Source organism: Brachycentrus maculatus, unplaced genomic scaffold, assembly GCF_059751285.1.
Source record: "Brachycentrus maculatus isolate JH-2025_06_01 unplaced genomic scaffold, ASM5975128v1 h1tg000271l, whole genome shotgun sequence".
Lineage (NCBI taxonomy): Eukaryota > Metazoa > Arthropoda > Insecta > Trichoptera > Brachycentridae > Brachycentrus > Brachycentrus maculatus.
In genome coordinates this window covers 264,359-408,537 of record NW_028281022.1, presented here as the reverse complement: position 1 = coordinate 408,537, position 144,179 = coordinate 264,359, and the positions used below count along the sequence as shown (strand labels likewise).

Below are 144,179 nucleotides of genomic sequence, written 5' to 3'. Positions count from 1 at the left end.
TCTTGAAAAATCGTAATATCGTTGAAAGGTTTTTTGTATTTTGACAATATATGAGTCCCACGTTGCGGATGTCGATTTATTACAAAACTTTCTTAAATAAAGATTACTGCGAATCAAGTGCACCCCTAAACTTTAGTACAAGTTCATTCCTTATATAGAAATTTTGAGGATAACTTCTATATAAATAATGTTTATATGCGCTACTAAAATATCGATTTAGATTATTTCGCTTTGAAAGAGCGACGATCACTTTGCGTACTAAGAAAACCAGTTGCCTTTGTTAATCGGGATGAAAAATACCTTCCCAGGCGTCATCAAAATTATACATTTCATTGGAGAAAAGCATTCAATGCCTAGGAGCTTGAAGTTCCATATTCTTACTCGCACAAGCTGGTGTCATAAATATACGTGGCACTGTACGACTGTTTAAACTTTTAAAGTCGTCCTTATGGTGTTGGTTAGAACGGTTAGCCAATAGAGAATAGAGACAAAGCCTTAGGGCGGTGATTATACACAATACCTACTTCATTAGTTGATCTAAACTATAATAATAAGTTCAATTTCTTTTAGGATAGATTTTTTTAATTGAATTATCGGCTTACAAAATTTGAATTTTCGCTTTTGAAATGGGTCACTATTCCTGTACAATCCCTAGGAACGGCCCTGACCTTATTATTCTGGCATAATTTATTCGGTTTCGTCTCAAAATACGTAGATGAGGTAGCTAAATTTCAATATCAAGGAAATTGCGCGTAGAAGAAACGGGCTTTTCGGAATTAAATTGCAATAAACACCGGTGTTTTTGTCGAGATGCCTTTGACAACAAGCACATCACCATCCTAATCTGCATACCTGTCATCGGACTATACCGGAGGTGTGTTGCGGTCCACCAATGGCGTCAATATGTGACGCAAACGAGTTTCCAAGGTGCCTCGGAATATTGAACAAAACCGGCGGTCAGCGGCGTCCGTGGACCCATTACTGATAGTCTTCGCGAAGTGGCACCTCGGCAAGAGAAAAGTACAAATTTGGGCCTCGTGTCGATGTCTCGCGAGCGCAACAAGACCCGCTGGGAGGTGATAGCCTCCACCGCAGCTCTCAACACCCACAACCCCATCAGGAGGATTGTGGATAGCCTCTGCGTGGAGCCGCACCCCGACAAACCTATGATCGCGCTTTCAATTGGTTAGTAACGTATACCCTAACTATATTTAGTATATAATTAAGTTTAGGGTTGTGGTCCCGTGGTTAGTGTCGTGGACTCTGAGTGACTGTCTGAGTCAGAGTTTCTTAGTTCGAACCCACTCTATCACAATTTGATACCTACGTCTAATAATGAGCAGTTTAGGCTCACAGAAATAAATAATATTGAATTTAAGTATTTTTGCAAATAAGGAAAATACGAATATTTTTATATTCCACTAAAAAAATTACTATTTATTCTCACATAGACCCCAGCATCATATCGAAGCGGTGTTATCTTGATAATTACACGATGACAAGATGAGCAGTGTGCGTTTCAGATATTAGTCAAGGGTGATGTTAAATCGATGCTTGTGTGTAAAAAGCACTAATGTATTTATTTTAACACTCGATTTAAATTAATCGAACGTGGGACCCTCAGCACGAAAGCCAAATGCGTTAATAAGTAACCTACAAAGACATACAAACGACAAACATAGTTTTCAATTAAATTAAACTATTCAATTGCAGTAAAAATATTATTGTCTACTTTTTATATTGAAGTTTTCCAGATGCTTAACAATAAAATAATAATTTGTTATCGGCAATCGCTTCAAATGTTAATTTGTTAACCTTTTAGATCGAGTATTTTCTACAATATCAATATATAAAGAAATAATCATACACTTCTCTGAGATTTAAAAAAAAAAATGCGATGGTACGTTCGAAACCTATCATTTACTAAAGCTACACTAATTTTGTAATAATCAACATTAGTTCTATACAACGAACATTTTTTTATTCATGGATAAATATAAAATCGATATTAGTAGCTGTATAATTCTTATACCCTAGTATAAAGCTTTTCATCACTTATGTTTTTATTACAGTTTATATTTGAAATGAAATGAAACTGGATGAATTCAAATTAAAATTGGACCAAACATATAACAACACAATTAATGGTATATTTCGTTAAATCCATGCACTGCTTCATCTGTAATCATCGAACTCTTTAATAAATACAAACGTTTTTAGAATTTTCTGCGTTTTATAGAGAAATCTACAATCTTCGGTATACAGTTATAAAATCGCATATAAAGTTCGTTCCAACAGATCAGTAAACTGTCAAATTTTTGTTAAAATGCATGATCACCCTCAAATCCTAACGTTGGTTAATATTATAACGATCAAAGCACAGTTATATGTACGCTATTTTTATTTTATTAAAATCACATTTTCATAACCATCTGGAAATCACAATTAAAAACAAAAGTTTGGTATAAAGAATGAGTTTTTTAAGCTAAACATTTCGTACGCCAAATCACGCGCCTGATTGTCCGCAAACGTTTTGACATATCTCATATTTCTATAAAAATAATATATTTAATTGCTGCTATTTTTCTTTCCGTGCTGTTGTTTTTCGTCCATTTTTTATTTCATCAGTAATATCCGTTACTCTATACTCTTTTGCTTACGTCACCTGTATGCCGCTGAATATCCAAGAATATTTAGTGCAAGACCTGCCTTCACTATGCACCATTCGGGTTTGAATGGTGATCAAATACAAATAATAGTTATTACAATAATATAAAATTAAAGAACAAATAAGGTAGAAATTTACATTTATTTTACAAGGTGCTTCGTTGTGCGAATTATTCGCTAGCCGAATTCTCCATATGTACGGCAAAAGTAGTATTTCTTCCGTTGTAGTTACGAAGCAGGGATATCTACCTTAATTACATACAACTTGAATTTTTATATTTTTATAACAGCTTAGTAACACGCTATATAATTTTATGTGCATATTTTATTTATTAATTATAGTTAATAAAAATAAAATTCTTCTCTCGTTTTAAAAATACTTTTTCTCGATTGTTGAATCCTCCTATCCCATTATTTATTTGATTTTATTGTACTTTAAATATAATTATATTAAATATATATAATTATATTATATTTAAATAACAGTTCGTTAAATAATTATTGTACAATACAATCCTTCGTTCTTTTCCCATGAATATGGTATTTGACTGGTATTTTATACATATGAGTATTTTATACATATGCGGGATAGGTTTATCGCTATTGTTTTTGTCTGATTTTACATACTGTACTAGTTTTGTGTTTATACAAACTTGGTTTAAGTTTTTATTTTATTTTTAATTTCGCAAATTCAAGTAAGTTAAAATTAAACCATAGCTGTTTATTCCATACGTTACTAGAGATTCGGATAGTGGGTAATATTTAGAGAACGAGATATAGGCTTAGTTTAAACCTATAAGCTAAATTGCGGTACATGCCTTCATATTTTCAAAAATGTATATTTTTAATCCTCCGAGATTTATGTAAAACCGCACTTTAATTTATGACGTTCAAACTTTTAAAAGTTTGGTCGTTAGACAATGGAAGTTCTTTCCAGATTAAGTAGACATCGTAGAAAAATTAAATAAAAAAATACTGTTTTGAAAAATTAATTATAAGTTAGGTTTTCATAGTTTAAAAAATTAAAATGAGGGAATTCGGGATAAAATCTCCTAAAGAACAAAAAAAAGTTTTTTGTTGTTTTTTTTAAATTTCCTTTTAACTCTTCCGTTTCACTACAAAAAATACAATGTGACCTAGAATGTTAAAATGTAATTAAGGAAGTGTATGGGTACAGGAAATTTGTGCAAAAAAACTTGTAAAGATGTTGACAATTTAAAATATTTTTCAAAAACATTTGACTGATAATGTGAAGTAGATTATTTCAAATAATAACATGTTTGTATCAAAAACGTACCTTATGTATAAAAAATATGTTATTTAAAGTTTCAAAACGGGTTATTACAATTAAATTGTTTTTGACGTAATAAGTCAACGTTGTTTGTTTGTTTGTTTTCCACTTGTTTTCACATTTGCTACAAAGTTATTCGCATAAATTAATAAAATATTTATTTGTTGTATGTAAATCAGCCTCGATTTCATTTTATTACGCGGAGATAATCATATATTTATTTAACAAGTATACTGTGTGGATTGGAAAGTATAAGTTGGTATCCAATATTATTTCATTTGTGTTTGAATATCGCTAGCATGCAGTCACAAAGTGGTCGCCACGTGATTTTTAATGAAATCCTAATGCTGTTCTAATGTAGAAACTGATGGGGTAAATTCTTGCAACATCTCCACGGTTAGTTTGTATATTATCGGACGATTGCGGTGTAAAATCATAATTAAAATTCAAACCACTATCACAAAAAGTTGAATTATAATAATGTAAAACAGGTTATTGGCGGTTTTCCACTGAATTCCAGTGGTTTCTCGCCAAATACAATGTATATAATCTTGTTTCTTTATCAAGGGCAGCATGATCCACGTTGCAAGATGAATCCTTATGTGTATTAGGACTTAGATTCTTTGGTTCTAAAAATCTTACGAAAAACTCACAAAGGACTGTTTTTCGGAAATAATTATTATGCAAATGTAAAACATTGATATTTGAATATACGAGTGTGTTATTTTAGGTGACCCAACTATTCTCGGATATCTTAAACCTGCTCAAGAAACATTGGATGCTGTGACAAAAAGCTTGAGCACCCTTAATTTCAATGGGTATGTATTTTAAAAGCTAACATTAAAAAAATAATGTTAGGCGTGTATTTCATATTCAACTTTTTTATACTCGTATATACACACGTATTGCGAGCGGTTGCTTATATTAGCTAAAAGGTTTACAACGTATGCAAGCACACAATAAGTTGACATAATATGAAATACTTGCTAGAAATATTTACATAAAATTAATCTATAATATCGTTACGCTGGTAATAGTTAATTAGAATAAATATTTATTAAAATGTTTTCTATATTAATAATTCAAGGGCATTTTCTTATTACGATATCATACACTCAAGTACTGGATCGAATGAAAGGACGTCGAATGAAGTAACGTCTCTGAATTACTAATTTTATTTGTCTGCATAGATATGCCCCGTGCACAGGGTACAAGGAGTCACGAGAGGCGGTAGCGGAATACAGCTGCTTTAAGGATGGCGAAGGGATCGAATGCCACGTGAAGCCTGAAGATGTCATTATCTGTAGCGGATGCTCTCACGCCCTGGATCTGTGTATCACAGCCCTTGCGACTCCTGGACAAAATATCCTTATCCCGAGGCCAGGATTCTCTATATACAAAACTTTGGCAGATGGATCCGGGATCCAAGTTAAATATTACAATCTTCTCGTACGTAAAATTTTTAAAGATCCACCAATATATTTAAATATTATGTTTAAGATATAGAAGGGAATATGGTAGTTTGGGCATTTATATGGTGTACTGCCTATCAGTGCCTGATTTGAATGATCACATAGAAGTAATTCCTTATCATATAAAGATATTCATGTATGTTAAGTTTCAATATTAAAGTAAATATGGTTGGTCAATCATGGACAGGATGCTGAATGTTGCACAGTGTATAAAATGATAACTTAAACCATCCAATGACCGGTTGTAAAGCCTTATGAATTATGAATAATCAGACTTTTATACTTCCTTTTGAAAAAAAAACTTTTTCGTTTTTCTTGAGATATACAAAATATATTGGTTATCAATCCCTCGGGGGTTAAATACAATATTTAAATGTAAAACTCTAAATAATGTTATATTAATATTAAAATATGACAAAATTGCCATAAATAATTAATCGTCGTTTTTTCAATCTGTTTTTATAACATACTATTAATATAAATATTTTTCAGGAAGATCAACTATGGAGGGTAGATATTAAGGACTTAGAAAATAAAATTGATAACAAGACGTCCGCGATTGTGGTAATAAATCCATCTAATCCCTGTGGATCGGTTTATCCCAAGGAGCATCTAGAAGAGATACTCGCAGTCGCTTCGAGAAACTTCGTGCCTATAATTGCGGACGAAATATACGAACATCTGGTTTTCCCGGGACATAAATACTTTCCACTCGGAGCCCTATCCCGGGACGTCCCGGTCCTGTCGTGCAGCGGTATCACCAAGAGATTTGTGGTTCCCGGTTGGCGAATAGGATGGATTGTAATTCACGATCGGAATAATGTTCTGTCAGCCACTGTCAAGGGTGGTTTATGTAATTTATCGCAAAAGATAATAGGGAGCAATACATTAGTCCAGGGTGCTTTACCGGATATCCTCAGAAATACTCCACAAAAATTTTACACGGACGTGATCAACGTTATCCACGTAAGCAAATATTGAGTAAAATTATATTAATTATATTCCTCTGCACAGCTATGAGATGGGAGTAACGAATAATATTCTATTAAACATTGAAACTATGGGATAATATTTGATTATACATTGAAACTATGGGATGTTTGAGCATCATTGTTTTACAAATTCGAAAATAATTGTATTCAAAATTAAAAAAAAAACAACGAAAATTTAAAAAAAAAATCCTTTAGCTTTTAGAGATTGTGAGAATCAAACAGCGTCAACTTGACGTGGATCGTTCGGAATCTTAATGATCCGTTCGTGTACACTGATTGAGAACCGGATCCCAATTTTTATTAAACTCGTTTACCTACGAGTGCTGATACGTACGATTGGGTTACTAATTAAAAAAAATTATACACTAAATAACTGATTTTGGATTACAAAAAAAAAGGTTTCATGATGGTAAAAATTCTTGACGACCTTTTTTGTCGGCTTTCGTTCATTTGTGTTAAAAAATATTCCCCTTCGCCGGCGTGATTTACTCGACGAAAGATCCATTGCTCAATCGATCCGGTCTTAATGATACGATCCACTGATGCGGATCTTATGAATAACCGGAACCCACTTTTATGAATTTAGTACCAACTGACTTTAATTTTTGTATTAGCAACTTACGTAAGAAAGTTATAATTTTTAAGCTAATATGTATTTTTAAATAATATGATATTACGTAATTATAAACATTCGCCAAACCAAATTATTTTGTTGTTTTAATAGTAGTCTATTCTGATTCATGTTTCAAATTTAAACATCAAACAGTAACAATAATCAAATCTGCATTTGCAACTGTTGCGAATGCAGATTTGATTGTTGACATACGAAATTACGATTAATGTACTGCATATTGTGGCAAACAAGGGGTCGTAAATACCGAAGAGATTATAGTATTTAATATTTATTTATAGTTCCAAGCAAAACTGGCATATGACTCACTAAAACGTGTTAAAGGATTGAACCCAATGATGCCAGAAGGAGCCATGTACATGATGGTGGGAATTAAGATAGACTTGTTCCCAGGAATAAAGGACGATTTGGAATTTGTCGAGAAACTTGTATCGGAGCAGTCTGTCTTCTGTCTGCCGGGAAAGGTGAATAAGGATTTTAATACTATAACATCTCCTTTAAAAGTTTAATCCGTAATTAATTTCCTTTGTAAAACCTTTTTATTATTATTTTTTTATCAATATGAGGCAAAAGAATCTTGCATCCCTTATATCACTGCGACCATATCGCTCACTCCTTTCAAGAACGTCATAAATCAAAAATCGTCAATTTTCAGTTGTGCATGTTTTGGGAATGCCCAGAAAATGTACTAAATCCCAGCCAAAGAGGCATATTTTAACTTAATGTTTACCCGCTACAGGGCAGAAAGTGTTGTTTTTGAATTTTGAAGAAAATGTAGTGTTTAATTAGTTTTTTAAACATACAATTTTTTTTTCAAATGAAAAAAAAACCTTCAGGTTTTACCTAAAAAGATTTGCTGCACAGTAAAAAGTTTAATAAGTGGCTTGATATTTATTTTTAATATATTGCATTATATTTTTTAACTTTAAAAAAGTTCTCCTGAACAATCAAGTTTTTTGATTTATGACGTTCTTGAAAGGAGTGAGCGATATGATCTCCCTCTGTATCATAGCTCATTCTCAAGACCTACGTACAACCTCCATACAAACCATAATGTAAAACTATACTCAATTTTTTCCTTGAGTCTCTGTTTTCGCTTTGTTCAAATTCATTGGAAAAGTAAAAAAGATAGCCGATTTAACTCATCAAATGAATACGATGATATTAAAATTTACATCATTACAAAATTGTTTCTTTGTTTGTTTCAGTGTTTTAACTATCCAAATATGATGCGAATCGTCCTAACTGTTCCTGAACTCATGTTGAGAGAGGCGTGCGAAAGGATTGCAGAGTTTTGCGACAGTCATGCTTTGATGGGGAACAATATAAAAAATTACAAGATCATCGACTGTGATGACAACGTCATAGGATTACAATGACTTTTTTTTACCAACACAAATCTAAAACATTTTCCATGAAATTGTGAGTCTGTGTTGCGTTGGAACTATCATATCCATATTTTTTACAGTGATTTGTATAATTTAACAATTAATTGTAGGTCTCATAAAACAATAAGGATTTAAGCTTTTTAGACTATATACGATAATACCTAAATATATTTAAATTTATTGTATAACTATAGACCTTAATAAAACATTTCTATCTTAAAAATCTTTACTTTCTATTATGATTTACACATGTTCAGACAGAGTGCGTAATCCTCGAATACTTGTATTACAAAAGTATTGTACTTACTTCAGCCTTCTTCTTGTGTCAATAATTGAATACAGGTCTCCCTCTTGGACATTCACAGTTCTCTGTTGGACGCGACTCTCTTCCAGTGCAAGCCCGCCACTTTTTTAAGACCACCTTGTCTGGGGCCTATCCATGCTTCTGCCTCCTGTTCTAGAGCCTCCAGTCAAGCCCCTTTTTCGTCCATCGTTCCTCAGATATACGTGCCACACAAATCTTGTGTTGAGAGTTTATTTTTAAGTTTATATGAATGTATTAATAATAATCATAGTGATCCCGTAGTTAGTATCGTGGTACCACTTCTGTCTTACTTTGATACAATTTTTCAAACACAAGTCGCAGAGGGTTACCTGAAAATAGAATTTACATAAGATGTATATGTTTTTAAATATAATAATAAATTTTATGCTGTAAAATACAAATCTCATTTGATTTATTTGCACTGTCTGAATGATCTAACAAAAAAGTGTTCGAAGAAACTAGTATTCAAATGAAATCACTATTCATTTCGATTATACTCGACTCAAACATAGATTGAAAATCTCACTTTAAAAAACACCGCGCAAATAAAAGTTATGTCTATTGTACAGATGTCGCTAGGTAAGGTAAATTTTTTGCTGCCAGTATGTAAAAAAGATCAATAATTTTATGAGGATGATTCTATATTTTCTATTTGTTCCCTTGTCTATGATTGGTCAGAGTCTGTCAAAATTACACGAAATGTCAAATTGAATGTAGGAATTTGATCGTCGCGTTATATATTTTTAGTTATAAGTAATTTGAAGAACGTTTTTACTATTCTGAAAATGACATCAGTCAAAGCAGCGAACCGTAAATTCAAATGGGCATTAGATTTCAATCAGAGGTATATTTTTTCTTCTTTTCTTATGCTAGTAATATTTATGTTCTATTGTTAATTTTCTTTGGTGTTTATTCATCTTTCGATTACTTATACGTATGTTTATATTAATTATGCCTCAAAATGTGATATCACAAAAATATTTATGTCATTTTCTTCATTCAGTTCTTGACAGGATATGATGATTATATCCATTTTGCGTATGAAACTCTTTTACACGATTTTGTGTGATACGAAATGGTTGCTCGAAATGCTATTGCTAAATATGTAAACATAGGTGATAATAGCATTAGAGTTGGCACACCCAATACGCCCTCCAGTTTGTATTTTGAGTGGAATATATGTTTTTGACAATCCGTATACAAACGGAAGCGTTTGTAATCACTACTTTCAAATCAACTCGATTATACTTCTGCAGCAATCACGAATAAATGTTGCATTTTAGGTAGTTAACACGTTAAACGCCAATTCTGAAATTCACAAAAAAAAGTATTTGGAAATTTATGTATTTCAGTAATATAATATAGCTATTTTAATTTTAAGATGGGTTCCATAGTTAAAACATTTTGAATACACTGGTGCCCCCCCATGATACTGCGGTCCTACACAGGCGAGGTCACCAGTGCTCCCCATGGCGTTCAACGTGTTAATATAAGATACACCCCAAATTTGAATGTTTGAACACTTATAAAAAAATATTATAATAAAGAAAATACAGCACAATTTTTGTCAGTCTAGCCAATTTTTTTGTAAAATAATATATTTCTAATAAACAATTATTTTCAGTAATTGCTTATGTTTGTACTGTGCTTAATAATAACGATTTGTTCATTTTATCTGCGAAAACACTTGCTGAAAAGTGAGAGTTTTTAACAATTAATAAAGAATTTTTAAATGAATGAACACCAGTTATTTACATCACAAGTCTTTTTATTTTAAGGGGTAAAGCTGGCAGTGCGGATTTACCATCGCCTCCTGGATACAACCCCACAGTAGTACAAAACCAGATCGAAATAATGAAAGAAAATGATGCCAATCATCTCATATTAAAAAAGTTGTGGGATGTTGCTCTGGGCCCGTTGAAGCAGGTCCCGATGAACTTGTTCATCATGTACATGGCTGGAAACTCCATCTCTATATTCCCTATCATGATGGTTGGAATGCTGATTGTGAGACCATTTAAGGCCCTATTTACTACCCAGGGAACATTTAAAATGATAGAAGGGTCCCACGCCATTGGTCAGAAGTTTGTTTACTTCATCGGTAATATAGTTAATATTCTACTGGCCCTGTACAAGTGTCAGAGTATGGGGTTGCTACCGACCCACTCCAGTGACTGGCTGTTCTTCGTGGAGCCGCAGACAAGACTGGAATTCATGGGCGGAGGAATGTCGATGTTGTAATAGTTCATATTTAAGGAGCATTGTATTTATTATGTATACTAATAAAACATTATTATTTACAAATTAAAATGCATTTCAATTAATCATAACAAAATAGTGTAATCCTATTATCTAAACGCCGTTTGCGAAAAAATCTTGGAATTAGTCGCCTTTCTTTTTATCACCAGCTTTATTCATTTGTGCATCCACAAACTCTTTTAGTTTTTCCACGATTTTTCCAGGGTCATCCACTTTAGGGACCTAAACAATTAAAAATAAAAAAATAGTTATTATTACACTGTAAATAATAGTTTTAGTGGAGAAAAATAATAGATTTTTCTTCGTAAAATAATTAAAATGCTTTAAGGTGGGGACTGACCGGAGTCATTTGCAAAATGCTCAACAAATGCACGCATCGTAACGTGTTACATTACGATGCGAGCATTTGTTTCAGTATAGTGAGCTGAGCTGCTCGCCGCCCGTTCCGAGTCTGAAGTTGTATGCTCGCCACGAATATTACGTTACGACGAAATGCTCCCGTCAGTCCTCACCTTTAAGGTTTTTTGATACTCTTAATATGTTTATACATTAGTTTTCTCATTTATTTCTTTTAAATATGCCTCTTTTGCCTATTTATTATACCTGTTTATTGTTTTTATATTTTGCCATGTATTAGTTTTTGTTATTTAAAAAAAAAAAAATTTTAACTTTATTATTTGTGTTCAGTCTTTTTGTTAACCTTAGTCAGTTTGTTAACCTTAATCCCATGTCCCAAAATGAGAAATAGAAATTAGTCATCGGGAATATTTTATATATAACTTATGTATGTAATATGTTTTGAAAAATAAATAAATGTAATGAATTTTTAAAGTTCTGTCTTTATTTGCAAACGAATGTAGGCTAGAATGAATAAAAAGTTACTGAACATGCATACAAATTAATAAACTGTGTCTGAAAAGTGCTATTTTCGTTTGAACATTCTAAAATCATTTCAATAATAATGACAAAAGAAATGTAGTATATTTTTCTTGAAATATGAAACTCCTGTTCCAGTTATGTACTTTGAATCCATTTCCACTATGTACTACAAATATTGCCGAATGCAATCAAATATTGACCATTAACCCGTTAAGGAGTAGACATAGGAGTTATTGTTTTAATTCAAATACTTTGAAATGATATTTCACTGAATCATGTTTAGTCATACATTTTTTTCCATTATAGCACTTAATGTTTGGCATATCAATATAGTATGGAAATTTAATATCACCTCATGGTTCTGTGCCAAGTAAAGTCCGGTATAAATGCCTCCTCCAAATGTAAACTGAAAAAGTCAAATAATAATTATTATATGAAATAAATATATGGAGCCTAGAGATATATTTAAGATGAGCAATAAGCTACATATAACGAGGCATTTCAAGATCAGCAACATCATCATGACATTACTCTTTTATATGGTTTGAGGTTAGGTTATATAATAATCAAATATAAATATATTTTTACTTAGTCACATCAATATTGTCCTTCAAAACGGGTTGAAAATATTGGGAACAACTTCAAGGATCACAAAACTCAATTGTTATTTAAATTAATGTTTTATCATAAAATATTAATAAAATCTTTTCCTTTCATATATTTCACCCATTTTCAGAATGATAATAATGAAAAATCGTGAAAATAAAATGTACTCCTGCGACAATAGTAATCTAATATTGTAATCGGAACAAAGAGTTAATAAAAGTCTCATTAACAATCAATGAAATATTATAGGTTATAATATAAAAAACATATTTCATTATAAAATAAAATAATCATTTAAGGTTAAAAACAAATAAAGAGCTTACGATAAATCGGAACATGTTTCAAGTAATAAAATCAATAACTGTTGATTTATTGTGTCTCCAAAAGGAAAATGATCATTTTATTTCAAAGCGACAAAACGTCAATACGACACTTCTTTTGACAGTAGGCAAGGACCGACCAAAGTGTTGCCAGTACAATAAAATGTCATTATTTACGTACCGAACAAAAGCGATCAAAATATAATGTAATCAACTTGATTCCCTTACCCTTACATGAAAGGTTCATGAAAACTATGTTGTTTTTTTTAAAGCCAGGTGGATTATGTAAGCATTTTTATTAAAAATTTTGTGGTTTTTAAATAAAATAAACAAAAATATACTTATTTGACCATTTCAAATAAATTTAAGTTTTGAAAGTTACAAATTTTAGTGTGATTGAAGTATGATTATATGTATGTACATATTATCCAAGGATGCGATTAATAGCCCCTAGCGTAACAAATTTATTTGTTTTTTTAAATCAGTATTTATTCAGGTGTAACCTGAAACTATTACACTTTACTTCTAACTCGTGCACATGAACATTATAAAGTGTACAGAGCATCGAACCAATGCTGCGAAAACTTGATCATTAATTTGATGTAGGCGATATGTCCAGTCTTGTGCATCAGATAACAGGGTTGGAATTCCATACGGAAGTTAACAAATTATCTTTGTAGTGTAGATTTGGTTTAAAAAAATTATTAATTTACTTTTCGCTTACTCAGCACCGACTTCCCGAAAATATTAAACGATAACCAGTTTCAAAAGTCGTTTGAATTGAAAATTCAAAAGTATTTTTAAAGTTATATACAATGCGTAGTTAATTAATTACCAAAACCAAGAAGTCCCAACCCAGGTTTACGGTAGTATTAAATAAATATTATAATGAAAAAATCACTTCTATAATTTTTTTTACTTTGTAGATACTTGTTCGTTTTCACATTTTGAACACAAATTTTAAAAAAAATGAAGTAAAAAAAAAAATGCGTAATTTTATACTCGCACCAACCATTCTCAGTAATTATTATCACCTACCATTCGTATTTATACATCTCGTCTCTCTTCTCACGAGGGAACACTTTCAATTTTTCCTTTTACCATAAGATTCTTAATTGATTTATTCCTTTTCTGTCCAGAATGCTAGATATTGAAATAAATTACCTGCACATATAAACAAAAAACGTGCATACTTGCATATATCATTCAAGAAACGTATGAATCCTAAGAACTCTATCTGTCTGTCATATAACCTTTTTAGGGATCCTTTCCCTTTTCCTATTAACTTCTTATCTGGTACTGATTCCTGAGCCTTACTTATTTTGTCATCAAATAATACTAATGTAATTAAGAAAAAAAAATAGCACACGCACTATCTGATTAATAATTGAAATACCTACAGTTGGTATAAATCTTAACCATTTTGTATTTAATATAAACGTAAAATAAAAACATGTTAACCAATTTTTGAGAAATAAATTTTAATAATCAAGTTTGTTTTAAAATACTTAAAATATTTAAATATTTTTATCCACTTAATAACAATCACAATTAATAATAAATTCTTCATAAATACATTAAAAAAATATCATATTAATATTATATTCTACAGATTATTTTTTACAGTAGACCTAGGTACTTACAATATCACATTGCTGGATCAAATAAATAAATTAACTTATGTTCATATAAAGCAATACTTAACATTAAAATTCCACCTAAAACTATCCCTAAAAAGGCTAAAGTGAAATCTAACAAAGTTCCACTTCCGTGTCCGCTTATTTCTGGAATTAAATCAGCTAGAGCTATGTAGAGAAACGTCCCTGCAGTTGCCGCGTAAATCCATTGTGACGCAGAATGGTGATCCTCCGCCAGCCAAAGGCCGATAGCCATCCCGATAAAACTCAAAATAGAAGACAGAACGTTGTAGCACAGGGCCTTTTTGATAGTCATTCCTGATTTTATCAATACGGCGAAGTCTCCCAGCTCGTGTGGAAGTTCATGGCAGAATACAGCGAGTGCTGTAGCGAACCCGGTGACAGGATCAGTACTAAAAGCAGCACCTATTGCCAAACCGTCTGTCAAGTTATGCAGACCATCTCCCAAGATAACCATTAAAGCTACAGGCGTCATGGGTCGCTTTATTTTTTTCACTGGTCTCGGCATCATTTCGTGTAATTCGACTTCATCAAAATCGTGTTTCACATCGATTTTTGAATGTGTGTGCCCATGGGCAGGTTTTCCAGTAGCTATTCTCATTACTGTTTCCAGGGAATAAAATAATAGGATAGTTATGAGTGTTAAACCGCATTTAAAAATTGGTATGGAATGATCTTCTTTTTCATTTCCCTTAACCAAAAGGGCGTGAGGTAGTAGGTGCAGCAAGGCGTCTCCGCATAATGTTCCGATAGCTAATGCTACCAAGAAGTGAAGAATTTGGTTGAATATGACGGAATGCACCATCGGCATTACAGCCACTCCGAGAAGACCAGTAGCACTGATAAGGAAAACTGTCAAACTTGCATATATCCATCCTGAAAATGGAGATTTTTTATGAATAGTTATGTAAACAAGGTTGCGGTGCGACTAATATGGTCGTAGGATTTTGTAGATACCTATTTTGTGACCATTTTAGCCACCACCGTGAACAGAAAATCATTAGGGAATGAATTATGCATGTAGTCTTGTACGTAATATAGGCTATTTATTTTTATTACACGTACTTATTATTGCTATCAATTCCAAAGCTTTTATAAAATTATTTTCTCCCTTTTTTAGACCCATTGGTCATGAATACTAGAATTCCTAAATGTAAAATACTGTTTGTGTAAAAACCGAAAGATTATCTAATCAAAATAAATAGTTTTGTAATATTTCCACGAACCTAAATATTTATCCTTCAGCTCGATTTCTGACGGTTCTGTATGGAAACATGTCTTTTGATCGAGTTGGTACACGAGCGCTGGACACAAATTCATAAACGAAATAGGCTCGATTTTGATGATTCCTGATTTATTTTCAAATCCATATACTTCTAGGATATCGTACGGCGTCATACACTGCCACAATTTAGGTTGTCGGTCTGAAATTAAATGAAAAATAACATGCGAAAAGTTACTAAATAACTGATATAGAAAACATAAGCAAAGAGAATCTCTTCAATACAAAAATAACTTGATACAAATTGTACAGTACATATTTAAAATGTAGTGTTATGCAGAACGGTAGATGTTTATGAAATATATTTGGTTTATCCAATAACAGCAATATTGGCCGTTTTGGTAGTCGATGTGGACTTTGGCGTCATATCACAGGAAATATTCATTTACCTTCGTTAAAGCAATCGGGATACGTAGGTAGGTGTTTAGATAACAATACTTGACTTGTTTACATCGTCTCTTGTGACCACATCTTCACATATTTTCGTACAAAATATACTTATATCATAAGATTTACAGTGAGATTATTTGCAAAAACCTATCTATTAATATTTCCGAAGGTTAGGGATAGAAAATGATAAGTAATGATTACATTGTAAATTTAGATAAAGATTAGTTATAAAATTTAGCATTTCAGGGTCAAAAACATTAAAAATATCTTGTAATGTGTGCGTTTTTTTTGTTTAGTGATAAAACCTAGCTTATCATTTTTTTCTTCATGATTTAAAAGAGAAACCGTTAATTATTCATTGTTTTGGGGCATAAAACTTATAAGGAAAATAATAATAATAGTTTTCTTAATTAATTTTACATCATACGATATTGACAAATACAATAAATGTTAAATAGAACTAGAATTACGTTTATGTTACGTTTAAAAAAATATTGAAAAACAGTCGAAGATTACAGCTATAATATTATTACGTGATGATTCTCCACTAAATAGAGTGATCAAAACATTTACAAAGTAGGTACAATGAAATTATATATATATATATATATAAAACCCTTATCCGCACCCCAATGGTGCATAGGGCACTGCTTCATATAAACGCAGTGTTATCTTGATCGTTTACACATGAAGGAAAGGTGATCAGCCCTCCGCTTCAGGTATCAGTCCAGGGTAATATTGAATAAATATTACAGTGAAAAAATCACTTATATTTATTTGACCCCCCCCCTGGGAATCGAACCCGGGACCTCCAGAACGGTAGCCGAGCGTGCTGACCATTACACTACGGAGGCGGACAAAATTGGCGTACAAACAATGAAATTATAAATCTTAATTTATTTAATAACTAATGTCAATTTAAAAAGAAAACTTATGCATATCTGCTATTTTTATTTAATTTTTAAATATATTATTATAAAACTATGCTTTTACTACATCAGCTTTGTGTGTCAGTATATAAATGTTTTCTTCAAGTCGTGATCTCATTTAAGATTTTGTTCGGCGCCCTCGTCCACACTCATTTTACATATGACTTATCTAACATGTTCTTGACCCTAGTCCACACCCATTTCATATATAACTTATCTAACATACTTCTTGACCCAAGTCCTCACCCATTTCATAATGACTTATCTAACATCCATACTTCTTGACCCTAGTCGTCACTCATTTCACATATGACTTATCTAACATACGTACTTCTCGATCCTAGTCCTCACCCATTTCATATATGACTTATCTAACATACATACTTCTCGATCCTAGTCCTCACCCATTTCATATATGACTTATCTAACACAAGTTTCGAAGATTTGCTCCTTCGACATTTACAGGCAGACTGAAGTGCAAAAGCAACGTAGTTCAACTATCAAAATTATTAATATATTATTAGATTAAAACCAATATTTTTAGCTTTTCCACTTTATTTTTATTTGACCAGCGACCGGGTTTAGTCGTTACCGACATCATCAGACTGGTCTGACATCAGTCTGATGATGTCGGTAACGACGAAACCCGGTCGCTGGTCAAATAAAAATAAAGTGGAAAAGCTAAAAATATTGGTTTTAATCTAATAATATATTAAAAATGCAATTCCATCACGAAGTGTCAGTGCATAATATAAATCTATTATCAAAATTGTTTTTTTTTCTTTCTTTTTCACTGTTAAAAATATGATAGTGCTTTTGGCACAGGCTACATAAATTTGTAAAAAATAGAGAATCAAGTGTTACCTTGAGTATCATCGTGCGCATGACGTTTGTGCCTGTGATTAGGATCGTGAATTTGTGTAAATGTCCCATTTACCCTGTGAAGGGCTAGTTCATGAGGATCATGAAATAATTCTCCACCAAGGCCCAAACTGTACAGCAGATGCTCAAACCCCTAAAAATAAACATTGTTTAGAATAATTTTCTATGAGGATTAATGAGAAATGTACACTTTTCTGTCATTAACAATACATTTAACTCCAACTTATAAATCTGTCACAAATATTTCGTCAAATCAATTGATTGTTTATTATTTTTAATTGATTTTTTTAAACGTACATAATAAAATAACATTTGAAACATACATATTTGTACGAACATACATATATACGTTATGTAGGTACTGCATATTGTGATAATGCAAAAGTATTTTAAATTAAAAAAAAAAAAAAAAACACCTGTATAACGAAAACAGTCGTGTGTAATGAAATAAAACTCAATAAGTTGTATTATACAAGTGTTTATTAAAAAAAATAATGGACACTTATAATATGTCATTCCATAAAGTTAATGCCGAATCAAAAAATAATGTAATGCAACATCATTATGTTCCTTTTTCAAGTTCGATAGGACACTAGATTTTTTTTAAAACACTTATTTTTAGTTATATATTAGTTAAATATAACTTAAAACAGGTGTTTAAAAAAAGCGTAGATTATGGTATAATGAATGTTGTTTCTTCATTTAATGTACCCACCTTTTCAATAAATAAAGTATTTCTGTAATAAAATATCTGTAAATTATTATTTTGTTGCATAAAATTACAGTAATATTTATTTTTTTATAATATATCTTGAGATGTAATTAATGTTATAAATAAAATAAATTTAGATTTAATTTATTATTAGATTAAAACCAATATTTTTAGCTTTTCCACTTTTTTATTTGACCAGCGACCGGGTTTCGTCGTTACCGACATCATCAGACCAGTCTGATGATGTCGGTAACGACGAAACCCGGTCGCTGGTCAAATAAAAAAGTGGAAAAGCTAAAAATATTGGTTTTAATCTAATAATAAATTAAAAATGCAATTCCATCACGAAGTGTCAGTGGATAATATAAATCTATTAAATTTAGATTTCGCGATAGGTGATTACAAAATAGAATGTAAAAGGGTCCACTCACAGTCAAGGCTATCTGTCATCAACATTTCATTTACATTAACTTTACAATGTAATCTCATAGTCCAATGTCAATGATTAAAAAAAAAAACTAAACCTTTTCTATATCGCCGGCATAATCCCTTCAGTATCTAACTCCGTCTGGAATTTCTAGACAAAAGGGAGTAATAATATTTACAATGTGACAACCATCAATCGTAATCGTCATCATCGATTTTAAAAATACACTTTGTTTTGTGTATATGGATACAATAAAGTGAATTTTTGGAACCGATAAATTACGTTTTATTATAAAATTATACTGATTTAATTCCCTTCTGTACTGAAGGTCCACATGGAATTAAATACTTTGAGGATTAAGCTACATCCGGAGCATATGTAAGACGGAGGATATCGTGAGGTGGGGACGACAACGAAGGCGATACCGGAATGATCATGTTAACAGAATGTCAGATGATAGACTTCCACGTATCGCCCTTCAAGGAATCCCTGAAGGACGCAGAACCCCAGGCAGACCTCCAAAAAGGTGGAAAGACAGCTGGGAGTCAACTTCCCAAGAGCTACAAGCGGAGGCACAAACAGATCCTTAGGATCTAGAAAAAGAAGAAGAAGAAGAAGGATTAAGCTGACGATATATTTATTATTGCTATTTAATAAAAAGGCAGCAATTAAAAAAAATTGCTTACTGACTTACTTTCATAAATTTATCGGCTAAAAGTAAAGGAGAATGTTTTAATAAATTTGATTAAATCTGCAAATAAAATGTAGAAAACTTTTTTTTTAATGTAAAATTGAGGTCCTGTCTCAGGTCTTCAAAGCTTTTTAGGTCTATACACGCCGCCGGAGAAGATGAGAAGGAATACGTTCTCCAATAATATATTTGTTTCTATTTCTACTATTTCTTAAAATTTATTGTGACTCGTGTTTCGATGCATTACAACATGGTGTTTCAAAATACGGTTTTTTGAAAATGATGCGGAATGCATTGAAACATGTACCGCATTAGATTTTAAGAAATACAAAGTGGTATTTACCAAGTAAAACTTATGTAATAAATGGACAGATTTCATTGCCACAATGTGACTGCCGAATCAAGTAATGAAAATATTTTTGCAGTGAAAATGTACTTAATTTTAGAAGTATGGATAATACTAACAACCTCAAAATAATTATTCTTACATTGATGCAAGGAAAGGTGTGAATATTTTGTAAAACAATTCACCAAGCACCAATAATTTTTTTAAAAAATCTGTTGGCTGTTGGTAGTTTGAAATACAAAATAAATCCAAAACTATTCACAGATTTTGTTTAGACTGAATAGTTTACTATCGATAAGGAGTGATTTGAACATGTTATACATTTTAATCAAGCATTGAAAATCTTTCCTATCTTTGTTGCTTAATTATCTGGTGGCAATAGTAAATATACCTTATCGTTTAGTAAATAAAAAATAATCATATTTTTTAAACGAACATTTCAATTAATTTTCATTATTGATAACAATTTCTTTCAAAGAAGGGAAATATCGGTATTCTTAAAACATACACTTTTTGTTTTTCATTAATTGATTCGGCAGTCACTTTGTGGTAAAATCTCTCCATTTTTAATTTAAGTTTTACTTAGTATATACCACTATTTCTTAAAATCTTCTGTGACTCGTGTTTCGATGCATTCCGCATCATTTTCAAACACCGTATGTTTTCATTTTCATTTTCAAACACATACGGTGTTAGTAAGTGAAATAGTGGTATTTACTGTGTAAAACTTAAATATGTTTTTTGTTTGTTTTCAATATTAATTCATTTATTATATCGGACACTGGATTATTCACCCTTCAGGTGATATGTCAATATTATGCTACCAGTGATGCTCATCTTCTTTTTTCCATCTTCTTTCATATAAAAAAGAATAGTAGATGTTTCATATCAAGTTGAGAAAGGTACCTATTTTATTTTCCTGCTATTATCGTAGGCCTAAGCGTTCCGTTATTCAAAATAGGAATCAAGCTGTGGTGGAGTGGGCTTGAACCTATAAACGAGTCCCCGACACTAACCATGGAACGACAATCCATTAACAGCAATAGGTGCATGGCATGAAAAATGTTTTATATGTATAGTTGCCATTTAAAAATTATCTACCCCCAGCGCTGGATGTAACATAATCTAGCGCCCAGCCACTTATTGAAAAGGGACAGGAATAAATATGTTTGTAAAATACGATATTAAAATTCTTCCTTCTCTTGTAAGCAAGTGCTTTGGCGCTCGCACCACGTGAACCAAGATCCGGCCCTGTATACTTCAGTATAGAAAAAAAGGACAGCTAGTTAAAACTAGACCATATATTGATATATTACATTAACTTGCTTAAATCCATATCCGCCCCCTATGTGCATCGTATGGAGTTCATAAACTCTTCTGTCACCCCCTTTGCATCCTACAAAGTCAAGTACGCGTCCCTTAGTTCAGACGAGAACTGCCTACGTATTGACAGCTGTCGACGTCCGGGGTATAAAATGACGGCACTAAAATTATTTACCTGTAGTCCTTTAACTTTTTTTGTCGAATTTTACTTTTGTTTTAAATAAGGCATTACTCGTATACTCTGTAATTGGGCCTAGCTGAAGTGTAAATTAAAAATTAATTAATAAATATATATGAATTTTGATTTTCTTTTTTAATTCCAATATTTATTTTTGTAAAGACAAAATTTTCACAAAACATGGTTCTATTATGAAATTGTAAATGAAAAAAATTGTTTTTTTTTTACCACTTGAGATATATTTATTTTAATGACTAATTTCGGAAGCTACAGATGCTTCTATATTCGGGTCTGAATATAAACTTATATTATAAATGTTTATAATCAGACCCGAAGATGGAAGCATCATAGCTTTTGAAACTAGTCGCTAAAATAAATATAACTTAAGTTGTAAAAAAAACAAGTGTTTTCATTTACAAATTTATCATGTTTTACCACAAAATGAATGCCGAAATAATAAATATAACATGTTTTGATAATATTTAACGATATTTTTGTACGAAAATCCCGATGGTGTAGATTTTTCCAGCGTTTGAATGTTTTTCGTCATATTTTGTTTTGACGCGGAAATATCGATATCTGGAAGTAAATAGTTTGAGATCACCGTCCTCACCTCGAATGTCATAATCCCTTTATCCCCATACTTGTTGAATATTCTGTCCAAGAAGAGATGTGAGACGGTGGTTATTTCTGTCTCGGGCGAGTTTCCCTCGTCCGCAGCCGACAGGAGCGCGCACAATATCACTCCGCACGCCACAACTCTCAAGTCCGTTACACTTTTCACCATCGTTATAGTGTCGTTTGACTCAGTTTCGTTAGTTAACTGTCAATAATCTGAAGGATGCAGCGATATGCATGGTGTGTTAATTGAGAATGACGAGTTAATCGGCTCGTCTAGATTACATTTGAAATAAACAGTCAGAGATAAAGAGTTCTCGAGTGGGAAACATCGAAGTAACGTCCGGCGACCCCCACATGGCTGACGGGAATATCTGCTCTTCCCGATCCAGAAACTGCAGAGCTCCAATGCCAACTAGTCCGAGTGTGAGTAGTACTACATAGTACGAATGCGATCTGGTAGGTACTGCGATATTAGCACGATGTATACGAGTGGCTTAGCCGCTTTATTAATTTATAGACTCACGTATCAACTCCGCTCGAATGATTGTATCGATGTGTAAATAATGAAAAATTCCAATATTGATAGCGATATCACTCAGTAAATAGGTAAGTACCGATTAAAACAATAAGAATAAGCGGTCGATAATCAAACGCTTCGATAAAATTAAGGAGTACCTACCTAGTAGTTGTATACGATTGACCAGAGGAAAACCAAGTAGGGGAGAGTGCCCATGAGTGGGACAGAGGATGAATGGGAGAATCGTCCTCCAGCCCAAACTATCGTTACAAAAAAAAATTAAAAATTACCCAACATGAACGCTACGATATTAGACAGATTCATCCTCAAACCTCAGTTCTTGACTGACAGTGAAGCGAGTAAGACGTGTTACAATTTTTTTGCGTCAAAAAGTAAATTATATACTGCAATTTGATTTTGTTTGTACATATAGGTTATGATAAGTGCTGCAATTGATACATACAATTATTTAAGTTGGTTCTCTCAGGATATTATAAAGTATGTTTCATCAAATTTACTTTAGTATAAATGTATCGATTTATCTATTTTTCTAAAAATCACGCATTTCCTTGAATGGGACGCGCGCAGTGATCATGAATGGGACGGTCCCACTTAAGGGAAAATTGTCCCATTCATAGCGAATACTTTTAATTTATATTAAAAATCGTTTGTATTACACGCATTGTAAACATTATATTGTTTTTAGGTTATAATGCCAAAAACACGCCATCGTTCACCAACTATCAATCACCAAAGTTCTAATTGAAGCTGCTGTAGAAGAGGTTTTAAATAAAAGGAAAATATTAGGTCGGTTGCAAAGAGATATGCAATAGGAAAATCTTCTCTTTATAGACATGTCAAACAAGAAAAGGCTGATAGGAAATAAAAGAGCCCATCAGCGGAAGCTAAACTGGCAGTGCATAACGGAGTCCTGGTTCTAACTCTAATGTATGGAAGTGAAACATGGAGTTGGCAAAATAAGGATTAAAGTAAACAGAATGCAGTCAAAATGCGATCTCTCAGAAGAATGTGCGACAAAACGATGTATGATAGATGTTCGAATAGTGAAATAAGGAAGGAATGCAAAGCTGAGATAAGCATAATCGATAAAATTAAGAAAAATGTGTTGAGATGGTTTGGACATGTAGAACGAATGAGTGAGGATAGAACGGTTAAACAAATTTACTAGGCGAATGTTATTGGAAAATGAAGCAGAGGAAGACTGAAAAAAACATGGCACGATCAGGTAAGCCGAATAGTTGCAAGTGGTCAAGTTAGGAGTCGTAACAATCGGCGGGTATGTATGAGGAGATGCATGAACGTGGAAGAGGCGAAAAGAATGTTTGCAAAGACAGAGTGGTGTGGCGTTCTATTCTTTCTATCTACCCCTGCGGGGAAGCGGCGTGATGGTAAGTTAGTTTTTTTAGTTAGTTAGTTTAGTCCGAAGCGAGAAGAAATACTTTCCACGTATTTAAATTCAGCTGGAATAATATGTTCTACAGTACAGAAATAAATCAGTAAGGGGAAATCAAGTATAATATCTGACAATTCAGAAAAGGACAAGATTTAGAAAATACAATTATTGAAGAATGGAAAATGAAAACCTATAGATAGACCATAAAATAAGCCTAACGCTAAAAGGGTTTTAAAAAAACTCAGTTTTCAACAAAATATTTCAATGAGTGATGACAGAGATCAGTTTAGATAAATCAGTTGAAATAGAAGGTGTATCACTGACTAAAACAAAAGGAAAGGAGGATAATAAGTGTCACATATGTGAAGGAGAATATCAATATAGTTTTATGCAATGGCTTAAATGTAAATTTCGTGGCCCATGAAAATTGTGGAATATTAAGATATCTGAACTTTTTTTGCCAAAAATGTTGCAAAAATGTTTAATAAAATTTCTTTTACATGTGTCTACGTACTATACGAAAGTGTCTACACATGATTTTTGTTTTAAAATATAATTATTCCATCAATCTAGCATTTTAATTAATGTCCCATTCATGGTATACTGGTGTCCCTCTCATGGGAGGGTGTTTATGAATGGGACATTTTAGGACATTATTTGAAATCGATTTTTCAGGCAGTTAGGTTAATTTTTTTACAAAACAAAGTATGGCATATTTGTAGCTAAAAGATTGAATAAAGAGAAACCACGTTAACTTTTTGTGATCTATTTTACAGAGAAGAACTAGAGAGGCAAAATCAAAAACGTCCCATCCATGGGCACTCTCCCCTACTCATTTTACGCGAGAAAGAAAAATGATATTGTAATTTTGATAGTTTTTCTTTATTTGTTCAATAAAATATTATTATTCGCAGAGTGGCTGACTGTATTAAGATTCAGTGCACGTTAGAAAAAAATATGAAGGTGTTCGAAACAAAATACATATATACATATATATATATATATATATATATATATATATATATATATATATATATATATATATATATATATATATATATATATATATATATATATATATATATATATATATATATATATATATATATATATATATATATATATATATATATATATATATATATATATATATATATATATATATATATATATATATAAGTATAAATATATATATATATACCTATACCAAATTTTAAATCAAATAGCATTATGAATCATAACAAAATAACCTTTTAACATTGATAGAATAAGGTTTATTGAACTAATTTATCAGTAAAATATTATTGAATTTAGGTGAAAAAACAAACAGTTTATATAGTGTTGTACGTTAACTTATCTTATTATCCACGAGTAGTCTGCCTTTGATACCTATGTTATTTAAGAGTGGAGAACTTTCCTGAACTTGCAGTTTTCGGAATATTTTCAAGACTAAAAATTGTTGGAGGTGTCCTTCTCCTGAAGGCAAAGATTTTTTTCGGATTTATTTTCGCTTTTAAGGATTTTTTCTCTAGTCATTTTCCGAATCATTGTAATGCATACATATATTGTTATGACGCCTAAAATGCTGACCCTGACTCAGGCGACTACCGCAACGTCTAGGTCTAGGCCAGTGTTTCCCAGACTCTTTTGGCCTACGGACCCCTTTTCATAGTCAAATCTTGACCACGGATCCTGGGTGAAAAACTACTGACTGTACTGTACTTGCTACAAACAAAGTTGGTATAGGAGTACATCTCTCGCCAACTATTGTTTCAATAAATTTCATCTTGTGCCGAAATTGGAAAATAGTCCTTAACACATGTTTCGAAAGGCCTATTTTCTAATTTCAGCCCGTTCGGTGTCTTACTTCAGATTAAAAATGATATGAAAAGTGAAGAAAATGGGATTAATACCGTTTATGAAATTCGCATTAAAATCAGCTAATAATGTATTCATTGTTATTTATTATAACTTTCATATTGATAAAATATGTATTCTTTTTTATTTTATATTAAACCTTGCGCGGACCCCCTGACGTTGTTCAGGGACCCTCAAATCAATTTTAATTTTCCACGGACCCCTGAATGATCCCAGGGATCTGAGGGTCGTAAGGACCACTCTCGGAACTACTGGTTTAGGCATTAACGCTAGCACTAAATAAACCCACAATAAACAATAGATCATTTGTGCAGCTAAACATTATATTTTTAGAATCAAAATACCTACTCTGTTATATTGTACTGATTTGGGAGTGATGACGTATTTCGAGTGATGACGTATTTCGAGAAATAATTCAAATTGATTACGTTTGCCCTTTTGCAGAACAAATTTGAGCCTGCGGGAAAGTAAATATGAAACATTAAATATGCGGAAAAAATATTTTGTTAAAGATAGGTTTTTTCCGTATTTACAAAAATGCTGTTTTTAAATCATCTCTGAGTTGAATCCAAAAGTTTAAAGCCTTAAAATTGGGATCAATGCCGGGAACTAGATCTTCATTAATATCCATGAAATTCGTATTTTCCGCAGTTACCGGTTTCCAAATAACAGGGATTAGCTCACTTTTGCTTGGAGTAGGGTTTCTGAAAATTAAATCACTGAAAATAATTAACCATTATTTCAAGCATATTTTTTTAATTAACTTAATATAATACAAACCCATATTTCGCGAAATTAGTCCACATCTCTACTAGTCGTTCTCGGACTAATTTATCGCTCGATAAAACCTCCTCAGATTCTAAATTTTGTGTTCTGAATAAATATCCGACCTCTTCGGAATGTGCGGCTCCCTTTATGTTCAGTTTCTTGGAAATCGTTTTATACCTGTTCAAATTTCCAAAGTATGAAAATTGAAAGTAGTAGACAGGATTTCTAGAGTATTTTGCGAGGAGTTTAACTGTTAAATCTATCGGATGACGGAATAAATAGTCAGACAGCAGCTCTATTACGCTGTGGACACTTATTTGATTTTCATGAAAGTAAAAATTCTTCAATTGAGTTACCGCTGATGAAATCTTTTCAGGATACAGTGATTTATCTTCTCTCGATGGTATGAAATGACGCAAATCATTTACTAATTCCGAAACTCGTTTCTCGTCGTAAGATATTTTTTCCAAAAGGAAAACTGCTTCCTTCGCAGAATATCCTGCCATGATAGGCATATGGTCGAAATCCGAGGACGTAATATTTATGATCGAGTCTTTATTGATAATTGACTCGATTCCATCGAAATTTTCTTCGATAACTGGTAGGAAAGCGCAAGGTAATAATTTTGCCGAATCTTCATCGGTCAATATTTTTAAAGACTGTTTTACCAAATCGTTTACTGGAACATTTTGCAAAAAATTCAATATATTTTTTTCGTCGCAATCCACGCATCCCAAGCTCGTCGCAAGTTTGAAAGCGTACGCTAAGGGATTTGACAGCGAGCCCCACTCGCATAAAGCTGAACCCGATTGGATAATTACTTTATGAAATAGGCCTCTAGATATTGGTGACCACGACAGGTACTGTATGGAAACTGCCCCCGCACTTTCGCCGAATATTGTAACATTATTCGGATCTCCGCCAAAGTGTGTAATATTATTTTGTATCCATTTCAGCGCTAATACTTGATCCTTTAAACCCGCGTTTCCCGGAACTTCCGGAGTGTTCAGACACAGGAATCCAAGTACAGATAGTCTGTAGTTTATCGTGACGTACACTATATTTTTCTTGATTAGGAAATCAGGCCCGTACTTGTCGACTGTTCCAGATCCTTTAAGGAAGGCACCCCCGTGCACCCACACCATGACGGGTAGAGGTCCCGAGTCTAGCTGTCGGGGTGAGTAAACATTCAAGAGCAGGCAGTCATCACTCCCTGAGACAGTTAGGTTAGGGTCGAGTTGTGCGCAGATGCTCCCTTCGTGGGAACAGTCCCGAATACCCACCCATTTTTCTGCTGGAAGTGGGTCCTAAACAAACCAAAAAATATCAATTAAATATAATAAAATAACAACTAATTTTTCCACATGAATTTTATTTGACCAGCAACCGGGTTTCGTCGTAACCGACATCATCAGACTGGTGTGAGGCTAGACAAAATTCTTTGTTCTATTATATTCTACACAACAAGGCAGGAGTTGCACACCATGATTTTATATAATTTTTCTGACAAAATGAATTTAAATTGAATGAGTTTAAGTATTGTATTATAATAATAATTACAAGTAAGTTATGGTAAAGGTTTTAGGCATGATTTGATACAATTTAATGTTAGAAATGGATTTTGTATGTGAATTTAAATAATATACTTATGTATAGTTAACGTTTCCAGATTAACATAGAATTTAGACAAAATTCTATGTTGTGTTGTAACATAAAATTTTGTTTGGCCATGAGGCCGGTGTGAACCAGTCTGATGATGTCGGTTACGACGGAACTCGGTTGCTGGTCAAATAAAATTCAGGTGGAAAAAATATATGGTTCTTATTTTATTCTATAAAATGCAGTTCCGCCAAGTAATGTCAGTACAAAACCTTAATCTAATATCAATTTATAATATTAATAATATCAATAACAATATGAATCATTTTCGGTGATTCTAAAATAAAGATTCTTATCAGTACGAGTTATTATTACAAGATGGTATCTATTAGCAATTAAACATCAATTTCTTAAAAATAAAATAATAATGCATTAGGAATTGAAATAAATATTTTAATAATAATCTTATCAACCATAAAATTATTTTGCAGTGTTATTTGAAATCTGCTCTATGTGTGATGAATATTAATAAATATTTTTTTAAATCGACAATATTTTATTATCCCTAAATTCTTTTCTACCAAATTTATAAGATAAAAAACAGCAATAACAAAATATTACTAATAACATCTGAAACCGATAAGTAAAATAGTTGATAATGAAGATGAAACATTTGTTTTTTTTCATTCTTAGAATTCAGCAATATTAATTATATCATACATTGAAACGGACTTATTTTAATTATGTCTTAAAATATCTCAAATATTTTTTTTCTTATATATTGCATATGACATAATATAACATCAGCCCTCTATATCACTGTTTTTTTTTTTAAATTAACCATAAAATATTATATTTATTTTATTAATATAGGATACCACATTTTGAAACCTAAATTCCATATTTCAGGATTTTATTGTTACTTTTAATATTTTCAGCTGTGTTTCAGAACGTTTTTGTGAAATTTTGATTTCCTTATAAAAAAAAATCCATCATTGTTTTAGGGATTTTCAGAAACCTTCAAAAAGTTGTCCTACTATTGTATGTTCTAGGAAAGGTAATTAAAAAATATTATTTTTGACATCTCAAAATATATGAAGAAGAATGTGGAAGTCTGGGTATTTATAGGGCTTACGACCGTCTTCGGCTGGTTTGAGTGATCACTTTACACGCGTGAAACATTCACCAATTCTACCCATGATTGACATACACATTACTCAAACTTTCGAAACTTCAAGATATATGTATAAACTCGAAACACAGAATGCGAGAGTTCACTAGAGAGATCTGTGGTGGGATGGGAAAAGCTTTTATTAAGCAGAAACACTTTCATTTGTATGTGAGGTCCTAGATTATATTCACATACTTTAGAAACACTACAAAACATCATTTAAATTTTTTATTTAGGCTTATAATTTGACCAGGGCTATTTTATTTAGCCCAGACTTTCATATTCTTCTTCGTCTATGTCAAGATGTCAAAAATAACTCCTAATTGGAGATAATCCAGATTTGTGAACAAGTATTTGGACAGACTCAAAATGTTGTAGTTAAAATAGTATTTTTATAATCGCATTTAAATAAATACATACAAAGCATCTTCATACTTACTTTAAACCTTAGTTCTCCGACAGGTGGTTTTCCATATGGAATACCTTGGAAACAGTTATATATGAACCCTTCAGTAGTCGTTTCTGTTTTCCCCCTCAATTGCCCCTGAGACAAATTCACTATTGGGGTTGCCATATATTACTGAAAAAGAAAACATGAAATTCTCAAGGCTCTCAAATTTTAATGAAGCATTTCTAGTTGTATTCATTTGATTTGTTTTTCTTATAAAATCTAAGATGTCTTTAGCGATATTAAAATCTGGGAATGTATTATTCTCTTCCAAGGTAAAATAATACGATCATTCATTATCATGCTATCTTCACGTCACAAATAATTGACTTTTAGGTAGTGTATATAGTATAATAACGATTTCATATACTTATAAATACATAAAGCTTATCAAAAATAGTGTTTATTAAAGTGGTATTATTACACAAAGTGAACGATGAATGATAAGGAGAGTGTTTTATTACATCTGTATTATGTAGTTTTTTCTTTACTACCATCATCATAGTCTTCTAGAGCTAAGGTATCGTAGTCAAATAAAACTAAGCTAAAGAATTTGTGAATAAGTTGTATACATGACGCTTTAAAGCCATACTCGCATTAATTAAATTCATTAAGCTTCCGGCAATGCAGGTCACGCCCATTTTTTTTAGAATACATTTTGTATTTATTTATATTTTTTAGAATTCGCCTCCGTAGTGTAATGCTCAGCACGCTCGGCTACCGTTCTGGAGGTCCCGGATTGGATTCCCAAGGGGGGTAAAATAAATATATGTGATTTTTTCACTGTCATATTTATTCAATATTACCCTGGACTGGTACCTGAAGCGGAGGGCTGATCACCTTTCCTTCATGTGTAAACGATCAAGATAACACTGCGTTTATATGACGCAGTGCCCTATGCACCATTGGGGTGTGGATAAGGGTTTTATTATATTATTATTAGAGTATAGATTGATTTTTTTAAACTCCTTTCCTTTCAGTAACTGTTTTATTTTCAAAACCATTTATTTATTTCGTAGAAAAACGTATTTTTTCAATACAAAAACTGTGTTTAATAAAAAACAATTACGTCAAATGTTACCTAGGTTAAAAGAAAATTAAGTTGCCATTTAACGAATACTGGGCCTTAATCTCAAGTATGACTCTGCATTTACGAGCACTCATAAAATACGTGAATAAATAAAAACAAGCCATGTCGCGTAATTATTAAACGCAGTATTCATTTTATCTCTCAAAGGAGATGACAAGATTAAAGTCAAAACGATAATATGATTTACTTGTTGCCTTCATCAAAATCCCATGAATTATGTTATATTTACTTTATTGTGGTTAATGTCTTAGCGTTTATCAGTATAAAAATATAGCAAACTCACCGTTTATTTGATATTTAACAGAATGTTACTAATTTGGGACGTGGATAAATAAACTTACATAAATCACGAACTATGAACTGTCAAATTTCAGTGTTCACTATTTCGTAATGTTGTCTACAAACAGTAACTATGTTTATGCTCAGTATCTACCCTAAAATGTTTATATCTACGCGGATAGATAATTCAGAAAATAAAAAAATGTTTGTTGATGGTAACACTTACTACAAGAGTCGCACACAACTTATCTTTTACCTTCAAAGGTGTCTCTGTGTATGCTTAGTGATATCTAATGGCATGTTCTTGAGATAAACTGCTCTTTAAACCAAAATAACATTTTTTGCCGAAGTACATTTTTTGCTCAGGAATGTTTTTTAAAAGGTGACTGTTAGTAATAAATAGACATAAAATTTGTAGAACCTACACTATTGGGAAGTCAACTATTAATACTGTAAATGCGTATCTGCTTATCAAGATAATGTAATCATTGAATTTTAGGTTTCACTGCTGCATAACAGCGATTATTTACATAATACACGATTATATAATATAAAGCATACGTAAATTAATTTTATCTACTCTTAACAAATTAAAAAAATATATAAAAAAAACAGAAATCAGATTAGATCAAGATAAGAATTAAGATCAGAAGAGAATTAAATTTCCTACATGTTTAATTACTACAATTTTCAGCTAATAGATTTCACCGTTTTAAAATTGAATAAATGTTGTTTTTTCCGAATAAATGTGAAGTTAAATTTACCGGTACTTTACTGATTAACATAGATACAGGGTTCATGATTTCAAACCTTTGGATCGCTCGGTGTTATTTTAATTAATTTAAATTCATTTACTTTTCTTTGTTTGTTTGTTTTGATTTGCGCATCTTTAGTTGTACACGAATGATTTTTTCCAATCATAAACAAAGGTATTTAGTCGCATTATTTATTCAAATAAAAATATGCATGGTACGATTCGACTTTTTGTTTCACAGAAAGTGTTTTCGCCTAATGATTTGCGAAATTCATCTTTACAGTAAAATTTATATTTTCAATGAAATTATATTTCTGTTGATAATTTTTCCACTCTTTTTTGGTCATAAAATGTAACTTGTTTCATACATCTTGTTATTTTCGGCAGAAAATGTTTACGATACCTGAATTACACAATACGCTTAACCAACAAAAATTAAATAATATGACTGAACTTGTCAACTCATGTATTGTATAATGTACTCCTATGTATAATATTAAAAAATAGTTATTTTTTGTTAGAACTTAAAAAAAATATTTGTTTTTTACACTCTGAAAATTAATACCCAAAGGCACAGTGGTGTAGTTGGATAGTCGCGGGTTCAATTGCTATTAATAAAAAAATGAATTTGGGAATGGTATACATATTTCAAATTAGCCTGGATATTTTGTTTCATTTTCCACACATTCATCTCCTCTTATTTATTAACTAAGAGATGCACCGAACACAACTTTTCCGTCAGATCTTCGGGACGCGGGTCTGACTTGGGAGGATGCAAAGGGGCTGGCAGCCGACAGAAAAGCCTGGAGACTGTTTGTGAACTCTATATGGTCTATAGGGAGCGGATGTGGTTTAATAAAATAATATGTAAATATAAATATAAATATAAATATAACTATATATATATATATATATATATATATATATATATATATATATATATATATATATATATATATATATATATATATATATAAATATATGAATTTACATTCATATAATGAATTTTATTTCGCAAGCTACTAACTGTTCATTGAACAATGATATTTCTAAAAGTAAGGCTTAAATAGGGTGTTACCTTACACACTCTAAGTGCCTACATATATTTGCGTCGTGCGTCATGGGGGGATGCGTCGCCGTCGGGTCGCGGCGTCGCGGAGCCTTTCATTACAGGAACATTGTTCTATAAGATCTACTGTAGTATGTATATATGTCGCGTTTCCAGTCGAGTGATCACCGCTGTACCATAATTTTATTTATTTATTTAAACTTATGTACAGAAAATAAATAAGTACATTGGCGGGCTTATTGCTAAAAAGCAATATATTCTAACCAACCTAAAACATACTAGTGATATTGGTCGAAACGTTTGATACCATACATAGCTATTTGCAATCACAGGGTAGATGGTAGTTGAAAATTTAAAAAACATTAATTACAAATTGATGATAATAAGGAAGGGAAAGGAAAAAGGGTGTTTGGGGAAGTAGGTAGAGGGAAAAACTAAGGGAGGAGTTTTTGATGGACGGTTAGGACATGCGTGTGTGCGTGGAACTTTTTTAGTATATACTAATACCAAATAATACCGAAACTAGTGCAATGGTTATCACGTTCGGCTACCGTACTGGAGGTCCCGGGTTCGATTCCTAGGGGGGGTCAAATAAAAATAAGTGATTTATTACTCTAATTTGTATTTAATATTATCCTGGACTGGTACGTACACCTGAAGCGGAGGGCTGATCACCTGTCCTTCATGTGTTAACGATCAAGATAACAGTGCGTTTATATGATTCAGTGTTCTATGCACTATCGGGAGTGGATAAGGGTTTGAAAAACAAATACCTACACTAAACTAGTTTCAATTTTACAATAAAAGTGATATTGAGTTTTTTTTCTTTTTGAATAAATTTGATTAAATCATTTTCGTCACATAGCTTTATACCATTTGAAAGAGCTATATCCAAATGCTGTTTACCCATTTTTCATTTAAAAAATGTTTAGGATTAAAATTAATATTGTGATAATATCAAATACCAGTAAAATCAGTCAATCTAGCAATATCAAAAAAAAACTCCGTACATTTGTACATAAAGAATATGCATACTACATACATACATACAATAGGTAGGGTCAATGAATGCTTTCTTTGGTTTTACTTACGTAATATTTTTTATACATTATTTCATTCTTTATCCACTAAACCTCATTTTATGTATTAAAGTTATATTACTTAACATTATAGGATATAATATGATTATAATGATTCATCAAATGAAGATTATTAAAGATTATCAAAATTCTCAGGTTTGTCAATCATATTTTACTAATTATTTTTAAATTAAGTAAATTACATATTTATTTTTTAAAGTTTTTTTTTAAAGAACAGACCAAACAGAGCCTCAACTCTTATACATATATATATATATATATATATATATATATATATATATATATATATATATATATATATATATATATATATATATATATATATATATATATATGTATATATATATATATATATATATATATATATATATATATATATATATATATATATATATATATATATATATATATATATATATATATATATATATATATATATATATATATATATATATATATATATATATATATATATATATATATATACACACACATACTATTTTCACTTCTTTTTTACAGAAGAACAATGTCTCTCAACATATTTAACAAGTTCAATAAATATTTTGGGATTATAAATGTTAATATAATAGTGCGTGGAGTTTTTATATTATCTTTTTAATTTTTAGATTATAATGTCCTACTACATAAAAAGAACTTAAAAGAACTATCGTACACGTTATAAAGTTATAATAAGGTATAAGGTAAGTGTCTATAAAACTGACCTAGCCCCTATTGCTGACCTATTTCAAAGAAACAACAGATAATAAGACACTGGTTCAATTATTATTAATTTTAATATTACCAACACTGCAGCCATGCTTGTGTTATGTGATGACAATGTTTTACAGTCAATATTTTGATTTTTCATATTTGAAATATCAGTTATAGTTTGGACATCTGGCAAGTAGCGCGCGCACACGGAAAATCCTTAACAGACAAGCCTAATCATTCAAGTTTTATTTTAAAGGTGTATTATTTTTATATGATTGATATTTACTAATATTTTATATGTGTTAGTTAGTTTAGTGTATTGAATTTACAAAAAACAAAGTATTTGTGAAATAACCATTTGATTAATACAATACATTTATAAAATAAAAGTTGTCAGTATTACATTCACCCGAAATTTCATTAGTTTCCTTTACTGACCTATAGGTCAGTAATGAGTAAGACGAGAGCATTTTTAAAGTTTACATAAATTTGTGAAAATTCTTAAATACGTAAATTTCTTGCGTGCTTTGGATAGCATACAGTTTTTGGATTATGGGGGCCTAATTCTGACCTATGTATTTTTGCTTGGTTTTATAATTATAATAAATAGTTTCAGCGGTCAGTAATAGAAACGAATCTAGATCAGTATTATAAACACATACTATTTCAGAAAAGGAGTTTCGTTCTGAGCCATCTTTTTGTGATTTTTCTTATGTTAAAATACAATTTGTTTTTTCTTTTTTAACATAATATCAACAAAAAAAACTTTGTTTATTATCAAACATAAACTGATTCCACTATACTCGCATGAGTATAGTGGAATCAGTTTATGTTTGACAATAAATATGTTTGATAATAACACTGCGTCAATACAACATCAGTGCAGATGCAGTGCACCATCGGGTGCGGATAAGGGTTAGTAGAATATAAATATAAATATATATATATATATATATATATATATATATATATATATATATATATATATATATATATATATATATATATATATATATATATATATATATATATATATATATATATATATATATATATATATATATATATGTATATACATATCAGGCACACTACCATCATGCTCTAATGTTGCACACCCAAATGAGGTTACTCCTTGTAAACCTCCAAATCCCACGATCTTAAATGTTCTAACAGCGTTTAACTGTCCCGTTCCGAAGGGGATATCAATTTCTTTACTAGCGCTGTATCTATCTCCACAGTTTAACCATCGGCGGTAGATCCCCAAATTTGCACGCGTGTGAATCGTGTTCTCGATACGCCAGCGTTATTTGGCAAATACAGAGTGTTTTTTTTCGTTTCTAATTAGAATTATTATTAATTTAAATTATCTACTGAAATTTCTTGGTGCAATTGCATTTTCATATTTATTTTATAAATATCTACCTTTTTACACTAATTAAATTGTCATAATTTTAATATTTACTTTACCCTAACAATGAGTGGAAAATAATTGTCAGATGATATGATTGAGCAACTTCTGAGCTATACGGACACTGATGTATGTATATAAGTGATGATGAATTCCATTTAGGGTTAGAAAATAAAGATTATGCTTCCGACGCCGACTCAGATAACTATATAATCCAAGAACTTGATGAATCTGACTCTAACAGCGTCAAGCCCGTAGATATGGTAGACAACAGTAGAAATGAAGAAAATTTGTTCACTTCCAAATCAGGCTACAGATGGACAGATATTCCCAAACCCAAGTCCAAACTGTTCATACAACGTAATGTCATTTTTGTATTGTTTCTCGCTATCTGATTTTTTTACCATTCTTTGTTTTTTTTTTCACCATAATATACGACAAATTAGAAACCCGCTAGTATGTACCGAGTAGTATGCTTCTCTCTCTCTCTTTCTCTCCTCACCCCCTCTCGCTTGCATCGTTTCCGGCCGAAGCGCCTAGTGTCCAGTGATGCTTAAACATTGGGCGGAATCGAATGTCATTTCCGCAGAAAACTTCTTCACAACTATGTTTTTTTGAAAATTATTGTTTATTGCAGAAAATTCAAATTTAAATGGAAAAAATAGAATAACAATAGCATGATAAACATTTTGACATTAGTCGAATTTGTGAAAAACCTGTATTTTTAGCATTTTACTTGGGGTATTGCCAGTACCCCCTTCGGAACCCGCGGATTGTTTTTTTTTTTACTCTGGACAGGAAAGGTTAAGCAGTCTCTGTGTGCCAGAAGATAAAGTGGCAGAAAAGAAGAAAAAAAAAATCTTCCTCGTAAAAACTAAAATAAAATGAGTCCTGTATTGTAAAGTAGGAAGGGGAATTTTTTAGGAATTGTAATAAATCCCAAAAAGGATGGTTCCGCTTTGATCAAGGTCGTGGTATGCCTGAACTGGAAGTGCCAGAAAAACAGGATACTATATAGTATACTTCAGAAGGAATCATAAAAACAATTCCAGAACCGGTGTGACTAAATGCTAGAGGAAATTATTCCATTCCAGAATTACTTATTTATAGTGAGCTTAAAAAAAATACATTAACAATACATTTTGTTTAACCAATATGTTTTTTTTAATAAATAATAAATTGTCACATAAGTACTTACTTTTACATTTATTTCCATTACAAATACTTATATCTTACTCCAGTTTACATATGGTAAAATATATTAAAATATGAATTGAGTTGTCTTTTTCACTCATAGTCAGTAATAGGGGCAACAGCGGTCAGTATTATGAAATAATCCATTTCGAATAGGTCAGTATTGAATACAAAGCCTTTAACTGTTTATTGCGTGGATTTTAATATATGCACTTGAATTTTGACTATTATTTTTTTAACTTTGTAAGGATAAAACTATCCCATTAAAAAATAAAAATAAATTAAAAAAATTATCAAGCCGTTTTAATATTAAATAAATATTTTAAAAATATGGACCGGCTTAAGACAAAAACTAGGTCAGTATTATAGCCACTTACCTTATTCATTATTTATTTTTATTATTTATTTATTAATTACACTTTGTGATTTTTTTTTTTGGTGAGATAAAATGGTAAAATTTATAATTCATGCGTTTTTTTAAACTATACATACATATATGTACTTATTGTTAAGATGTCCATAGATGAACAAATAAAGAATATAAAAAATATATGTATTTTATTTCTTATTAAAAATACTTTAACATAAGGCTTTATCTTAAAGGTTTGGTTATACACTCTTTTCATGAAACAGCTTTCTTTATTAAAGATCATTCCAAAACTTCATTCTCTCTTGGAAGGGATTTTTTATCATGGTACATTCTTCGTTGATATCCAAACAGTTGATTTCGTCCTTAGTTACTGGTTTCCAGATAACTTTTATGTTTTCAGTAACACTCGGAGTAGGATTTCTGAAAAAAATAAATACTTTTACTTAATGTTCTAACATTTTCTTTCAAATCTGTTTCTTTTATTGAATTTCGTATTTAAAAATATTACAAGTCGATATTGCAAAGAAAAAAATTACTACACTCTGAAAAAATATTTCCTTTTATTTTTTACAGGAGAAACATTCTTCACTCACCTGTAAAATTTGTTTGGGTGACGTTTTCGATGTACATATTGTACATATTTACTTTACTTTAATTTATGTCTTTACATATTTCTGAATATTATTTAAAATATGATTTATTTTGTATATTTTTGTGTGTTTATTCGTGTATAATACTGTTTGAGCAATTTGTTTTTAATTTAAATGTAAAAAAATAAGTCCCCGAAAATTATGACTTCGTACATGCAGGTTATGATGTTTTCGATAAACAAGAATATTCAAATAAATAAAAATATTTTACATGTGTTGTATGTATACGAGTATACACGTATGTATCAAAACATCAATTTATTTCTCCATAAACGTAAATAAATTTCCATGTCTAGTAATAATTATATCTACATATGTAATTAATTATATCTATATACATAAATTCTTTCTTAAAATAAAAATAAAAATTGCCATGTCAATAAATTCTCCCTTCCCCGAAAATAAATATAAGGGTACATACCTACATCCCCCACTACTTAATAACCTATAAAGGTGGAGACTGACCGGAGCGTTTCGTCGTAACGTAACACGTTACGATGCGAACATTCAGCGAGCAGTACACCGAGCCGAGCGCTCCATCCATTGTTTCGGATGCTGTGTGATGCTCGCCGCGAGCGATGTTACGACGAAATTCTCCGGTAAGTCTCCTTAAAACTATTTATTGTTAACAATTAATTTTAAATTTAATTTACCCAAATTTAGCGAAATTAGTCCACATCTCCGTCATCTTTTTAATCACGGAAGTGTCGGCATCTGTTACTTTTGGCATTTCGAAATTACCGACGGATGGTGAGATTGTAAATAAATATCCCAATTCATCACCGTGTGACGCTCCTTCGTATGACAACTTCATCAAAAATTTTATCAAGTTTATTGATCCGCTATAAGAAAATCTATAGTAGTAAGTAGTATCCAATTGCGACAACTGTTTCACGGTAGAGTCTATATCTTTTACGAAAGCGTAGTCAGACATCAGCGTAAAGAAGTTTTCAACCAGATTTCCTTTATCCGCGAAATAAAAATCTTTGATTTTTTTAGCAATAACTTTGCGATCTTCTTCACTTGTGCTGGATTTTAAGACATTCGGAACATATTCTTCGAAATTCGGAACAATTTCCTCTAAAGTCGCTGTCTCCAAGTTTAATGTTTGCAATTTCATCATGAAGAGAAGGCCTTCTCTAGATGTAAATCCGGATAAAGTAGGAACTTTATTTATTTTACCGGCTTTCATAAGCTCCCTCGGGTTTTCAGTTAAAAAGGAATTTATTTTCGGATATACTTCCTCCACTACTGGAGAGAAAGCTATGGCATTTTCGACGTTTAACGTGGGGTTGGCAGAAACTTGGGTCAAATTTTCTACCGGAACCTTCTTTAAAAACTCCAAAAGTTCTTCTTTACTGTCGGTTTTGCAGCCTAAAAGTTCTCCTAATTTAAACGCAACACCTATCGGATCAGTTTGCACGGCCCATTCGTTGGTGCTTCCTCCGGATTGCATAATCGCTTTAGAGAATAGTCCCTTGGCTGCCGGAGACATCATCATATAATGCACAGAAGCAGCTCCGGCACTTTCTCCGAAAACAGTTATATTTTCAGAGTTTCCTCCGAAGAACTTGATATTATTTTTCGCCCACTTCAGCGCTAAGATTTGATCTTTCAATCCGCAATTTCCGGGAACTTCGGCGTTACGTAGACAGAGAAAGCCAAGAGGACCTAGTCTGTAGTTGATGGATACAACAATTACGTTTCTTTCAATGAGGTGATCGGGACCGTACATTTCCTTGGCACCAGTGCCTGCAGTGAATCCACCTCCGTGAATCCAGAACATAACTGGTAATTCTGCGTCAGCAGTGGTTCCTTCCGGTACATATACATTGAGGTAGAGGCAATCCTCCTCACCACAATATGCCTTTTTGAAAAAAACATCTATGTGGGAACACATATTTCCGGCAACGCTTGCATCGCGTACTCCTTCCCAGGCAACTGCCGGTTCCGGATCCTATTAAAAATCACACATTCTTATTAGATAGGTTTGCACGTAGACATATACCATATAGTATGTATTTATGTATATATATATATACATGTATACATATATATATATATATATATATATATATATATATATATATATATATATATATAAATATATATATGCATATATAAATATATGTATATTTATATATATATATATACATATATATATAAATATATATATATATATATATATATATATATATATATATATATATATATATATATATATATATATATATATATATATATATATATATATATATATATATATATATATATATATATATATATGTATATATGTGTGTGTGTGTATGTGAATATTTAAACATGCGTTTCGATTTATTTATGAATACTAGGGTCAACAAATTATAGTTCCACTTTATAAATTTGTATTAATATCAATATTTATGTCAAAATCAATGTAATCTGATATAATATAATATTTTATCTTGATTATGAGGGATCAATCGAAATTATGGACTTCAGATTACACACTGTATGTATTGTTGTCTGCAATACAGTATTATTTTTACCTCGTAAAACGTTAGATAAACATATGGTTCCTCATTAATTTCGATCTTATTTAAGATTTAATCTATTATAAATGACAAATACGGCGAATGCTTTTGAATGAAGTACTCTAATTTATATACTCCAGAGTCGATATGTTTAGTTTGCATGTAAATACTCAAAATTTTCAATTTGTCATATAATCGATAATTTGTGAAGGTTACTGATGATGGAATACTACTCGATTACTTCGCGATTTCATATGCAAAACTGCCAAGTACGTGCTTAATACTTCATAAACCACTTAAGTATCTTTATGAGCAGGAAATCATCTAAAGATACGCAGATAATACGAATATGATTGGAACCAATTAAATACTACTTAATTAACTTCTTGCTTGGTAGCGAGCCCGCATGACAGTAATTAAAATTTCTGGTTTTGAACAAATCGATGATTTAATTTCTGACTTTTCTGTCGAAATGGTGGTCAGGTAGATAAGACTTGGGAGACACACACACCCACATATATATATATATATATATATATATATATATATATATATATATATATATATATATATATATATATATATATATATATATATGTATATATATATATATATATATATATACATATATACGCATGTATGTAGGTGATTACTCAGTTTAAAAATACCCAATTCAGAAATCCTGTTAATATTTGACCTTGTAACCACTAGTCCGTGTAAAAAAAGAGTGGGTCGATTTTCTTCCCTTGTATCTTCCCCTCATTCAGAAGAATCAATATTTTATGTGTATTCTACAATGTTACACAATTAATTTTTAACTTTGTGGTATGGTAATATAACACTCTCCTCATAATTCATCGTTCACTTGTGTGTATATTTTAGTTTTTTACATATCGCTCACTCCTTTCAACAACGTCATATATTAAAAAAAAACTTGATTTTTCAGTAGATCGTTTTTCAAGTTTAAGAATATAATAAAATGTATTAAAAATCCACTTATTGCAACAGATCTTTTTAGGTAAAACCTGAAAGTTTCTTCTCCATTTGAAAAGTATTTACTTTAAAAAAAAAATAATTATAAAATAACTCTTCTTCAAAATGCAAAAACAACGCTTTCTGCCCAGTAGCGGGTAAATATTAAGTTGAAAATATGCCGCTTTTGCTGGGATATAGAACATTTTCTGGGCATTCCGAAACTAAAAATTGACGATTTTTGATAAATGACATTGTTGAAAGGAGTGAGCGATGTGGCAGACCTTAACAATTTCACTTTAGTCTACATTTGACCTGATGATGGAATGATTATTCCTAAACCGGTAGTCACGAAGTGTTTTTTTAAAGTTGTATTACATAAAGTGAACGATGAATGATAAGGAGAATGTAAATTTCTATTATTATAAATTCACATAATAATAAAGTAATTATCATTTTGAATATATATTTTTTAATTTTATCTTTATCGTTATCAAATTGAATTTTAAAACAAACAAATTTCGCCGAACCACGAGCCAGAGACGATGTTATAATCAGAAATACCAGTGGACGTGACGCAATGCTGATAATACCATATAACGGTTTTCGTTTTTCAGTTCGGTCTGGCGTCTGGGGACTGAAATTTCATGAAATCTCATTCATTCTTGAGATACGTGGACGGCATGATATCTTTCTATTGAAATTTTTAAAAGAGTATCGCACTCTCAGAACCGTCATTTCGTTGTGAATATTTTACGATAGTTTGAATAATAATTCAACGATAGTATAATATAATGTAATCTTATCTAATTGAATTCTGATAATCTTTGCGAAAAAAAGATACCAACGATTAATGTAAACAGTTATCATAATTTATACACTTCTCCTCTATGTTGGAGTACCATGCTCACTCATGGTTCCGGGTCCGAATTCCATTGGAATATTGCAATTATACTAAGATTTTCATCCGTTGATCCGTTACTCTGGTCTGACGCCGGATACAATAGACAAGTCACCTTGTGTTCGGATAATGATGATTACGATGAAGTTGCGTTATTCAAAGGCACTACGTATGTTAGGTGTAAAGTGTGGATAAGGTAAACATATTATTTTTTATTTGGCTTACCTTAAATCTCAAGTCTCCGATAGGTGGTTTGGCAAATGGGATTCCCGTAAAAGAATTGTAGGCGAATCCACTCCATGTTTTGTGCGTAATTCCTTCCAATTTTCCCTCGTGAACTGTTACCATAGGTCTCGCCATGATTGCAGTCAGACTATTATGTATCAGTAAAGTAAATTCTAATTTGGTTTACTCGTGCAAGGAACCGGCTTTAGTGTAAACAGAACGTCGTGTCGCAAAACACAGTACCGACACTGCCGCGTTATGTTTGACACTGGATTTAGAAGTTGGTTGAGGTGGGGGAATACGTCATTTTATTTACATAAGGTGAACAGTACAATTACTGGTCTTTGACGAAGCTAAATAAAAAATATTAATTAGTCATCGATACAAATAAACGATTTTATTTTATTATTAACAGAAGTTACTTAATAATTAATGTGTATTAATATTTAACAAGTCAAAATTAACTAAAGTCTATGATAAATTATTTAGTTCTTAGTTTTTTTTAATGACCGCCTCCGTAGCGTAATGGTCAGCAAGTTCTGGAGGTCCCGGATTCGACTCCCAGGGGGGATCAAATAAATATAAGTTATTTTTTCACTCTATTATTAATTTAATATTACCCTGGACTGGTGCCTGAAGCGGAGGGCTGATCTCCTTTTCTTCATGTTTTAACCATCAAGATTACACTGCGTTTATATGATGCTGTGAACTGGGATGCGGATAAGGGTTTTAAGAAGAAGAAGAAGAATGTATATATTTTTAATAACTAAGATTTCCATTGTTTAAAAAAAAACATACTTTCTGGTATACATTTTAAACTCGCGCATTTTCGCGAAAATGTTTTTTCATAAAAGGTAACCTTACTCTTCTTATTTTAAGTATAATATTACAATTATCACTACTTAATACAAATTTACTGGAAAAATATTTATTTAAATAAAATTGTCGTATTGATATAAATATAATACGGTAGGTACATTTTTATAAGTATGACAACATTATAAAAATGTACCTTATTTTATTTCAATCAAATTGGGCGTTCTTTTTCGTAATATTGGTCGATTTTTTTTGTAATATTCTCACTGCTATATTTTCAATCGCTTGCAACTTCTAGAGATTGTCCTAAAAATACAACACAGTTTATCGTTTATGTGAGGAGTAGTTATGATTGTATTTTTTTTAATCTCACCGTTTCAAGATATTTATAAGACAATCAAAGTTTGATCCTAGACGGATTGAAATATTTAAAATGTTGCAAATTTTTACAAATAATAAAATACATATCTTTTTCGAAAATACAATACCAATTTTTTCATTTAGTATAATAATAAAAAAATTGAGTTAATGGTCACAAAAAGCCAGCAATTATATGCCACTCAATAAAATCAAAGCGTTTGTTCGGTTAAATGAAAAAACCTTTTATTTATAATTTACCCACAATAAGCATAATATATTATCTAGCAAGTAATTGTTCATTTATAGCCACTGAAACCGGGACGTATGGTAAGCCTTATTATAAAGGAAACATATTTCATGAGAGTAATTTGCGGTAAAATTGATGAAAACTTTGGCGAGAAATAAAAATTCGGGGAAAAAGTGGCCAGTAATTTTCAACGGGCCAGTAATTGTGCTCTTAACCCCACCGATCTACGAATTAATCTGATTTCTAATATTATGGTTGTCTTAAATCATCCATGTACTTGTTGTAAACTATAAATATGCAACAACTATTTAGAAAATAGGTTGAACCTTCATCTTGTTCCATTATTAAAACATCGCTATTTACATACATACTTGTATATTATGCTTTACGTACTTGTGGGTTCCGTCGATGGATGCTGTGGATGCTTTGCATCCTTTGAAATTTGTATGTTTACAACGTATGTATACCTACCTATTTCAGTAAAACCATTATTGGTCGTATATACTACAAAGGTCTAGAAAACATCCTTATAACCCATCATATTAGCAACCTATTCCTTTTGATATATGTGACGTATGTACCTCCCACTATATGTTTTTTCATCATCTTGAAAGTTGAAATTTCTCAGAGCAAATTTTTGCAGGTACTATTCATCAATTATGTGATCCAAAGGTTAATTATAATGAAGTTATTGGGTTGATTAAAAAATCTCTCTTCTTTTAGCCACTTTCCGCACCCATGGTGCATAAAGCACTGATTCAAATTGACGCAGTAAAATCTCGTCACTTACATTAGGGCAAGATGATCAAGCTTGCGCTTCAGGTGCCAGTCCAGGGTAATATAAAATAAATATTTTAATGAAAAATTACTAATATTTATATTGACCTACCCTTGAGAATCGAACCCGGGGCAGCTAAACGCGCTAACCATTACACTATGGAGGCGGACATTGTTCGCCTCTGTAGTGTGTATATATCGCTCACTCCTTTCAAGAACGTCATAAATCAAAAATCGTCAATTTTCATCTGTGCATGTGTTTGGAATGCCCAGAAAATGTACTATATCCCAGCAAAAGCGGCATATTTTTAAATTAATATTTACCCGCTACAGGGCAGAAAGTGTCGTTTTTACATTTTGAAGAAAAGGTATTGTTTAATTATTTTTTTTAATATGTTAAATATTTTTTAAATGGAGAAAAAACCTTCAGGTTTTACCTAAAAAGATCTGTTGCACAGTAAAAAATTCAATAAGTGGCTTGATATTTATTTTTGATAGATTGTATTATATTTTTAAACATCAAAAACGTTCTCCTGAGAAATCAAGTTTTTTGATTTATGACGTTCTTGGAAGGAGTGAGCGATATGTGTAATCAATATGAATTAAATTTATTATCTTTGTTCTTAAGACAGTTATGTGTTTTAAAAAAGTTTTGTCTGTCTTTTAACTGATTATTGGACCAATTCTTATTTTATTTAACCTTCCAGCGGGCGCACTATCGTAAAATTTACGACAATTGCACCTTCCGTTTCCTCCACTCTTACAATTTCACCTAGCTCCGAGCTATTCGAGGGTCATTGCCTCTCTAAACTACAGACCTGTAGTGCTTAGAAGTTTTTGTTATTCTTTGAAATCTGAATATTTCGTAAAATTTACGACAAGCGCCCGTTCAAGGCAAATTTCTCAGCACGCCCACTGGGAAGGTTAAGGATAATTTTGACATATCGGAATACCAGCGACCGTTAAACGTCACTTTTCGCATCGTATTGCCATCTCATCTTATATTGGTCAAAGTCAAGAATCGAAGAAGATGGGTAACTAGTAGTTTTTGTGATGAATGAGATGATCACACCATTCACGACATAACCCTACTTTCCTACAGATTCGTGACAGGTGAGTGAATATACCATAAACAATTTATTTACTGTCCTAGAGGATGCTGTGAATTTAATTGTCTTCGATGAAAATTTCTTTTTTGAATTACCTAACGTCCAAGTGTCTATGAAATCTGGCTATGGCTTATGCAGCACCGCTTATCGTGACCCTACTAAGGCTTCAACTTTTTAAGTTTTATAGCCTATGCCTACTCGTGAGTGGATTTACTATAATTTCATGTAATTCATGAGTGAAAATTCTAGGCAAAAACACTCGCTTTCTCGCTAGAGGCACTAGTTTATACAGTTCATTGATTCTAAGTTAGTAGTGAAGTTACTTAGGTGTATGATTTTTTAATTTTGTTTATTAAATTAGATTTTTTCGCATATTATTTTTGAGCGCTGGTAATGTACTAGAGGATATGATGAATTAAAATAAATGGACAGGCCATTTTAAATTTACTTTGTCCATACAAGGATAAACTTTTAACATAATTACTGATCATAAGTTAGTGTGATACTTTGTGGAGGCTGTCTTAACACACCCAAAGATATGAGGGAGATTAAGTGCACTTGGTAGCTAGGTTTATTAACGACCCAAGGCTGGAAGACGAGATTTAACTTGGGGACCCGCCACAACAGATCATGTAATAAGAGTTACATTGCTCTGACCCACAGTGAGAATGTAAGGTAAGCTTTCAGAAAAATAACCTTTGCTGTATTAAACAGTAATAAAATAATGAAAAAAGAGTAAAAACAGAAGATCTCTTACTATTTTGTAAACAGTGGGATGAATAAAAAAAGGTTTAAAAATTGAAAATGTTTAATAATATAATAAAGATACCTACATAATTCTCGAGAGCAATATATAATAAAGCTAAAGCCATTTTATTCATAATACATATTTCCAAATTAATGAGGGCATTAAAAACAACTAAAATAATATTTAAAACTATGAAAAAATAGAACGCAATCATTTAAACACACTACTTTACCAATTTCCAACGTATTATTGTCATTTCAAACACAAATCTTTTTCCAAAATTAGTATTTGTTCGTACGAACCCTTAAACACAAAGTTTACCTTTGTGCTTAGCAACATATTAGGAACTGTTGCATTAATTTGTCTTTATGTATAAAATCTACAAAAACAATAATTTTATCAGTTTACGGATTTCATTATTGTCTTATTCAAGTCATTTTTCATAAATATTAATATGACACCTGGTCTAAAAATATCATACAAATGAGTTCAGTCGAAAGAATTAACTATTTAAGGCGATGAAAGATTAAGCATTTTTTTGCATATATCTCGTTATAAAATTTATTTATTGTGCAACAAAAAAAGAATTTTCATCGGTTTACAGAAAACCCTACATTTATTACATGATTTTATAAACATTAGGGCTGGCAAATCCCTTATTATTATGTATAAGGCATATTGAGAAGAGCAAGATCATTGATAGAATTTTAATTTCATCTTCTTTTGAGTCAGAGTATATAAAAATAATTAAACTGCAATAATCAATTATTTGCACTGGCTGCTGAATAAAATATACATATCAGAGCTAGTAAATATTTTTAAATATCCTGTTATTAACACACTAAGGACAGGAAAGGTATTTCTACCCGTTCGGTCGATTGACTCTTAAGGACGGGAAGGGTATTTTTGCCTTCTGCGCCGGCCTCATTTCAAAGTCAGAAATGAAGGAATTACATATTTATTGTTTTTATATGAATATTATATGCAAACCTCTTTGTTAAGGTATTAACTAAATGTACATAATTATCAATTCCCGTCGCCAGCGGTCCACAGGCGTAAAAAACACCCGTCTTTAGTGTGTTAATAAAGGAATCGTTTTGTTTTATTTAGGGATACATAAAAAAGTATGTCAAAAATGAGGTTTTATGGCGTTATAAAAATGCTTACATCTATGCAAGCATGAAGTGCTTTGCACCAGCAACTAGGTAATTTTTTAAATATCAGATATCCAATATTGCAGGATATACCATACTTTCTTTTCTTTACTTTTGAAAGTGAATTATTGAAAACAATCATGTGAATGAAGTGATATGCACGGTAAAATTAAGTAATATTAACATGGACCTTATAATGATGAAAGTAATGTCATCAGTTCAAGCCACCGGCTATAAAATAGAGGTAGAATATAATTTTAGTTTAAAAAATCACTTGCAAATGTTATGTAACTACAGTAATTTGCAGTTTTGGTAAAAGGAACTCTAGAGTCTTGTAAAGCAGTACAAGATAAAAAGTAATTAAACATATATGTACCATTACAACAAGAGTAATCTTTTCATTACATAAAATTATTGATATTTATAGAGATTTTATTAAATAAATTACTAATCATATTAATTAATAGAGGATTGAAAGTATTAAACAGAGTAAATGATTAACAAAATCCCACAATTTTTCTTAACTAATAATAAAAGGCTTTTAACCTGTCCGGGAGTATGGCCGTACATGTACGGCCATACCAAACTTTTCTCAAAGGAGTTTGGACGTACATGTACGGCCGATACAAAATATGATTTATGACACGATTTATATCAAAACATGATTTATCGATATTTTGATAATTTTGATATAAATCATGTTTACTGGGGTAAATATCTTTGTTTATTCAAGAAAACATGTTGCTTATAGCATCGACTATAACATAAAAATTTAAAAGTAAAAAAAAAAACAAAAACAAATTCACTCCTCAGATACAGTTTTGTCCGGAGAAACTCACACCCAGACAGGTTAAGGTTATTACAGCAAGTGAGCATTTTATGGATAGATAACGGATATTGTATACTTTATTGCATTTTAAGTAATAAGAGTTCAAATTCAATGGAAAATCAAGGTGAAAAACTAAAAGAGAAATATTATTCTATGTTCATACATTCTACATACTATGTTTGTAAAATAGGATAATTATTTTATAAATATAAAGGCAAGTTCAATATTATTGTACGGGCTTGTTAAAACAAATTCTAGTTTTTGTCGGGAGAATAAGCAATCGATTTTGTAACAGTGAATTCATACATAACTAGTACTTATATATTTATCAGTGCTGTCGATTTTAAATTGTATCTTAGGTACCTTAAATTTAAATCATTATATCAAAAGTCTCATTGCTGTTCCGTACCATGCAAATGAATTTGCAAATTCAGTAGCAAAATATCTGTTTATTTTTATTTTCAGTACCACCAAAGTTCTATTTCTGAAAGTACCGGAAGTTTAGTGAGCAAATAATTTTTGTCGGAACTTACTTTAAGACATCGCACTTTCATTCATTCATTCAAACCCTTCTCCGCACCCCAATGGTGCATAGGGCACTGCATCATTTTAACGCAGTGTTATCTTAATCGCTAATACATGAAGGAAAGGTGATAAGCCCTCCGCTTCAGATACCAGTCCAGGGTAATATTGAATTTATATTAAGGTGAAAAAATCACTTATATTTATTCGACGGTAGCCGAGCGTGCTGACCGTTATTACACTACGGAGGCGGACAAGACATCGCACTATCAACATAAAATAATAGATTAACTTTCTGTACTTGCAAATATAAGATTTTGCCAGCACTGTGGTAATCATAGATAAACTGGATGATCCACCATCGAATTCGCGAATGTATGTATGCAGTATGGATTATCTGGTAATAATAAAAAGCGATAGACTATATTAATTCATAATATGACTATTAGATTTTCTTAATAAAAGGCTGGTAAATAAATGATAAGTGTTGAATTAAATCTTATGGAATGTTGCCAATATTACAATATTATATTAAACCATAACAATATTAAGGCCACTATTAGTACATATCACATTTGTCAGAGGAAAATTAAATTTACAAAGCTGATAAAGTGAAGTCGACATCCATCGATAAATGATTTCATGTACTATTACATAATGCATAATAAATTAACCACATTACATTTTTGATTCCTTTTAGTACAGGTTTTGTGATTTTTTAAAAATCTTTTGAGTACAGGTTTACTTAATAAAAGTAAACCATTTTTAAATCAATTCAAAATTAAAAACCTACTTTAGTTACAAATATGCTTGATTGATTGGTTTAACATGTCCTGTGAGTCAAACGTGGCTCCCGTGTCTATACAAACATTAAACATTACAGTCACACGTTGAACATTTGTGTAGGAGTAACATGCATGTCATTTTTACTATGCATTACGTTTGAATAAAAAATATTACAGCGTTTCCTATTTCAAAAGTTGACGAAATTTATAAACATAACTATATATGCTTCAGTTTATTTGTTCAGTTTCATGTTTTTTTTTATGATATGCTCATATAAAGGGTTGTATTATTGAAATAAAAAGTAAAATTTGAATTTAACAAAGAAATGTGTTTTCAAAATTTATCAAATTTCCAGATTCTCTGTATGAAATTAAGTAATTTAAACGCTGTGAATGAGTTGAAAGGTAATGGTGGGGACTGACCGCAGCATTTCATCGTAACGTAACATTCGGGGCGAGCATCCGAACATTGGATGGAGTTTTCGGGACGAACTCGGCTCGCTGTACTGACTATACGGATGCTCGCATTGTAACGTGTTACGTTACGACGAAATGACTCCGGTCAGTCCCCATCATAAGAATTAACATACATGTTTTAATTGAATTATTACACAATGCAATATCTGTAGGTGTACATCTACATGAATAACAATTCATTTAGAACGATTTAAACTAATTAGCAGTTAACCTGCATTAAGTCAGATGACATTGTAAAATACAAAATTCCTATATTCCATGCTTTACTCAGACACCCCCTGTCAAACGATAACTAAGACTCGGTGACGTAATGGTTTATAAAACTCCATTCTGATCTGTTAATACAAGGTTAGCCAAACCTCATGTTTAAAATACATAAGTTGTTGACTGACTGAATAAAGTTTGAGGGATATAATATAGTATATCTGATATTATAACTGAAAACAGATTCAACATTTGGCTAATAAAAAACATTGCATTGGTTTCAACGAATTTAGGATTACATAATGCTGTAATAATGTAATATAATTTCTCCATGCACCATTGGGTGAAAATAAGAAAAAGAGAGACAGTATGAGAACTACTAGTAATTAGACTTAATATGTATTCTGATTATAGTTACCTATACAATAATTATTGCTAACATTAATTGACAATATTTACACCCGTTAAATTCAAATTGTTATATTTCACATTTAAATAAAATAATATCGACTACTCAGTAGTAAAGGCAACATCTCAAAAATGTCAAGATTCCTTAAATATTATGATCTTATCTAAATAACAAGTCACAGCGATAGAATGGAATTGGACTATACACCTGTAAAACTGCAGTGATATTTTTCGAGAAGTTTTATAGATCTCTGTTTTATTTTTAAATTTTAAAATAATTATGGAATAATTGTGGTCATTAAGATCGAGATTCTTTCTACAGAACTAGAGAAAATATACATTTTAGCATAGTATCAATGATTTCTCATAATGAGGTTTCAGAACACAATTCCCGCTGAAAAATAGCAGCATATAAATCCAATCATTTCTCGTCTTTAAAACGTCACTGTTTAAAATGTTACATGTTAATGAGATGCCAATTATTTACAATAAAAATAAAATGGACACAATACAGTTTTAAGTGACAAATTCCTCAGAATTCTTTTCCGTCCTCGGGAACACACATAAACATTTTAGCACAAAACAAATTGAATGACGCTGATGTTCTGACGAGCCATAGTGGTTTGTTTTTCCAATATATAGTTACGAAGTATACAGGAATGCCGATTACAATAAATACTAAACCAACACCTACTTCATACGGAGAGACATAACACGGGAATGTAACAAGGAATGTACATATTACAAAAAACAACAAAGGGAGAAATATATTGACTTTTATAGGCCTTGGTAAATTCGGTTTCGTATATCTCATCCACAACAGCCCCGACACTGATATCAATGTGAACAGCGCTTCCACAAAACTCACATAGTTTATTAGAGAATAAACATCCCGGATTACGAGCAATGCCAACGTCAGAATACACTGAAAAAAATGTAATTTTGTATTATTCAATAGGACAGAGTTCAAATACAATAAATTTAAACAAAACAAATGCACATAATATTTATTATAAACAAAACAAGGTAAGGTTGTCCCTTTGCTGACTTATATAATTTTATAGTAAGAAGGTATTTTGTGATCGGCAGGAAACAGTTTTTGCAGTTGAATTTGAAATATGTGTGTATATACATATACAGAAGATTTACTAAAAACTGAATGCAATATTTTAAACAGACATGAAAATAGGTGATGTTTTCCTTATCAAATTACTACAATTTTTTTTAAATAAGTTATGAAATAAAACACAATACTGTACTACAATCATTTATTGTCATTGCTAAATTTACTATGTTTAAAAAATGAACGTTAAACACTACTCACCATAAATATTAATGATGGAACTGGAGTCAGTCTTTTAATATCGATTAAGGCAATTGCTTGGACTAAATGGCCATTTCTTGCTCCTACGAAAAATAGTCGAGATGAGGCAAATATGGCCCCGTTCAGAGAACCAAATGTGGAGCAAGCCACAAAGAATGGCATGCACCAAGACATCACCCCCAACATCTTATCTGCAAATGTTACAGCTACTGCATTGGATGATAAAATTTCATCTCTTGTCAGCACAGAAAAGTATGCCACATTTGTTATTACATATATAATAGTTACGAGAGGCATGGAAATGCATATGGCTTTGGGTAAATTTCTGAAACAAACAAACTTATATTAGTAATAACAAAACATTATAAATTAACTAAATGTCAATACATAAAAAGTTAGGTTCACATAATCTGAACAGTTATGTTCATAATACATATGAAAAAAAACAGATCCAATAATAATATATTATAGAAATGGATTTTACACTGTTTTAATTAATAGATTAAATGGATTTTAATCGAAATGTTAACATTAGGTAATATTTTTAAATACAAAGACAATGTATTTTATTTTTTATTAGATAATGTAAAGCCTTCCAAAGATGATCAATAAGATTGACATCACTGATGCTCATTGAAGTGACCAATTGATATTTCACAGAGACAATTGAAGTGATAGGTATTTGCAACTTCTCATTGATGAAGAAAGACGAAAATTTTCAGTAACATAAATTAACAGTTGTATTAACTTTTTACAGAGCGGTATTCTTGTATTACAAACATTAATAACCAAAAACCATTATTTTAGTCTTTATAAATGTGAACATATTATTAAAATATTTACATCATCTCTTGAGTCAGAGTTTCTCGGTTCAAACCCACTCTACTACAATTTAATACCTATTTCTAATAATGAGCCGCTAAGACTTGCAGAAATAGTATGAAATTGAAGTATTTTTGTAAATAACAAAAACACAAATATTTCTCTTTTACTTTAAAAGAAAAAATATATATTGAGGTGATTGTTTGCCAGTAAACTTATTTATTAATATTGAGCTTATGAATGTGTTTCTTACTTATAAGGATCTTTGAGCTCTTCAGTTACAAAGTTGAGATAATTCCATCCGGAGTATGAGAATAATCCGGAGTAAAATGCCAGAGCGATATATCCCGGAGATGTCTGTGTACCCGCCATGGGAGATTTCCATGTTTCAGTATTTCCACAGGCAATGTAATATACTCCAGCAAAAACTATGATCAGAAGCGCAAATATCTTGGTTGCCGTAAATATGTCTTGTACTCGTGTCACCCATTTCACGTTGTAGCAATTAATCACCGTAAGTAAACCTAAAACATATGTTTAAAAATTATTTTATAATTACGATTATTGACAGAATATTTTGGAATTTGGAATAGAACTGGAGATTTATGTACTACACCTTTTCTATCCAAATATGATTTTGTACCTAAAAACATATTGTATTGCTACAGTAAACATTTATGACCTTCAAGTATAACATACACTTGAACAAATCATAATTTAAAATAATTAACAAATATCATTTTCAATTGTAGAAGTCAGATGATACATAGTATAACCTTAATACAACGGTTTCATATGATTTATTAAAAAATGCAAGTCAGAATGTTTCATGTGTGTGTTTTTAACTAAATTCAGTATATTATGTAAATTCTTTTCAAAAATGTATTCAATAATATGGCATTTACAAAATAAATTTTTGGAGCATGTCATGTTCTATTGGAAACATTATTGGTTCACACATTATTTGCTTAAATTTATCTGTCACTTTTTTGGTCTCATTAGTAAAGTAATTTATCTCTGAGAGAGAGCATCATAAATACTTATTACATATTACTATGAAACAAAACGAAAAATCAAGATGGTCATAATTAGAAAATATATTTTAGTAAAGATAAAATATAATCTGGAAACTGTTCAATGGAATAAATCTTCACGCATTAACAAACAATAATTTAAATGATAGATTGGCCACAAATTAAAAAAATCCTGTTTCTGGAAATATTCCTCGGGAAACAATATTTTTATTAATTTAATTGTTTTACTATAATTTTTAAAGTACAAGAACATTGATAATTTTGTTTACCTATATATTGGTGTTAATCAAAGCTTAAGACATGACCGATATTGATTCAGGTGTGAAAATCAACTTATCAATAATTATATTTTATAAAAGCCAGAAGTTGATATACAATATGAAGAAGTATTGAGGCCAGTGTTATATGCTGGATTAATTAGAAATTGAAGTAAGGTATATTTACGTTCACAAATTATAAATATGACGTATTTCTTATGAAATTTAATTTTAAAAAAAATTCATACAGTGTTTCAACATGATTAACAGAAGCATGGTGATAAACAACCTCAAAATCTATCAAACAACCGTTATATTTATGGGTTTTAATGTAAAAACCCACTTATGAGTTGGAAATTTTGCTTAGTTTTGTATGAACGGTAGTCTAAATTTATTAAATTAATAATAATAACTACACTATTGAGGTGTATTATTATAAAGTCTTAATTTTAATTTTAATCAAATTTCATACTGGAATAATTATAAATTTTTGCTGGACTCATTACTGTAAATGATTTTTAAGTATCAACCATAGTTCAATTCCTTTTGCAAATAATACACAAAATAATTGCTTGTGTAAGAAGTTGAATCTGGGTGATTGATCAATTTTGGTATATTAATTCAGTGGATTTACCAGAATGACTGAAATTCAAATCCGGAAGAAGTGATTTAATTTAATTGTTAACGTACATGTTATAACAGCAGCAAGGAGTCTCACGGCTTCGTAAGGCGGATCGCAAGCCGGCCAGACGGGTTGGAGGATGTATTGCGCGAAGGTCAGGGCTGTGATGGCATTAGCTGTTGGGACTAGTACGAAGAGAGCCACCCACAAGTACAGAAAGGCAGGTAAAGGGCCAAATGCTTCTCCTATGTACGCATAGTCCCCTCCCGACTTTGGTATCATGGTCCCTAAAAATACAAAGTTAAACAAATTATAAAAAAGGCAAAAAATAAGTGATCTATCTGAAGGAAATGGTTTAAGAAAGGAAAACAATAGTTGTTCCTTGAGAGATTTGACAAATGAGCTGTGTCCAGTTACAAGTTACATAGGCTAGTGAGATTACGGGTATGCAACCTCGAGTTCACTAGACATTGTTTTGCTGATCCTATTTTCATTCCTACATTTCATTTCCCACATAGCATTGATACGTTTTACCCTGAGATTTTTCACTTAAGTCATCTGTATCCTATCAAATATTTTCCACTCCCATGTCCAAAATTTGTGTTACAGAACTAATAATGTAATAAGCAATCAAGTCTTCACTCCATTATTCCAAGGCCATGTCCTATGCACCATCTGAGCTTGGATAGGGGTTAAAGAAAGAACGATAAAAGTAAAAAAATCTGATAAATAAAGCTAATTTATAATAATTGACAGGCACCAATGGCATACCAGGTTTAATTCTACCTGCCTGTAATGGTGGGGACTGATCGGATCCATTTCGTCATAACGTAACATGTTACGATGCGAGCATTTGTATAGTCAGTACAGCGAGCCGAGCTTGTTTCGATTACTCCACCCGACGTTCGGATGTTCGCCGCAAATGTTACGCTATGACGAAACGCTCCGGTCAGTCTCTACCTTAAAATAGAGGCTTTGCGGTTATCCCTTTGAAAGACTACAAAGTGTGAACAACCCTAATAGAATTTTAATTGGTTCACAACAGATTATGTATACAGGTTTCAGCAACAATTAGTATATTTACAATAACTGCAGGTTTTTATAGGTAGTCTAAGAAAAAAAATCTGCCTACGTAGTTAATGGTCTGTTACTGGTCTGGACTGTTACTTGAAGCGGAGGGCCGATCACATTTCTTTCATGTGTTAACGATCAAGATAACCCTGTGTTTATATGATGCAGTGCTCTATGCACCATTGGGGTGCGGATAAGGGGTTGAAGAAGAAGAAGAAGAAGAAAAAATTAAGGTAACGTTTTTTTAATTACATAATTTTAGTTTTTTTAATCAATAATTGTTTATTTACAGTACTGTTTAAAGAAATAGCAGGAGCAGTTACTGTTCTGACGAAGAGACAGGTAAGTTTCAAAACAGGTAGACGAAAATCCCAGTAAGTGGATATATTGCGATATTTCAGACTACAATATTGAAGCTAAATATTTTAATACCATTTTGCTTTAGATAAGAAAAAATATTCAAATGAATGGACTTTTCTTACAGGCAAAGTGCAAACCGAATTTCAATGTTCTAATTGTGATATTACGAACTGTGATAATTAACAGCATTTACGATAATCTTCTCAACATTATTTTCATCACAAATAACGTAAATGAATTGATTGTGAAAAAGTAGGACAACATTAACGTAATAAAATTAAGACATTATCATAAACACGTTGTTTACAAACGGTCTGCAAGTTATAAATAGCACGTACTCCTGTACGTGCTATTTCAACAAAATTGTGATATTGATATGGAAATGTGTTAAACACTATATACGAATATAGATTTAAAAAAACTACCTCTACCACAAACAATTTCGTGACTGATCAGATTCCTTATATTGTTGGCGATATTTCAAAACGAGCTATCTACAGAAGAAACGTTTTAAGAGTGAACAAAAATATTTTTTATTACTTATATTTTTCGTTTTGAGGCGCAAGACTAACTATATCCAAGCGCCTCTTTAATCAGAAAAAATACATTATCCTTATACAGGTTTTGACTTCAAATTGCACGTTTAACAAACCAAATTGGAAGTTATATTGCATTTTATAATAAAAAAAAACAATTTAAAAAAACGTGTAGTATTGAATATCTTGTCCGACTTCAGCGCACATCATGCGCACAGACTTTGACAGCGCGCCGGGCAGGCTTGCCAACTTGCAAAAAAAGATGTGGGCAGGTATTCACACTGACGGTATATGTAGTACTTATATGAATACTTGTATTTTTTTTAAATTCTAATATTTATATAAAATAAAATATACGTCCAATTTGTTAAGTAAAACGTCCATTTTGTTTTGTAGTGCGTACAATTTGAGTTGTACTTTCAATTTTGTTTTTAAAACGTCAAAATTGAAGTGAAAAATCTGTATAATATTAAAGTTACCTCAACTTAAACATCGCTAATGGGTGATTTACTATAAGGTTTGTTTTTGTTGGAAATAGTGGCTAGTGGGCCCCAGAACATTAGTGTACATATTATGAAGTATAATATAACAAAAGTATCCTAACACATCAAAAAACGATATAAACTAAAGGGCTGTAACTATATATTTTCTGGCATCGATGGTTTCCAACGCATTATAGGTCATTGACATTTTCGCCTGCAAGAAGGCTAAGGTACTTATTAAAAAGAAACCATGTTTTTATATGAAAAAAATGAAACGTCATTATTTCGTCACTGATTTACACTTTTTTTAAATGAAATGATATGCATCTGACCTAGAGCGTATCTAACACACTGAAAATAATTGACCGATGTTGACCCGATCGCCTGAAAAGTGGTCAGATAAGCGAAAAAATTATCTTCATTTATTTAAACAATATTTGAGGCAAATTTTTAAATGTTGGTCACACTAAAAATATTTTGAGTAAAAAAAGTATAGAAAAAAATATCAGGCGTTTCCTATGAAAAAAAAATCTCACATATATATATAAGGTAAATGTTTCTGCTATTATGACATAATTTATAATTTTCAATCGTAGATGGCGACCTTGAAGTTTGTATTGAAAAATATGAAACGTTTCTGTCATTTCAAATACGTACAACATTCGAAATGTGAGTAATATGGTTGGCAATCATGGGAAGCATGGTGAATGTAATCAATTCTATCAAATCTATTGTGACACGTGTTTCGATGCATTCCGTATCATTTTCCGCATATGGTGTTTGAACGCCGTATGTGGATAATTTTACCAGAAAGTGACTGCCAAATCAATTAATAAAAACATATTTTTCATTTATCCGACCGATTTGAAAATGCAAAAAAATTAATTTAAGTGAAAAATTACGTGAACAGTAAAGGATGAGAAGCGACTGAGAATTCTTAGATGCGTTGAATATGTGATGCTGGAGAAGGATTTGACCACGACAACTGTGGCAAAATGAATGGTCAACAAGTCTTAATTATCGTATAAATCTTTAAATTTGCGATAAAGAAAAATGTCCAAATAAAGGAACTCTTAAAATCAAACAACCGATATATCGCTGGTTAAATGCCAAACGGCCACAACGCAAAAAACTCTGTATTCCAAAAACGAAATCTAAATCGTCAATATTTTCATATTCGAAAAAGACACCCATGATTATAAATGAAATGGACATTTCTTACGCTAGAATCATGGGTGTCTTTTTCGAATATGAAAATATTGACGATTTAGATACCATTTTTGGAAAAAAAGAGTTTTTTTGCGTTGTGCCCCTTTGGCACTAAACCAGCGATATATTTCTCGCAGAGTACTAAAATGTAAGTTCTCCGATTTCAAAAGGGTGCAGGATTATGACTCACGACTGGCAGACGTGCGTGTTAATAACGATTTTTATTTAAGACGAAACAAAGAAATAAAAACACCGAGTCTCAGTGCGCAGATGTTCAGTAAGTAATACCTACGCAATTCATAAATACATAATTCAATGCGCCAAATTACTACCCAACAGAAAGGTTCAAAAGATTGTGAATGGAAGCGGTAAGTAATTTAAAAATTGAAGGCACATTTAAGTCATTAAGCATACACAAAGAAACCAACATGGACAAAACCGAATCATACAATTCCTAGTATGTAATAAAAAGGTAAGTTCTAAAAGAGAGGATAGCGAAAATTGATGAGAAGTAATATAGCATTTGATATCTCGGAAACAAATTATTGAATTTTTGTTGATTTTTTTCCTTTATTAACGGTCGTAGCCAATTTGTACAAAATATATTACATGTTGTATACTTTATGATACAATAGTGTGTTTTCTCTTTTTAAGTTTATTATTGGTTAGAAATGTACTTATATAAACAAGGATAAACATACAAAACAAGGAATTATGCATTAGCCTGGAATATTGTAATTATTATTGCTTTATATTTAGGAAGGGACATATTCCAGATATCGAGATGATCCGCGAAATCATTGCCGAGGTTTTGTATAGGAGTATTGAATCTAGACACAAAATTCTAATGAAGTAAAGTTGCAAGTCCTGCTAAATCATACATCAAGTTCTCGCGGGAAGTATGCAATCGGGATGTTTTAAATAGAGTATTACTCAGTTCGGATCCATTACTAAATTATACAAGACGCACCCCAAGAAAAAAGGTAAACCATTTTCACACAAAACTATGGATTTACTATTGCCTGAATCAGCAGATGAAGAATGTGGAGGAGATGATTCGGAAAACGAATATTGATCTTCAGATTCCAAATAGTATTTTATTATGTAAGTATAATATATTTTCTTTTAGTATCTCTGTACTTAAAACTTTTAATTTAATTCAATGTATGATTGACATAAAGACGAAAAAAAGATTATTTTTTCTTATGTTTTTGATTATTTTTTTGTTACATGAAATTTTCAAAGAAAAGTACATAATTTACACTATGAAGTGTTGTATTAGCGTTAAATTAAGAGAACAAATATTTAACAATGATTTTGTTTAATTTTAAAAACATTTTCAGCCATAAATCTTCATAAAATAATTTCACACACTTTTTATCAAGGCGTACCTACTCCACCGTGCACTGTCCGGCTGTTGTTACAATAAAATATTTGACGGTTTCTCGTGATTCTGGTTGGGGCATAAATATATATCAAGGGATATAATATAACAATGGACAGTCTAAAATATTATTTAAAATGTTGTATAAATAAATCAGTTTCCTCCTATCACTCAACTTTATTAAATTTAGTAAACAAAGCAATTGATTATAATGCCAATAATCCCTGAATGATTGAATTTATTTTGAATTAATTTAAAACGTAATAATACAATATTAGTTAAAATCTATAAATTAGTTGTTTGGTTGGCACGGTTTGATCCACAACTTTGTTACTAGGCTCTCCTGTGGTTCAAAAATAACTTGTTATTTGAAATGCAAATTGTATTGTATATTATGAAGGTACATAGGAGCTTTTCACGCGTTCTGAATCAAAACACGTGGGTAGGAGAGGGAATATAAATAAAAATGATTAAAAAATTGGGATTCGATTTTCCGTTACCAAAACGCTGTTGCAAAAAGATCGATCTAACATAATACTAATCTCAAATGATCGCTTCAAGATTATTTGTGTCCTTTCTTCATTTAGCGAGGTTCGATCGGCATGTTGGCTACTACAGGGTGGCACAAAATTAATAATTCTATCAGAAGATGTTTTCATTTTTGCAAATGGCGTCGTACGTCAATAATATTTGACATTTCGCTCACTCCTTTCAAGAACGTCACAAATCAAAAATCGTCAATTTTCAGTTGTGCATGTTTTCGGAATGCCCGGAAAATGTACTATATCCCAGCAAAAGAGGCATATTTTTAACTTAATATTTACTCGCTACAGGCCAGAAAGTGTTGTTTTTTCATTTTGAAGAAAATGTATTGTTTAATTATTTTTTTATATTTACTAAATATTTTTCAAATGGAAAAAAAACATTCAGGTTTTACCTTAGAAGATCTGTTGCACTGTAAAAAGTTCAAAAAGTGGCTCGATATTTATTTTTAATGCATTGTATTATATTTTTAAACTTTAAAAACGTTCTCCTGAAAAATCAAGTTTTTTGATTTATGACGTTCTTGAAAGGAGTGAGGGATTTGAGAATTAGACAGCTGCAGTGTACAAACACATTTAGGGTGGCGCAAAATTAAGCATCCGATTTTGTTTTTTAATAACTTTTTACTAAATAAAACAAAAGACATTCAGTGATGGAAATCTTTTTATTTCATCTTCTTTATTTGGACCTTTACATAAGTGGAAAAGATGATATCCGTCAAGTGGCTGCTGCCAGTGTTGTTACACATTTGTGTCCGTTTTATCAATATGTTTGTATACTGCAGCTGTCTTGTTTACAAATTTTAAATATGATTGACGTATGAAGCCATTTGAAAAAATTATAACATCTTCCGATAGGGTGATTGATTCTGTGCCACCTGTATAATACGCACTATGAATGACAACTTATAAATACGTACATTAATTATTGATATAACGGTTTCGGGAGTACCAAAAGTGTAACAATAGTAATACTCAAGTAATAATAGTGTACCTACGTACGTAGGTACGTATCTACATTAATGACAACGTTTAGTAAAGGTAAGATCTACGTGTCTTGTGTGTGTAGTGCGTACGTGTATATATTAATTCAAAGAATACATTAAAAAATACATATAAGATCTTACATACCAAACTAAAATCGCAAATAACATCGGACGGGCATGCTATACAAAGAGCTTTTTGAAGTTCGCATAATAATCTTTGCGAGAATCAAGGGGCCCTCGTAAGGTCAATTTCTCTATCCTATATCAACATATGTACTCTTATGTAAGTGTAATTTTTTGCCAGATGTGCATATAGTTTCGTATTTGAATAAGATCATCATTTGACGTCTTGATGGATTTAACGTAAAAGGATATAGCTTTTTTTGACATCTCAACATAGATGAAGAAGAATTATTTAAAAGTCTGGAAATTTACAGGGCTTACCACCGTCAATGTCTGGTTTAAGTGATCACTCTACACACATGTAACATTCACTAATTCTACCCATGATTGACAACCCTACTTTTCAATTTTCGGAACCCCTAGATATATAGATCCAATTTGTAATACAGTTCACCTGAGTTCACTACCGGCATCTATATTGGAATAGGGAAAGCTTTTATTGAGCAAAGATTCTTTCTATTTGTATCTAAGGTCCAAATCTTGGATTAAATTCACATAGGTACCTGAAAACATGATTTTAAATTTTTTTATGTAGCTTATAATTTGACCAGTTATCTTATTTACAACATTTTGAGTGTGTCCAAAATACTTGTACACAAATTTCTTGATGTTCTTTTGCTTTAAAATTTTATACCTTACCCACTTAATTTTAAAATTAAATGGTTGATATCGTCCTGACTTAATATTATAATAAAAATCGGTTAAGGGTTATTTAAGGAATTTGAGCTACAGTTCGGCTGTCCAAACTGAAAACACAGTAAGGGACATTTTTTTTGTAGTACGTTTTTTGCATTTTTGGACTAAGTAGATGCTACTTAGTCCAAAAATGCAATAAAAATGTACTACAAAAAAATGTCCCTTTCTGTGTTTCGAGTTTGGTCAGCCGAGTTAGTGATGGGATTCAAACTTTTCAAAAACCGGTTCGCCCTTTAGGTACTGCTCCTACCCCCCCCCCTATAAAAATAGTTTTTACATTTATTCGCTTATTTGTATTTTATTCTGCACATAAACAGAACATTCACATTACAACTTTGAATACTCCAAATGCTGAAGCGCACATCTATCACGATATTCTTTTTTCTAAGTGCAATAACTTAACTGAATTTTTCCACTATTTTTTTTCAACTTTCCAATATGAGCGTGCTCCGATACATGATCTCAATCGGAATATTATGTGACAACCAAGGGTTAAGGACCGGTTCGGCGACCTCTTAAAATTTTAGGCACCGGTTCCAGAGAACCGGTGCGAACCGGCTGAATCCCACCACTGGCTAAAGTCCTCACGTTTCAAAGGAACAAAGTCCACTCCCGAAATATCTGGGCATTGCATATTTTTAAAATAATATTTATTGCGCCTTAGTTGACATATTTAGTAGTTTCAACATTTGGCTTCGATAAAAACATTATTTTTGAATCGTCATCTAAATATCTGATGGCATTGCTAAAAAAATCAATTTCATAATAAAACCTGCCGATAAGTGCGGACTTGTGTTTTAATTTTATGACTTTTACATATTTTATGTTTATACAAATATTTTTATATGGATTTATATCCAGTATGAATATATACTTAGACCTCATAATAAAATATCAGCCTACATAATGAATATATGTAGTGGTTTGAAATAATAATATTCGAAATTAAAAGAGCTCAGTCTCTTTTTGGAGAGAACTGCGTTTTTAATTTTAAGATTGTAAGTAGAAATGTTTGGAAAAATAATTAAAATTATTTAAAAAAAGTTTGTAACCATATTAAATAAAATAATTATAAAAAATTGCACATTTTTTTAAACCACGATTGCATTTCAATATTGTATAACGGTAGAATGCAAAAACTTAAAAGTAATGTCAATATCATCGCTACATACATTCTTGTTTGTAGAGCTATTTCAGCTTTTCCAAATATCTAGTATATCTCCTTACTACGCTTTAGGTTCTGTACGGCAGTATTGAACTGAAAATAATACAAACATGTTCTGGATCTTGGAAAATATACCAGCACATACCTAAGTTTACTCGTACGTTTTTTACATCCATACTGGTCTATATGGGTTACTACAAAATATCACCTTCTCAATGGATCATTATCAGACGGGAGAAATACCTAATTTAACATACTTATAAACGATTGTATTAGACTCGTTTTGTGTTTGTAACAGCCGATATAATCAATATTTTCATTCATCATTTTCTTGTGGAAAATTCACCTTCGTAAATACGTTGTTTTCGAATGTTGGTAATGAATGACGTCACAGAAACGATAGACTAATTTTAATATTTTTTAAATCGAGAACTAGAGTGTGGCGAATACCCTGTTATTATAGTAGATTTTGAGAAATACTGTATTGTGTGATTGTGTTACAGATCATATTGAGTTACATGTAAACGTGGGTCGTTCATGAAATACCGGATCTCGATGACCCGTTCATAAGGTGACCGGATCCCAATTTTGAATAAATTTGGCTGACCCTTCAAATGGTTTAGTGAATCACACATTAACCGACAGATAAAAAAAAACGCTAATAATTTTATAAGGAAAAGAGGTTTTATTTCACGATAGCATAATTTCGCGGCGACCATTTTTTAAGGTACTTGCTCGACAATTTTAATATTGGAGCACGTTCTGACCTACCATATCGATTACTATTACCTCTAGAAACAATATCCATTGTCATAATGCGGTGGGCGCATTGCATTTTTTTTATCACCCAGTGAAATTTTAGCCCAGTGAAATGTTTTATCACCCAGTTAAATTTTTGATGATGAATTTTTCCCAGCTATAAATGTCGTGCTTTTATATGGTATGTTATACTTGAGGGTGCAAAATAAATATATATAATTTTAAAAAATGTTTAAAATTAATAATGGCAAGGCATTTTAAGAGAGGAATTTTTATGTGATTTTTTGGGGGTCTAGACCTCTTTGATTTGATACCTAGGTATTAAGGTTTTTCGGGAAATTGAAGAACCGCATTGCGTTGTTTATTTAAATTATTATTACATATAGTATTGTTATACTTTACCATATAAGTGTTATATTGTAGGTGATTTATCTTTACTTTCTATTTTTATTTACAATGGTATGTTAATAAAGGTATATATAAAAAAAACTTGTAGCAAGGTCGCGGTTCAGTAACCTATATTATTATTCATTAAGCAATCAAAGCTACGAGAACATGACAAAAAAACTAATGGTGTTAATAACCTGTTCAGTAACGTACGATGTATCAAATTAGTCCAGAATAAACGATTATTAAAAAAATACGTGATTTTTTTACTAGGGAAATCGGTCGAAATTGGGTTTTTATTTATTTCCCGATTCAATTTAAATCGAATCGAATGAATCGGTTTCTGGTTTCGAACCAACTCTACCACAATTTGGTACCTATTTTTAATAATGAGCCGCTTAGGCTCATAGAAATAGTATTGAATTGAAGTATTTTTGTAAATAGTAGAAACACAAATTGCATTGTTTTTTTAAATAGGAGATATTGTCAAAATACATCAAAGATGGGTAGAATATTCATCATGTTCCACGTGTGCGCAGTGATCACTTAATCAACCTTTGACAGGTCATGGCATAACTCTTGCAAATACCCGGACTTCCATATTCTTCTTCATCTATATTGAGACGTCAAAAATGTAAAAGTAACTCCTGTATAATATCCTTATAATAATAAAAAAGTGAAGAAAACTCAGATTTGTGAACATGTATTTGGACATACTAAAATGTGAGTAAAATTATTCTTTAAAAAATAACGTGCATTATCGGAAATAGCTTTCATAGTTTTCGTAAAATGTAGGCGGAAATGTGTATAGGGACAACCCTATTCTCCATTACAATGTAGGTAGGTACACGTGGAAAATAAAAACATGACAGGTTAGGTACCTACACAACTATATTTTAAAATCGTTTGACATTCGGATGTCAACAGATAATTGCGAACTATTTTTTAAATGATTACAGCTCACAAATATTATTTGGTATGTAAAATGTAATAAAATATCCGTAAAATGATGTAAGTGAAGAGTTTTATACTATATAATGTGATGCATGAGATGTGGTAAATTTATTGAAATAGTTTTTTTTTTGTATCTTTAAAATAAATAATGTATTTGGCACGCCTCATGACTACAACATTATTTTCATTTGATAGCTAAAGGAAATTAACATTTTTTTAAAGTTTATATTGAATTTTTCCTCGTCTGCATAATAAATAACAACTTTTCAACAAAATTATTATGCGGCAGAAAATAATCATTGGAACTATTTTGTTGCATTATTATCCCCTTTTTGTGCATAGTGGTACATAGTCTACTACACCGGATGATGTAGTTTTATCATGATCGTAAATTACGTGACGGTAATATCAGCTTAACGCTTCAAGTGTCAGTCCCGGGTAACAATATATTACGGTGAAAAACATCAATATGGAGTATGGCGGTTTACATTAGATTAAAGCACATTGTACAACAGTGGGTAAAAAAATATTTTAGTTACTATGTATCAAAAAGCCATTGAATTTATCGTAGATAGGTAAGCGATAGGAAAAACATATAATCTTATTTACTTAGGATATTATATTATCTTTTTAACCGCGTACAGGAAATGGGTTGAATACGTATAAACCGATGTATTATTTATACTTATTCGACCAATTTCCTTTTTGGCAATAAATAAAATCCTAGTACCGTTTTGTACCCATGTTATAAGGATAGGGTACCTATCTACTTTACGTATAAGTAGGCAGGTACCGGGAGTTTAGTCCTCGATTCCGGGGCTCTCGGATGAGCCTTGAAGGGCCATCAAGTAACAAGTGTAACTGACGGACTAATCCCACCATTACAGAGTAACGTGGTTTTCAACACCCAACGTATTTACCAAGTGCCGGTGAACTTTCGCAATGCGAGGCACGGGTGTCGGGTGCGGGCTCGTAAGTGAATAATTATTTAGGTTACCTAGTTCAGCGTAGCACAGGGCTCCGATCATGGAGAGCACTCCAGACATAATCCACACGATGATGGCCTGCCCTATGGAACCGGAGTTCAGCAGGACTCCTTTGGGAGACACGAATATACCGGCTCCGATGATGATGCCGACGATAATCGCCACTCCGTCCATCAGTCCGAGTTCCTTCTTCATTTTAATCTTTCCATCTGAATCCGACTTCTTCAGCTCTTCGAAATTGTCCTTCCCTCCCATGATTTGCGGGGGATGCACATCCGACGCGGATACTTTCGCCATGATATAAATATATGATAATACAACTGACACAAATTAATCGGATTATTGTTCGCTGTTTTTTTAATTCCCGCACTTATTTGTATGCAAACTGATTCATAACATAAACACAGCCCGCGTTCATTTAACGAAACATCCCCACTAGTGCAATTTCTTATCGACCGCGCGCCGCAGTTGCATCACCCGGACAGAACGCTCGCTGTCGCGTCCACCGACCACCGACCGACGAAGACCGTCTCACCACGTGTGCCCGTCTTGCGGCTGTCTGCGTCTGGACTCGACTTGTACTACTTGTCTCGATTCGCGAACTCGACACAACTCGGCTGCCGGCTGCCGGCCACGCTACATTCTACCGATTGCTCTACCCACCTCGGAGAATATTGAATTCGCCGCGTCACGAATACATTCGCGAGAATGTCCGCTGTACTCAAATTACAGCGTATAAAACAAAAATATCGCGCGAACAAATCGTATATCGTTCACGACTCAAACATTTTGTAACGAACTTAGCCCGTCTGATTTTTTCGAAATGAGAAACGAAATACCGACGGCGAAGGATTTGAATACATTATAAAGGGACATCACGTATTTATTTTGAATAAGAACACTTTATATTAATTCGTTCAACTACGAGGGCACTATTACAACACATCGCAAATTGACGAACGTTCGTCCCGTGCCTCAGCCCCGCACGCAAATAACGTGAATGGATGAATGAGAGCGGACAGGAGTGGAATGATTGTCAACTGAAATAGTCCTGCGGAACAGTCTTACATACTTTGCATGCTACATACATACTTCCGGCTTCTATGGCAGAATATCCTGATAATATTGCTATGTGAGTAATGCAAACACTAACAGAGATTATCGACGCTAGAGAGTCGACAGTATGTAAGCGGCATTTTGGTCAAAATAAGTTTAGAAATATTTCCGTTACCGTATATTTAAAAAAAAAGTTTTGATAGAGTGAAAATCGTAATTTTTCTGGTCTTTTTATCTGGTCTCGTGTGAATTCGATGACAACTTTTCACGATTTCTCTCTGAATATCATTCTAATAAATTTGGGTTTAAGGTTTGATTAAAAAAAAAACAAATCTTATGAAAACTTTACAAATGTCGTTTACTCTCTTCAATGACGTTTCAATGTTGATATTTAAAATAAACATTACAACCCATGTGCAAAAGGGTTATTATCACCATAACATTGACCAGTTGCATCTTTAAAAAAAAACACATTTTGTGAACATCCTTTTTATTAAAATAATTTAAAATACAATTTGGCACAAACATAACACAAATATTGTTTGTGCCAAATATTTGAGTATATCCGCAACTTCTTCTAAAATTTACATCTACTCAATGATGCATTGCATTAGGCACTATATTTGATTAATGTTATATTAACTTGAATGTAAGACAAGGTCCAAGTCCTGAACCTCAAGTATCGAGGCATAAATAAACATTTTAATAGAAAAAAAACACTTAACATTTATTTTGACACCCCTGGTAATTTAAGATGGGACGTCATGCACAATACTTACTATGGAAACAGATTTGTATTATACTTTCTTTGAAAGTATTTTAATTATTGTAACTTAATCTCAGCCATATACCGTACACTCCCGATTTTCCTGGATATGTGGTAAAAAAAATCCCGTATAATCGATTTCTCGGTTAATCCGAAAACTTGAAAAAGGTAAATAAAAATAATTTTTAAATTGCACTTTATATGCTTATGTATACCTACTCGCTTAGTACGACGCATGTGTTTGGCACGTGTTGACAGCACGGAAAGAGACAACTAACCTAAAAGTGGATATTTTGAACATAAAAAGTTCAAAATATCCTTTTTTTAGAGTTCAAAAGATCCGAGCATTTAGATGATCCGCATCAGTGAATACCGAAACAATGGATCTTTCGTCGGATAAATCGCACTGATATCTTATCACAAATATTATGACGACTAAGAAATTAAAAAAGGTTTTCAAGTATTTTAACCCTCTGTACTCTACTATTTTTTTAACAAGAAAAACCAGCTACTCAAAGCACAAAGCACACTGAAAATAAGAGCAAAAATTACGATATTTTTAGAACATTAGGAAAATATATTTTTTGGTAAGGCAGTAAATAAAAAGTTGTTGGTTATTTATTATTACAGCATTCACTTTGTGATAAGACATGATTAAATTATAAATAAAATACTTGTTTATCACTAATACTCAAGTGGTACAAAACAGGTGTTTTATTTATAATTTAAAGTTGAAGTTATGTTAAGAAATAAACATATATTTATTAAAATATAATAAAAGAAAAATTTGCATATAAACTAACTTACTAACCTACCATCAAGCTGCTTCTATGAGCCCGATCCCTGGTGGAGTGGAAGCAGGCGGTCTTCGAGGATTTATGTACTCACCCTCTAATTGATTTACTAAAATTTTAATAATTTATTTATAATTTTTCTTGACAAAAATCTAACACAATCCTAACAAACGATGGAAAAACAACCCTAGCACAAAGTCCTAACCACAACACAGAAAGACAGCATAATACAGTACCTAACATTAAAAAAATACCTTTATGATGTATCACCTTTGATCAAACATAATTATACAGAATCACAAGTACAACGTCCATTCTCACAAAAATCCCACTTTTCCTCCTTGCAAACTCAAGTTGAGACCTAGAAAATTTGTCAATTTCATATATATAGTTGTTCATATTTTTGAAAAAAAATCTAAAATTCATCCTGGCTGACTAACTTCCAGACCGTCAAGCATGAGCTCCCTTTCCGAGTCTAGGACAGGGTATCTCAACAGGATGTGGTCTGCCGTCTAAGATGGAGCCTCACATACACAGCCCGGATTCTCCACTAAGACCAGCTCATGAAGCTATCCCCTGAACTCTCCATGTCCAGACACCAGTTGGACAACATAGTGGCCCATGAAGACTTCAATTCCTGTATTTTACTAACGTCGGGGAAGAAAGAAAAAGTCCAACGTCTAGTCATGACAGCATCCCAATAATGCTGCTAATTCTCGACAGTCTTCCGTTTGATTGCCGCTATCAGAGAGCTGATCCAGCCACTCCTATGAAATTGAAGTGTTAGTCACAAATATTCTGCAACCATACCCTTTTTTAGTTTTTTTTTTACTGCAACAGACTCCAAAACCTCTAAATCTGCAGAAAGTTCCTCGGCATCACTCATAATGGTCCTGTACGCCGCTGATGACGAGCAAGGAAGTCTCTGTCCACTTAGGAGTGTCCTCTGGACATCTGTCCTCTGGAGCTGGCAGATTCTCGTATCCTCAATGTTGAGACAGTAATAAATCTAGATAACAATGAGGTTCAAAATAAAACAAGTATAGTGGACTCCCAAACAGAAGAGATTTTATTTATTGGGGGGAGCCGAGTATGTACTCGTAAATAAAAAATATTTGAAATGTCAAAAATAGTTTATTTTAATAACTATAGGCTTAAAGTCTTCGTAAACAAAGTACAAAAAAATATATTATTTAAATAAATTTGTAAACAGGAACATAAATAAAAAAATAATAATTTAAAGCATTCTATAATCAACTTGATACATCAAAATTGAAAATTCTGCCTGTTCCATCTTCAGATGTTGTTAAAAGAACATTAGAAGATTGTGAGTATGAAATATCGAGGAGTTCCGCACGATGTCCAGTCAATGTTTTGATTATGTTTCCAGATTTCCCATCAAATATTCTTATACTCCCGTCTAAGCAGGCAGCCACTAAAAATGACTTAATCCACAGAAGAGAAGTAACACCAGATGCATTTTCATCTTTACTATCTGCACATCGGTGCCTGACAGTCTGTCTTCCTACATCCCAAATGCTAATAGACCCATCTAAAGTACCTAAAATAAAGTATAAAACAAAGATCATTTAACATTTCATTACAGTTAACTTTCCACTATTTTTTAACTAATCCAAGACATACATATTTTGAAATGATCATTCCAAAATTCTTAAAAAATTATCTAACAGTTAAAGTAATGAATATGATAAAAGTACGTTTAGCCTTTATTCAAAGGTAGAACATTTTATTAAACAGCATTACTTTAACACACTAAGAATGGGTAAGGTATTTCTACCCGTTAGGTCGCTTGATGTTTAAGGACGGGAAATATATTTTTACCTTCTGCGCCGGCCTAATTTCAAAAATCAGAAGAGAAGGAATCATTTAATTTTTTTATAGGAATTTCATGAACCAATTTCTTTGTTCAGGTCTAAACTATATGTGCACGATTATCAAATCCCTTCCTCCCGCAGGCGTAAAAAAACTTTAGTTAAAAAAAAGAGTGAAGAAAATGCACATGAACATGTCAACAGATGGGTCTAGTAGATATAAACACGCATCAGCTAGACAGTCATTTGACATGTGTCATGGTCTAAGACAGAGGTGTCAAACTCAAAAGGCACCAAGGGCCGCAGAAGGTATTTTGGGTACGCCAAAGGGCCACATCAAAAAACTCAAAAATCTCATTTTCCTTTTTAACTAACTTTAGTTTATTATCATAGACAGTCACATTACAAACAGGTACAATAGATCCAACTTAATGATTTTGTAAAAGAATTTCCCGTACATAAAAATGATTTCAATGAAGATTTGAAATAAATTAAAAGTATAACCGCGGGTATCCACGGGCCGCAAAAGATACTCGCGGGCTGCATGCCGCCCGTGGGACGCGAGTTTGACATACCTGGTCTAAGACATTTTAAATGATAAAGTGAATAAAATTATAATTTAATTGTAGTACAAATACAAAATGTATAATTTTTATTATTTATTTAAGTTTTAATCAGTATGGAATAAGTATACATACCAACAGCTAAGAAACCGAGGGAGTTTTCTTTACAAAATGCTAAGGCTTCGATTTCTGAACCTGCATCTAGTATACCAATTGTTTTACCAATAGCCGATTTAGTTAAAACAACTTTACCTGAAAATAAAAACCAATTTAACATTTTTGTAATATGTACTGCACCAACGATTTTGAAGATTATTTTCAAAAATAAATAAAAACATTTTTATAAAATGTTACTTCATTGTATAATTGAACTTTCCACTTCTAATTGGATTATATTTCATTTTGAAGAGTTATGGAAAGAAAAATATTTAAAAAATGTATGAACACTTGAGGCGTTAATGATGCAGTTTACATCCTGAGAACAATGATATGCAAGGCATTCTACACAGTACAATTTTTGGTGGAAGTACCTCTCTTTGAATATAATAATTTTATTATTAGAACTTATTTTTAACCCAAGGTTTCAACTGTCATTGTAGAGATTATCTCCGGGATGTTCTTAATAATAATAATAATAAAACCCTTATCCGCACCCCAATGGTGCATAGGGCACTGCGTCATATAAACGCAGTGTTATCTTGATCGTTTACACATGAAGGAAAGGTGATCAGCCCTCCGCTTCAAGTACCAGTCCAGGGTAATATTAAATAAATATTACAGTGAAAAAATCACTAATATTTATTCTTACCCCCCCTGGGAATCGAACCCGGGTCCTCCAGAACAGTAGCCGAGCGCGCTGACCATTACACTACGGAGGCGGACCATTACACTACAGTCTGAATATAAATAACAATAACTTGAAAATAATCATTGTAACGGCAGTGAAAACATCTGGAAAATATATTTAATAATCATAATTATACCATCGAGGGAACCAGTAGCGATGATATTATTATCGTGGTAGGAATCAATTGCCGTTATGGATACTGAGTGAGCAGAGTCGGCAGCTATATGATGAATGACTGTTGAAGATTTAAGGTCCCAAATTTTCAATGATCCATCCTCGTATCCTGCAGCTAATCGACGTCCATCGGTCAATATCTATAATAAACATGAATTGTTACTGTACTTGTTAGTAAAGAAACACATTTCATTAGCTCATTAATACTTATGCCTACTCGGCATAAAATTCTGTAAATAAATCACGCCACTGCTTCAAAGGGTTTTCTTTTGTGGCCTTCTGTTAATCCAAAGGATTTGGCTTTATTAGCTCGGAAGACTTAGTTTTTTTTTTAAAAATGAAAACACAGCTTTCATTGTTTAGAAATTAAAATATAGGTCGGGTAAAACTCTATATATTATTTTGAGAAATAAAAAGACTTTTTTTTTAATCCACTCACATTTTTATTAACCAACTAGTTTCGGCAACAACCTGTTGCCCTCTTCAGGGTTAAATTTATGACTAAATTGTTTAGTCATAAATTAAACCCTGAAAAGGGCAACAGGTTGTTGCCGAAACTAGTTGGTTAATAAAAGTGTAATTGGATCAAAAAACAAAGCCTTTTTATTTCTCAAAATAATATATCAATATGATCCACAAAGTTAATGCTTTCAATATTCAAAAAACAAAACTCTATTTACTTAATACTTTATAAGGTCTGTTTAAAAATTGTGAAATTTTATTTACAGTGTAAAACTGACTACTCTAGTTGGTTCATTTTGGGATTTTATGGGGCATTTGTATTGAAACTGAAGAATGATCCGACCGCATTAGCTCCAAGCTGCTGTGTGTATATCTGGCTTGAGGACCCCAAAGAATTTAGTAGTTTTAGACTCTAATCTATCAATATACATTTATTAGTTATTATCACTTATGTCAGTCCAGACTCAGTACTACTTTCTGAAGAATACAGATATATAGAGGGGCTAAATAATACCACCTTCATCACATAAATGATATTTAAAAATAATAATAATACAACTCACCACTCCACATTCTGATTTCTGCCCGTGACCTTGCAAGACTTTAGTGTCGCCTGATGGAATTTTCCACATGTAAATTTCACCCGTAGTGGCTCCGCAGAACAGTACCCTAGCTGCGGGATGCCAGCGCCCCCAGGTCAAGTCTCCCGCTTGGTAGTCCCATACGCACTCCCACTTCTCCTCACCGGCTCCGGGGCACTTTAGTACTCTCACAGAGCCGCCCATGTCGGCGGTGGCCAGGTACGCGCCGTCATGGCTGAAGTCCGCAAACACCACAGAGTCCATGTGCTCTGTACACTCCAAGACAACATCTCCCGTCTCTGTATTCCAGATAAATGCTTTGTCATCCTCTCCGCCTGTCACTGCGATTTTTCCAGCCGGATGGATTGACCCGCAAAACACTGATCCTGTATGCTTAGAGAACACAATCTTAGCATCGTCTACCGGAGGTTCTCCCTCTAATATGTCCGAGTTATCATCATCAGAATTTTCCCTTTCTGCAGCATCTAGCACTTCATCTATGTCACCGACATAAAGTAACTCTTCTTCATTTAGGTCTCCGTCATCCATAATTTCATCATCTCCGTGGACTGATGACGGTGGAGTCTCAAGTCTCATTTTCTGAAAAATATGTATTTTTTAAAAAATATTACACATCTAACTGATAAAAAATCAAGTAACTATTAAACAAACTAACTAACAAACAATGACTCCACTGAAAAGTAGGCAACAGGAAAAATACATGTCCAAGGGAAACAAAATGGTTTGAAACCTCAAGAAAATTTATAGCACTCCTGCAATGAGGATTTTAAATAAGAAAACAATGGAAGGATTTTCTCTTTGAGTAAAATATGACATTTGGATGAAATGAATATTAGAAGAAAACGGTCCGAAGATACAAAAAAGCAGAATAAGTATCCAAAATACATCATACGTATTGAATACTAACCTAATTATTTAAAACAATATTTATTGTTATCTTATGAGAAAATCGGGTACGTAGTAATGTTTTATTCGTCGTGAGCAATTTAAAATTTAAAATCGCTTTTATTCAGGTATATTTTAATTGAATTTACGTTTCTACGGCGCAAAGCTTTAAAAATATAAACAAACTAATATGAAAAATAAAATTACCGGGTAACAGTATTTTATTTAATGTATAATAAAAAAAATATTTTATATAATAATAATACTGTCAATCACCACGTGCTCCCAGACTTTTTTGTTGATTTCATCTCAAACCGAATGTGACAGTTGATAGCGTTCGGTTGATAGTAAAGATAGACAGGATGTCGGAGTTCGTTCGTTTATTGTGTACGATTCAAAGATTATATACTACACTCTGTTCACAGATATTTTAGCTCAATTTACAAAAAAAAATATTTTTACTTTAATTGATTTAATTATTTAAAAAAAATAAAGGTAAAATAACTGTGAACAGAGTGTAGTACGGTTGTTGGGCGATCATTTAAGTTATCACCACCTTTTTACTGTCAATTTTTATTTTGGAACCGAACATTGACCAGATGGAGATGTGTGATCAAATACTTTCATTAAATATATTATTATAACTATTACTATAATTTTACATTTGTACATTTAAAAAATTGTAAATGATTTGGCAGAAGTTGAAGGCTGGATGTGGCAGGCTATGATAGTGAAACTGGATCCTTGAAGGCTGCTTTATGTAGGCAGTTGCATAGAGTTAGCCTGAAAATAGCTGGCTTCAATTACCCGTCTCAGGTGGATGTCCCGGTCCAGAGTTTATATGTCTCAGCGAGGAAGTTTCCACGTGTCAGTGTAGCTGTCAGTAATGCAGGAGAAGCAAGAGCACCAGAGGAACATGAGCAAGAGAACAAGCGAACAAGAGAGTTGCAAGAGAGCTGGGATTTTTCTTGTACTGCTTTTATAGCATCCCACATAGGGTCGTTTTGGAAGAGGTTGCATCTAGCTTCCTATTAGTCAACTCTCTTTTTTCATAAAATAACGTTATCTTTTGCTAATATTGTTTAATTACAGATAATTAAGCGGACATATGAATCTTCCTTCCTTGCTTTTCATGTTTAAAAAAAATCTAGTTATTGTAAAGCTTTTTTAACAAAGCAGTGACTTTTAATGGATGTAAGGGCATCTCGACAAAGTATTCTGGGTTTCCTCCACTCCAAATTCGGAAATTCTGCTTATTGACGTAGCCACTTAATCAAAAATGTGCCTCATCAGTGAACAAAATTTTGAGTTGAAAAAGAGGATCAGGCTGAATATTGTTTCCGGCCATTCGCCGAACGAATGGTCATTCATTCTATTCATGGTAAAATGGCAAAACGTACTGACTACAAGTCAAAGTGTAGATACAATGTTGCCAGTTTTAAAACCAAACCTCAAAACAAACAAAAAAAACCCTTACTTACTTACCTCTAATTTTTTTTATATGGCTACAAAGTAATTGCACGTCAAAATTGTTTTAAGGTTAATTTACAGTTTTAGTTTTATAAGTTCACTCACTAAGTAACTTTTGAAATGTCGTTTTTACAAAATGGTAAATTTCTAAACATTTTTTATTTTTTAGTAAAGTACGTACCTATTATCTTATTGATTTATGCTCAATTTATTTATGTTTTTTAGTCCTGCTCCAAGTTAAGACGCCGATGCATGAATTAAGAAGGTTTAGAGGGAAAATTAATATTCAGAGACCCAAGAAGCCCAATTTTTTACGGCAACTTGTAATAGATACATGTAAACCAATATATCCGAAAGGTACATTCAAGAGTACGAGATATGTCGCAAACAAGTGTTCAAATATTAATCGTAATCCAGAAGTCAAAGTTGAGAACCCATTTGAGCGTATTCTTGCTAAAGAATGTCTAAACTGGTTCAACCATTCCAAAATGGTTGCATTTGTTCATGTCAATCCTGTTACAATGCTGGAAAAGTACGAAGTATTTTCTGATCTAAAGTTTGAAAATATGCACTTGAGAACTTATGGTAAAAACATTCTGAAGATGGCTTTGAAGGGCACAAATTTCGAAAGTATTCAACCCTTGTTTGTTTCACATACACAAATAATATTTTCTGAAGAAATCCAAGTAATGACATTGCTTAGAATTTTGAAAAAGCTTCCCCAGTTTGTGCTAATTGGTAAGAATTTAATATTCGTTTATTGATTTATTTTTTAAATGGTATAAAGCTCTTGCAGCTACAATAGGCTTAACATACTTCCTGTTTGACTGGGATTGTCCCGGTTTCAGACACGGGTCCCGGAGTCCCGGCCAGTTTATATTTTGACCCGGTTTGCGCAAGCACTCTCTATTTATCTATTCAGACGGTGCATTCCTTACATAGAATTATGGGAAAACAGTTTCGGTAAGCATGAGAAACTGTTGTACCATACATTCAGAAGCATTACTCTAATAAGTGGGTGACTATTCGCGCTACAAATTTATTCAACGATTATGCTTTGACCCATTTACGCCAAATTTTGAAGCGTCAGCAAAAACAAATGTTTTTATTTTTTTTTTATTTTAAAATTTAAATTGTATTTGGAGTTGTTACACTCCTTAACAATTTATTTTAACAAGTAATTTTACATACATAAACGTTTATAAAAAAAAATACACAAAAATTTAGTATTTTTTCGGCATGGAACGCATTATCGTATTTTACATAGATTTCTAGGGGAAAAAATGTTTCGCTTAGCGAGTAAGATGCTGGAATGAATAATGCTCGTTATAAGAGGTTCCACTGTATTTGTTTATTTTCCCTACCTGTCCCGGTTAGGAGCTTCATAGTTATGGTAATCCTAGCTATGTATGATTTATTTTCTAATTTGTTTAAACACAAAGTTCAAAGTTTTGTTATGTGTCATATTAAAACACCGATCACCAACCTCTTGACCTAGTCTAGTTTTAATTTTATTTATTTTAAGTGAGGATGTTTTTCTTTAAGTTATTAGGCCTCCGTAGCGCTTGTTCACATAGCTTAACAAAAGCAAATTAGATTTTTTGAATAATTTTATTACGGGCTTTAATATGGCCAATAATACCTTATTGTTTATTTAGTAATCTTCTTTTTATAATTTCAGCTGGGATAGTTGACGGGCAGTTATTATCCAGAAATGAAATGGTGAAGTATGCCGCTTTTCCTGCTTTGCCCGCAATGCTCTCCCATTTATGTCATCTTCTAGACAAGAGCGCTTCCAATGTTGTGGACAATTTGTCAAAAAATCAGTCGATTATTGTAAATGAACTCGATCAATATGTAGATATGCTTAGAAAAGGCAAAGAAGAAAATAAAGAAGAGTAAGATATCTAGATATTCAGAGTGTTTTTTTTTAATTATAACCATAGACATTATTTAGTTCAAAATATAAAAATAGTCATTGAATAAATTATAAGTATTTACCATTTTTGTTTTATTTCATAACCTTTTAATTCTAGATTGGAACCAGAGATATCACTCATTTTTGCGGATATGAATCAGCCAAAGAAAAAACTAGCCATGTCAATATAAGTTACTATTATTATTATTTTATAGTCTATTCCATAATTTGTAATTTGAAATTGATAGTTTCAAATTTACTTGTACAGTTTTTATTCCTTTTTGAAGAAATGAGAGTAGCTATATCAAATATTAGACCTAATATTGCTGAAATTTGTAAAAGCCAACAAGCTCAGGTGTCGACAAGCACATTAAATAATTTTCGCCGCAAAAAGTTTCATTTTATGAATGAATTTATGCAATTGTGTTTGATAAATTCATTCATAAAATGAAACTACATTTATTACATTACATTAATTACATTTATTAAAAAAAAAATACATGATTTTATGTATTTTTTTTTTAATAAATGTAATTTTTACATGTCTAATAAAATAATCAGTCTAATTTTTAATAAAAGTTATCTTTGTATGTTTTTTGGATCTTTAGTTTTGCTGTACCGCGAATTTTCCTTATGATAAAAAGTGCTCCCTGATTTCAAAAAGGTTCAGAGCCACCGCTCTAGATTCTAGATGACAATATCGGGCATAGCGTTTCTAATTTTTCATTTATTGATTCCCCAGTAATTTTGTGGTAATATCAATCCATTATTTTAATTTTACTTGGTAATAATTATTATTTCTTAATAACTATTATGATACGTGTTTCGATGCATTCGACATCATTATCAAACACCATATGTGAAGCTCAAATTTGAAAATTGTGAATGAGGGCTGTTTCTTACTTTTTATCAGTGGGAATATGAACAATATGTAAGAAGAAAGAAGAGGCTTTACTCATTGTCATATTGTCAACTATGGTTTTATTACTATTTATATTTTTATAGAATTCTAATATTTCAAAATCTTGAAGTTTATGACTTTTCGTATTAGTATTTGTGTTATTTTCAAGATTTTTTTAAAATGTAAAAATATAGTTACTTTGAACTAAACATTCACAATCTGAATATTTTTATAGCATAAATTAATTGCATTAATAGTTTGAATTGTTTAGTCGTAATTAAATACTGACTGAACAAATTTGTTTAAAGTGACAGTAACAGTGGTCAGCTATCTAAACTTAAAACACAGTAAGGGACATTTTTTGTGTAGTACGTTTTTTTTGTTGCATTTTTGGATTAAGTAGAATGTACTTAGTGTAAAAATGCAAAAAAAGTACTACAAAAAAAAGTCCCTTACTGTGTTTTGAGTTTGGACAGCCGTGGTGTTCACCCTACCAATCTGGACTTTCTGATTGGAACGTCTATTTGTGGTTAGGTACGTAAAATAAATCAAAGTCTCGGAGGTGTTTCGATATTGTTTTTATATAATGTAAAACATAGACATAATAATGTAGGTACGTTTAAATGTAATGGAACTTGTCGATGTTTAATTTTGAAAAGGAAATCACAATAATAATTAAATCTACTTATAAACTATTCACACAAAACCTACTCTAAGGTGTCCTCCACTATTCTAATATTTCACACATTTACGCGTCGCACTTCGTACATAAGTACTATAAAATTAGTATTATAAGATCAAAAAATTGTATCACATTTCTCAGTCGTAATAAATAAATCTTAATTGAGCAGTTTTAAGATCGGAAAAGGCCGGCGAGCCTCGTAAGGGTGACGGCCGCCTCGACTTCCTCTCTGCCGTGTCCGCGGGGGTGTTCCTCTCGTCCGGGGAGCGCCCTCGGCGGGGGCGCCGCCCGGCGCTGCTTGTCCCTGCGCCCGCCCGCGCCCCACGCCGCGTAGTTGCTCTGACAGGGCTGGAAGTTGGCGGCGCTCTCCAGCCACTTGGTGAGCATCACCGGCTGCGGCGCGGAGTCGCCGCCTTCCCCACTATCCGTCTTCATTCCTTTCAGATACTTCTCGCACAAGTGTCTCTTGTACTTGGGCGGGCCGACAGACGCGTCGTTCTTGCACTCCTCGGTGGTCGAGCTGACTTGGTAGCACTGCGCGTTATAGCGGTTGTCCGACTCGACGATTTCCAACTTGGCGAAGGAGGTCAGCTTGTGGAGGTCTGGCGAGGGGCGCGCGAGGGCCGTGCTGTAGCAGTGGTCCCCCGGGGAGGCGGCTCGAGTGTCGGGACTGACGGGGTCGGGCTCCCCCCAGATGCTGTCGTCCGAACAGATACTGAATTGCTCCACGTTACCCTGCGCGTGGTTGTTGTAGGACTTGATCAAGTGTCCCCATGTTTTCCTGTGTCGCTCGTTTCCGGCATTCTTCAACTTTCGGCGCCAGTTTGCGAACCAGTTGCAGATCTGGAAACGAGAGAATTTCCGTTAATAATATGTCGCGCGTTTATTTAACCTTATTTTCAAAAGGGTTAAGCATTTCGTTTGTTAAAAACGTGATGTTTCACATAAAAATGCATATGAGAATGTTTAGAAGTAATATTATAATTATCTAAGGCTTTTTTTTAACAAAAAAGGTCCCAAAATTCATGTCAAGCTTTTTACTGAAAAAAAATTCAAATATTATTTAAATATTCATTACAATACCACATTTTATAATTGTGATGAATTATATAATATAGTTTGTAATTACGTAGGCGCAAACGTTGTTTCGTCTAGTTAATTTTAAACATTTAATGAAAATTTAATTTATCCGTGAAAAAAGGTGCCAGAACGCTGTTCCACCGCGTAACGTGGACATTTTATGAGTCACAAAATATGCATTTTAAAACGTTCTTTAAATCATTTTAAAAGTACGTCCAAGTTTCACCAAATTTCAAAATATTATGTGTGCTTAAAGTTTTTCGTGAATATCTGAGAAATTCTTTTATTGGAGATTTGTAATTATCACCCAATACGCTCGTATTTAAATTGCAGATTTGTTGGTAAAATTAACATGTATTGTTTTGTCAGAAAACTAAATGATTCATTCGGTGTATAACTGTGATATATTAATAGTATTTTACGCATTATATAAGTGCATAATGTGAATGTATTAAAACAAAGATCCTGCGCACCTGTATGTATGTGAGTCCTGTGTCTACTGCGAGGATTTTCTTGTCCTCTCTGTTAGGGTACGGGTTCTCTCTGTGGCGGATCAGCCACTCTTTCAGGTATCGCTTTATTTCAGGCGTAAATAGGCGCTTGGCAGGACGCTGCCCGACTGCGAATGACTTTCTGTAAAAAAAATACACACCCGTGAACCTCAAAAACATATAAACTTCTCCATTGTTCTTGAAACATTATTTTATTTATTTATTTAAACTTCATGAACAGAAATGAAATAAGTACATTGGCGGGTTTATTGCTAAAAATCAATCTCTTCCAACCAACCAAAAGCAGACTAGTGTTATCGGTCAAAACGTTTGGTACCTTATCAATCTGTTTTCAATTAGAACATTAAAAAAAATCACAAATTGATGATCAAGGAAGCAAAGGAAAAATGAAGTTTAGACAAGAAGGTAGAGGGAAAAACTAACGAATGAGGTTCGATGGACAGTTAGGATTCTAGTGATAGGTAGTAATGTCTCAGACGTTTCATAAAAGTTATTAGAGAGGGTGCATTTTTTACAAGAAGAGGTAAATTATTCCATAGTCCAGCCGCTTGGACAGAGAAAGAATTACTGAAGAATGATGTGTTAGGGGGCGAGGAATGGAAAGTTCTTGTGAAGAAAGAATTATTTTCTTGAATGTTTTTCGCAGATACTTAGTGGCACATTGTATGAACTTTAAAAAATAAACAACTTTGTTTTTAACCACTTCTAAAAAAAAGTGGTTAAAATCAAATTTGTTTTATTTTACAAAGTTTAAAGAATTATTTTGTCGAGAACATAAAGTAAATATATAAAATATTTGAATTTTGAACAAGAAATATAAAGGTAAATTTAGTAATTAGACATGTGAGAGTATGATATAATAGAAACATTTAGTATGGTAGGTACTTGCCTTTATTAGTATTGTTAGTTGTGTTAGTTAACGGAGACAGACTGGAGAAGTCGCTGACAAACCTGGAGTATCGTCTGTTTCTCACCGGCCGCAAACATTTGCCTCCGACGGTTTTCGAGCAACTGTCGTCCATGATGAGTATGGTTAGGTAGACTTAGCGTCGCACTGCGCGACTCGCATTGTGCGTGTGTCCCGAGATCCTGCGCGCGATGACGAGTCCACTAGAGTTGTCTCCAGAGAGAATGGGCAACATCTGACGGCGCGAGGCGCTCTGGCGCGGGCCGGTGCGGCGCGCTCTCGGAATTCACAGTAGGGGATGTCCTAAAGACAAAAAAGCGCGTCAGTAAAAATAGAAACGACCATATTAAATTTACATTCGATCGAATATAAACTCGAAAACGGAGCATGCTCGTTTTCGAGATTTACATTAAACTTTTGGATACATATGAAAATGAACAATTCTGACGTAATTACAATATGGCGCCCTCTTCTCGTAAAATCTGTTGTTATCTTTGTTTTTGCACAAAGGACGAGCTTTCCTTGTTATGTAATTACCCCTCGAGCGAAAGCGCGATCCTTAAATGATAAATCGATAAAACGATCGAACAAATAATAATCTAAACCGAATTAAAATACGAAAACATCAAAAGCAATTAACGTACCTGCGTGTTTCTCGAACGTTTTCCCGGAAAGGAAATATTAACGGGATAGTTGGCAGAGAGACGATATTTTTCTTTGTCCGAGAATCACGGTCGCGTGGTCCGATATCTTAACCTTAGACAATGAAAACAATGTGCAGAAACAGCTCACCTGCGGCGGAGTAGGGCGGCAGAGGGGAAGTGGCACCGGCGTCGGCGGAAGATGCACCGTGACGGCGACTTGTTGCAGCGCCGGACGGCGTCACCTGGCGTCGGGGTGCGGAACTTCGCGTCGGAGACGGATACCACGTGACGAAACAAGAAAAGAAGAAAACCGAAGAAAATGACTAGGAACACGACAGCCCAAACTTCGCGAACGCGGTTTTATTTAGGGCGGCCTCCCGCGCGGCGACTGAGCGCTCCGACTCGCGTTGGTCCCTCGTGCACCGGTGCTAGTATCGGTATCAACAGATCGGATACACGCTACACATCAACACCATCGCAATGCGTCTCCTGCGCGCACGTGCCATTTAAACATGATGTGAACATTTATGTTTTTAACTCATTCTCGCTGTTTGGCATCTACGATAACACGTGTTTGGTTATTTTTGAACCGTTTACTATTTCCACGAAGTATGATCATTATTATATTTACCTGAGATAAACGACAGTGTTTGGCTGCCATGCTGGAGGTCTCCTGTTCGATTTCTGGGGGGGTCAACGTGAATACAAGTGTTTTTTTCACTGTAACATTTATTCAATTTACCAGGACTGGTACCAGAAGCGCATGCCTTCATGTAATTAACGACTAATGTAACACTGCGCTTATGCGAAGCAGCGCCCTATGCACCATTTGGCGCGGAAAGGGGTAAGGTTAACTTATATTAAATATAAGAGATAGATTTATCAATAAGTACTGCTTGTCTCAAACAAATTCAACGGATATGAATAATATCGTCACTTGAATGCAAAACTGTCATACAAGTCAATTTCGTCTTTACTCTTGTTTTGTGTACCATAAATGCTACTAATTTTTTTTTCTGAAATTCGTGTAGAAAGTTCTAAGCATAAATAACTTTTCTAACATTATGAAGAATAATAACTTACTTCCGAAAGTTTAATTGCCTTCCTTGTACAGTAGTCAAGAAAATAATTTAACATTACCATGTGTTCTTATTAGTTTAGGGTTATAACCTGTTCACAATATCATGTTATGGTGCGTCAGTATCATTGGGTGAAGGTATCGGGTTACAATTTGACAGAAATAGTATTTTTCTATTTAGAGATTTGCAATGGATTTGTATTGGTAGAATATATGAACATTTCAGGAAAACATATCCGTTGCTGATTAAGGAGTTTTATTCAAAATATCTACTAAAACTGGTATCAATTATTGATGTAAAGTTTGAATAGAGTCTCGGTTTTCGTATTATTGTTTTAAAATTATTTTATTTTGAGAATGTTAACTTATTTTTTGACATCTCATCAAAGATGAAGAAGAATATAGAAGTCTGGGCATTAATGGGGCTGACGACCGTCATAGGCTGGTTTAAGTGATCACTTTACACACGAGTAACGTTCACTAATTCTACCCATTATTGGAAACGACACTACTCAAATTCTTGGAAGTTCTATATATATGAACCAATTTTGAAACACTATTCTTGAATCACTAGAACTTCACTGGAGATATTGGTGAGATGAAAAGAAACTTTTTATTGAGCAGAATTTTTTTTATTAGTATGTGAGGTCCGAATCCTGGATTATAATCACACCATGAGAAACGCCAGAAAATTTCATTTTCATTTTTATTATTAAGCTTATAATTTGACCAGATAATTTATTTTCAACATTTTGAGTGTGTCCAAATACTTGTTCACAAAATCTGGATTATCTCCAGTTACAGGTGTTATTTTCATATTATTTTTTGACATCTCATCTTTGATGAGATATCAAAAATAATATGAAAATAACTCCTGTAATTGGAGATAATCCAGATTTTGTGAACAAGTATTTGGATACACTCAAAATGTTGTAAATGTTAACTTGTCGGATCACAATTATCTTCAAATCCTGTTCTTGTTCGATATTATAACGCATAAATCACATTGACATATTAACTTTTTTATACTTTACTTGATGTCTTTTCAATAACATATTTTTAAAACTATTTGAGAACCGTTATTACAAGAAATATACTTGTGGTAAGAAAGTGGTTACGTCAGGAGTCGGAATAATAGGCGGGTATGTATGAGATGTTCTCTTTGCCTACCCCTGCGGGGAAGCGGCGAGATGGTTAGTTACTTAGTTGTGTAAATATTTAAAATTAATGCCATATACTGTATTATAAAAATAATATTTATTTATTTTATGTACAATATTCGATAAATAAAAATCAATATACCGTAAAGTGGGTATACTTTGCACCATGGGTGATACTTTGCACCACCTTCTGTAAAGAAATTGTGGAGCTGGTCATCTCTGAAACATGACATTTTTCATTCTACTTTCTATTGTTTCTGATAGATGGCACTTCAATCTACTTTTTAGTTTACGGAAGTAACAGTCGGTCGCTATTGCTTCAATGCGTTTTTCCTGTCTGAACGTTAAGAAAGTTTTCTGTCTGAAAATTGTGTCCGAAAAATTCCAGTGTAATCAGTATACTGAAACAAGTTACAACAAGTGAGTGGTCTCTAAATCGTAGGTAGGTAGGCCCTGCTTTTCTCAAATGCTGTATTTTTTGGTTACGTTGTCAAGTTTTTGTAAAAATTATATTTTTTTCATAACTGACTTGTATTGACCACATTTGGGGTAACATTGCACCTGGTGCAAAGTATCCATAAAGGGCCATAGTTAATTAATTTGATCAAAAGTCTTAAAACGGCTAATACAACTTGACATTTTTCTAAATATCTATAGGTTTTGTGTACTTACTTAATTCCTGATGGTATATTTTTATTCAAAAATGTCAAGAACACACAAACAGCGGCCTTATGCCAGACGATACTGTGATTTTACACCAAAGAGAGTGGAGCAGTGTTTGGAGGCTATTTGAAATGGTACAATCAGTCAAAGAAAGGTTGAAGAAATTTTCAAAATCCCCAGAAGGACGATTAACTATAAGCTCAAAGGTCAGCACACAAAACCTGTGGGAAAACCTCCGATATGTGACAAGGGCGAAGAGCAATCCTTCGTAAACTGCATAGTAGATATGAGTGAGTACGGTTTCCCAGTGAGTGTTTTTAACATTTGCTGCATTCTAATAGCCTATTTGGATAGATTTGGCAGAAGAGTACGAATATTAAAGAACAACGTACCAGGCTCTGAATGGATAAGATCATTTTTGCAAAGACATTAAACCTTGACTGTTGCTAAAACTAGTCAGTTGCTTAATCGGTTGCCATTAAAAGCGTATGACGATGACGTGCGCCAGAGTTTTCAACAGTTTTTGGAAGAAAACAGATTCAACCCAAAGAATTCAGTCTTCAAAATTCAGAATTCAGAATTCAGAACCAGGTAAGAGCATTGCTCACGATCCAAATGTCGAAATGAACGAGACACAAATGCTACCTGAACCAACTACTTCAATGATCCCACCTTCCGCATCGAAACTTCCAGCATATCTAGCATTAACTGATAATAGTTCACACGGAAGCTTTGAGGAAGAGGGAGAAGAACAAAAACGATGACTGAAACCAGTTATCGTATTTGTTATTCAGTTTCATTACGACCAGTAAAAAAGAAGGTGGGAGAATATGTCATATTTCATTATGAAGGAGAAAAGTTTCCGGGACAGATTTTGGAAATAAAGAAAGATAGAGCAGTTAAATCCATGCAGGAGAGTCTCAAATCGTGGATGTGGCCGATGAAGGATGACTTTCTTCAATATTCTTAGAAGGATGTAGTGGGTTCCATAAAAGAACCGAAAATGCAATCCAAAAGAGGTTTCTTTACCGTCCCGGAACTTGACCATATTTAGACCTAATTTCATTTTAATTCCTATTACCTATGTAGTACGATATGTTTTAATATCCACCATTTATTTTATATAATTTTAAACATTCAGTATTGTAAAAAAAAATATTTGTGCTAGATTTTTTAATATTTAAAAAAATAAATTCTATCAAGTGTCTTATTTTTCCATAATTATACAACATTATAATCTGCATTTAGCGAACTGTGAGCCAAAACCCTTCATAAGGTGCAACGAAACTTGTAGGATAGCCTTTACTTTGCATCAATTTGGATTCTAGTACGAAAAGTGTAGAGAAAATATCATGGTGCAAAGTTGTACTTTACCCCGGGATACTTTGCACCAAAATATAAATATAAAAAAAAAATACAGGCAAAATATATAAAAATTTTAAAATGTATCAGACATGTTACAAGTATATGTGTTATTACATTGCAATAGTTGAAACCTCAGAAAAAGTAAAAAACCTGATCTGAATAGACAATTTTTTGAAAAAATGCAGTATTTTGGTGCAATGTATACCCACTTTACGGTACCACCATTTTTTTTTCTGTCGGCCTACCCTTTCGGCGTTATGGTTAGTTAGTTAGTTACTTAGTATGAAATGTTTAAATGTAAATATTCTTTAATATACATTGTCCATTCATAAAAGAAAACAGGAAACTTCTATTACATAAGGCGACATCACTATACGTTTTCGTCTCTCCTGAAAAAACAGTTTTTTTCAGTTGATACTCTTTTGATCTAGGGGTGCGATAACTTTGTTGCTTTGTACATCACAATTATAACATATATACAATAACATATATGTTATTGTATGTTTATATAAAATAAAACAAAAAATAATAGACTTTCTTTAGACCTATCAATAATCCAAAACGAATGATTTTTTTGGTTTTTACATATTTCCTCTTAATTCTTTCTTAATTCTTCTGTATGTTTGATTAATATTAATTTAATAAGTAAGAAGCATATTGAAATATGTCTATGTGTAGCGGGATATTTCATTATTGAAAAAAAAATTAAATCTCAATGCCTTTTCAGTATTGATGAATTTCATTACAATACGGTTGTTCTATTGTTACCCATGCTGCTATGGGAAATATAATAGTATTGAATAAAATGATGCAATCCCGCATTAGATTTACTAAGGCGGGAAAACTTTTCGTGTTCCCGCTCAAGTCAGCTGAAATCGAACAGAATTCAGCGAATACCTTCATCTCATTTCCACGATACACCCGACCCCGAAATTCACGCGGGATTCCGCATTCATATTTCGGTCCCCTTATTCCTGACGAGAAGGCGTCTGAAATGCTAGCGTCTCGTTCTTCCCGCAGGCAAATCATCGACAGCGGTCGAGTATATCTGTCCTTGTCCTAACCGTTATTTCAGTAGGTCGTTGTCGCTTTTGCTTGTCGATTTTTATTATGTTCTTGCACATGCGTGTTCCCTAGTTGCAAACCGGCACGGATTGCGAAGGTTCGCGCAGACACATGGCGAGAAACGTTCAAATACGGTTCAGTTTTAATCCAGGCAGGTTGTCGGTGCGACTGAATTCCTCGAACCATGTAAAATGACTCATGTCAGATTCCAATTAGATTCGCACAGACTTCAGTTGTAAAGATTCCGTCTTCAGTATTAGTTTATCGATTACCCGGCATATTAAACAGCCGGTGTCAGGTGTCTCGTCGCGAGTGTTGTAAATAAACCGTAGCCATGGGGGAGGAAAAGCAAGCAGGGGGTGAGGAGAAAGTGGTGATGAAACGAAAAATCACCCTTTTTAACGGTGTGGGAATTATAATTGGGACCATCATTGGTTCTGGAATTTTTATTTCTCCGACTGGGGTGTTTGTCTGCACAGAGTAAGTTATCTAACACTAAAAATTCGTTAAATTATTTATTTTTAATATTTTAAATTAAAGCTCTTAATACGCATGCTCATAACTACAACGTCATATCCTGGTGTGGGTAACAGGTGGTTATCTGATCCACAGTTCAAGTTTACTGGAAAAAATCTCTACATAATACAATTGTGTAGATATAGATTATATGGGTACCTACATATTTGCATAATAGGTACTCGTATCCCCCTAGTTTTGAACACCATGATACCTACCATGGTTATTATATACATAGAAAAATAACTCCCGAATAAAGTTATTTTTCTCTTCATTATTCCAGCATACGGGTTATGTTATTCATAGCAATACAGGTTATTATATTTTTCGTATCTTTAGAATTTTTATTTATAGAATCTTTTTATTTTAGTACTATGTAATTTCATTTACGTGAAAAGAATTTGTCCTGCAAATTCTTTTCGCGATTTAGCACATTAACCGATAATCTGGATTACTTGAGTATTTCATGAATACATATACCTATACTGACCTTGAGTTAATTATTACTAACTAAATAAAATAGTTATTTATATTTAGATGCTTACGTATTTAAGCAGTTTTCTCCAAAAAATATTTTGTAGCGTTGCTAATTATGTATTAGTAATAATGACATAAGTATGAAAGTTGTAGGTAGAATTTATTTTTCTAGTACACTTTTCTTAAGTCATCTAGTATTTTTTGAGTACAAGCATTGTATTGGAGTACAAATACACAAAATAAAAATATTAATTGAGGTATTGAGTGCTAAATTTTAAATTTCTCGGAGATATATATCTTCTTCTTCATGGCTCCATCCTAACTTGGTCTTTGTGGACTGTTAAAGTCAGCTCTCCTCGTCTTCGGGTTGAAGGTCTTTCTATCATATACAACGTCACCTAGGTCAGGTCTTCGAATCATCTTATCTTTCTGTAGCATCCATAATTTTTTTAAATCTTTCTTTAGATGTATTTCGAGGAAGATCACGAATACAATCTGTTGATAGAATAAGGAAACAGGATCATGTAAGGATTTGATGGGGAAAACGAGATGATTAACAATAGAGAATGAGGGAGTGATCGGTATATTCTTACAATCGAATTATTATTCGTTATAATTCATCGAATTTTATCAATAAGAACTGCAAACCACCAATGAACCCGAATAAAAATAGTCTTTGTACTCAAAAAAGTACTTTAAATTACAAGTTTTAAGCTCATTGAATTGTATTGTAGTACCCGCCTGTACTTTAGCTATAGTGTCCCCATATTGTCATTCAGAAGGTATTCGTTTTCGGTTCATACATAGAGAACAGTTTTTTTCCAGTGCCGCATCGTGATATCACAAAAAATTGCCAAGCAAAATGATTTTTATTAAATAATATATTTAAAAATTCATTAACCATAAAATACAGTATCCGTGAATTATTACAACAGTACCCAAAATTAACACAATATGCATATATCGTTCAGTTTAAAAAAATAGATTTTAAGGATTACATATTAAGAAAGCTAAGTCGTTTAGTTTTCGTGATGGACTCATATAAGGTGTTACAGGATGTGGGCTGATAATTTTTTAACAAGTGGCTCGCGGGTGGAGGGAGGGGGGAAGTGTATAATTTTGTTTTAACTATCCAAAATACAAAATAATAAAAAAATCGATAAAATATACATGATTTATTTTTTATGGTAGAAATATTCTTTAATTCAGCGAATCAAATATTTGATATTAGTTGTAAATGTATTTCTCGAGAAATTTCAAAAGGTAACAAAGTTTTATGTGTCATAATACATTAAAACCAACCACTGAAATTGCATTTATGTACATTTAATCAGAGAATATTGATTTCTCTTAATTTATCACGGGGCTCACCGACCCAAACCAAATTTAACAAGGAGCTCGCGCGAGCCCCTCCGAGCCCCCTGAAGCCCACCGCTGAGGTGTTACAAGATGACTATTTGTATAACTTGCTTTTGAAAATTTTGATTATGTCAGTTTATTATTAAATGTGCGTTTTATGTCAAATAATACAAAAAATAAAAATAGTTTTTTTAAACATATGTTGTGAAACTAATTAAGAGTTATAAAAAAACACCTTTGACCATAGGAAATTCTAATTGCATGTAATAATAATAGTTTATTTCACTAAAATACGAATATTCGGTATTAAAGTACATTATTTGTCTAGAAATACAACAATGTATAAAATAACGTAAAATCCGTAAGTAATAAACTCGTTGCTTTTAGCCGCACCTAACTGAATTCTAAATGACTAGCTTTAATCGCCTTTCTAAACAAATCATTTGGCTATTCGCTTCAGTAGGCTCATTGCGCTAATGCAAACTTATCCAAGTTTAAGGTCACAGTGCTTACACAAAAAGCCTTTTCGTATATTTTTAATTACTGTCAAAAAAACAAATTTTTCTTTGTTTGTTTCATTCATTTGTGAAACTATGAAACTATGCAACATGTGTAAGTGTTTTCCTTCAATATTTATTGCTCCTGTGGCCGCCGCCTGTTCCTCTTGGGATATCGAATGCCACCTATCATCTCTCTACCTCCTTGGGGGTCAGTCCGGGGGTCCTGCAGGGTCCTGCAGGGTTTCCTTGAAGTCTGTCTTCTGACATTCTGTTTACGTGTTCATACCAGCCAGTATTGCCTTTGGTGTCGTCCCCACCTTACGATATTTTCCGTCTTACACGTGTTCCGGATATCAGTATTTCGTACGACGTCTCGCAACGTGTTTCCGGTTATAGATCGGAGAGTTCTCATTTCTTAGGTTCGAAGTCGAGATTTTGTTCTCAAAGTGCCTCAATTCCATGAGTGACTTTTGGTCGGACACACGTTTTGTATATCTTCATTTTTCCCTCAATTCTCATGTTTGTTCCTCTACACTGAATTTCTGAGGCATCCGGATATAGCTGCAGCCTTATTGATTTGTTTTATAGTATCACTATAGAGATCACCGTTGCTACTAACTTTAACTACAAGGTATTTAAATTTCAGGACTTGTTCAATGCTCTTGTTGCCCATAACTAGTTTTTCTTATGTCTGTACATAAATCAAAGAATTGACCTCTAATTTCCGGGTGGAAAATTTTCACCATTTCGATGAACTAAGTTTAAAAACCAACATACGATAAATCGCAACTTGATTTACTTTAAACCCAGGTAACATTTGACATGATTGAATTTTTTGTTTAAAATGCCGTTTTGTATTGAAAAAATAAGTTTTTCTTCAAAATAAACATATGGCTTTGAACAGAAAAGAGTCCTTGAAAGGTGGGAAGCTTAAAAGAATGATAAAACTATTTTTTCAATAAGTATATATTTTCACTTGCAAATCATTGTTAAAAAAATAATTTTACTAGCCAATGGTGGCAATCGGTAGAATATTAATTCTTCTACCGATTTGAGCTTTTTTGAGAATTTTTTTAAAGTGATCTGCCGATCGGTATAGCGAGTTTTCCAAGACTATTGATTTTTTCATTCCATTTTATTCCTAATTTAACAAGTTTTGGCAGATTAAGTTAAATATGGACGTTAATATTTTAAATTGTCTACTGATTGCCGCCATTGGCTAAAAAACTTAAAAAAAAAAACATAATGTGGAATACTCATATAAACTAGACCAGCTCTTATCGCAGCCGTTTGCGTTATGAATCTGATCGTCTGAGATGTCAGGCTCAAGAGATTTTTTTTCCATCAGGTCAGTCGGCAGTTCACTGGTGATATGGTGTCTTTCGGGCCTCATGTCCACGCTGGGCGCGCTGTGCTACGCCGAGCTGGGCACCTCCATCACCAGGTCCGGCGGGGACTACGCCTACATCTACGCCGCCTTCGGGCCCATGCCGGCCTTCCTGCGCCTGTGGGCGGCGCTGCTGATCATCCGCCCCACGACCCAGGCGATAGTGGCCCTGACCTTCGCGCACTACGCGGCCAAGCCCTTCTTCCCCGACTGCGAGCCGCCTCAGAACGCGGTGCGGCTTCTTGCGGCGGTGTGTCTCTGTAAGTTTGAAAAAAAAACCTGTCTTATTTATTCATAATGATGTTTATACCAATGATTTTATCTTCTTCTTACCGATATAAAAGTTTCTGCTCAATAAAAAGCTTCTTTTCATTTCACCAATAGATGTCTCTAGTGAAGTTCTAGTGATTCAATAACAATGTTTCTGAATTGGTTCATACATATAGAACTTTCAAGAATTTGAGTAGTGTGGTAGTCAATAATGGATAGAATTGGTGAATGTTACACGTGTGTAAAGTGATCACTTAAACCAGCCTATGGCGGTTATCAGCCCCGTAAATGCCCAGACTCCATGTTCTTCTTCATCTTTGATAAGATGTCAAAAAAATAATATTAATCTTGATCTCTTACAACGAGCGGTGGTATTGAACCTCCCTTAGGATGACACTATCTTCATATGTTTGAACGTTAAATAATATGGAGTAACGATATTATGTTTTCATAATACTCGATGACTAAAATGAATACGATATCCTTAGGAAAATCAACCTCTTCGACCAAACAATAGTTAAGAGAACGGCCGAGTCATACCCCTAACGAGCAAATTAATAATGTCCTTTTAATAATCTGTTACATATAAGTATTATATTACTCGCATGTATATTTAATATAAATCCATACTTGAGATTGTAATACACAAGAATGTAACTATACTAGAAGACAATAGAGAATACTTACTTGTAACATGTGAAAAAAGGTTTCACATTTCTGATGTAGACAGTGAGATAACTATGTATTAGATTTTTTTCATCATAATTAATATTTGGCGCTTGTTATAAAGACAGTCGTCAAGGATGCTTTAATTGAACTATTAATTTTTGTGTTGTGTTCTTTAATTGAACTTCATTAGATCTTTCCCACTACGATTTATTTTAATTAATATGTTTTGATAGAAATAGGTAATTCTTCTTTTTTTTGACATTTCAACTTAGATGAAGAAGACTATGGAAGTCTGGACATTTACGGGGTTTAAGTGAAAACTTTACACACGTGTAACATTCACCAATTCTAACCATGATTGACAACCACACTACCTAAATTCTTGGAACTTCTGTAAATATGGTTCAATTTCGAAACATAGTGCTTGAATCACTAGAATTTCACTAGAGACATCCATTGGCGAGATGAAAAGAAGCTTTTTATTGAGTAGAAACTCTTTTATTTGTACATACATGAGAAACGCCAGAAAATATCATTTTCATTTGATTGTAATATGAAAAATAACTTTCATAATTGGAGATAATCCAAATTTGTGGACAAGTACTCAAAAATATTATAAAGGTAATTCTTGATTATCAATTTCGAACAATCAAATATGTTTGCTATTTTTTCTTAATGTTATATATTTTAAAATACATATTTAGGTTACCACTTTATATGTACATATGGGTAATTGTGACTCGAATTATACAATCATCTAAATGGTTTCCCATAGGTTTGCTGACTGCAGTAAATTGTTTAAGTGTAAGATGGACTATGAGAATTCAAGACGTATTTACATCATCCAAATTGCTCGCCCTAGTTATCATCATAATAGCCGGACTTTATCATTTAACGACTGGTAAATATCATTTAAATTAAAAAAAAAACTTACTTATTAAGTACCTACTTATTTAATATACCCATACTCATGTTTCAATCCTGATTCTTATTTGTGTTATATCGCTCACTCCTTTCAAGAACGTCAAAAATCAAAAATCGTCAATTTTCAGTTGTGCATGTTTTCGAAATGCCCAGATAATGTTCTATATCCCAGCAAAAGAGGCATATTTTTAACCTGATATTTACCCGCTACAGGATAGAAAGTATTGTTTTTGCATTTTTAAGAAAAGGTATGGTTTTCAAATGGAGAAAAAACCTTAAAAGATCTGTTGCACAGTGAAAAGTTCAGTAAGTGGCTTGATATTTATTTTTAATACATTGTATTATATTTTTAAACTTTAAAAACGTTCTCCTGAAAAATCGAGTTTTTTGATTTATGACGTTCTTGAAAGGAGTGAGCGATATGTATAGCTTTATAAAGGATTTTTTAATTTTTTAGTTGATTTTCATTAACATATCATTTATATTTTTATTTTACAATGCCTGTGTTTTTATTTATTTTTAATAAATATAGAATTATGGGCATTTTCAGGACTTAAGATCAGTATTCAGTGATCACTTTATACTCGTACACTTATGTAAAGTTTCCCGTTCTGCCCATGAACATCAATACCGCTTGATTTTTTTGAACTTATAGTAAATATCTAAGCATCAAATCATATCGCTCACCCCTTTCAACAACGTCATAGGTATCTCTCTGGAGATTTTTGTGTAGGAAAAAGCCAAAACCTTTTTGATATTGTATGTGACATTCTTTAAAATTTGACATTTTTTACACATACTAGGAAACGCCTGAAATTTTATAAATATTTTTAATAACTATGTAAAATCTTTGAGATATCACGTCGTCGCAATTGAGACATTTATAATATATCGCTCACTCCTTTCAAGAACGTCATAAATCAAAACACTTGATTTTTCAGGAGAACGTTTTTAAAGATTAAAAATATAATAAAATGTATTAAAAATAAACATCAAGCCACTTATTGAACTTTTTTACTGTGCAACAGATCTACAAGTAAAACCTGAAGGTTTTTTCTCCATTTGAAAAATATTAAGCATATTAAAAAAAAAATTAAACATTACCCTTTCGTCAAAATTCAAAAACAACAATTTCTGCCCTGTAGCGGGTAAATATTAAGTTAAAAATATGCCTCTTTTGCTAGGATACAGTACATTTTCTGGGCATTCTGAAAACATGATCAACTGAAAATTGACGATTTTTTATTTATGACGTTCTTGAAAGGAGTGAGCGATATCTTGATAACAATCCATCGGAGATTAAAAGAATATTTGTGTCCTTACAAAGATTTGGAAGTATAAAAAATATTCCTAAGGTGCATGTATTTTACATTTTTTTCTGTAGTTTAGTTTGATTTGAAAATCACCATGACTTTTTTTTTACGTAGTTATATTATGTAGGCTGATTCTTCTGTAACCCATGGTCAGTATCGTTGGTCACAGGTTTCAGATTACACATGCATAAAAGGTGTATACGCAATGTGCACAGTACAACAGCTGCTAATATTTTACCGCTGTGTGTACATTCAATTATAAGCATAATGATTTCATTTCACACATAAATTTTAATCAGGGGTCGTTCATTGACGAATCACAAATCATTATACAAGTGAAGGTATATGTATGTGCATTAGCGAGTTAAAAACCAGTTGCATTAAGAAAAACATTAATCGACTGTGATGTGGCGGAAATCGAAACATGCGGAATGCGAAATGCATCAAAACACGTGTCACAATAGATTTTAAGAAATTGTCGAATTTACTAAGAAAAACTTAAATTAAAAATGGATAGATTTTACAAAGTGACTGCCGAATCATTTTTTTTAATTCTCCAATTAATTAATTCAATGAAAAATTATGACTTTTTCTAAAATTTTCGTACAAAACTAATTTAGTATTAGAAAATATATTCCTACATATATGTTATTTAGTTTTTTTTTACTTTAAAACAAACCTTTAAAAAAACTTGAAAAAACACATTCTTTGTAAGCAAGAAATATCTTAAAAGCAACGCTAATGCCTGATTAAATTATTGTGCTAGGTTTCTGTTTTTTTTTTACTTATTAATTTATGCTTTTTAATACTTGACTCACAGTCAATCCTGAAATCTTTTATTTTACGAATTCTCTCGCATACTCTAAACTTTAAAAAAATAATGTTTTTTTACAGGACACGTAGAAAATTTTGAAAACGCTTTCGAAGGTAAATATAGCGTTTCCAGTGTGGCAATTGCCTTTTATTCAGGACTCTTTGCCTTTGGGGGCTGGAATTATCTAAACTTTGTAACTGAAGAATTACAAGATCCGTATAAGTGAGTACTATTTTTTTTATAAATACCTACTGATTTACATTTTAAAAAATGTATCCTCTCAAGTGCCTTTCTTTTAGCCATATAAGTAGGACCTACCTTAATTTTGTGGGTTTTTTGTATGGTAAAAGGAACTAACGTTTAACCACAAAAAGACAGCAAGAAAACACAAAACTATTATTTGACTTTAAAAAAGATTAATGAATTTAGCCATTTGTGGCAAATTAAAAAAATACATAAATTAATATTCTATTTTTAATATTTTATTTTTTACTTACTCTATCAAAAAAACTTTCCACGCCACTGTATCCACTTATAAAGGTGGAAACCGACCGGAGCATTTCATAGTAATGTAACACGTTACGATGCGAGCATTCAGGCAGTCAGTACAGCGAGCCGAGCGCTCCATCCAAAGTTTCGGATGCTCGCTGATGCTCGCCGCGAACGATGTTACGACGAAATGCTCCGGTCAGTCTCCACCTTTACATAACATAAAAAAAAAAATGTGGAATAACTTGGTAGGTACAAGGTAAGCAATCTTAAATAAAACGTTAAATGTCCGGGAGAGAGAAAAATTATATATTTTAAAGATTTTTTTAATGCTTTTAATTTTAATTCCAGATTAATGTTAAAAAATAAAAGTATCTATAAATCGTTATGTTTTGATTAATAGCGATACATGCTTACACGACATTTTGGAAATAAAAATACCAAATATATGACAGTTTGTATTTATAATTATTAAAGTATTAACTTCATTCTTTTAGTGTCAGTTGTATTTTTCGCAATATACTTTTCATCTTTATAAAATTGGGTTCATTTATAAAGATCACGCTTGTACGTGACGGTATCCTTCGATAGATGTTAACAGTTTTCATAAAATATTTTATTATTATAAATACATAAGTATAGGTCGACTCGAGATTGAAGTGATGGTATTATTTTTTCGATATAATATTTATTTAATATTAATTATCTGAAGCTTAAAACTGATCAACTTGCCCTAATGTAATTGAATATAATACTTATATAACACTGCTTATGTACGATGCGGTGCCCTATGCACCAATGGGTGCATAGGACACTGCATAAGAAGAAACGATTGTTTAAAAAAATCGTTTTTTTTATCTTAAAGTATCGTGTAAGGGATTCTAATCGGATTCAGACCACGCACTCCCATGATCAATCAATCGAAATTTCGTCGCATAGGTAACGTTAATCGTTTAATTGTTGTTCGGAAGCGCTAGTGTGCGTATACATGTATGCATGTACATTATGTATTTACACGTATGTACGTATTACAGATGGGCGATCGAATAAAAAAAATTGAATAACGACCTCTTCAAAAAAAGACGTTACTTTTTGGTTTTTGGATGTGACCTCTAAAAGTTAATCATGCCCTTTAGTCTACAGTGCACAAATTTAGTCGTGTAATATCGCTCACTCCTTTCAAGAACGTCATAAATCAAAAGTCGTCAATTTTCGGTTGTGCATGTTTTCGGAATGCCCAGAAAATGTACTATATCCCAGCCAAAGCGGCATATTTTTAACTTAATATTTACCCGCTACAAGGCAGAATGTGTTGTTTTTGCATTTTTAAGAAAATGTATTGTTTAAATATATATTTTTTTAAATCTGAATACTTTTCAAATGGAGAAAAAACCTTCAGGTTTTACCTAAAAAGATCTGTTACACAGTAAAAAGTTCAATAAGTGGCTTGATATTTATTTTTAATACATTGTATTATAATTTAAAACATTAAAAACGTTCTCCTGAAAAATCAAGTTTTTTGATTTATGACGTTCTTGAAAGGAGTGAGCGATATGTACTTTTAGCTCCTAATACATTTATTAAAAATTTGGCATTAAGCTAGAGAGGAATACAAACCCAGAAAAACCAACGAATACCAACTCAATCGGGTATCCGAAAAACTAACCATTAGGTACCCGTTAGCCACATTTCTAATCATACTTAAATATAAATGAATGTGGAACTTAAAAAAATTGTATTGGATAGATACGTAAAGTAAAATTTTTATATTACGCTATCTTACAATTTAACGCTTTGTAGTATTTTTTTAAGGATGAGTAATTTGAGGGGTTTGAAGTATTTCTTAAAGTATAATTTTTGTAGTTAAGTACTATTTTAATATTACCTAACTGAGCGGCCTGTGTTTTTTTCTATGTAACAAAACTTGCGTTTCGAAAATGGTTTGTAAATTTTTAAAAATTATTAATATTATTATATAAAAGTTATGTTTAAGTGTAAATAGCCCTCTGACACAAAGCCCAATATACTACTACGAAACTACAATATATCTCAAAAGCATAATTAGTTCAAAAGCGGGACTTTTAAATAATTTAGATCACCTTATTTTATTAAATATCTACATTTTTATTCAAAATGAATTTTTTCAACCATCCCAACCTCGAAATTACAATGTAACTGTTTTCCTTGTTAACTGATTGAAAATACATAAACCAATACAAAATCCTGTAAAGTTAGTGAAATGGATATTCGAGAAGGTCAAGGGTGGCCAATCCGCGGGCCGCATGTGGCCCGCCGGGTGTCTTCTTGCGGTCCGCGGAGCAAATCACACATTGTTTCCTTTAGTGTACACAAAACCACCAAAAGAACATTCCATCGTGCGTAATTCGTATACTATCCAATATATGGGAGTATTTCACTATCCTGGCAATTTCAAGACCCATAATGGCGTGAAGTAGTTTAAACGTTGGACTACGGAAGAGAAGAGTAACCGAAGAACTAAGAAGTTTTTAAGACAGATGGACCATGAACTATGACCATGATTATGTTTTTATCTTGGAAAAGTATAACATTGAACGGCGTTTCGAGGTATTGTTTATTAGTATGTACTTATCTTGTTGCTTTGAATAATAAAATAAATTTTGTTGCTTTGAATAATAAAATAAATTTTGTTTTACGGCCCGGTAGGAAATCTCATTTCTAAAATCTGGCCCGGCTACTGAAAATGTTGGCTACCCATGATATAGGTCTTTCAGATCTCTACATTTACTTGTATATGACGTGAAGTAGACCGACTGGGAAGTGAGTTTAAATGTTAGTAGGTCAAGTGAATTTCTTCCTCGCTACTCCCGTAATTTACTCCCCCATTTTCCAACAAGAAAAGGCGCTTTGTAGAATCAACAGTTGAGGGAATTACGTTGATTGAAACCACCTTCTCCTCCCTCAGTATTCAGCACCTACTTCTTATGTACGAGTCTTATATACCATGATAAATATAGAGACCCTCTCGACTAATTGGAATTGCGTTCTCCCCTAACTTCGCAACAATCAACACAATGCGTCATAGATTCATTATTTGGGTCAATGAAGTATTTACGTCATCTCGTTTTTATTTTCCGGCAAAAGATAATATCCGAATTTGCGAAAATACAATTAAAGATTGAATAACTATGAAACGGTTGTTGCACTGTCAAAATTAAATACAGCATCAAACAGATTAATTGAAACAAAACTTTATTTTCGTATGTTCGACACTCTCTAAAAAAATGTTTTGGAGGTGTTCCTCGTATAATGGACCAGGGCTGCTTCTTTCAGTGACTGAGATGATGAATAGCGAGAAGTATCACCCAATTCTACTGGAAAAGAGATAAAAGAGATCAGAGATACAAAAACGAAGGTCAAATGGTAATGGAATATTTCAGCAGGATTTAATCCCCTGCCATAAATCCAAAAAAAATATTAAATTTTTCACACAAAAACAATGAACTGTGTTGTACTGGTCAAGAATTTTGCCAGATATAAACCTAATTGAAAATCTGTAGGCAATCTGTAAGAATCGGATGTTTTCAGAAAAAAAAAATTGCGTAAAATGTTACCTGCATTTAGAGAGAATACTGTTATGACTTAACGAATACTTGGCTTTAAATACTAATCTGAATCACTGAATACTTATCGATAAAATTTAACAGTTTTTTTGTTATTTATTTAGTTTTTTGTAACTTGTGCTATTAATTCCATTGTTTTAATCATACGCCTGTTGGATTCGTTGTAGAATACTTTAATAAAATTTAAGCTATGTTAGTATGTAGATACTTAGTCTACTGGTTTACGAACATGCCCGCCCCTTCGTCAGGACAATTACTGCGTCTACCTGGGTTTAGAGAAAATTTAGTTGTGATTTATCGTATATTGGACCTTAAAGTAACTGAGTACAAAGTTAATTCTTTGAATATGTTAAAATATTATAGCTTAACCTCTAAGCTGCTCGATTTCGAGTGTCAAACTTTTCGTCCCCTGCTGGATTATTTTACATTACAATATTTTTGACAAAAAAAAAAGCATATTTTTTGTAGTGAAACTTTCGGTGTTCACAGTACACAATTCAGTTTACTTATTATGTTTTTATAGTGTATTTACACCAAAATATTAACATTAACGGACTCGCGGCAGAAAATTTAACGGTTGTATAGAAGACGCGGCCGTGGTATAGTCCATTCGTTGCGTGCGCGCAGTTTTTTTTTTTAATTGCTGATACTATGTAGGTCTATAAGTAGTTTTATACAACATAATTTATACGTACCTTCCTATCCGAGGGTAAATATTCGCCTGAATAAAGGACTGAGGAATTTATATGAATCACAAGGAAAAATCTACTGTATACATTTCCACAAGGGAATCTCTTAGTGTTTGCTTGCTGTATTACAATGAGGGTAGTAATAAAACCGGTCTTTTATTCCCTCTATTTTCTACTTTCATTTTACTTGCAAATATAAATACAGACAGCTTTAGCATCAACGATGGATTCAATAAGTTAGAAAGTAGTAGTATTTACTTAGTAAGTAAGTTACTCAATGGTGCATAGAGCACTGCTCGGTATCGTTATTCTGTCTTATTGATTGTCTATTACACGAAAGCAAGGTGATCAGTTTTGCGTTTGAAGTACCAGGGCAGGGTGAAATTAAATAAATATTACAGAAGATTATCATCGATATTTATTTTGACACCTTGGGAATCGAACTCGGGACCATAAGAACGGTAGCTAAAGGTGGTTACCCCTACATTACGAAGGTGGACATGTTAATGTGAACACATTCAAATATTGAATCAGCCCCTTATTCAGCACATCATAACAAAATTTTGTTTTTTGTTGTTGTTTTTTTTAGATGTTCGTGTGCCAAATCCAAATTTTATTTATCCGATTCAGTTTTTTTTTAAAATAATAATGAGAAATCGCAATTTTAGATAGTAAATTATCATTAAAAAAATATGTACTCGTATTAAATACAAACCGAATTTACTACATTTTACCTTTTTGTAGATTTTTGTGTATCTTTTGTGAATTTTTAGGGTTTTTGTGTAATCCTTTATCCCTGAATCTGGATATTATACGTTTTTTGTTTAGTACTAAGGTTCTTAGAGTGTAAATTACACGTGAAGAACCTTAGGACTAGACAAAAAATGTATAATATCTAGAATCAGTGTAATCAGCGACTTTGATAGTGTCAGAATACGGAATTTCTTAGGAAGCTATTGTTCAAAGCATGATGTAGAATTTCAGAATGGTACTAGTATAAAATTAATGTCGCGTCGTCCAAATTAGATTTGTTCATCAACTAGCCTTATACACACGCAGTATCAATCCATGTAATTTTGGCAAAACATCATTCAATGCTAAAAAAACTTTGTTTTAGTCGATTTGTAACTATGGTAAAAATCAAAGTTTTGTGAATTTCTTCTCAATTCAATTCAGTACAATACTCCGATATTCTAAACATGGGTTTTAAACTTTTTCGGGGTAAAACTATGATTCAGAAAATATATTATGAAATCATGTCAACTAATTTGAATAGTAACATTTAAATATTGAATTGCTCATTCACACGCGGGTTTGGGGCTAGCAAGATTCCAGTATAATGATAAGTAGCGGGACACTACACTGCATTCGATATTTTTTAAATGATTGACACGTACTTGAAAACTCCTGAAATATCACCTCATTATTTGACTTTTTATTTATTTTGACCAGTTTATTTATATTGAAAATATTTTGAGCATATTTATTATTTTAAGTACACGTATTGGATTAAAAATAATAATGTTAATATTTTATTTTTAGGAATCTTCCCCGTGCTATATGGATTGCAATGCCACTTGTAACTACTATCTACGTATTAGCCAATCTGGCGTATTTTGCTGTGGTCACTAAACAAGAAATGCTCGCTTCGGCTGCAGTAGCCGTGGTAAAGTATAACACAAAAAATATCACCATACAATAGAGTGGGTCATTCGTGAACTACGGGACTTTAATGACCCATTCACATATATTAATTGAGTGAATCGATCCTCACTTTGACCCGTTCACTGCCTTACCGATTCACAGGTTTATTAAGTCACTGATTTTGGTCACAAACGAAAAACATGGTTTCATCGACATTTCTTTGGTTGTCAGCTGTCGTCGATAAGATTTGTGAAAAAAATCTCACCCTCGCTGGCGCGATTTGTCCAATGAACGATCTATTATTCAATTGATCCGGTCTTAGTGAACGGATCACTTAGGTGATACAGATCTACTGATTCGGATCATCTGAATGATCGGATTTTACCCACATCTACTGCACTTATAAAAACAAATTAACAACAATTTTTGTTTTTAATTTAATTTTTCTTTTTTTTTTCCTTAAAATGATTAGAAGTAAAGATAGATTTCAATAATCGGATGCAAATAAATAACTTAAGAATGCATTTAAAAAATTGCAATAAAACATTTACACCAGTGGTGTAGTTAGATTTCAACCAGTGTAATTATTTTAAATAAAATAATGTTAAATAAGAAAAACTAAAATAATGTAAAATTTTGAAAAAAACATTGGTAATTATGACATTATTGTCATGAAAACTCATTGTACTTTATAAAATACTGATCCAAATTGAAAACTAATTTTGAATATTAAAAAAGTGATTTAGATTTTCTTCAATAGCTTGGGGTATTCATTATATATTTTTTTCAATCGTTAATAATGAGTCTGGTTGTAAACCCATGGTAATGTTTCGGACTTCTGATCCTGATTTCCATGGTTCGATCCCTGACCCTGCCACATCCTGACTTCTATTTAAAAAAATTAAATTCACCAAAATCAAACATTTTCAATTAATACACATTGAGTAGACCACAGGTTCCTGATCTTTCAAGTACAATTCAGTTGTCATCGGAATGCCATCTTAAAGAGGGGGGGAGGATTAAAAGTACATTGTCCGCTTCCAAGCTCTCCCTTCTGACTCCTAGGTACTCTAGCACCCCCTGCAGGTGGCGGTACCGCCCCCGTTAGGAACTTGTGGAGAAGTCGAATGTGTGGTGTTCGATAACTTGTACGGAGAATATAAAAAAAACATAAATTTTAGACTAAACCAATGATGCCTTTGTAATTTTCAGACATTCGGGCAGAGGATGTTCGGGAACGCATACTGGGCTATTCCCTTGTTTGTTGCACTTTCAACATTTGGTGGAGTAAATGGAATTCTTTTCACCTCTGCAAGGCTATTTATGACAGGATCTCAAGAAGGACACCTGCCGGACATCTTCTCCCTGGTTCACACCAAGAGATTGACTCCAGTACCTGCACTTCTGTTTACAGTGAGGAAACTTTTCATTTAAATTAACTAAGTATTGTAAATAACAAAATATAGCTTTTAGCTATTTCACATATGGGTTAAAGAGTCATATACTTAATTGAAATTTTGTATTGATAGTTGTATTAAAATTCTACATTCGATTTTTTTCAATATGCATACATGATGAGATTTATTAAAAACAGATAAAATGTTTCAATTGATATTGTTAGTAGTCCTCTCGAGGGACTCCTGCATATTAACAGTGCACAGCTTACGTATGGTAGTGCAAGTAGGTATGCAACCCCGAGTATTCTAGCTATTATCCAATCGTACCTACTATTTCTCCTCTATTTCCTCTCCCAAATATCATTCATCTCGCATTCATCTAATGCAGTTCCGATGGGGCGGTGATAGGGACTAAAAGTAAGCATTTGATTAAATAATACTATTTTCTTTTGTTTCAGTGCTTGATTTCGTTGCTGATGCTGTGTACAAGTGATATTTTTGCACTTATTAATTACTTTTCGCAAATCTTGTGGCTGTCCGTTGGAGCCAGCATTTTGGGTATGCTCTCACTGCGTAAAACGAGACCCGATATACCTCGGCCTATAAGAGTCAATACATTCCTTCCAGTGTCATTCCTTGTTTGTATAGGATTCCTAGTGATTGTGCCGGCTATTGCAGAGCCTTGGAATACGGCTATAGGCATCGGAATTCTTATATCCGGGATTCCGGTATACTACGCTTGCATAAAATGGAAGAAGCCCCAGGCGTATGAGGAGTTCTCTAAAACAACTATGATTTTTACTCAAAAATTACTGGATTGTACTTATGTAGATAAAACCGAAAAGTTAGGAGATTAAAAAGATTTTTATTAAAGTTACAATAATGCAGAAATACATTCCACTTTTGTCATAGCCATAATAACATATGTGATTCATAGCTCAAAATCAAAGCAAAGTTTTCATAAATTTATTGTCAGGGACAACAAAACAAGTTTTTATTTTATTATGATTATAACATGACATTTATACAAATATTATGACCATATTTTTTTACAAATTACAGTTATTTTACGCAAAATAAGCCTTATTTACACACATATGCGTACATAGTTTTGTATATAAATGTATTTATATATGTATGTGGTAAAATATCAGTACACTCTTAAGTTCAAAATGACATATTAAAACAAAATGTTTTGTATGTTTAACATTTTCAATTTTATTAGTTTTTCACATTTTTTTATTAAAATTGGAAAATACGGAATAATGACTTTGGCATTAGATTATAAAAAATTAAATAAGATATGTAAAAATAAGTCTGCACAAAAGTCATGGCTGAATGTTTGATCCTAGTTTGTGATACTTTTGAAAATTGTAATTATATTACGTTCTACATGCATATTTTGCAACCAAACGATTAGTCTCTATTAGTAAATTATTAATGTAAAATTATGACTTCTTCTGTAAAAAAAATAGTAATCCTGTAAATAATTTTATCAACTCTTTATGTAGGTATCGAGATATCTCCTACGAAGTACATGAAATGCTTAAAAATAGCCATGAAAAGTATATTTTAAAAGTGATACTATGCAAACATTTGTATATCAATATATTGATTCATGTTACTGATGTTCTCCTTGTTGTTAGCTTTTATAAAAAAAGTGAAAATTCCTCCATATTCATGACAAACTATTTAAACATTTACATAAAAGGTATTTTATTTTCATACAAGTATAGTTATACTATAAAAACATGACCAATTTGATATTAACATTAGCTCCTTTTATTGTAAGAATTGTATACATGTAATATATACAGCTGAGCTTTTTAAGGGTTTCCTCTTGAATATTTATAAAGCAACGCTTTACATGTTATTAGAATGTTTATAAAAAATCTGGATACCTAAGATATTATATAACAAGATCTGTAAAAATATTAATAATTAATGATAATATAATTGAAATCAAATGTAATATTTATTTTATTTTAAACATGAATGCCTACAAAATATACGGCAAATATAAATGTACACATTGTTCTTATTTTCATTTTTTATCATCCTTCCATCATTGACATAGTGACATTATGTTTAAAATAATTTAACGCAAACTTGTGCAGAATATAATTATTCAAGCTGAATAATTATTGATTTTATTATTTGATAGATTAAAACGGTGAAAAAAAAATATTAAAAAAGAAAAAAAAATTATGGTTGCTTTGGATACAAAACTACTTTTATTTTTATCCTTTTCTACGCGTGGAAAATTAGTCTGAAGTTCCGAAAGATTGACACCCATGGTTATATAATAATTACCTCATATTTGTCAAAAAAACTAGTACAATTTTTTTACTAAATATCCTTTGAAAACTTCTCTCCTGTACACCGAGCAACTAGCACTCCAGTAGGTACTGGAGGTCATTTAATGTATCAAACAATATTTTTTAACGCAGTTCTAAACCATAGATTTGCCATAGAAACATTATAATTTGACGTTTATTTGATGTTTTTTTTGCACATTGTAAATACGATTGTAAATGGATCATTTGTTTAAATATACTTCTGCAAAAGAAGCTTAAATTTGTAATTTAAGTATGGATAACGAATCAAGATACGTAATGCATGAAGTAGTCATGCAAAATCTCCAGTCCCAAAGAAAATTTGGAAGGTTCTGTGATGTAAGACTATCCGTGGGAAAACAATTTACTTGGATCCATTCTGCTGTTATGTGTTCTATAAGTCCATTCATAAATAAAAAGTGTTGCAATGCTCTAAGGTTTCCGAAAATGAAGAACTCTAGAAAATTTTCTTTTACATCACCGCTAACGGTAAAACTGTGTGATAAGGACAGTTTTGAATGTTTCCAGTGTGTACTTCTACTGATTGATATAATTTATGGACAGAAAACAGAGATAGAACCTGCACACGCTGCTCATATTCAAGCTTTGTGCACATTGTTGAGTTTTCCCGATGCAGTTTTAAAACCGATTTTCAAGCTTATGAAGTGCACCTCTGAACAAAACAATAAAATTAAAGTCGAAGACTCTTATGATTCCGAGAAGAGTACTGATTGCTTAGAAGAAAATAATGTTACAAATTTAATTAAAAATGAAAGAACTATAATAAATCACCAAAAAACGCAAAAATACGTGTTGGATTTTAAAGGATTAACAGGTAAAATGCAATCTTGTATAGAGTGCAAATATAAATGCTATAAACCATTTGACCTTTTAGCACACTTACGAAATACTGGTCACGGAGAAGACATTTGTTCCTTGTGTTTTGTAAAAATAGAATCAGTTCAAGATTTAAATAGCCATTATACTTTGCACGATCATCCAAAACCATTCTTTTGTACTTTCTGCGATGCGAGATTTCAAACCAGAACATTACTAAGTCAACATCTGCCGAGACATTCCAACGAGACTCCATATACTTGTCCACACTGTAAAAAGGGATTTAAGTGGAAGCACGGCTTGAATAGCCATCTTGTGACACATTCTAATGAGAAAAAGCACTTGTGCGATGAATGTGGATTCAGTACAACACACGCCAAAACTCTGCGCGCGCATAAACTTACTCACACCGGAGAGCTGTTCCGTTGCTCCCATCCAGGATGCACACACACTTCTTCTAGAAAAGAAAATATGAAAATTCACCTAGGGACGCATAACAATGATAGACCGTTTGTGTGCGAAATTTGTGGACATAAATTCACTCAGAGCAAAAGTTTGAAAAGGCACGCTCTGAAACATATTGAAGGACGCACATTTAATGTCTGTCCGCATTGTCCATTTAAAGCTTTAAGAACGGATAATTTAAAGTCACACATATCTAGGCAGCATACAGAAAAACCTTTAAATCTTGAATTGAGTGATAATTTTACTGAAACATTAATTCACACGGATTGCACACCCATTAAATTTGAACCTGGCATCGAAATCCCACCCTCAATTGACATTAAAACTGAAAATGATTTATCTGTTTTGGCTGATGCAGCTTCCTCGCGTACCAAAATACAGAATACAAATTTAGTTCCTATCCTTCAAGATGATCAAATTTGTGCATTATCCAGGAATTTTGATAACTTAATAGCCAATCCTACTTTTACGGATAGCACAGAATTGTCTATTAATATTGATCAAATTCAAATGTTGGTTTTATGCGATGAGAGTAATAGTTTGTCTCAAGATACAATAAATAAATGATATAATGTTTGAAAAAGTTTTTTACTTGATTATTTCTTAATTTATTTGATTGTTCCACATTGTTTGCCCAAACCATTATTCGACAGTCTATTTTAATTTCCTTTTTTGTACTCCTCGCTTAAGTTTTCATGTGCTGCACCCGTGTCGATACATTTCTGTGCATTACTTGCTGGCTGTATACAATTTCTACCTATTTTACTAGACAAGGTCAGGTATTTTTGACAATTTTGATATTGCAATATGCAAAAATAATTACGACATACTAAGGTATTACATTCAGAGACAAGTCTCGAATTAGTAAGATATGACTATTTTGCTAAATAATTTGTGGCGTGCCAGGCATTGCTTTATTAAAACCCCTTGTGTGATTTGCCCGAAAGCAATTCGGGTAGGTATTTTTCTGACACAGTGATTTGCCCGAATCCAGTTCGGGCACATCGTACATGAAACTTTTTATAGTGATTTGCCCGAATCCAGCTCGGGTTATTCCCCCACCAGTCTAGAGAACGCATCGCCCGCATTGAGTGACACGTCGCAATTTTTTGGCTTTACTGACAATTTGACGTACAATGCGTTGGCATGAGTGTTGCACTCATCCAAATCCCAAACATAATAGTGAATAAAAGGGTGGATTTTTTTGACCCACTTTTTTCCAAGAGGTTGACCACAGAAGTGGTTAATTAATACCCACTGATATTTAAAAGATTATGTTTTGATATTACTTATTCAGTTTTCTATGTGCATAATTTGTGTGAGGCGATGATCCATTAAAGAGAAGATGGTGAGTAGGCAGGGTTTATAATGGAATAGTGAAATGAGTAAACCCTACTGTATGTGAGGTTCTTGTGAATATGACTGCTTTGTAAGAATCATCTCACATATACAATTCTGACGTTGGAAGCAGAGTTTTCTACGCTATGTTATATGGACAGATCACTTGGGTTGGTGAAAAGTTTCACATCTGATCCTATATGTAAGTATCTAATGCTCAAGAAGTTAGTTGTTATAGTATCAGGTTCTTAACACCTCTCAAATAGAGAAATACAATTTACTAGAAGTGGTCTTCAATGTCTTGTTTGGCATATTGTAAGTAGACAATATCTACGTAACGTTTAATGTTATTTTTCTTATGTCAAATTAAATCATCAATAAACGCAAACCGCCCATGTGATACATATGATTGTAATCATTCTTTTATTGAATCTTATGAATTTGTAAATCAAAAAGGGTAGCATCAAAATTTAAATGACAAAAAAGCATAGAATTCAAAATCGGTAGAAATCTGCTCAATTTCGGTAGAATTTCAATAAAGAAATAGAAATAGTTATTCAGGTATCGAAATTTTAGTAGGTAGATCGAATTTTACCGACAAAAAAGTTATACCTACCATAATTAGTACACAGAGTTGGCAATGCTGTATTTTTATAATCCGTAGAAATGGAGTGCGTTCATTTACTTACCCGTAGCATTATTCGTACTCTATTGTAGTAGTGGAAAGTCGTAAAAATCTTATATACTAAAGTCGTAGTCATGCTACAAGTTGACTTTGTTTTTTTGTTTATAAATTAAAGAAGCGTTCATCTATTCAGGACCATAGTAATCTCTAAAAAGTCTACATCACATTTTTTGATAATATTCCCTATTTTTTTTTGCTGTTTTCATTGCGTTTATTTTATTTTTCCACAAACTGCTGTCCAGCATGGCCCTTAAAATAATTTATTTTTAGTTAATTTACTCGATAAAATAAATGTTGTTTACAAATTCAGTACAAAGGGAATAATATTAGAACAAATCACAAACATATTGAACTTATTTGACAAATACGCTTTCATATATTTCTGAAAAAAATTGAACTGATTTAATCAATTTCCACATTAGAAAATGGCGATAGTGAGTCCCCACCAATCCTACAGATAAGTATATACCTAAACATTATCCTCTGAATTATAACTGATGGATCATTTAAACGAATGACGGAACGCGATATATTTTTGCCATGGTGTTTTTGACATTGATTCTATGACTTTTATCTCTGCATTGACTTTGACTTTTGACTTGTTTTTGACGTTCTCAGCTGTGTTTCTATGTTGACAATTTAATTAAAATAATATTTGATCAATTTCAGCAATAAAGATAATGTTAAGTAAATAAATTTAAAGAGATAAGGCTTGTTACTGAAATTGTGATGTTCTGCTTATAACATTTCTTTATTAGCCATTCATTTTGATATTCATTGCATCCAGACATCATCCTGCATTGTTTCACAACAAAGGTATTATTTTTAGTTAGTGTTTACCAAACTCATGATTATCCTTCACAAAATATTGATCAGAATTAAAATTCCGAATACTTGTAATTGTTTTCTCAACCGAATATAATATAGAATTATACTTTTAATTATGTTTGTATGAAGTTTTTAAATGCACTAATACATATTTTATTCACACACCAGCATTGGGATTTGTTCCTCAAAGTACAATATTAAACAATACTTACAATATTTCTTACAATATTAAACAATAAATTGTACGTTTAACCTACTTCATGAATTGATGATTCATTATGACCAGTGACACATCAGAACCCATTGTGGTAAACACAAAGCAACCAACACTCATTTTTATACACATCCTGCAGTAAACGTAATATCGTTGTTAATTTGTCATTATTGACTTAGTAATTGATTGATTGAATAATAATTGTGTATTCTTTTGAATAGCGTAGGGCCATGTGTCAATTTGATGATACATATTTAAATTTTGAAACAAATCCTATAAATCCATACATAGTATATGAACAAAATATTTTATATTTTAATAATCGTTTTAGTTTTTTTGTCTTTAATATTAAAATGTAATAGTTAAAAAAAAATATCTAATTTTTATTTAAGCATATGTGATGCTACCAATAAAATTTAATTGACTATGTGATAAAAATAAAATTGCAAACCTTATTTTAAACAATGATGATATTATTGATTTGTAAGTAAAACTTACCAAGCATTTTTGAGCATTCAGCCCACTGAGATCTTTTGAAAAATTTTACTTGATGATGCACATTGCATAGTAAATATTATTATGTGCATTATATTTGTAGGAAAATAGATATATTGTAATTATGTTTTTATTATTTGTTTATGTGCCTTTAGAATTTTTTAAAAACATTTTTTACATTATTTTAAATTGGCAACTCCATTATTTGACGCATTGTAATGTTACTGTGAATTTATCCATTTCAGTGATTGAAGCGCTATCATGCTTAAGTTTAAAATAACAGGCTACAATGTTGTTGAAATTCCGGAGTCGGATAAAAAGTACGTGGCATATAACCTCACAGTTTGGAATTCTACCATTAATCCCGAATCTCCGGATTCAGGTGCCACTATCCAAAGAAGATATACCGACTTTCTTAATTTGTATAACAATTTAAAACGAGAATATAACAATCTGATGACTGGAGTTAATTTTCCCAAAAAGGTGAGATATAATTAGATTTTATTAACATATTTTGGACGGGTGTTTTTTACGCCTGCGGACTGCTGGCGACGGAATCGGATAGTTGTGTACATATAGTTTAGACCTTAACAAAGAGATTGGTACATAATATTCATATAAAAACATTAAATGATTCCTTCTTTTCTGACATTGAAATTAGGCCGGCGCAGAAGGTAAAAATCCACTTCCCATCCTAAAGCATTAATCGACAGAATGGTTAGAAAAATACCTTTCTCGTCCTTAGTGTGTTAATTTAATTTTTACCTGTTTGATTAATAAAATACATATTGTTATATTATACATTATATTATCTTATCTGGGTTATTTACATTATGTTATTGCATAATTCTCATATCGCAACTGTTTTGTTTGCTTGTATGTTTTCAGGCTGTTATTGGAAACTTTGAACCTGAACTGATTTCCTCACGGTCTGCTGGATTTGAGTCTCTGTTAGAGCATATTGCCAAAGATGTGAGGTTAAGGGAGGCTCCTTTCACTGTTGACTTTTTTGAAAGAATAGAATTAACCCTAGCCAAAAATTTTATGTTGGAAAATAGATATGATCAAGCTCTGTCCCCCCTAGAAAGTACCTTTAAACTGTTAAGTATGGTAAGATAAATTAACATACTATTTTATTGTATTAGTTTTTGTATGCTGTGGGATTTTTTACCAAGATAAGAGTTTACTTATGTAAATTATATGGGATTATATAAGAATAAATAATTGCATGATAATATATGATGTACGGTTTTGAGATTCTTCAAACCTCAAAATCCCTTCAAATTTTTATGAGTACATATAAGAATTTCACATATCGCTCATTCCTTTCAAGAACGTCATAAATCAATAATTGTCAATTTTCAGTTGTGCATGTTTTCGAAATGCCCAGAAAATGTACTATATCCCAGCAAAAAAGGCATATTTTTAACTTAATATTTACCCGCTACAGAGCAGAAAGTGTTGTTTTTGCATTTTGAAGAAAAGGTATTGTTTAATTATTTTTTTAAATATACTAAATATTTTTCAAATGGAAAAAAATTCTTCAGGTTTTACCTAAAAAGATCTGTTGCACAGTAAAAAGTTCAATAAGCGGCTTGATATTTATTTTTAATACATTGTATTATATTATCAAACTTTTAAAATAATCTCCTGAAAAATCAAGTTTTTTTTATTTATGACGTTCTTGAAAGCTGTGAGTGATATATGTACATACAATATATTTTTATGTTATTTATATATTTTATGTCATTATTTTTATAATTTTTAACACATTTACAAGTTATTGTTGGAAAATTGACTACAGTAGCAATTTTAAATAATTAAGAAAAAAATCATAAATTGTAACTACAAATCAATTTTCACTAGGAAATAAAACTGTCCATCCCAGGATTCAAACCTGAGTTCTATTGATGTCCGATCAGATGTTCTATGTACTGAGCTAAGGTCGCTTAGCTATTAAACAACCGTGATTTGACAGTGAATCCAACACAGACACACCTTTATTTTTTATATTCATGGAATTTTATTGTATGTACATGCTTGTACAGAATTTTTCCATTTAGTATGTGGTCTGTGGTAGCTCCGAAATAAGAATTGATTATCTGTATTGTTAAAATTGGTTTGATTAGTAGTTCTTTGTTATAAATAACTTTATTGTTGTTGTCAAACTGGTATTCGTATTTTCCCTCAGGTTGGTTCAAAGCGATAGTATAATATATTACAATTAAAACATCCTGTGTATACATATTACGATTGGTCAAAAAAAAATTATGCAAAAATTGCTTCCATCTTTGCTAATCAAATTTTTGTTTGTTTTCGGGCTCCAAGGATATTTAATTATGGGTACAAACTGTACATATTATACGACACAAATACTAAACATTAACAGATTATAACAATCCCATGCAGTCTGAAGTCTCAGTCGGAATGAAGGGGAATAGAAGATTTGAGATTATGTTACAAATACCCAGACCTATTTGAAATTAAAATTTCTTTATTTTACATTGCAATTGGCTGGAATCAAGCAATTTCAGTTTTGCAGTTGAGCATTTCCTCAACTGACCTATGGTGCCCGACAAAATCACTTGAAAAGGTGCTGAAGACGTAAAGTGCTAATGAAAATAAATATACTAAGTTTTGGAAAGTCAGTCAGGAAAGTGTTCAACCATCATTCATTTTTTTTAAATAAAAAAAAAATGTTGGTGATAATATAACTTTTTCTAATGATATTTTCAGAATGTTTAGTGTATTGGATAACTACACTTGTAGGTACCATAAGTTCACAATCTGGGTTTTAAGCACTGATTAAATGTATCTTGGTTGTATACTGATATTTTGATTATATTATTGCACAAATAACTATGCATCATTAAAAAAATAAGAAAAACATGTATTCTATTTGTAATATTCAAGTTGTATTGTGCATCTATTTCAGATATACACAGACCGTTCACGTGTAGTGTTAGTCTCCCTATGTCGCTTGGTGGCGTGTGGGGTGGGGGGAGGGTCGGGGGGCGAGTCTAGTGGACTTGCTGGCCCAGTGGAGAAGTGGGCCAGTTTGGCTATGAAAAGATTTGACGGAGTGAGCGACGCGGACCTTTTGCCTCTTTATGTGCCTTTGATAAAAACCTGCATCACTATATGGTAAGTAAACGCCGCCTGCAATTCGTTATTAGCTACTTTCATACGTACGTGGCTATGTGTTTAGTAGTTGTTTACCATCACGCACCAAAGAACTATTTGAAAGATTGCGGGGTCGGTGTGTACAACTTATAAAAGAAATACCATGCACTTATTACAGGAGAAGAAGTATAATCCTGCACACTAGATGTCCACGAAACTCACTCTTCGCTCACTCCTTTCAAGAACGTCATAAATCAAAAACATGATTTTTCAGGAGAACGTTTTTAAGGTTTAAAAATATAACACAATGTATTAAAAATAAATATCAAGCCACTTTTTGAACTTTTTACTTTGCAACAGACCTTTTTAGGTAAAACCTGAAGGTTTTTTATCCATTTAAAAAATATTTAGAATATTAAAAAAAAAAATTAAATAATACCTTTTCTTCAAAATGCAAAAACAACATTTTCTGTCCTGTAGCGGGTAAATATTGAGTTGAAAATATGCCTCTTTTGCTGGGATATAGTACATTTTCTGGGCATTCCGAAAACATGCACAAGTGAAAATTGACGATTTTTGATTTATGACGTTCTTGAAAGGAGTGAGCGTCTTATGTTTTGGGTATTGTTGTCGTATTGCACACATTTTTTTTTATTGCGTGCTTTAGGTTATAGATATCCTTAATCAGTATTAGAGAGACAAATCTCAGAAAAAAAATTAGGTAATAGAAATGAATTTTTCATACATATATGGAAAAAATACATGAAGAATATGAAGTTAACCTCTGGAGTAGTAAGATATCAATAACATTTTAAAACATCGTTTGTTCAGTCGGTAAAACATGTAATTAGCCGATAAATGATTTGATTCTACTGTATATTCAATAGATGGCATTGGTAGTCCAAATCCCGATATAATCTGGAAATATTTGAGAAATAACCACTACGCTACAAAAGTTGGGGCATACGCTATCTGACCTGGTATTTTATGCCCCCACAGTTAGGGTGGTATGAACAGAGAGTTTAATACTAAATATAAGTTTAAAACAGTTATTCATATTAACAGCAACAGTACTTTATTGATTTAAGAACTAAACTATATCTTACTTTTGTAATTACATATTTATCTTCATTAATAATCTGTTTTACAAATTTCAGGAAGGTTTTGGGAAAAGACTATCAATCTTTGGAGAGTAATTTGCTTTGCATGAAGAGAAGAGGAATGAAAGTGGACTCTTGTCCCAACCTCTTGGAGGCTATACAAAAGCTAGAAGAATCCATGGTAACACCCTAAATCTAGTCTAATAGTCTGACGTATTATTAAGCGTATTTATTTATGTATTTCACATTGACTTTTAACATACTGAAAATTTACTCTGATATGGTGAAAATTAGTTATTAGTACCTTGTGAGTAGTGACATTCTGTTATAACATCATATTTACCTTTTTGACACCTTAAACAAATCCAATACCTTCCGATTTTCATGGATTTCCTACATTGACTTGATGGTAGAAAAATAACCCTGACCCTCAAACTTTACTATAAATAATTCCAAATTACCAAGATATTAAATTAAAGTGACTTGTACATTTTGCCAAGCCAAAATTAGCCAAGAGGTAATGACCAGTTGTGAGTTGAAGTCGGTTTGGTTTACTTCAAGTCTTGACCTTGATCCCGAGTTCTAACAGATTTCATCCTGAACTTATCCAGAAATCTCTAGACACCAATAAGTCTATTATTAAATCTCTATAGGCGGTTTGTTCTTTGAGTCATCTCTGTCGATCCAAAGCTGACTGCATTCTATATTTTCATTTTAAAAGCTGTAGTTTTTTTTTCTTCCTGCTGACAAATCTCATTAAATTATGCAATTTAAAGATGTGACCAATGGGCAAATACGTGTTACTTTTTCGGCTACCCAATTAGGAAAGTTATTGTTACTTTTTCTTGGTCTACATTTTATTTCAGGTGAATTATTTTGATGTTTAACCTGTTAACCGGGCGGGACGCATAAATACGTCAAACGTAAACAATATCGGGTACGGGTAGGACATATGAATACGTCCTTGAAATATATTTTGCGCCCTGGAACGGGCGGGACGTATATTTTTCGAACAACAAAGGTATTAGTCATCCATACATGTTTCGACACAAATTTAAGACACGGAGTGAATCAGTATTCGCGCCCGTTACAAGTTGCGTAATTGGACAGCGGACTGCCCGGTTAACAGGTTAAATGTTGAATATATGTATTAGGAACTAGAAATCAGAAATATACTACCAAATTTATGCACTGATTGGCGTGATTTAAAGCTAAATGATAAAATCTACAATATTAAGTGACGGTTTCTTTTATAAAAAAAATTCAATCACCCGATTCAATTGATTACTATGCATCTGATTTTCTTTTCCAAACAATTCGTCATAAAATCTAAGCTGATACACTTTTCTTTCATAATAGGATTTTTTTCACAAATTAGTGATGTTCTTTTGAATGTATATTTATATTGAAAGAGTATTTTTATAATTCTAAAGATTTTACTATAAATGCATGAAAATTATGATTTCATTAATAAAAGAATATATTAAATAATTCGTCATTTGTCACCATAATTATTATATCTTAACTCCTTTGTCAACTCGCCCTGCTTGTGTTATATGTCAAAACATTATTGCAATTTTATGAAAGGTGAAATTCTCTTTGAAATATCCAAAACAATTACTGATACATCGTAAATTACTTTCGTGTGATTCAAAAGAATGTATAATACTATGATAAGAGATATTATATTTATTAAAAATAATATTAAAATTTATAATAAAATATGAGAAACAGCCTGTTGTAATTTAAAAAAATAAATAAAAGATCAACAAATTGCAATTATTCAAGAGATTTTTTAATAATTTTCATATGCATTTAACATATTCAGTTATAAAATTACTTTATTATGGTGTCAATTATGCTTTCGTACATTTAATGCATTTGTAATGAAGTTTTACTTTACGTCATATTGTTTTGTGTTGATAAATAAAACATAACATGTTTAATTATGTATTAAATTCAGTCAATTTAAATTACTTTAACCTATCCTAGGCACGACTGAAAATCATTAAGATGTTGGAAAGAATTGAAGCGCTTGTATAAAATGTGTCTATGTAAATGAAGACATAAAACAAAAAAATTATGTATGTTCAATTATCATTGACATATACATTTACACATTTAAATATTTTATAATATGCCACACTCACACACACATAATAAACAAGGTTTTGGAAACTACATAATGGAAACAGTCATCAAACAAATCAATTAAATATTGCTGAAATGTTGAAGGTATGATTTTTTAATCACCATGCATGCCTTTTATGGGGAAAATTAAGTGTATTTATGTCATATTTAAAAAATAAACTACTTATTTATCTTTCACCTATCCCAATGTTTGTAAATACTTAAAAGGTTTTTGAAATATGTTTTATTTCATTATATTCTTTTGATTAAATATGAAAATATTATATATTTCAATGTGTGGCATTTTATATAAAAGTAATATGTATTTTTCTAAGGTAGGTACAAAAATAGCGATATATAAATTATTGAATATTATTTTCATGTATGATAATTTGGTCATCATTTAAATATATGTACATGCATATTTTAGCAGAAGAAATTATAAAATTGAAATTCAAACATACATTATGAGAACTTATACATTGAAAGATTTTTTTTTTACATTAATTGATAATATTTAAAAAAAATTAATACGATAATTAAGACTTCATATATAAATCATTCCTCTCAATGATTTGATTTTTTTAAACAGTATAGATTCTGAATCTTGTAAATGTGCCATAGATTTAAGAAGGTATGACATTTTTTAATTCATATACCCTCTTTTATAAACATATGTATGTGTACACATAAACGTCCTTCGTTCAGTCATAGCAACAGAAAATAGATGCATGTCATTTATATGTTGGTTTGATTTGTAATTAATATATCTTCGTTTAGAAATACACCATGTGGCATTGTGTTTTATGTACATTATCATTGTAAATGTTTTCACTTTGTACCTTGAGATTTTGCACGATGTCCAAATCAATATATTTACTTTGTTTTGTAAAGTTACTGAAGTTTGTATAAGTATCACCTCATATTGGATTTGTAATGAGTAAAATAAACTTTTTGTGTTACAAAACCCAGTGATCAACTCAGGTATTGATGTGAAAGTAGTGGATTATAAGTAGATTTTTAACAAAAAATCCATTTTTAACAAATAACAAAAAATCTTCTTACAATCCACTATTTTCACATCAATATCTGAGGTGATCACTGGGTTTTGTAATACAAAAAGTCCATTTTACTCATTACAATTACAATATGAGGTGATATTTATACAAACTTCAGTACATATATTGCTGTAAAACTAGCAAACAATTAAGCATCCTTGAGGTAGTATTTGATCAAAATGGAGCTGTTTGAATTATCTGAAAATATAAGCAATTAAACTCACTGTCATGTCTTTTTAAGAGTTGAAAATAATTAATTAATTAAAATTCAAAACTTAGTTGGAGTGCAATTCATCACCAAAATGTAAAAAAGTCTCGTGTTACAAAAATGATTCCCTTTTTACAAAAAAGAAATTAAGTTTTGTAGTTTGGTCTTCCATAATAATTCATAGAAGCTATAAAAACTCATTATTTGACACATACGGAAACTTTATTTTGGGCAAGATTTGATCTTGTGTTACTCAATGCTACTTAATATTTATAATACATGTGATATTATACATATATATTTATGTTGTAAATTTTATTGTAGTGAAATGAATATGCCAATCTAATGGTACACAAAACTCAGCATTTCTGTAGCAATTTCGTTGTTGTAAATTGTTTAACAGCAAGGCAAAAAATAACAAGCTTACTTTACGTTGACTGACATGTTCCTGTGACATCATAGGATAATGGGACATTAAAAACTGCAATTGGAGTAAGCATATTAGAATAAAATAAAAGGGTGAAGTTTTATTTTTTCAAGATTTTTATTATTTTACCTCATCACAGATAAAGAAGTCTATTGAAATGGGAAACTTAAAGTTTAGGTATTTACTGGGATAGAAATGGGTATTTCTTTACTCTACCCGGGAGAGAGAGTTTAAACACTATAAAGTAAAGAAAGCTGGTGTACTTTGGCTATTTTATTAGGGGTAAGAAATACAAAGTACTATGTATTATATTACAAGGCAATGTTGAAGGTAAACGCAACATAGGAAGAAGGCCTATATCTTGGCTTAAAGACTTGAGACAGTGACTCCACCGTAGTACTGTTGCTGTTGAGAGCGGCTCCAGACAAACCAAAAATTGCCATGATGATTGCTTGCTTTTAGCGTAATTCAGGGTATTTTAATCGTAAAGAATTTCATGTATTTATGAAGGTCTGTGCTAAATCACTAAAAACTTACAAATTTCAACCATACATGTCACCATGAAGTTAATACTATAAAGAAAAGGTTGTTATCACTTGCGACATAAATATTATTTTAGAAATTTGCGTAATGTGGTTGTCAATTATGGGTAGAATGGAAATTTTTATACAATGTCCAAAGTTATCACTTAGATCAGCCATTACAGGTTGTAAACTCTCTTTAGACCTCTATATTCTTGTCTCAATAGACTTCTTCATCTTCATTAAGATACAAATAAAAGTCTTGATATGAATAATTCTTATGTGGAGGAAATCCGGCACTTGTGAACCAATATTTGGATATACTCAAAATATTGTGAATTTAATATCTATTTATTTTATCACACATCAGTTGATTCTGTTGATGTTTACAATCAAATTTAACACTGTACAATAGGTTGCCAAAAACTAGCCATAGTCCTGTGAGAGTCGAAATCTAATCTGACCGAGATTGATATCTTGGTTGAAATGTTTGAGATTATACGGCAAATGCATTTTCTGCAGAATAAATAATTAAAATAAATAATTAAAATAATTAAATAAATAATTAATAAAACTTGATAAAATGTCATTCAAATTTATCCATGAATTTTTTTTATTTTTATAATTATTAAATGATTTTTACATAAAGAATTTCATCACTTTTTAATCCATTCAATATGGGCACAAAATATTTTTTGATTTATGCTAATATGTCAAAATGTTTCACGCTTTCAGAGTTTTTGTTGTTGTTTCTTTGAGAAAGTATGTTTGACTAATGACTAGTGCATAGGGCACTGCTTCAAATCAGTGCACTGTTGACTTGATCAGTGAAATAAAATGTGATATATGTACTTTAAAAAAAATGAAATCAGTGAAAAATGTATTAATTATGTTGCATTGATATTGATGATAAATGAAATGGTAAACGAATGAGTCAGTACAAAGGCCAAGTGAATTTGCCAAAGAAAACAATTTTGCAAAGGAAAATTATTATATTTACAAAAATTATGTTAATTTTTTATGTTTTTATGTTTTTATGTTTGTGGACAGAAAATAAATTGGTAATTTGATTGTATTTTGAACATACACATCGTAGTCATACAGGAGAAAGTGACCAAGTGCATTGATTTTACAAAAACGTGATTATTGACTATTTGATATCTTACTAGCTTAATATTGCCCTGAAAAAATCCCAAAGGATTTTAAACTTGGAAGTATAATATATTGACCTGTTAAAAATGACTAACTGCATTGATGTTTATTTTCTTGCCAAGCAAAAGTGACTTAGATGGCCCTCTTGAACATTTTACGTTTTGTTAGTTGGTCACTTTCTCCTGAACGACTACGATATATGAATATTCTTCTTCACCAAATATTTTGAATTATTTAATATGTACCTATTATAATTATAAAACCAATTAAGGTGCACATTATTTGGCATTAGCGTAATTATTTTACAAAAGTTTTTAATTTTAAATAGACTAAATATCTAATATTTTTTAATTTTTTTAATTAAAATAAATTAATCTGAGAAGTATTATTTTAATGTCACTATCAATGGATTATTTTTATTCCTCACTATTCAAAAAATATATTAATCAATTATTTTTTGCGTGGATTCTATTATGTATAACATGTTAACACGTTGTCGTCGGGACACGGCATTTGCCGTTTTTCGCGGACTGTCGGTCAACTGCGGGACACGGCAAATGCCGTTTTTGTCGACTGTCGGTTATCGGCGGGAAACGACAATATACGGGTTTGTTATCAGCGTGAAATAAAACGCGTTGAAGGGTTATCTGCTACCTGGGTGCTAGGCGATAGTCTGTTGACGTTATTTGAGATGTCTTGTCCAGATTGGCTAGTGTGTCGCTTGTAAAGGCATCCCCAGAAATCTAGAGTTTTTATGCGATCTCAATCTCAAGTTTAGTTTGAGCCATTTCACGTATTGGACTATTTTTCATACCGCTCGCAGTGTTTTGTTTACTGTTTGGTATGTTATTATTTGAATATATTAGCATTGTAAAGGGAATGATATCTCGGAGGGGAAGACTATTTTTTATAGTTTACAATGCTTCTCAAATTGTGAAATACGGAATACTTAATTAAAAATTATGATTATAATTTATTTTTGATGATCAAATGTCATTTATGATTTCTTTGAAAATTTCAATCGAAAATATTATTTGGTTTAGAAATTGTGTCAATTTTAAGAAAGCGATATATTTTTGTGCTAATCGCGAAAAACACCCGCTATAGGCTAGAGTCTATTGTTCGAAGCGCCCGACTACAATGTGTTAATTTTTGTTATTGCTTACAATTACTAAATATATATTATACCTTGTGGAAATATTATATTTACAAATATACTCAAGTGTTAATAATAATTCTAGGACTTAAAAAGATGAATATTTTTATATTTTAAGGGTTGTTTTAAATAACCAAACTTCCAGCAATATCGACCTTAAATTATTCTCATACTTAACACGTTATATCGTTCGCTTCCAAATTCCTAATAGTGTATGAAGCATTGATACATTTAGAGTTTATTACTTGGTACTAAAATTAATTTTCTGTAGATTTTATCCACATCATTTGTAATTTACCATTTTAAAAATATTATTACTTATGTCTGTGAAACATGTTATTATATATTTGTGGAACACATGTTTTGATATAGTTTATATTTGAAGCACTAACTGTGTGATTTTACATTTTGTAATTAAAATGTAACTTTGTTTTAAAATCACTATAAATATTTTATTATAACTTAATTATAATGTCTACCGGATTCGAAGCTAACCGCTTCTTTATCAAGACTTGATAAAGAAAGTCTTAATTATAAAGATAAAGAAGCGGTTAGCTTCGAAACCGGTAGACATTATAATTAAGTTATAATAAAATATCTATAGGGATTTTAAAACAAAGTTACATTTTAATTATAACATGTTTTGATGTTTAAAATGGCTTAGAATGGATCGGAACAAACTAGAATTTGACTTGGTTCATGAGATTCTTACAAATATAGCTCTGATTTGTGAGGGTCTTTGAAATATAGCTCTAGCATAGGAATCAGGGAGGTTTACATTAGATTATTATTTGATGCTTTACCTCAGTAAGTTTTCCATTTCAGAGCCCGTGCTCAAAGTATTATACAATTTTCGACAATGATGTCATGAGCATTAAAACACTATAAATATATATTTTTATGTTAACTAAGATAACTTTTATTACAAATGTAAATTGTCTTATACATTTATTTTTCTGTTGAAATGAACAATACCAGCATACGAGTTTAGTAAATTTTAATACAGTGGTACCTCGACATACGAGTTTAATTCGTTCCGCAACCTTGCTCGTATCTTGAATTACTCATATCTCAAAGCAAATTTCCCCATACAAAACAATTGAACTACCATTAATCCGTTCCAACCTCCAAAATGTCACCCCCAGTTATTTTTGTTACGTGGTTTTGAATAATAAAAACGTATTTATAAATATCAAATATTTATTGCACAAAAACAAAAAAAGAGAATGTAAAGAAATAAATTAGATATCCTCACTGGTCTTTGCCTTTTTCGCTACATTTTTCTCGCTTTCACCTGTAGGCCGTTTAGAAAAAAACATGTCCAAGGAGGTTTGTTTCTTCCTCCCTCTCAGAATGTTCCGGAAATGAGTAAGGCAAGTGTCATTAAAAAGGTCAGATGCACGACTTTTTCTGAGTGTTTTTTTTCCACGAACTGTGAAACTCTCTCCCACATTCCTAAGATCTCCTTTATCTCACTTGTAGAAATATTTTTCCAGAACAGCCCTGTCTCATCACAGTTGAAGACTTGCTGAGAGATGTATCCTTGGGCTTTTATTAGATCGGAAAATGTTTTAATGTAATCTTCAGCTGCCTTCATATCTGAACTTGCTGCCTCACCATGTCTGACAACGGAGTGAATACCGCTCCTCTTTTTAAAATTCTCAAACCAGCCCCGGCTGGCTTTAAATGACTCTTCCGATACCTCGTCGATGGAAGTCTGCGGGGTTTGCAGCAAATCTCCGTAGATCGCTCTTGCCTTCTCGCAAATGATGGTCTGCGTCAAGGTATCTCCTTGGAGCTGCTTTTCTGTCACCCACACCATCAGCAGTTTCTCCATATTTTCATGAAGGGAGGTTCGCAGCTTGGAAATTATCGTAAGGCCCTTAGCCAGCGTTACACTCTTTATCGACTCCTTCCATTTAAGCACAGAATATATCATGGACGTACTACGCCCATACTGCCTCGACAAGTCAACAACTCGAACACTTTGCTCATTTTTTTCCATAATTTCACGTTTTAATTCAATACTCATCATCTTTTTCTTAGCACTTGACTTTTTACAAACTTTCTTCCGATCCATGGTTATAAAAATAAATAAATTAAAACTGTAAATGTAAACGCAACACAAAACGCGAACACAACTACACAACTGATCACAGCGGAAGCACGCTGCTAACTGATCGTGATGGCGCGACTGCGTGTTACTACCGAACCGAACTCGTATCTCGAATTTCGCTCGTAACTAAAAGCAAAAAATCACTTGCTCGTCGGCTCGTATCTCGAAAAACTCGTATGTTGGGGCACTCGTATGTCGAGGTACCACTGTATGAGTAAAAAATTATGAATGAAAACAAACTTTCAGCAAAATTTGCATATTTATAGGATTTGGGAACGATTTTTAACAAGAGATTTTATTTTTGCTTAATAATACAAAGTAATCATCATGACATAAACGAACGTTTATAAACACAACTGCATATGAGGGTGTTAGATGCAAAATTAGAATTATCCTTAAAAAAATAGTTCTTGAAATTTAAATAAAGTTTATACAATAACCCGCTTTTTGGAAAGTAGCGCGTTATAATTTTTTAAACTTCACAACATTTTAACAATTTTCAAACTCCTTAAAAAAGTTTAATGTTTTAATTTTGAATTTAATACCCTTATATTTGATAGCAATAATATACAAGAAGTTTTAATATTGTAAGCAATTATAATTGTGAACTGCAACATGTCAATTTTAAATGGTGAGCATTATTCGATTTATATTTATGTAAATATTTCACAATAAAGAATCAAAACCTTACTTATGTCTCATTTTTATTCAGTTAACAATATTCCATATTACATTTCAGCAAATGAATATGCCTCAACGCCTCAATTTTGGCAGGCGCAATGGCATAGTTGGTTAGACGCTACACTGCAAAACCGGCTTCGTGGCTTTGATTTATTTTTTATTTAAAATAATAATAGAAAGTTGTATTTTGTCATCGCTCAGTTGTTGTAATGTATATTTCGAACTTCCTTCCCATCCTTTCTCTCACCTGCAGATGGAGCCTCTAAAATACAGGTTTTATGAGTTATTCCTTTAAAAATCCTACGCCTTTTTATCACAAATCCAAGCTAATCTTTCTAGTATTCTGGGAAATGCGATAAATTCCTTTTGTCCTAATGTTTGAAGGATATTATTTCTACACATTTAATTTCAAATAATTTATTCTTCTCACTTTTATTTTCACCCAATGGTGCATAGGACATTACATCATAGAGACATAGTGTTATTGTGATTGTTAATTACTCGTATATGAAGTCAAGGTGATCAGTCCCGCGCTTCGGGTACAAGTCGGAGGGATATTAAATAAATATTAGAGTGAAAAACTACCAACACTATTTCGACCTCCCTAGGAATCGAATTCAGGATCTCCAGCAAGGTAGCTAAACGAGCTTACCACTGTATCTTTGATATTTTAGCTACACTTGAATATTCTAGGTCTAAAGGAATCGCTTTATTTGCTTTTTAGACATTCTGCCACTACTCTTTACGACCCAAGATAGATTTTTTTTGAAATATTTTATTTTATCGATATAGCATTAAAATGGTTAATTTCACCAAAATACTTTAATTTCATTAAAAAGGTGTGCAATATCGCATATGTTTCATAAAGATAAATTGCATAAGGAAACTTTCACATGAAGCATGAAGGTATGTATTTACTTTTTCTTCTTTCTTTTAACCCTCATCCACACCCAACGGTGCATAGGGCACTGTAAATGATACAAGGTAATCAGTTCTGCGCTTCAGGTACCAAGCTCAGAGTGATATTAAATAACAATAATTTACTATTTGAAAAATTAGTTTGTTAAAAATATCACTATGAACAACAATTAACATATTCAGATATGAACATACATAGAAGTTACGAAAAAGTGACTTATTCTTTGCTTTATTATTTAATAAAAAATGAGTGATAGAAATTACTCATCGGGAATATTATATGAATTATGTATGTAATATGTTTTGAAAAAATTAAATAATAAAATAAATAAATCTGTTCTCTAAAAAAAAAGAATTTCGCGTCTGAAATTTTAGGTAAAATGTTAAACAACAAGGTGAAAGGTAAAACAATAGTGATTTTTTTTATTTTTGCGTTTTTAATAATAAAATACAATTTAGTAGACTCTAAAACTCAGTATTTGATAATACCTTTTTTGTTTTCAAAACTATACAAATAGTTTGGAAATCTTTTTACAAAACTAAATAGCTCTTATAAATAAAACTACTCATAGAATAAATAGTGCATGAGAGATACATACATACATTTGCAAGATATGTATCTCTGATACAACAAAATGATTCATACATTTTGTTGCATTGGATTTTTCTTGTTTTTTTTGTTCTTTTATTTTGCTGAAATCTGTATAATCGGGTTTCCACGATAACTGTTTTAAAATAAAGAAAACATCTCGTAGCGCTAGTCTGTCCCTGCTGGCGAGGTGTCCCGCTCTGTACTCCGCACTGTATCGATGGGTGATTAATCTGAACATGCCGGCAGACTTTATTATTAAAGGCCGCCTCGATCAAACCACAGGAGCGGCACTCAAATTATAATACGAAATTACTTTGCGTACCACCGCCATCTGGGACGGTACAGGAACGGACTGGGATGGGGAAATACAAGTGCGACGGTATTAAGTGCAACAAAGCTATATAATTTAATTAATTGATTTTATTTGGAAATTTTACAGAACAGTTACATAAATACACTTACAATAATGAGTAACAAAAAAACAGGTATTTGTAACATTCCATTTACAAATGTTCACATATATCGCTCACTCTTTTCAACAACGTCATATATCAAAAAACTTGATTTTTCAGGAGATCGATTTTAAAGTTTTAAAATATAATAAAATGTATTAAAAATAAATATCAAATAACTTATTGAACTTTTTACTGTGCAACAGATCTTTTTAGGTAAAACCTTAATGTTTTTTATATATTTTTAAAATATTTAGTATATTTAAAAAAAGTATTAAACAATACCTTTTCTTCAAAATGCAAAAACAACTTATTTTTTTTTTACAAAAATGTTAATAATATTAGCATATAACCACTCACCGAGATTTTTATGTCTACCGGTTTCGAGACGTACCCGTCTCTACGTCAGGACAATCACTACCACAGCATGCAAACAATACCACCCTTTACCACCATAGCACCATTTACACACTTAAAACTACACAAAATGTGTAACACATGCGACTTTAACACATGCGACAAAAACAACACTCTGCCCTGTAGCGGGTAAATATTAAGTTAAAAATATGCCGCTTTTGCTGGGATATAGTACATTTTCTGGGCATCCCGAAAACATGCATAACTGAAAATTGTCTATTTTTGATATATGACGTTGTTGAAAGGAGTGAGCGATATGTTATTCAATATAAATACCTGGAAGAGGGACGGGAGGGAGGAAAAGGGAAAGATCAAAGCTCAAGTCCAAGACAAATTATATGAGAATTAGGACACACCACGATATAAATATCGACTTTTTATGTACGCGATCGCAGTTCTGACAATGTGGAGTAGAACATATCAAAATTCCCATATTCATCGTTGACCAATTTTAATGAACGATAATATAGGAACCTTGTTTAGGGTTTGTTCTACTCCTGGGAAACGCTAGGGTGGCAGTTGTACTGGTGATCTGACCGGGAACTCTAAAACTTATACGTTCCAGTAATTCCGGCGAATCAATGGATTGAGTTTAACAATCTATAAAAGAAGATCACAATGAAAAGGCCATGGCGATTGCATTACATCAGTGGTTTAAATAAAAAAAAAAGAAATTGCATTTATTATTTACCTGGCTTATTATGTACATTATTGTATTGTTATTGTCCGCCTCCGTAGTGTAATGGTCAGCGCGCTCGGCTACCACTGATGTACGGATGATATAAGTCAAGAACATTGGTACCATAAACCAAGGTAAGACACAAAATGCCGAACCATCTTCTAGTGGAACGGAACGGCTGTTGATGACAGTCAACAGTCCGCCTTCTCCTGAGGAGTTTTACGTGGTTTCCTCCCAGAAAAGAGCAAATGCTAGGAAGTCCCTGATTGGCTTACACTAGATTATCCCTCCTGTTCCCAACACATTTTTTTTAGTTTGAAGCTACAAAAATTCACGTAATGATCTATAAACCATGTACATAATCTTCTTCTTCAAACCCTTTTCCACACCTGATGGTGCATAGGGCAATGCATCATATAAACGCAGTGTTATCTTGATCGTTAACACATGAAAGAAAGGTGATCAACCTTCAGCTTCAGGTACCAGTCCAGGGTAACATTGAATAAATATTAGAGTGAAAAATCGCTTATGTTTATTTGAACCCCCCCCCATCCTAGGAATCGAAACCGGGACCTCCAGTACGGTAGCCGAGCGTGCAGACCATTACACTACGGGGGCGGACAAAAGTTATTGAAAACACCACTAGTTCTTAAAATCTATGTATTTATTTCAATGTAATTTGATTTATTTATTAATTTTTTTCAAAATATATTACATACATAAGTCATATATCTTACATATAATTTACCCGATGAGTAATTTCCATTTCTCATTTTGGGACATGGGATTAAGGTTAACAAGACTGGAACACAAATAATAAAGTAACAAAAAAGTTTTTTTGAATAACCAATACTAATACTAATACATGGCAAAATATAAAAACAATAAACAAGTATAATAAATAGGCATAAGAAGCATATTGAAAATAAATAAATGAGAAAACATAAGAGATTGACGCCTGTTTCGATGCATTCCACATCATTTTGTTTTGAAAAAAAAAAAAAAGTTGGAATCAGTCATGAATTTGAGATTTCTTAATTGCTAAATAACTTGGATCAACCAAATTGGATGAGAATTTTATTATTTTTTGACACCTCATCAAAGAACAAGTATTTGGACACACTCAAAATGTTGTAGAATTTTATTAGTGCAAAGATATTCGTTGGAATCCAGTTGAACTCTTGGTGTGTACGAATATCGGTGTATCAAGTACTAAGTAGGTACCACCGCGACTAAGGCATATTCCAGAATTATTGCTGTAACATCGGCGGTCAATAAGTTGAATGTAAAATTTTATAGCACTCAGTTAATTTGAGTAGAAAGTTACCCAATGGGTAGAATAATAGCGGCCGATGTTCCGTATGGTACACAGACACGAGACAATATTCCTCTGGGTAATCTTGCTGCGATCATTATTATTGTTTTGGGGGAGGTTGATTGGATACTTTTAAGCAAATTGCCTGATGTGAGGAGATTACGGCGGTCCCGCAGTTGGTGTGCTCCATGCTCCTATCCAAGCATGGAAATATTCAGTACCTAGGGATTTCACTTCATTACACGCAAACGTTGTTAAAGCTGCTCTATAAATTAAACGGAATCACGTTTTTATTTGGCTATGCAATAAGTGGATAGGTATAATGTATGATGCAGAGTGTACGCGAAGTACAATACTTTATCTAAAGGGTGGTCTTATTGAGGTGTATCTAGATTTTCTAAAAAATCCGGAAAAAAGGTTATACCGGAGAGTGCCACAAAGTTTAACCGCGCACAATGCGTAAATACCTTCTAAAAAATTTATTTCAGCAATCGACATTCCTCAACAATTCAAATGATTTTTTTTGTTGAGATATTAACATAGATGCAGAAGAATACAAAAGTCTAGTCATTTACGGGGCTTACGACAGTCGATAGGCTGGCATAAGTAATCACTTTTAAGTGTAACTTCATCAATTCTACCCATGATTGACAACCACAATACTCAAATTCTTGGAACGTCTTTATTTATATATATATATATATATATATATATATATATATATATATATATATATATATATATATATATATATATATATATATATATATATATATATATATATATATATATATATATATATATATGATTAAATTTTGAAACATTGTATAAGAATTTGAATATTTGGACACACTCAAAATGTCGTGAAAAAACATTTAATTTAATTTAAGCTTTAAATAAAAATAAGATAATAGAATAACATACAAGATTATAAAAGTTAATAAAAATGGAGGATTCATAATTATATTTTTAATTTGAAATTGTTGGAGGTATTTTTTATTCGTATATCATAACGAATAAAATAGGCTGGAAATCTGCATTAAAACGTAAACTTAGTCAAATTCAGTCACTAAAATTGATAACCTATTCCAAATTTAATATATTCATCTAGTTATTTGTTAAAATTATTTATTAATAACTCATTAAAAAATATAGTAAAACAGTAACTATTAAAAAATATTATTTCCTAGTACTCTTTTATTTGGTATCAGGCTGGTGAAAGTAAAAGAGATTGTATGGAATGGGTAGATAAAAAACGCCAGTTATAATTGTATCAGGAGGTTCAGGGTGTTTTGGCAATAGTAAAATATTTTTTCATTATTTCATACACTTTTATAAGCGAATTATTATTTTTGGATACATAAAAAAAGTTATTTTTTTTCATGTAAATAAAAAACAAAGCCATACGCCTGAAATTGGATCAACCTTTATATTTTTAACATTCACGCTTGGGTGTGTATTATAATTCGCTGTGTTTTAATGCGAGTTAATTATGAGCTATTAAAATATATCTCTTAATTCTTAATTAATGCGACTGTAAAATGCAGTCCAAATTTGCAGTTAATAACTTTTCGGATATGAGGTAATGTATCTTACATATATGTATGAGTTTCTTTCCTTCTTGTAGGGAAACTCTCGCGACTGGTCATCTTTGATGTTAGTATTGTATAGGAGTATTTCATATCGAGCACAAATTTATTCAGTTCCCAAATCGCTTACTCCTTTCAAGAACGTCATAAATCAAAAATCGTCAATTTTCAGTTGTGCATGTTTTCGGAATGCCCAGAAAATGTACTATATCCCAGCAAAAGCGGCATATTTTTAACTTAATATTTACCCGCTACAGGGTAGAAAGTGTTGTTTTTGCATTTTGAAGAAAAAGTATTGTTTAATTATTTTTTTTTAATATCCTAAATATTTTTCAAATGGAGAAAAAACCTTCAGGTTTTACCTAAAAAGATCAATAAGTGGTTTGATATTTATTTTTAATACATTGTATTATATTTTTTAATTTTTAAAACGTTCTCCTGAAAAATCAAGTTTTTTGATTTTTGACGTTCTTGAAAGGAGTAAGCGAATGTATTTATAAAGGTGGTTTTAACGTATATATATATACTACCTTTTATTCGAGTTTTAATATTATATTGTATTAAAACTCATATGAAGTTTTTTTCGTCGATATCTTAATGTCGCATTTTTATTTTTCTAGTACAAATAATTATACAATAAGTACATTGGATTTTCCATTCAATAATTAATATTATTAAATTGAATTAAAAATCGTAAGCAATTAATTAATGCGTACGTTTTTACTTTCAGGTAGGCTGTCACAATTTTAAAAGATAATTTTCCTGAACAATTGCGACTCTTTCCAATGATTAATGAAAAATAATCAAGCATAAAGCCAATATTTATATTTACAAATGCATTTTTTTTATATGAAATATTTTTCATCAAAAAGTTTTTTCCTGTAAAAATAAAGATTGAATCAAGTTTTACAGTATAAATTAACGCTTCGTTCCGATCGACAGATGTTTAAAAGAAATTTGATGGAAAATGACTTCATTCTTTTTTAAATAACCTGAAAGTACCACACATTCTTAATTGAAGTCTGTCGCACAATAATTATCATTCAACATGTGATTATTTAATTCGAGTAGTCGTTTTGTGAATATTTGATAATGGGTTCGGTTTAATTTGGGCGCAGGAATTCCGACACGAGTCCAAACTTATGACTTTCCGAGGACTGCCATTTTATGCCCCCCGAAATAAAGATTTGGTTGTGAAATGGGATGTCCGATCACGCATGCACTTTACGCTTGCTTTATTAATACGACTGTGGCCATCTGCCGGAACATATGGAAGGTGTAACGCGTGCTGGTAATATGCACAATGAATGGCCACTTCAGTTGACATACGAGATTTCGTTACCGAATTACAACCGTCCTAAGTTACATGTCTTCATATCGCATTTGACTACACTGGACTAACAGCAATCATATTTTAAATGCTTTTTGTTTCGTAATGTTTTTTGTTGTTTGTCCGCCTCCGTAATGTAATGGTCAGCACACTCGGCTCGTTTCTGGAGGTTCCGGATTCGATTCCCAGGGGGGTCAAATAAATACAAGTGATTTTTTCATACAAATATTTATTCAATACTAATTTGGACTGGTACTTGCAGCGAAGGGCTGATCACCTTTTCTTCATGTGTTAACTCACGATCAAGATTACATTACTTTTATGTGACGCAGTGCCCTATGCACCATCGGGTGCGGGTAAGGGTTTGAATTAAATTTGAATACAAGTGGTACGTTTGTGGCTATGTTCGGGACAACTCTGCCTGTATAAAACTACTTCAAACTTTTATCAATAGATTGCACTAAAATGCACACAAAAATGCCATCTTCCCCTTTTCCGACCGACGAAATGATTTGATGTGTTAAAACTTTATGTAAGTTTAAGATTAATATAAATGTTGATTGGTTGTCTTCTCCGATAACGAGAATATATCGTAGTCGTACAGGAGAAAGTGACCAACTAACAAAACGTAAAATGTTCAGGAGGGACATTTAAGTGATGCAATTTACAACCTTACAAAATGCATTTACTCTAGTTTAGACTCAAATAAGAAATGCCTTACAATATTTTTAGATCTTAAAAAAGCATTTGACACAGTTAACCATGGAATTTTACTAAAAAAACTTTGTAAAATTGGTATTAAAAATGATTGTCTATTGTTTTTTGAAAATTACTTAGTAAATCGACTTCAAAGCACCAAGATTGGACCAACTATAAGTAAGGCTAACACTGTGATACACGGAGTTCCACAAGGAACAGCTTTATTGTTTCTAATTTATATTAACAATCTTTGTAATATCGATGTACCTGGTAAACTGTTCTCCTACGCTGATGATACCGCAATAATTGTACAAGGTAAATCCTGGGAAGAGACAGCCAGCAAAGCCAACAAATGTATAACAGTAATCAAAGAGTGGCTAGATCGGAACCTCCTTTCTCTTAATTGTGAAAAAACTTTATTCATACCTTTTTACAATTCTTACTCGTCAGCCCCTTCATCGAATCTTAACATCATGTTTCATAACAAAAATTGTAACCTCGACATATGTAATAACTGTGTAAAAATGAAATCTGAAAAGTCGACAAAATATTTGGGTCTAACAATAGATTGTCAACTCAAATGGAACCAGCACATAGAAAAAATTGTGAACAAACTTAGGTATCTGACATATATTTTTAAACGTTTGTCTAGTTATGTCCATCCTAACACCAACAAAATGGTCTATCATGCACTTGTACAGTCTTCTCTTTGTTATGGAATAATTGGATGGGGGGGAGCATTCAATATTCATTTAAAGCCTTTAGAAACAGTCCAAAAACTTATTATTAAAATCATGCTTAAAAAAAATTCTACTTTTCCTTCCAACCAATTATTTCAGGAAGCCGAACTTTTGGAGCTACGAGAAATCTATTGCCAACAGTGTCTAAAATATGTTTATTTGCGCCAACATTTATTTCCTAAAAATAATAATAGATCCAGCCAACGAATTAATAATTTATTAGAAATCCCTTGCGCAAAGACACTCATTTTTCATAGCTCCAAAACTGTTCAACTTATTCCACAAAGACTATTTGTTAGATGTTAATTCCCTAAGTTCGTGTAAATTAAAAAAAATGCTTAGATTATTTATAAAAGAGACAGATTTAAGTTCCTTTTTCATTTAGAACATGATCGCTAGCTTTTTACTTTTTTACTTTGTCATCTTTTTTAAGTTTAAGTTTTAATAAAAAAAAAAAAAAAAAAAAAAATTGCTCACTGAGAGTCAAGTATTTTTATTTTTATTTTTATTTTTTTTTGTATTTAATTTAAGTTTTTTGTATTTTGTATTAACTAATTATACATAGAAACCTATACCCTTATACCCTGTACTATGACTATTTATTTTGTATACCCACACACAGGCCATGCCTTTGTGGGATATTTTTTTGTATTTATTTTTATTTTTTATAAATATTTTTTGTTTTTGAATTTATGTAATGCAAAAGAATTTTAAATAAAGAAAAAAAAAAAAAAAAAGTCACTTTTGCTTGGCAAGAAAATAAACATCAATGCAGTTAGTCATTTTTAAGTAGCCAATATATTGTACTTCCAAGTATAAAATCCTTTAGGATTTTTTTCAGGGCAACATAAAGCTAGTAAGATATCAAATAGTCAATGGTCACGTTTTTGTAAAAAATGCACTTGGTCACTTTCTCCTGTATGACTACGATTTATAAATATTTCATAAAATATAGACAAACTGTTTTATTTATTTGTTAAAATGCTACAATGCAGCAGGCAGTTTACCTATCAATATGTTAAAAACTTTAATGTTAATTTTCAAAAAGTAATTATTTAGATAATATAATGACATTCGTCTTTTGTTCGTATAGTGTGGACACAAGGTTCGAAGTAGATTCTCCGTTAACCCCGAATATTTACATAGTTTGGGGGTCTCGGACACGCAATCCTATGTAATTGTTTCAATTTGTATCAATTACACTGAGGATGTTGGTTAAACACCTTTAATGCATTCTGAGCTATTAATTCCGAGTCAATTCCTCACTAATTCATTTGTTACCCCGGCGTAGAAGGGGGTGGGGGATATCGAAACACTCATTGTACTTTATTAGTATTTTGAATTAATATTTTAAGAGCAGGTAAGTGGTTTTGAGGATAAATAAAAGCACTAAAATGAATTCCACTTAATAATATTAGTTACACGCTCCGTGCTTGTAAATTTTAATTGTTAGGTATCCATCAAGTATTTTTATTTGAAGGGAATATTTATCCATCCTACTTACATCATATCATATTTTTTTTATTTTTTTTTTCATTTCTTAAGTTAGCTTATATTAAAACTAATATAAACTATTATTATACATTTACATCATCTTTATATATTTACATTTCCTTACAGTAACTTAGACATTTATTTTTAAATTCTTTCAGACACTTTTCATTCTTCATACATTCAGGCATCTCATCATACATTTTTAAACCCTTATACATCAAGCAATTTTGCGACTCAGCTCTTTTCAATAATGGTAGTCTTATTTTATCCTTTTGTCTAGTAGCATATTCATGACAATTTTTGTTTAAGACAACTTTATCCTTAAAATATTTTGGCAACTTATCGTGAAAAAATTTATGTACAAATATCAACATATTAAATTTAAGTCTTCTTCTTACAGATAACCATTTTAGTTCATCTCTCATTCCTTTTACATCCTTCTCATTCCTTTTACATATACTTAGTATATATTGTAGTAGAGTATATTGACGTATGTGTGTCTGGTACATTTGTCATTTTTACTATTACAATAATTATCAATTACTTTAATAAACAAAACTACTTTAATATTCGTCCGCCTGCGTAGTGTAATGGTCAGCATGCTCGGCTACCGTTCTGGAGGTCTCGGGTTCGATTCCCAGGGGGGTTTAATAAATATAAGTGATTTTTTCACTCTAATATTTATTCAATATTACACTGGACTGGTACCTGAAGTGGAGGGCTGATCACCTTTCCTTCATGTGTAAACGATCGAGATAACACTGCGTTTATATGAAGCAGTGCCCTATGCACCGTTGGGGTGCGGTAAGGGTTTTATTATTATTATTAATAAACGATGTTTTTATTTAATAACATTTTTTTCCATGCTCATATTTACTGTCTAAATTTGACAAGGGAGGCATTTTAAAATCTATGTTTAATAAATTATTTATTAGTAACTTGCCTATTATGAGTCGTGCATTATAGATGACGTGGTCGAAGACACGATCTATTTCGTTTCTACCTGTCTCCATTATCCATCTCATCATTGGGTATGTTAATTATTGACAGGAAAGACTACACTCATACACAGTTACTTCTAGATAATTGTTTTTGTTACCGTTTTCAAATTTGCAGACTCGTAGTTTTGTCAAACATTTTAAATTTGTCTCGATTTTTTGTCTGATATATTATAGTGACCTGGAAAATGAAATTATTAGCACAAATACATGCATGAATGAAAAAACACGACCAAATCATAGTATGATTTTGTAAAAAAATCCTTCTGATAAATTATTAAGTCAACACTGAAATTAGAAAGTATTATAAATAATAATTAATGTTTCAATGTGGTGATTTTGCAATATTAAGTTTGCTATCTGCATACTTTATTCGATGAAGGAAGCTAGTTATTAATTAATATAATCTGAATAATCATGTAGGTACCAACTTGTCGTACTAGTTACACCCAAACCCGTATAAGCATGAAGTTGTGCAAGTTATATAAAAAAATCTTGTTTTAACTGGTAGCAGTAAAAATATCTCGGATAAAGAATTTTTCATCGCTTAATTGAATGCCCGGCAAATTTAAAAAAGAAATTCAATTACCATGCATAATTGCGATCAGAATTTGATATGTAAAGCAGGAAGCCAACTTGCAACTAGTTATAGTACGTTGGTAGTTAAATATTTTATTTTTTCATCAAGATGGCGTTCCCGCCAGATTGCACCGGAAGCTGCCGCATTTGCAATAAATTTTATGAAGAGACTCAATAAACCACCTCGAAGTGAAGCGCATAAGTACGCGGCGGCTCTGTAATCAGACTAAAAATTATAATATTCACCGGGATCCACTACGCGATTAGAGTTTATAAAACTGGTAATTACGCTAAAATGAGTCAAGCATTTGACTTGAATAAATCTAGCTCGAGTTGTTAGAAAAAACACTTTTATTCGCGCTCTTCTACTTAGAACGAAATGCCGCTTTGAAGATGCACCTTGACGCGAGAATTCGCTCGTTTCCCAGAATGTGTATTTATGATTGTGTATTTAAACAGACAGACGGAGAGGCGGCATGAACAGCAAGAGAAACAATGCAAATTATTCGCTTTCTTCCATGGCACACGATTGCAGCACAGTGGAATAAAAAGCGCGATGTATTCGAATACGAATGACCACTTGTTAAAACATTTATTTACATCAGAGTCTTGGCTCGAGAAACTCTGAATATAATGTATGGAATACATCTACGTTTGATGTAAATAAATATATATCAGGGATATTGGTAAATATGTATATTGTGGACAAAATATGAAGATACAAAGCAATTTAGCGCGAGTCTTCCAGTGTTCCCGCAAGGTAGCATTTAAACACGTTTGTAGACTAGACGGTTCCCAGAAGGCGGAACAAAATATCCAATCTACAAACACGAGATTTACCGCTTTAGGAGCTTATTCCCGAGCTAACTTATCTGCACGCTTATTCCTATACAAGTAGTCTGGAAAAGTATAAATTTTCTCGCGCAACAGCATAAGAAATGTTTCTTTCTTAATCCATAGAGTAAGTAAGCCGCGCAGTGGGAGGGGGAGCCTTGTCTATGTCTCGAAGAAAATCTAGATGGCATTTAATGCGAGCACGCGCACAAGATGGCGGATTAAGATGGGACTTTAGCGGATTCTTTCAGTAAATGGGATGTCCCCGGAGCTGAGCGCCAAGATGATTATCCGCGCGGCGACGCCACCTGGGGCGCGGGAAAACTAAAGCTTTTTATTATTTGCGACCCGCGCTGCCGCAAATGAAATATTCAATACGAATTTGTGTACAAAAGAGGATCATCACCGTAAATCTCCGACGTAATAGCTGTACTGGCGCACTTGCTCGTGTTATTCCGCAAAAGTAGACAGCTAATCCAACAAAACTGCGCATCAATTACTTTGCTCCTGCAGTTCTCTTTTACATAGGAAACAATTTACCCTCATAATATGAATTTTATTTTATTTATTATTCTAATCCGTGCTTTGAAAGGAGTGATATTTGTACTAATGAAATTGTTTATCTCGGGTATTTCGAGAAAGCATTTTGATATGACTCAACTCTAGGGACACTTATTTAGGGGTTTAAAAATAAACTGGTTTCACGTTATTGTAAATTGTATTAAACATTTTTTTTAAATAAACTAATATTAATTTCCCTTCCATGAGAATTGTACCAACTGTTGAATATTGAAATATATATATCATATTGTTTGACTTCGGCATAATGTGAACTTAATTTCCCATTGAATATTGACATGTTATCGCCAAATATAATACGGTAAAACCTCGATATAACGGAAAATTAGGGGGAGGGGGTGTCTGTTAATGCCGAAAGTCTGTATATAAAAATAGATCTAAAATAAATTATGAAAGTTTTTTTTTGAAAATATGAAAACTGTATTTAGATATACTCAACAATACAAAACGCCAATAAAATTATATTTATAACTCTCAATATACTATCGTTTTGGCTAGGTGCAGTCTACGAGCAGAAAGGTATTATGTTTCAAATTCTGGTGCTAGACGTATGACGTGATTATCATGGCCTCTAAAAATTGTTTACATGCGGCGACATTTGAAATTAAGCGTGTGTAATATTAACTTAACTTTTTTTTTACATTTGATTGGATTTTTTGTCCGTTATATATTCATATATACAGAATTCAGTCTGTTATATCGAGGTTTTACTGTATATCGATCTGTCGCATAGCGGGTGTCGATTGTAAAAACCCATCATACACGAAAAGTTATCTACTTTTTCCTGCAAGTATTCCATTTTTTGGCACTATGTATATAGGCATTATGTTCATATCTACATACTACTTAATTAAAATAAAAAAGAAATTGACATTGTATTATAATTAACAACAAAGGTACATTGGGGAGAGAGAACGTACTATATTTTTATAGTTGACCACTACATACTGCATACTTTATATAAAAATTAATTGATATTGTGTTAGTATTAATTAACGACAAAGGCACATTGCCGGGTGAGAACGTACTACAGTTTTATAGTTGGCAAAAGTTGGTAAAAGTTTGTCGCCGCTCGTCCTTAGTATGCAAGAGTGGGTCGGGCCAAGACACGGCAAGCTAATGGGAAAGCTGGCTTGTTAAGCGTCGGACTATCTTCGTGTCGGGTTTAGCTACGATTAAGCTTTTTGCGGCGGCGGATCGGGATCGGTCGGGCGGCTATTAAGTAACAAAGTAGCGGTTTCTAATAAGGATTTAATATGACACAGGTAGGTACGGCGTAACGAGATTACGGACAAAAAATTGTCGGTGGGGAATGGCCGCTTCAGGTGTCACGTTTTGAGCGTAATTGATTATGAAGCTTCAGGAAGGTATTTTGCATACTGTAGGATTTTGTCTTTTTGTAATACGCCTACACGCCTTCAATTATTTTGATCCTTAATATAATACGAGAGAAGACTCGCTAATTGAGTGCATCAGTTACTAGCAGATATATTATATGTGTGTGTGTTTTGATACTTTGGCACATTTAAAATTATTATTATTTAAACCCTTATCCGTACCCAATGGTGCATAGGGCACTGCATCGTATAAACGCAGTGTTATCGTGATCGTTGATACATGAAGGAAAGGTGATCAGTCCTCCGCTTCAGGTACCAGTCCAGTACAATTTTGAATAAATAGTAGAGTGAAAATATCTTATATTTATTTGACCCCCCCCTGAGAATCGAACCGGGGCCTCCAGCACGGTAGCCGAGTATGCTGACGGAGGCGGACAGTAAAAAATAATAAAATATAAAAATTTTAAGTACAATAAAAAATAATAAAATATAAACTTTATGTTAAACCACTGTTTATTTATTTGCAATTTTTCCAACGGATTTTGACAAAAAAAAGTATTCTTCAGGGATAGATAGGTTCTAAACTTGGCACAGAAAATATCATGGCTAAAAATAATTTATGTTTAACCATTGGAGTAAATTGTACATAAACGACGTTCCGCTTAGAAATATATATAAATAGACACTATTTCCTTTTAAAAAATCCAGTTTTTTGGGAATAAATAAATACATATACATGTACCTATATACAAGTATGTGCATCAGTGGTGAGAACAAAGGACCCTTTTTGCGATGAAATGTAGAAAATTAACTCACTTTTAAGCGGAAAGGGTTTTTGTTCAGTGATTCCTCGCCATATTAAAATGTTTTTCACAACGTAGATCCTGTAAATGTTAGCCCTTGTTCCTTACAGGAAGGATCCAATTATTTATTCGCCAGCTCTAAACGATTAAAGGATATTATATATTATAATTATATTATGAGAATACAGATTGAACGCGCATTATTCTTTTTAGATTGTTTTATCTTTGAATGTGCATATGATAACATCAAGCGCTTCAACTTAAAATACTGTAAAGCTGGTTGGTTAGGTTAGTCGCTGAGCACAGAATTAAGACCATTAAATTGTGTCTTAAAGACTTCCTCGGTATAAATTATGATGTATTATGATAAGGATATGAATTAATCACGCTAAAAACATACGTCAACATTATCATGAACTTTTCATAATTATCAATAAAAATATTATTTCCAGTTTTTAAGGACATTGAGATAGGTATTGCGTTATCAGAAGGAATGTTTTAAATTGTATTTATACATTTTTACCAGTGGAAACGACTGAAATGAGTGATTATGAAGTTAAAATACAATTTAAAAACATTTACCGCTTATAACTTTTCCTCCGATAATGCGGTACTTATCTCAACGTTATAGGGGGGTTAACTGTATTTTAAGAATATATTAAACATTTCCCATGCTTACTGTTTATAATAAACAATTACAATAAATAATTTTGCATTTCCCATGCAAAATTATTTATTTTTTAAATAATTTTGGAGGAAATTCATATTTCTGAATTTATATAATATTAATATTTCTGCGTAATCGGAGGGCATGTATGACTAGATGTGTGGATGTGATTTTTTTTTAAATACAGAATGAATTAGTATTTAAATTTGATACACATAAAAAATGTGATGATAAAAAAATACATTTAAATATTAAATACACAGTTATATTGCTATATACGTTAATATACCTTCACAGCCAAAAAACAGTTAGAAAATTATCACGAAAGATCCCAAGTCCAAAACATTCAAATCATATCAGTCTGAAAATAAAAAGGTCTGTTTATGAAACGATTTATTGTTAATATATTGGACTTATACAAAGCGAACTGGACGTTGGATATCTCTGTTATACTATTGTCATTGCGGATTGAGTACTAACTCTACCAAGTGCCTACGAAACCTTTTCAGAACACGTTAATAAATATCGCTCGTAAATCGTCCTTTTTCGTTCTTTTGACCGAATGGGGGCTGTGGGCTGTTTAGGGATGATTACTGTTCACGGACTGAGCTCATGCTGCGATATTAAGTGCTGGTGCGCAGAGTCGAACTGTGACTGATCGTAATGATACAAAATTTAATTTTATGACAACAAATTATCTCGTTATATAAAAACACAATTAAAATATTCGTCAAAATATTTGGCGATAAAACATTATAGACGAATTTGAGGTAGTATGTAAATTAAATTCATGTCAATATTTTAGTGTATTTGGAGGGACGATCAGATATTTAGTGGACAATATATATAGCGCCTTTTTTATGAGAAATCACCTCAAGGGCGCTATACATTTTACAGTAATTTCAAGATTTAAAAACGACTTAATTAAATAATTATTCTTCACCACAATATATAATACGAACATGTATATATGCATACATACCGCCTCCGTAGTATAATGGTAAGCATGGTAGTATAATGGTCCCGGGCTCGATTCCCAGGGAGGGGGTCAAATAAATAAAAGTGATTTTTTCACTCTAATATTTATTCGATATTACCTTGGACTGGTACCTGAAGTGGAGGACTGATCACCTTTTCTTAATGTGTTAACGGTCAAAATAACACTGGATTTATATAATGCAGTGCTCTATGCACTATCTGGTGCGGACAAGAGCTTGAAAAATAAGAAGAAGAAGAAAAAAGAAAGAATAGTTCATTTATAGTTTCGAATTAAATACCGATTTCATAAATACAACCCCTTTTCTTTAAGCATATTTAAAAAATCTATTTAATTTTTAGAAGAATAAAACGGGTAATGCATCGGAAAAATAATGAGAATTGTAGCCATCCCCAGTAATCGGAGTCAATTAAGTACTAAGGGTAAGCAGATGCTAAAATCTGTCCACCGCGCACCGCCCCTGTACTTTGAGTTGGGCAGATAGGTACATCGAGTTACTGGTGAGACCCCAATCTGACAGATTGCTGCTGGAAGAGTAATGGCTAGAAGTGGTCATGTAGTGTTGTGATGGCTTTGGGGGTATTTAACGGGGCCATGAAGATGAAAAAATCTGACCAACATCTGTTTTATTCTGACACCCTTAGTGTTGAGCTTTATCTAAATAAATATGAGTTGCAAAAGGGCTTAATTTATTACCCTATTCATTACACAATACGCTTTCAGATAGTATGAACACATAATATAAGTAGGTACCTACTGGTCAACTATATTTTGTTGAATCTAAATTATGTAAAAAATCAAATAATTTTTTATACAATTTTTACGTCATAAAATACACATACATTTACATAAAATAATCTAAGGTTGAATTTAATTTTTTTTACTGATATTTCTTGGAACTGCATGATCATAAATAATATAAGAATAAAATAACAATTTCGTAGATTTTTCCACTTATTTTATTTTACTAGACAAGCGATCGGGTTTCGTTTTTACCGACAAGTCTTCTTCTTCTTCTTCTTCTTTTAAATGGCTTTTAACCCATTTGGGTGTTATAGCCAGTGTCGAGTTATTTTACCGACATGTCTCATAATATAATAATATTATTTTTTGATAATTTATATAGAACCTTTTTATAACATACTACCTCACGATATCGGTAACGATGACGCCTGGTCTCTATGAAATAATCGAAGTATTATAATTCAGTATAAAAGTGATTTTTTAATTTCGTCATCCTGAGATATTGTCTATACCAGGGGTTCCCAACCTTTTTGTACTCTAGAGCACATTCTAAAATATTGGTAGAGTGGCGGGCG

The 144,179-nt window shown here is 32.1% G+C and overlaps 12 protein-coding genes across 14 annotated transcripts; 6 read left to right on the top strand and 6 right to left on the bottom strand.

Moving 5' to 3' along the window:
• The first annotated feature begins 960 nt into the window (after positions 1–960).
• LOC148305515 (tyrosine aminotransferase-like) lies at positions 961–8,664 on the top strand. The gene is made up of 6 exons (XM_088266594.1): positions 961–1,185; positions 4,689–4,776; positions 5,149–5,407; positions 5,923–6,396; positions 7,335–7,517; positions 8,262–8,664. Exons 1-6 carry the CDS (start codon positions 1,044–1,046, stop codon positions 8,430–8,432), a joined length of 1,317 nt encoding a protein of 438 aa, XP_088122720.1. The 5' UTR covers positions 961–1,043; the 3' UTR covers positions 8,433–8,664.
• Positions 8,665–9,427: 763 nt separating this feature from the next.
• LOC148305514 (ER membrane protein complex subunit 4-like) lies at positions 9,428–11,013 on the top strand. Its single transcript, XM_088266576.1, has 2 exons — positions 9,428–9,610; positions 10,545–11,013. The coding sequence occupies exons 1-2, from the start codon at positions 9,552–9,554 to the stop codon at positions 11,005–11,007; spliced, it is 522 nt and encodes a 173-aa protein (XP_088122702.1). The 5' UTR covers positions 9,428–9,551; the 3' UTR covers positions 11,008–11,013.
• Positions 11,014–11,016: 3 nt separating this feature from the next.
• LOC148305513 (uncharacterized) lies at positions 11,017–12,967 on the bottom strand. Its single transcript, XM_088266577.1, has 3 exons — positions 12,834–12,967; positions 12,257–12,310; positions 11,017–11,247 (listed from the first exon to the last, which is right to left on the bottom strand). Exons 1-3 carry the CDS (start codon positions 12,846–12,848, stop codon positions 11,149–11,151), a joined length of 168 nt encoding a protein of 55 aa, XP_088122703.1. The 5' UTR covers positions 12,849–12,967; the 3' UTR covers positions 11,017–11,148.
• A 1,397-nt stretch (positions 12,968–14,364) lies between these two features.
• LOC148305512 (zinc transporter ZIP5-like) lies at positions 14,365–22,790 on the bottom strand. The gene is made up of 4 exons (XM_088266587.1): positions 22,262–22,790; positions 17,954–18,104; positions 15,715–15,912; positions 14,365–15,364 (listed from the first exon to the last, which is right to left on the bottom strand). The coding sequence occupies exons 1-4, from the start codon at positions 22,433–22,435 to the stop codon at positions 14,478–14,480; spliced, it is 1,410 nt and encodes a 469-aa protein (XP_088122713.1). The 5' UTR covers positions 22,436–22,790; the 3' UTR covers positions 14,365–14,477.
• A 3,683-nt stretch (positions 22,791–26,473) lies between these two features.
• On the bottom strand, positions 26,474–43,570 carry LOC148305511 (acetylcholinesterase-like). The gene is made up of 6 exons (XM_088266573.1): positions 43,301–43,570; positions 39,343–40,646; positions 38,313–38,459; positions 30,056–30,191; positions 26,859–28,153; positions 26,474–26,782 (listed from the first exon to the last, which is right to left on the bottom strand). Exons 1-6 carry the CDS (start codon positions 43,433–43,435, stop codon positions 26,608–26,610), a joined length of 3,192 nt encoding a protein of 1,063 aa, XP_088122699.1. The 5' UTR covers positions 43,436–43,570; the 3' UTR covers positions 26,474–26,607.
• Positions 43,571–51,990: 8,420 nt separating this feature from the next.
• Positions 51,991–69,164, bottom strand: LOC148305510 (large neutral amino acids transporter small subunit 2-like). Its single transcript, XM_088266588.1, has 5 exons — positions 67,507–69,164; positions 55,864–56,082; positions 54,136–54,406; positions 53,061–53,385; positions 51,991–52,661 (listed from the first exon to the last, which is right to left on the bottom strand). Exons 1-5 carry the CDS (start codon positions 67,790–67,792, stop codon positions 52,269–52,271), a joined length of 1,494 nt encoding a protein of 497 aa, XP_088122714.1. The 5' UTR covers positions 67,793–69,164; the 3' UTR covers positions 51,991–52,268.
• Positions 69,165–71,225: 2,061 nt separating this feature from the next.
• LOC148305509 (angio-associated migratory cell protein-like) lies at positions 71,226–75,822 on the bottom strand. Of its 2 annotated transcripts, none has more exons than XM_088266585.1 (5): positions 75,684–75,822; positions 74,553–75,170; positions 73,490–73,667; positions 72,642–72,758; positions 71,226–71,672 (listed from the first exon to the last, which is right to left on the bottom strand). In XM_088266585.1, exons 2-5 carry the CDS (start codon positions 75,165–75,167, stop codon positions 71,365–71,367), a joined length of 1,218 nt encoding a protein of 405 aa, XP_088122711.1. In that variant the 5' UTR covers positions 75,168–75,170; positions 75,684–75,822; the 3' UTR covers positions 71,226–71,364. The 2 variants fall into 2 exon arrangements, with proteins under 2 accessions (XP_088122711.1, XP_088122712.1); XM_088266586.1 differs by lacking the exon at positions 75,684–75,822 and adding an exon at positions 75,499–75,633.
• A 1,147-nt stretch (positions 75,823–76,969) lies between these two features.
• Positions 76,970–78,946, top strand: mRpL10 (mitochondrial ribosomal protein L10). The gene is made up of 3 exons (XM_088266589.1): positions 76,970–77,085; positions 77,172–77,684; positions 78,628–78,946. The coding sequence occupies exons 1-3, from the start codon at positions 77,067–77,069 to the stop codon at positions 78,846–78,848; spliced, it is 753 nt and encodes a 250-aa protein (XP_088122715.1). The 5' UTR covers positions 76,970–77,066; the 3' UTR covers positions 78,849–78,946.
• Positions 78,947–80,326: 1,380 nt separating this feature from the next.
• On the bottom strand, positions 80,327–83,186 carry LOC148305507 (homeobox protein Mohawk-like). The gene is made up of 3 exons (XM_088266592.1): positions 82,991–83,186; positions 82,001–82,160; positions 80,327–81,290 (listed from the first exon to the last, which is right to left on the bottom strand). The coding sequence occupies exons 1-3, from the start codon at positions 83,059–83,061 to the stop codon at positions 80,619–80,621; spliced, it is 903 nt and encodes a 300-aa protein (XP_088122718.1). The 5' UTR covers positions 83,062–83,186; the 3' UTR covers positions 80,327–80,618.
• A 5,805-nt stretch (positions 83,187–88,991) lies between these two features.
• Positions 88,992–105,970, top strand: LOC148305506 (large neutral amino acids transporter small subunit 2-like). Its single transcript, XM_088266579.1, has 7 exons — positions 88,992–89,401; positions 93,122–93,420; positions 94,875–95,000; positions 97,231–97,372; positions 103,473–103,596; positions 104,787–104,987; positions 105,430–105,970. Exons 1-7 carry the CDS (start codon positions 89,256–89,258, stop codon positions 105,826–105,828), a joined length of 1,437 nt encoding a protein of 478 aa, XP_088122705.1. The 5' UTR covers positions 88,992–89,255; the 3' UTR covers positions 105,829–105,970.
• Positions 105,971–107,454: 1,484 nt separating this feature from the next.
• On the top strand, positions 107,455–110,426 carry LOC148305505 (uncharacterized). The gene has a single exon (XM_088266578.1). The coding sequence runs from the start codon at positions 107,563–107,565 to the stop codon at positions 109,174–109,176; it is 1,614 nt and encodes a 537-aa protein (XP_088122704.1). The 5' UTR covers positions 107,455–107,562; the 3' UTR covers positions 109,177–110,426.
• Positions 110,427–110,646: 220 nt separating this feature from the next.
• LOC148305504 (sorting nexin-21-like) lies at positions 110,647–124,715 on the top strand. Of its 2 annotated transcripts, XR_015838145.1 has the most exons (7): positions 110,647–111,448; positions 112,415–112,652; positions 113,058–113,279; positions 115,105–115,313; positions 116,450–116,573; positions 120,113–120,280; positions 121,472–121,808. XR_015838145.1 is itself a non-coding variant. In XM_088266580.1 (6 exons), exons 2-6 carry the CDS (start codon positions 112,431–112,433, stop codon positions 124,574–124,576), a joined length of 813 nt encoding a protein of 270 aa, XP_088122706.1. In that variant the 5' UTR covers positions 110,647–111,448; positions 112,415–112,430; the 3' UTR covers positions 124,577–124,715. The 2 variants fall into 2 exon arrangements, 1 of the variants encoding a protein (XP_088122706.1); XM_088266580.1 differs by lacking the exons at positions 120,113–120,280; positions 121,472–121,808 and adding an exon at positions 124,541–124,715.
• The last annotated feature ends 19,464 nt before the right edge of the window (positions 124,716–144,179 follow it).

What these genes read in the sequence shown, in the direction of transcription:
- LOC148305515 (XM_088266594.1), top strand. Translation starts at nt 1,044, where the DNA reads ATGTCTCGCGAGCGCAACAAGACCCGCTGGGAGGTGATAGCCTCCACC. An exon ending in TTAAATATTACAATCTTCTC is followed by an intron (nt 5,408 to 5,922) that starts GTACGTAAAATT and finishes AATATTTTTCAG; the next exon opens with GAAGATCAACTATGGAGGGT. An exon ending in TCTTCTGTCTGCCGGGAAAG is followed by an intron (nt 7,518 to 8,261) that starts GTGAATAAGGAT and finishes TGTTTGTTTCAG; the next exon opens with TGTTTTAACTATCCAAATAT.
- LOC148305514 (XM_088266576.1), top strand. Translation starts at nt 9,552, where the DNA reads ATGACATCAGTCAAAGCAGCGAACCGTAAATTCAAATGGGCATTAGAT. An exon ending in GCATTAGATTTCAATCAGAG is followed by an intron (nt 9,611 to 10,544) that starts GTATATTTTTTC and finishes TTTTATTTTAAG; the next exon opens with GGGTAAAGCTGGCAGTGCGG.
- LOC148305513 (XM_088266577.1), bottom strand. An exon ending in ACTTGGCACAGAACCATGAG is followed by an intron (nt 11,248 to 12,256) that starts GTGATATTAAAT and finishes TTAATTGTTTAG; the next exon opens with GTCCCTAAAGTGGATGACCC.
- LOC148305512 (XM_088266587.1), bottom strand. Translation starts at nt 22,435, where the DNA reads ATGGTGAAAAGTGTAACGGACTTGAGAGTTGTGGCGTGCGGAGTGATA. An exon ending in AAGGGATTATGACATTCGAG is followed by an intron (nt 18,105 to 22,261) that starts GTGAGGACGGTG and finishes GTTTATTTTTAG; the next exon opens with GGGTTTGAGCATCTGCTGTA. An exon ending in TGCGCACGATGATACTCAAG is followed by an intron (nt 15,913 to 17,953) that starts GTAACACTTGAT and finishes ATTTAATTTCAG; the next exon opens with ACCGACAACCTAAATTGTGG.
- LOC148305511 (XM_088266573.1), bottom strand. Translation starts at nt 43,435, where the DNA reads ATGGCGAGACCTATGGTAACAGTTCACGAGGGAAAATTGGAAGGAATT. An exon ending in TCGGAGAACTAAGGTTTAAA is followed by an intron (nt 28,154 to 30,055) that starts GTAAGTATGAAG and finishes TGGTTTGTTTAG; the next exon opens with GACCCACTTCCAGCAGAAAA. An exon ending in ACTAATTTCGCGAAATATGG is followed by an intron (nt 26,783 to 26,858) that starts GTTTGTATTATA and finishes TTTAATTTTCAG; the next exon opens with AAACCCTACTCCAAGCAAAA.
- LOC148305510 (XM_088266588.1), bottom strand. Translation starts at nt 67,792, where the DNA reads ATGGCGAAAGTATCCGCGTCGGATGTGCATCCCCCGCAAATCATGGGA. An exon ending in GAGCTCAAAGATCCTTATAA is followed by an intron (nt 53,386 to 54,135) that starts GTAAGAAACACA and finishes TGTTTGTTTCAG; the next exon opens with AAATTTACCCAAAGCCATAT. An exon ending in TTCCATCATTAATATTTATG is followed by an intron (nt 52,662 to 53,060) that starts GTGAGTAGTGTT and finishes CATTTTTTTCAG; the next exon opens with TGTATTCTGACGTTGGCATT.
- LOC148305509 (XM_088266585.1), bottom strand. Translation starts at nt 75,167, where the DNA reads ATGAGACTTGAGACTCCACCGTCATCAGTCCACGGAGATGATGAAATT. An exon ending in AGAAATCAGAATGTGGAGTG is followed by an intron (nt 73,668 to 74,552) that starts GTGAGTTGTATT and finishes TGTTTATTATAG; the next exon opens with ATATTGACCGATGGACGTCG. An exon ending in CGCTACTGGTTCCCTCGATG is followed by an intron (nt 72,759 to 73,489) that starts GTATAATTATGA and finishes TTTTATTTTCAG; the next exon opens with GTAAAGTTGTTTTAACTAAA.
- mRpL10 (XM_088266589.1), top strand. An exon ending in TCCCCAGTTTGTGCTAATTG is followed by an intron (nt 77,685 to 78,627) that starts GTAAGAATTTAA and finishes TTATAATTTCAG; the next exon opens with CTGGGATAGTTGACGGGCAG.
- LOC148305507 (XM_088266592.1), bottom strand. Translation starts at nt 83,061, where the DNA reads ATGGACGACAGTTGCTCGAAAACCGTCGGAGGCAAATGTTTGCGGCCG. An exon ending in AGAAACAGACGATACTCCAG is followed by an intron (nt 82,161 to 82,990) that starts GTTTGTCAGCGA and finishes TTTTTTTTACAG; the next exon opens with AAAGTCATTCGCAGTCGGGC. An exon ending in CAGGACTCACATACATACAG is followed by an intron (nt 81,291 to 82,000) that starts GTGCGCAGGATC and finishes TCTCGTTTCCAG; the next exon opens with ATCTGCAACTGGTTCGCAAA.
- LOC148305506 (XM_088266579.1), top strand. Translation starts at nt 89,256, where the DNA reads ATGGGGGAGGAAAAGCAAGCAGGGGGTGAGGAGAAAGTGGTGATGAAA. An exon ending in TCTTGCGGCGGTGTGTCTCT is followed by an intron (nt 93,421 to 94,874) that starts GTAAGTTTGAAA and finishes GGTTTCCCATAG; the next exon opens with GTTTGCTGACTGCAGTAAAT. An exon ending in ACTTTATCATTTAACGACTG is followed by an intron (nt 95,001 to 97,230) that starts GTAAATATCATT and finishes GTTTTTTTACAG; the next exon opens with GACACGTAGAAAATTTTGAA.
- LOC148305505 (XM_088266578.1), top strand. Translation starts at nt 107,563, where the DNA reads ATGGATAACGAATCAAGATACGTAATGCATGAAGTAGTCATGCAAAAT.
- LOC148305504 (XM_088266580.1), top strand. Translation starts at nt 112,431, where the DNA reads ATGCTTAAGTTTAAAATAACAGGCTACAATGTTGTTGAAATTCCGGAG. An exon ending in AAAACCTGCATCACTATATG is followed by an intron (nt 115,314 to 116,449) that starts GTAAGTAAACGC and finishes TACAAATTTCAG; the next exon opens with GAAGGTTTTGGGAAAAGACT. An exon ending in AAAAGCTAGAAGAATCCATG is followed by an intron (nt 116,574 to 124,540) that starts GTAACACCCTAA and finishes ATATTTTTCCAG; the next exon opens with AACAGCCCTGTCTCATCACA.